Raw genomic sequence first — 144,179 nt, forward strand, 5'->3', positions numbered from 1 at the left:
TCTCCAATAAGATCACTTATAACTGTGACAGGAATGTTCCATAAGCTGGACCACAGCAGGAGAAATGATTATTCCCTGATCAGTGTGAGGTGTGTGTGTATAAAGCTGTTTCTTCTTTCAGGTCAGATCAGCATGAGAAAAAATCTGCTCTTCTTAGGGGTCTAAACCTTCCTCTTAGTCAAACAGAGTAAATGTCAGTAACAGACTCAGTGAACTATTGTGACTCATTACGTTCATTTCCTTTTGAGAAATACGTGGGTCTGAGAGTCCGTGACACAACAGCGTAAATAAAACATATTCCAAACAAATGGGAAAAATCAGATTTATTTCTAAGCTGGTACATATTATCCCTCTACCTCACACTTTGATAGCTCACATTCTAGGACACACCATCATCCTAAACAAGTATGGATATAAACATAAAAATAAAACTTCTGATACTGCTTACAACCAAAGTTGTCTTCAAAAATATATGGATAATCTAAATAAGAACATGACTTAATAAAAATGGTACAAAAGAGGTATATGGTACGTTTAATGGCATACAATGTTCTTCGCCACTTCTACAATGATCAAATTTAGTGCATCTGAAGAAAAAAATCTCTTAAATTCACCTCACCTCTTAGTAAGGCATATGTGTGAAGTTTATCACATCTTACTATACCAACACATTTATGGAGAACAATTTACTTTCTTTTCTGAGGGCTAAACAAAGAAAATGTGTAATAAAATCAAACAAATCATCCAAATGTTGCTTTGTGTGTGTTTTTTAATGAACAGTATATCCCTCTGTTCTCCTCATTGTAATGACCAAAAATAAAACAAATCATCTATGAGCACATTCAATAAAAAGGTATCACAAATCAACAGGCTACCACAGAGCAAGTGCAACAGTCTTCAAGTGCCTAAAGTGTCGTCATTCATTCATCATCACTGAAACAGGGGAAACACAGCAACGTGGACTCAGCAGATTCTGTTTGGGTCCAGTGCGGTAAAGGTCCATTCCACTGTTTTTATGCCCTCCATGCTTCTTTAATGTACAGACATAAATCAGATGATTTTTTTTTTTGTTTTATCGTTTATGTATTTATTTTAAGAGATTTCCATCCTTCTGCTAAGCATCATCTCTTTGGTTTCCTCACATTCTCTACTGCAATCCCCTTTACAAATTATGATTGTAAAACTGCGGGAGGCTTTTTTGTTTGTTAAGTTTAAAAAAAAAAAAAAGAGAGTCACATTTATGTCATGACATGAAAATGAACAATCTGTTCAAAGGTCTGAGGAACGGCCCAACCTTGAACATAAACAGGAAAGAAAAATACTACAAGGGTTTAATTTTCACTGGCAATCATCACAAACAACAGGTCTGGGAAACAGATTGTGACTTCTCTAAAAATTTCACTGAAAATCTTTTGTTACATGACCAAAACCAAAAGAGATGGGATCCTGGGTGAGGCTGAATGACACAGCTGGGACAGGGTCTGATCTAGTGGTTTATGAAGGTGCTGCTCAGACCCAAGTCCTCCCTATGACAAAGGTGTTTTTATCTCCCGCTGCCCCATCGGTCCAGGGTTAAGGGAGCTTGGAGGGACTGCGGGAAGGACCCTAAAGAGTCAGCTCTGTCATAGCGGTCACTACAGCTCCTCGTCATGTCTCTGACTCATGCCCTGCCAGCGGGATGACAAACACAGTTATGTCATCACCTGAGCCCAGTTTATCATTGGGTAGCCTCCAGCCACGCTCTTTCAGCACTCCTCGAGATCTCATCAGCAGGTCCTGGGCTGCCAGCGTATACCTGTGTAACACACAAAAACAGTCATTACAGCAGTGAGATACACTGTCATTTAAGACAAGCACACGCATCTGAACTTCATAAGAGGTGCCAATTAGACCCTGTTTCATTCAAGGGTCACAAGCCAAAAAGATATTTTTGTGTTTTATAAGCTTGTCATATATTTTCTCTTATAAAATCTCAATATGAAAAGAAACAAATCAAGCGATCAAATGATTGTAGTGGCATAAAAAGTACAATATTTTCCTTTGAAATATAGTGAAGTAGAAATATAAAGTTGTCACAATCTGCTTCCCAGTTCCCCTCAGCCCCTGTCTCTGGCCCTTGCTCATTACCCCCTAGGCTATGTTGTCCCCTTCATTTCCCCAGATCTGCCATTCTTCAGCCACCCACCAGCTCCCCCCAAACTTTTTTCCTGTCTCATCCACCTGCTTCCCTGTTTCACATTTGCAGTCATCTGTGTTTCCCTCTCTGCTCACACACCTATGCCCAATTACCTCAGCTCCCCAGTCTGTATTTAAAGCTGCCTTTGTTACCAGTTCCTGGTCACTTCATCTGCTTTTGTTCTCCAGCGTTTTCCTTCGTGACTGCTGGTAAAAGTTTTGTTACCAGCTGCATGTTTGTTCATCTGTTTACGCCTATTATTGTTGTGTAAGCCAATTATTTCACATTAAAAGTGGCTTCACTACATCAACCTGACTTGTGATTCTGTTTTTGGGTCCTGCCCTGCCACTGTGGTTATCAGCATACTGTGACAAAAGTGTATATGTAGTACATGTTCTCAGATGCTTTTTGTCATTGTTGAGGGTAGAAAATAGCTAAGTGTAACACTTTAAGCACTATATAACCATTTAATAAATGGCTTATAACAAACAATGTGGTTTCAAGTAGACCTGAGGTCTTTTAAAGAGTTTATTGATGTATTTGCAAACATCTTTAACTCCTCCCGTGAAGCATCCATGACTGGATTCTGGTATAGAAACCAATAATGAACAACATATAAAATAATGCATCATAAAATTAGACTTTATGTATTAGATTCCATTAGATTGTACAGGTGTACCTAATAAAGTGTCCACTTGTCTTCATAGGTGAAATTATAGCTGCTAGAAAAACTGTACATTACTATACACTTGAAAATGTTCTCTTATCTGCTTACGGCTACATAATAATGTATGATTAAAAAAATACATGTTTAATTCATTCTTATAGATGGTTATACTAATATAAATATATATAAATATACTAAAACTATAAGAAGAATTTTGCTGGATACCTAAAGTTTTGTCAGCACCTAGTGGACAAACTGAGTACAACAGTACACCACTGACATTACAGTGGGTTTATGAAACAGCAGCTCTCATTTCATTTTCACAAACATGCTCACACAGCACATGACAGAGTATAAGCGAGAACAAAAGCCTAATGTAAAGGATTATTTGGCAGACTGCATACCTCATGGGATCAGAGGGGTCACAGCAGGATAAGTAGGCTGACACAGCATCTGCCACTTCCCTGTCCGTTGTTACGTCCCACAGTCCATCTGTACCCATAACCAAGACGTCGTCTGGGCCGTGTTTGTTCTCATCCAGGTTATAAACTTTCACCTGTGATTGACAGACATATTTTTGATATTTGATTCATCACCCTGTTATGATTTTTCAAACCATTTTGCATTAAAAAGGCAGTCATCATTTTCTGTTGAGTGTTTATTAGTGCTGGAGGATTAGCAAATGTATACTGGCATGCAAGGGACATAACCTCCACTTGCTGTAGTAAAGCTGCTCATGTTCACTGACATTTTTTTGACATTAAACTGAACCACCAAATGACTGACAAGAAGCTTGATAAAGCCAGATAAGCTACGTTTACGAAATAAAGGCTTGATGCTGTGATCCCTGTGATGCTGAGCTTGAGCAGGAAATGCAAAATAAAATGTAACAAGAGAGGTAGAAGGTATTTTAAACTCTAAAATACAAAAATTAGAAGCACACAGCACCACAGACCTTCTATAACTTGGATTCAAGTCAGGGGACATACTTGGTCAGGTCATATTTTTTTCTGTTTTTCTATTTTACTCTTCAAGCCTCCTGAGACTGGGACTCATCTTTTCATTCAGTATTTGTGTATCCTCCTACACTTTTTGTGCTCATGCAGCGCCATATCAGCACACTCCCACCTACATGTTTCACAGTCAGCACTGTGGTAGTCGTGGCCAGGTCCACGCAAAACCTGCTCAACCCCATCTGAGCCACGCAAATTTATTTGGGTTTCATCTGACCAAAGAATGTGCTGCCAATATTCATCAGGCTTATCTTCATGATTTTTGGCAAAATTTAATCTTGTTTTGCAAGCAATGGCTTTCTTCTTGGACACCGTCGGTAGAGGAAGATTCCATGTAGCAACCTTTGCACTGTCTGATCACCCACTGAAACACCAGTTTCCACAGATAATCCAAGTCAGAAGCACTTACCAGTCTGTTTTTCAATGCAAGGCTGGGTAAACGGCAAATTGTGAGTGGTGTCATTTTTCAAAGATGGCCACTGCACTGTCTGTTATTGTTAGTATGGCTCTTCCTCTACCTCCTAACCGCTGCTGCAGCTGTCTGGGCTTGTGTTCAGTAGCCTGTTGATACTCTTTTATTCTCTCCTATCTTTGAAGTCTCACAGTATGGTTTCTTACTTGTTCAGGTACTTTGTTACCTTGTGGAGCCATGTTGCATTAGACATAACCCAGGCCAAAACTGAAAAAGCTGCGGTATTCATGGGTTATTATTATGGGTTATATCATTAGCATTGTTCATGCAGTTAGTGTTATTTGGAAATCACATTTGTCATTGTTTTAGTTGCAGGTTGTACTTTGGGGTCTGTATTTCCAATGTAGTCTATCACTAAAATTTTAATGATATTGTACAAAGATGTACTCAGTTTTGTTCTACACTGTAAACGCAGGAAATATCATCATGGAATTTGGTGGGAAGAATTCATGATGCTTTTCATCACACCTCCCATTAAAAATAAACTTCACACTCAGCAGCAGTGCTGGAGACTGTGTGACATGAAGGCCAATCATTTCCACATCTTCTGTGAAAGGATTAACGTATTTTAGGAGAATATACCGTATGTTTAAGAACCATTTTAGGTTATGAGATCCTTCCTGACAGCAAGATATACAGTATGCCTGCAAAAACACGATACCTAAAAATAAGCATACAGCGAAGCCTCTTTGTCATCAAAAATGACTAGATATATGGAAAAACTGACATTTACCCACAGGAAGGAAGAAATGGACCACCTTCACTGCAAACAATAAGGACACTAAGACACTAAGGTGGCTAAAGTGCCAATGCTGATGTGACTTCTCAAAAGACACCCAGAGCTGCTTCTCACTCCTGAAACCCACCTCAGGAACACATGAGAGGAAGGGCTTGATGTAAATGTTGGAGTTGTACACCTTCAGGTCATGATCTCCCAACCCGCGAGTCACTCCGATTGTCGCCATGACACGAGCCTGCGGGTACAGACACACATTGCACATTGACGCAGATGCACAAATTCAGTGGAGACACACGCACAAACACCGCAATGTAGGTCATTGTTCCGGGATGTGCTTCAGTTCTAGGTTCTCTAAGACATAAATGAAAACATTCAGCAGGTCTCATTTCCACCCACACACACACACACACACTACAGAACGTAGCAAACAACTTGAAGATGTAAAAATGCTTTGCAATTGACATTTCAATGAAATCAATCTGCATAAGAAACAAAATTAAATAGACAACATGACCCCACACTTTATTATACAGTTTATTTGTTAGACTATGTGTACTTATCATTTAGAAAACGTCACAATAGACTACGATAGAGTACAATATATCAGGAGTTTCATACCTTTTTTCCTTCACCATATATCAAGGGGAATTTCAGATCATCTTCAACGATTGTCTTATAAGCCCTACAACAAAACAACAAACAGATCTCAAGTTACTGAATCCAGACATGAATAGTTACTGGTTTTCTTTTTTTCTATGTCATTGTAACCTCAATATTTACCTAAATGTATATTTGATTAATCAAAAAAAGACAACCAACAGTTCTGAACAATTACAGAATTCTCAGTCCAGAATGAAGTGTCCATGAAAAGTATTTAACGGTTAAAGGTTCCCAGGTTTACCAGCCAGTCATGGTGTGGTCTCTGTAGAGCATCTTTTTGCCCAGCTCACTGTGCTGGATCCTACGAGGGAACTCAATGTGAGTGAACTCATTACCCAGAAGCTCTGGCCTCAGGAAGCCCTGGAGTGACACACACAAAAAAATGGGGCAGGTCACATCAAACTACCGTATAAAAAGCTTTACTTAAGCCTAAATGTCTGTCACAACTCAGTAGAATTTCTAAGACAAGAAAGGCTCTAAGATTGCATGTGTTACAGAGGGCCTGTGGTGCTGTGTGCTATATACTGTAGGCACAAAACAGCTCCCTGTTTTAGCAGCAAACATAATCCACCCACTCTGTGACTCAGAACTACAACCGGCTGCTAAAACAGGCAACTGATGAACGTCAGTTTATTTCAATGTGATGCAGGGTTTCCTTCCTGTTATACAGGTTGCTTACTTATCATCTTCAGCTCAACTTTATTATCAGTAGAAGTTCACTCAACCTTTCCATCTTGATAAGCACGCACAAGATCGAAAACAATCTCCTGTGCTGTTAATCTGTATGTCTGTTGGTAAAAATACAATTTATCTGACATAAAAGATAAAGAATACCAGATACTGTAGACGCTGCCTCTCTGACTCAGGTGTGAATTCATTAGTCATGGGAATAACTTCATTATTTCGTATGATTATGGCCCTGCAGAGAGAAAGAGGGATGGGGACACAGGAGTGAGATGACAAAACCACAATTTCCTTATTATTTTATTTTACACAAACAGCTCATAAAAGTAAGTTGGTCCGTAAGAGTGTTGGTAGAAGTGGGTTACATGATGCTGCAGTGTGCAAAATGAACCCCAGGGGGCACAAGAAGATCCTTTGTGGGAAAAGATTTTCCACGAGTACAGTGTGCAGTGAGGAGGTAAAGAGAATTTGATTTGCTGTCTTTATAAAACCCCATTTTTATGTTAAATGTTCAGGCAGTTTTAATAAATTTCTGGGTAATACATCTTATGGTCTTCCCTGTTTTGCTGTTTGACTCACCTGCTATCTCCAGCATTGGCTACATAGAGTTTCCCCATTAAATGAATGGCAGCTAAGGCACAACACCCACCAGAGATGGCATAGGACGATTTTTCCTTTTCAATGAGGTCATCCTGAAACAAAGTGAGAAAAATCTAAGTAAAAGCAAAAGGCCACAAAATCCCTTCACTTCTCTTCTCACTGAAGAGCTCATTATTTTCGCCATGCATATTCATATTTAAAACAAAAAAGCAGTTCTCCTGGAGAAGAACAAGGACGCTTTGAAGAATATATAACCTATGGGACATTAATCGTATAATCTAGGCCAGAAAGTGAGGTTGCATCAGAGATATCTTTTCTAACTGAGACCAAGCAGATTTGCCTTGGGTTAATCCTCAGGTTTGGACATCTATTCACAATAACATCCACACAAAAAAGCTGTGACAGAAGGTTGCGTCACAGCTGTCAAAGTTGTGTCTTCCTAACTTTGCCTCGATCTAAGAGGCAAAATTAGGTTCACTGAGCTTGAAATATGCAAATTAGTGTTGCCTTGTTTTCTAACATGCTTTGTTAGTCATCATCATCATCTGCTCACCATCTGTTTGAAGGCAGTCTCTATGACTCCCATCACCAGACTCTCCAAACTGACAACCTTCTCCATGTGAAAGCGTATGGAGGAGTCGTTGACAGCATCGGGGTCCTCCGGTTCCTGTGCAGCTCCTTTCTTCGTCTCCACCTGGTACGGGCTGCCGTTCTTGGCCAAGCAGATAGGAGGCGCACTGGTGGGATTCTCCAGCAGGTGGAAGATTTCTCCCAGACGGTCTCTGATGAGGCGGTGAAGAAGTTTGGAGGCCATGATCGCGGCTCCAGAACCTGCATGTCCATCGAACACTCCCCAGAAGTGCAGAGGAATTCCTGTGCCTTCCTACACAGTTATACAGACATAAGAATGTATTAAATAAAGGAAGCAGTTGTAGTAAAATATAAAATAACTGAACAATAATAATGGCTATGGGTGTGGCTTAAAAATCTCCCCATGAGATTACAACTCTGAGCAGAAGGCACAGATTTGTGAGGGTTTACAGGCTCTGGGACTGCAGCTGGTAGAATTTTTAATGCTAAGCAATATGTTTCTTCCATTTCCGGTCTTACTAAATCGCAGCTGCAGTAAATCTAGATTATAATATTATGGGAAAGCTGGCAAAATAGACAAATCTTATTGTGAACTTTACTTACATGGTATAAAACAATTCTAAAACAATATAGAACAACAGTGTTTCAGTACTAGAACAGTACACACACACACACACACAAAAACATAAAGATTACTACCATAAAAATGTGATATCTATCCTGACAGGAACTACATGTGATGAAAAGACCAACAGGAAAAATGTCCTATTTCTATTCTGATGCAGTGGAACAGGGAGAGGCGTTCCCACCTTTTGTGTTTGCAGGCATGTTTACAAGCTGAGTTGGCCTGACTGACTAACAGATGAACAGGCGCAAGACATCTGCTTACCCCTCTGATGCTAGACTCGAGTGGGGGAGGGGTACAGCAAGGGATGATGTAATTCGTTTATACCAAATGGAGGGCAGGTGTGTGTGTGTGTGTGTGTACATGTTTTTCAGGGGTAGTAGGTCTAAAACAGTTATACTGACCTGAAGAGTAAATGTATTTAGAAAGATTACAAAACTATAATTTTGGCCTGTGGTCTTTGGACCCACTCATGGTTCAAGTGTGTGTAAACTGACGCTGGATTAAAAAACATCGTCTCTGGTCATTTAGTGGTGTTGTCAGCCTTCAACTAGACATTTCATCTCTCATTCCCTGACTCCTGTGTTGATGTACGAGAGTCAGCCCTTCGCTCACCCCACTGTCCTCCAACAGAGTGGAGTTTCTGTGTTTGCCGCTCGGCTTCTTCACAAACACTTTCTCACAAGTGGCCTGGTCCTCATTCAGCATGCTCTTCCCCGCATTGATCACCCTGATGGAAAAAGAAGCGAGGAAGAAAGGTGAGCCTGGAGTCAGATGATTTATTGTGTTTGCTCTCATCCCTCTAACCACATGAAAACATAACAGCAGCCAGAAAGATGGAGCGAGAGCAGAACAGTGAGGTAAAAAGTGGGGCAGGATGCAGTCGTGTCCCAGAGGGAACTTGCAGGCAGAATTAAGTGTTTTTATTATGAGCTGATGCCTGTGGAGGATAATGGCTTTAGAGTAATGCACTGTTTCATACTCCAGCAGCATCATCCATCCTTGTATATGCTGCAGCAGAGTTCACTGGAGGCACCAGTGAAGAGCAGTGATGCAAGGATTGGTGAAGCTGGGAGAAAATGTGCTTTGCAGGTTTGTGAACGTAAAAGAGTAAAATTAGTGAAAAAAAAAACATAATCTAGTTACACAGTGAAATCTGTAAGTAGGTTGCACAGTTTAGTTTGACCATGCCAGCATTTTTGCATGTTCTGGTTTGATAATTCACATTTATTTCATCTTGTTGTCAAACACTTTCAAGTGCATAGTGTGAAGTTTTTGTTACGATCTGAGGCAGTCACTGGTTTCCATTCCATATTCACTTAGAAAATCAATAAGGAGATTCTTGAAACTTGGTGGAGTTGTAATGTAATCCATCGTGGATTAAAGTGATGGGTTATTTGACTGTATGCTTACATGGTGCAGACTTTTCAGATCATTCTGCATATTAAACCTCCATTAATTGATTTTTTTTGCCACTTGGGAGCACAGTAAAAGCTCAACACAACAATGATGTAATATCACCTTTAAAGTGTTGCTTATTTACACAGCCAACACATGCAAAGTACTATTAGCATTCATTTGGAGTTGCTTTGCTCTGTTTTGCTCTCCACCAACCCCTGAGGGAAATATCGGGCTCTTAGTCGCAAAATGCGCAACTATGTTCACTTACTAGATGCTAACTCTGCCGCTCCTTTGGTGCTGGGTGAGTAGCATACAGTGAGTTTATTAAAGTTTTTCCACTGAAAGTAGCTTCCTGGTGCAGCTGGAAATGAGATTTATCAGAGCGGAAGTCTGTAAAACCAAAACAACGAGCTGAAATGTGGGGAGAGATAATTATCTATGGGTTCGTCACTAGAAGCAACACCTGTCACATCACGTGTTAATATAAAAATACTGATTACTGCAGCTTTAACTGCATTACCATGCAATTAAAATCTCTTAATACCAAATTTAATTACCCACTGCTCATCTATGCCTGCCTTTAACACTAGGGAAAAAAAGCATATACAAAATATAAAACACAGCATGTTTTGCAAAAACAGGTAGCAAAGAATATGCACTTTGTGGTAAATGGACTACAACACACAAAAATCTATTGGCACGGTGCTTTAAGCTGCCACAAGACAGAATTGAACATGCTGCAGTTTGGACCTCATGCTGCATATTACATAACATTTTCAGTCTCAATTATAGATAAATGCCACATTAGTTGGATAATACGTCATAATACCTATTGCAGAATTCCAGTAATTCAAGTATTGTCATTAAGATACCCTCAGAAACTTCTGCATAGGAGGGATTAGTAATTTATCAGTTACTGCTGGGATCATCAGAGGAAGGGGGAAAAAACCATAAGAGACCAAAAATGAAAGGGAACCTGGTAGTGCAAGGGATAGAGGACAAACTGTACCGTCAAACATCAAACAAAGGAGATGAGAGAAAACCAGGGTATAAATCTCATCAAAATAAGACCTTTGACCTCTCACAATCATAACAGAAAATGGTTGCTGGCCGTCCAGCAGCTTTGATATCAGAGAACACTGAATGTGAGGCACAAAATGCAATCACCGCCCAAATCTGGATTATAAAAAAAACCCCTTTCACTTGATAATCAGTTGAAAGCAGTGGACAGGCACCACAGTGTCCTGCACTGCTCTCTCTGCATTAGGACTAATGACAGGGAAGAATTTAAAGTTGCCTGATTGTTGTCTACTTTCTGCCAAAGACAGGACATTTTCAGATATCTGGAGGAAGGGCTGGAGAGAAAAAACTCTTCATCTCTATTGGAATATGATCACAGCAAATCCACAATGTTCTGCCAGCCCATTTTTTTGGCTGAGGCCTGCTTATTGCTTGGTTTACTGTAGCTTCACTCTGACTTAACTAAGTGCTTGGTCCTTTTGTTGAGGTCATATGCTGTCTATAAAGGCTGACTGCTGGCAGAAAACTGCACTGAAGCTATGAGGTTTATGTAAAGGCTGGCAACAAACACAGAGTATATGCTTTTTGTTTTTCTGTTTTTGGGCGAATCTGTGCTGTGAGCCATAGGAGGCCTACAGACTGTTTGTCTAGCTGGAAAAAAAAACAGTTAAAATAGCAAATTGAAAGTACTATCTTATAATGTTACTCTTCTCAAGATGATTTCACATTGTTTTTTCAAATTAACATATTTTACAATAGTAACAATCATGAGAAATGAGAACCTAAAATGAAACTAACTAGAAACCTTAAATCATTTTTGCACTTGATTTGAGGAGAGACTACTTTGAGTTTGAAAGTAAATGTCCTCTTCCTACATTTTTGCAGTGTAATAATGTTTCACCAATCCCACAGTAAAGAATCAGCAATTATTGTGTTTTCTGAAAGCAGTCACATGTGCTCAATGAGCTATAATTGAACATAATGTCGGCTGTGTGGGAGGATGTGATTCTAAACCAGGAGCTCTAGCCTTCCTTTAACTTGACCCAACACTCTCACATATCTGCGTTTTGGTCATATGTTTCCACAGCTTGTGACTGAGAAACACACTGGTCATGTTTGTTAAAAAAGTATTTCTCTATTTCAACCCTGCTACAGTTTATTATGCAAGGATAGTTCAAAAGCAGAAGTTGAGAGTTACAGTAAATTCTTTAATTTCAGCGGCTGGACCTTTTAACGTCATAAATTTAATAGAAATGTCTGTCTGTGGAAGTTTGGTGTTGTTTAACATCTCTTAGAAAAAAAAATTGACAACCACTCTACATACAGCTGTTGTTCACATAAATGTTGCAATCCACTTCATGTCTCATCATATCCTCCTACTGAGGAAAGGCCGTTTTAGTGATGTGAAAACAGCTTTGTGGTTCAGTCAGAGTGTCACAGTGAAAGAAAACACCTCTGAAGTAGTCCTTTCAGATTTGGAGTTGCTGATAGTTTATGCAAATGTTTCTTGCTTAGGTTGCTTGTGGCCTAACTACTGGTCAATATAGAGCTTCAAATAAAACTATGTACTATGTAGTCTGGCTGGTTCTGGGTGTGTATCTTATCTCTCTGCTCATATACACACTATGCACTATAAACACATTTCAGAGTATAACAGTGGGCTGTTTGAGAAGAGTTTTCCAATACTTTTAAATATGAAAAAGATAAATCCATGGTTATTGCTGAATGAAACTACCTCAAGCTGAAAGTTGGAAGATAGACAAACACTGCAGGGCCAGTACATAAAGTCTTCTGTAGTCTAAAAGTAAAGTCTTCATGTGTAGTATGAGGAATTAATCCAGTCATACTCTGAATTCCTTTTCAGGGAGAGGAAGTTGCTTGTCATGGTGCATGGTACATGGTACATGGTGCAATGCAGAAATGAAAACCGACAGGCGAGACCTGACAAAGACAACGTCACTCTCATTGTGTTCAGTAGAATTAATCTCACCTGTACTGAACGTTCATTGCAAAGCACAATAGAAACTGTTCCAAATCTCATGAGATTTTATGTGATTTTAACTTTTGATTTAATGTAAACAACAGTGTCATGTATCCCTATTTTTCCAGTATGAAATTATTTTAAACAGTTAAAAAGTCATCCATCTATTTTCCCTACTTGTTAATTGACTTCAGGATCATGGAGGGCTTTGAAAGCTTCTCTTTATTTACTGTTACGCTCTCCTAACATCTGTTTATTCCTGTATTATTAATGACAGCCATGGAGTGATTATATCATACAACAATGTATTATGTATGATGCTACAGATTGCGTATACACAGCAATATTATTCAGGCTTGTCATCAAGCTTATTGTGGCTTGAAACAAGAATGGTTGTCCAGGAAAACATTTCTAAAAATGATCCTGGGTGCAGGACTACTCATTTCTGAGGCTTTACTTCCTTGCACACTATGTTACGATTATGGAAGGACCTGGACGTGTGCCTCCATATCAAATGGTATTAAACAGGCATTTGACACAAGCACTCATCAGCTAGCTCATCATAAGCACATTCACATGTTTATGCTGACACAATGTTATACAGCACCATCATTTAGACTCATTACCTGGAGTATCCCATAGCAACATGGTGGTAAAACTACAGACCGATCTTAGGCTCACACTTCAAATTCCCTTTGAAATCAGACCTCATGTATGTATGTATACGTTTGTAGAACAAAAAACTGCTCTCATCAGTGTGATGCCGAGCCAAGACAACCCAACAACAACCATGAATCCTCATTACCACAAGAATGACACACAGGACACTAATTAAGTGATATCAAACTGGAGAAGTTGCACAGAGTCTGGATGTAAGCCACCAGGGCGGCCATCCGCCCGCTCTGTTTGGCTATCATTGTGCCAGACAATAGGGATGGAGCTGATAGATGCTCCAGTAGATTAACCTCACACTGTGGAGGTCGTAATTTCAGCCAGATTGGTTCAAAATCATTTATTATCCATGTTTTGAACAGTCTACACACATCACAGTTGATTTACCAGCTTTTGAGAGCTCTGAATGGCCGTATCAGAGCCACATCAGCCATGTAAGTGAATTAATAACTGACCAGTCCCAAATAAACACTGCCATACATTCACTCGCGTGTACCTTTACAACCCGATTGCAGCAATAATTTGGGATCAATGAGTGTTTTCAGCAACATTTACTTGGGAGTTTTGAATTCACAGGGCACTTGCATTAAATGAGATAACACCGATGGGTGCGGACTATTTGTATTTTTACACTCTCTGTAGTAGATAAGCACGAACAGCTGATGCATGAACAGGTCAGCTGATTATGGTGTCTTGTAAACTGCACCGCTAATGCTGTGATTATAGTTTTGTTCAGTGACTTACATCTAAAGTGATTTGCTGCAGAATGCAGATGACAGCACTGATGATGGTGCACATTCCCACACAATAACCTCCCTTTTTGCATTACAGCATCCTCACTTGACCTCTCTCATTCACTCTTCTGAGACGGCTGTCGTCACAAATCTCCCCCCTGCCCCCTTGAGACTCTCTGCATGAGTCAGCCTGTTTTTCTGTCTCCATCCAGGGTCCTGGAGGACAGGCAGGAGGGGTATAGCCCACATACTGTAGGACTGAAGCTATTCAGCCCTGCCTAACTCCCCCCTGTGGGAGAGTGGAATGTCTGAAAGTGTTTTTCCTCAGCGGAAATCGCCTGAACAGCACATTCTGGCCAATGGTGTGAATGAAAGGGTGCTGCATTGTTTCTACCTGTGAGTAGCCTATTGCAGGTGTACTGGAGTATGAAAGCACCTGCAGTAAATCCAAGGACAGGAGGAGAGTGGAGTTCTGCACTGCACACAATTGTGAATGGCCAGTGCTTCATGTGGCCACTAAACCATTTTTATGAGACAAAGATGAAATCACCAAAAGTGCTAAAATCAAACACAGGAGCAGAGGCTCTTTGAGTGTGCAGGAAAAAGGAGAAATAACAAGCTGGGCACAAAGAGAAAGAAACTGAAGCAGCACTGAGGTTTTTTTTAACTGTGAAAAACGCCACCAATGTATGAAGACACAGAAAGGCCAGTTAGAAACGGTGAGACTTGTTAAGAGGTAGACATTTCCTGCTTTCACTTCTGTATGGCCTTGCATTTCTAGTATTACTCTTTGATCTTTGAACAAAAATGTCATAGAGTCATGACAGGACGCGTTTTGTCTAATTACAGCGCAGACACTGTTCCAAATTTACATCATTTACAGCAGCTCAGGGGAGGAACACTGTACTACAATAAGAAAAGGCCATATTGGCCATCATCTGGCTGCTGCAGTGCGCTCGGAGCCGCTGAAGCTGCAGAAACACAGGCCCGACACTCATCAGGACAATGACAAAATCATAATGTTTGGTCATGTGCATGATTTTTTTTTACAGTGAACGTCTTTGTCCCACTCACTCTGCGTATCCCGTCCCCCAGGGAAGCCTGCTGCCTCTCTTTAACGTGAGCACCGGCCGCGATGCGTGCTCCGTGGAGTACTGCAGGAGCTCCGGGGTGAGGTCCAAGAAATCCGGCCGACCGTAGGGGAAGCGCGGCGGCAGGCTGTCCGGTCCGCAGGTCTGGCCCCCACCTGAGTGATGGTTGTGGTGGTGGTGGTGTCCGTGCGGCATCATCCCTCCCACCAGAGTGGACATCGCGTTCTTAACTTTGCTGATCATCATCGGCAACGACACTCGGCCAAAAGATCGGGGACGGAAAATAAAGCGCGATGCGAGATAACGTTAGAGAAACTAAAACAACAACAACACACAGCCAGTGACGGGGATCATTTCAGGAAGCGATTTTTTTCCTCCTTGGCCCCATGTGACAGCTTTCAGACACGATGTTTTCCTCATGCAAACAGAATAAAACCTCCGCTGGCTGCGTATAGGCTGTAATCCGGCAGGAGGCTATATCTCATCTCCAGAAGGCAGGGCTTCGCTGGGATGTGCAGCCAATAAAAAATATCATACACGTCCAGAAATCTAAGACAAACCCAAAATCTTAACAGCTACGAGATATATTTAGACGCTGCTTTAGTCACGAGGATTGACAGACCTTGATGTGATGGTTTGCCAATAAATTTAGGAAGGAACATGAAATGTGGATTCATGACCATTCACACAGTCAATCATAGGGTAGAACACAGGACATTCAATATTTGATTAACACTACGACACAGTAAATACCAACGCATTTCATACATTTAACTACTATTCACTTAACAGAATGTTAATAAATTACTTACTAATGCTTGCATCCATTGGTTTTTTTTTGGTGGGGGGGTACAAGGTTATAAAAACAAACGTTGGAAACAAATGTTAGTAAATTTGCAATTAAACGGTAAATTATGTTGGGTTAATAAGGATGCCTTTTCTCCTCCAACAGTCCATCAAGTTTTAAATCATAAATCTTTCCAATACTCATGCTCTGCAGCACCTCTCAACAAAGTCAGAAGTCAAAAGCTCCACTGGAGCGGTCGGTGTCAGTCTAGAGGTGAATAATTGCCTGTCCAAGAATCTTTTCACAACCTGGCAATCTAAAAGGAGTGCTTGGTAAGGGGTAGAAATGATCTACCTTTTTAAAGGTACCTTAATAGAGAGTGGTACTGAATAATAACACATCATATCTCTGACAGATGGTTTTTGGTTTCGGGAAGATTTGAGTATGACATCAGGAACTAACGCATGTTTGACAACATTTTATCTTATTTACACATTCACTGTACAGCTTTAACCGAGCTTCAGTAATATACTGACTCATTACTTGCTCTGCAGTTGCATGTGCATCTCATTCTACCATAGTGGTTTCCTGTTGGTGGAAAATACCTGGTAACAATATTTCACTATGTTCCCATCGTCAAAACACTCTAGCACTTCACACTTAATCAGGGCACAAAGGGGTTGGAGTTTGGCGTTGAGTCAAGAGTCCTTGTTTTGGTGCAGTTTTCAAGCAGCAGTAATGGTGCACGAAGGGTGGCCTGTGACTGTGTTACATAATAATTTTTTATATGAGGTCACAGTCCATCTCTCAGCTCACACTGCTCATTGGATAGCAACAAGGACTGAGACTGATATGTGATTTAAATGATTGTTGTTGCTCTTAAAAGTCATTGTCACCAGGTAAACAAAACAACATTTGGCCCATTCTCAGTTCCTGCTTATCCCAGCAGTGAGTACTAAAGACATCAACTGTGCTTTTTTATATGGTATTGTTTTTTAGCGACCTTTGTTTTGAAAGGCACAGCATCCAAAGTTTGTTCTTCATCATCCTGTCTGACAGTAGGTCTACACATCAAATGCACTAATACTCAGTTTTAATTCATTTGTTTTCTGAGCTGTGTTCTTGGAAGAAGTAAAAGTGAAAGCAGAACCAGCTGACATGACAGACCACAGTGCTTGGGTGGTTGTTTGCTGTGTTTTTGTTTACTTATTTATTTATTTTTGACATTGTGTTTATTGCAGTTGTGCAACGTCACTGAGTATGTTTACTCAAGTAGGCCTACTGTACTTCAGTACTCCAATACATTTCACAGACAAATATTGTACTTATTTTTACTCAGTTATATTTGTTTGACAGCTACAGTAGTGGAAGGTAACAGATATTTTACTTTACTGGAATGTTTCCATTTCACTTCCACTCTACTCCAATACATTTCACAGTGGAACATTGTACTTTTGACTTCACTACATTATTGGATAGCAACAGTTACTTATTACATGACAGATTAAGATTTTGCATAAATAATTTACATTGGGACACAAACCATCCAGTGGTGTGTAAAACAGGGAATGAATTACATCAGTAAAATGCAGCTTACACATTAATCCATCTGTGAAAATTGTCCAAAAAATAATATTGAACATACTTTAACATTGACACTTGACATATATATGCCTTGTGATACTTTTACTTGGGTGAAATACTGAATTCAGGACTGTGACTTTTTTCACTGTGAGGTTTTGGAACTTTTACTTTACTCCACTGATGTTACATGCAAAATAAATAAAATATGATTGATGGTAATTTGCATAATTTCTAGATAATTTTTTCTCTCGCTGTATCACAATGAAACAAACTTCTGAGTCCTCAAAAAGTGTTTAATGCAGTGAGGAGGTTGTGTGAACTGTTTTCATGACAGAGAAACGTTTGTACCTGCGTCTGTTTCCCAGTAGATGGCGCCAAATCACTACTGGACACAATTTAAAAAAGCAGTGGGGCTGGGATGTTGTGGAGAGGCTCAAATAAACTGTTGATGTCTTAAAAAGATGTGTCTGACTTAAATGTTATAACTGTTTCATATCACTATACAGCTCAGCAGGAAGCACACATATCTGTATGTTAACTTGTTTTCTCCCCTTCCATTTGTTTGTGACTTTTTTTTTTAATTTTACTTTGCTAGAGCAGCTGTTTTATTGCTAACTGTCTACAACATCACATGCTGGCAAGTGATAAAAAGGAAATGAAATGATTTCCTTTGCCTCAAAGGATGGATTTATTTTAAACTTTTATTTCCTCTCCCAAAGATGAAGTACTCTCAGCATCCAGAAGCAGTGGATGAAGATTTAATCTCTCCCCTGATGAATGACCCACTACTTCTCTGTCAGAGGCTGCTGAGGCAGACTGCTCTGAATTCTTGGGAAACAGTGAACCGATGGGAGAATTTGTTTCTATTATTTCTCTCTCCCTCTCTCTCTGTCTGTCTGTCTCTCTCCCTCTCTGTGGAGCGGTGAGAAGGTAGATGCTGGTCCCAGTGTAGAAGATCTCTGGTGAGTGTCATCAGGTTCATCTGATATTCACATCGTCAGAAGAGGAAACAAGAGAAAAGAAAAACAATATGTCTGGAGATCACATTTCATTGTGTGACAATGCACAATGAATGCACAGTAGTCAGATCTGCACAGCAAAAATGTTCATTTCAACAAGTTTTTCAAATTTTATCTGGAATCAGCCACAAATGAAGGAGCCCTCAAACTCATGACTGGGGTTCAGTCTTTCTATTTTATATTTTAAAATGATATGATTCATTTTTAAAGAAAGCAGGATGTATAGAATTTCAGTCACTGCAATTTAAACACTACTTATTAAACAAGTGGTTCCCAGCCTTTTTGCCGTATGACCCCTTACAAGAAAAACCTGTGTCTGGTTGAGGCTTCATAATTTACATTTCAAATGTGTTCTCAGATGTAAAATATTCCCATATTTTACAAAAAAAGATTTGGGAAAACTCCAAAAATGAATACTAATTTATGCAGCAGATCTTGGTCTTTTGAACCCCATCAAACATAAGACAACATCTGTGTGACTTTTACTTTTATTATCATGTTTGTACTTACATGGATGATACGGTCACCTGTCTTGGTTCTGTCTGCCTTCTTGACCTCCTCCCGCATCATATTGATGACGACGCCCTTTCAGTGGCCAGTTATGGCGATGATGTAGCCTCCCAGCAGTCCAAAGAACAAGTTTAACTTTTGTCTGTTTGATGGGTGCTTCTCATGGTTCTCTCTAGTCACAACTAGAGATGTAACAATCTGACCTTAAATTGAGTCACTCGTAGTGATGAACCCACACAGAATGATCACCTAGCTCTGCAGTGCCTCTCAGCTCTGTGGAGCTTTGTAGCCCACAAATGTTTCAATTGTTTGTAGCTGCAGAATCTATCTGTTTTCAGTGGGAAAGCTCTGATAAACACATTCTATGCACCAAACAGTCAACAGACAAATATCAGAATCAGAGATTAGCAGAGGTGGCAAATTTAGCAGCCATGGGGCCAGATATTTCCCTCAGGAGTTAGTGTAGACCAAAAACAGAGCTAAAAGGAGAAGGAATATTGGACTTCCATTTGCAAAGTGGCCCAAAACACAACAAATTCAAGTGAATATGTCGTCTTTGTAAGTAGTTAACCATTTGCTAAGGTGTTAATTTGTCAGTGTTGAGTTCACACCTTGTTTCTGTTGCCCTCAAATAGTGAAAAAAATCAGATGGGAGCGCTCAGGGCTTGTCGGGCCCTGGGACCGCGACAGGGGGAGCGTGTTGCCTGTGTATAGAATAAGATGGGAGCGCTCAGGGCTCGTCGGACCCTGGGACCGCGACAGGGGGAGCATGTTGCCTGTGTATAGAATAAGATGGGAGCGCCTGTGTATGCATAGAGCTCTGGACTCTGGTAAAGACTTGGCAGTGAAACTGCAAACAAAGCCATAAAGCCTTTTTTTGTAGTAGCCTCTCATCGAGCATCTGCAGCTGGGGAAGAAAAACTGTCCCTGTGTCTGCAGACCTGTTGAATTAAAGGGGGGCATTAACAGCAGCTTCCTCTGCATTATTGATACCTAGCTCCATTCCTGAGGCCATTATGCCTCCTATTTTTCCTCTTGCAATTTTCTGGTAGACATCCCACTGTCTTCAAACACACTTCTTTGGCAAAGGCGAGTTAGGGTTCAGGCAGAGGGCTCGCACCGCTCCCTGCAGGGCGCTGTTATTTTAAGCTGAACCACTGCAATCAATGTCGGGCCACGGAGCACCCACAACTCTTGTTCACTGTGTGAAGTGAAAATAATCACAGGATGACAAGCATGGAGTGATGAGTGTTATGCAAGGCGCCACCTACACTAACAATACCTAAAAAAGGCGGTGAGGTTTCCTCTGTGAGGTGCCAAATCACCTGACGCCTCAAACACGGTGGATGTGTGCTTCTCCCCGCGGTGTGACTTCAAAGACACCAAACCAGGGACTTTTATTAGATTTTGATGCCAAATGCTCACTAACGGGGATTACCTCGTGACTCACCTCAGCTGCCACCTACAGTACATTTGTTGTTCAGCTCTCTAACAGAAGCACATACTGCAGGCTTTATCTGCTCTTGCACAGCTTGAGAAACCTTACCTCACGGCTGACCTCATCCTGTCATATGATTTAATGAGCAGAGCTGTGTCACAAACCACAGTGTCAGGGGCATGACAGGATAGGTCTACACAATGCACTAAAGATTAATGAGGTCATCTCCTCTCTCACTGTGTGTGCATGTGTATGTGTGAGAGAGGCATATAGGAAAGAAGAAAGAAACCTGATGACTTTTTGGAATCGTACAATAAATGATGTAAATAGAACCAAAATAACAGCTTCTCTATTCATGAAGTGATGCGAAGCCTGGCTCTGGTCTAGATATCCGCTTTGAATGTTATAGCTCAGCCCAGTCAGTAATAATGGGCTGACATTTTTTTTATTGAGACCCCTGGGATTTGTGTACTCTGCCCTTTGATTCTTCTTGCATGTGTGTGTTTTGTGTATGTGTGTATGTGCACATGCACGTACAGAGCTGTCTGAGTTAGTAGATGGCTTTGGCTTTATGATGATAACACTCTCTGAGTGTGTCCAAAATCAATCAAATCCAAATCCAAATGCTTCCCTCCTATCTCCACAGGCTATTTCAAAGGATGCTATTGATTATTCCACCCATTCCTGCCTTTCAGGAGGGGGGGGGCAGACAAAAGAGACTGCTTGAGAAATGGAGAGATGATAATGTAATTATTGGGGGAAGCCTTTGTAGACCAGGCAGCTATGTTTGAGGAGAGCGGAAGTTGAATGTCGGACACAAACAGATGTATTATCATAACCTTGGTGAGTAGTCAGGAGTCTGATGCATGTCATAACACACAAGTTCTTCTGAGTAAGGGACTGTAGACAAGTTGTTGTTGTCTAAAGTTGTCATATTTATTTTTGCTGATTGGAAGGTTGTCCAAATGTTTTACGAAAGCAAAGGAGGGTCTTTTAGTTTTCTCTCACCCCATTTTTGTATGTTATTTCATATCTTATTGTGAGATCTGTTTCAGAAAAAAAATATCAAATTGTTACATTGAAGGATGGTTTTCATGTGTGCCACAGAGGTTTTGCCATATGCACATGATAGATAGATAAATCGATCAATAGATAGATAGATAGATAGTTTAATAATGTTGGGCAGGGCTTGCTTTTTCATTAAATAAAATACAACATTCAGCACCTTCCCCACCCAAATAATTTTCATACAGTCCCTAAATATTTTTTTTGTCCATACCCAGTGACCTAAAAAGAACTCAGAAGGATTTTCTCTAAAACCATACCACATTACACATACAAAGGCGACCGCTTGGTTTGTTTGTAATGCATTTCCTCAGCATGGCAGCTGAATTGATAAAAAATCATATTAAATCCATCAATCAACGTAAAACGCCACAAATAATGCTGGAAATTACACAACCGGTCTATGTAATAACACTCACGGCCTCACACAGTTTTTATTTGGCGGCTCTAGATAAGGTCTTGCTGTCTTCAAGAGGGCACAATCATCCAATTACCATCATCTGAAGCCGGCTGAGATAAATGTCTACACTCCTTCCTGTCACTACCACAGGCCAGGATCACCGGCCTCCGCTGGATGGCGCTACAATACCGGCGCAGCAGCACCACCTGGCCCCACAGACGCTGTGATGAATCCGGCTGCTCTCTCATCCCTCGGACACCTCAAATCCATTTCTCTAACTGCACGAAGACGTTGCCAAAACCCAAATGCAACCAGTACGTGGAAGGAGGATTGTAAAACATCACACCATGCTTGAATCCAGAAACTATGAGTGACGGTCCGGCGTGTTGTGAAGCTGCTGTGTCGCTCTGGCGGATGGGAAGTTGTGAGTCAGAGCCGGAGGACCAGCAACTTTTATAGACTTTGTAAGTCCACCGCCTGCGAGTAGCCAGAAGCCCCAATTTAGACTTCTTTGACTCAGGGATTGTGCGTCTGGAGAGCTTTGACATTAGACCAGTGTTTTTCAGGTTATGTGTTGTCGAAGGCGTCTTGAAGCGACACGGAAATTGCATTTCTCTGAAGAAGAGGTCTCTGGTTTTTGTGGTTGACAATGGAGAATAAATGAAAGGGACGTTTCCCGGGATTAATTGACTGCACAACGACAGGTAGGTTTGCATACCTGGAAAATTATTTTGTACATTAAACTGTAAAGCGTGTGGCTTTTACAACGTTAAATTGAGTAGAAATTAGTGACAACAAACAATTTTCATTGTAAATTTCTAAAGCCTAACAGCTTACGTGTGATTGGCAAACGACCAAGCAGCCAAACCTATGAATAAACTAAGCTTATCGATTTAAACTATTGATTGTTTCCACTATGATAAACAGTTATTAACTTGTGAGACACCGGTAGGCTACTAGGAACTAATGACTTAAGGTGGCGCACAGGTGAAGCCGTAGGCTTCATGTTGTCTTGGCTCAGAGAATCAGATCTTAGCAGCAACATGAAATCAGCATTGGCAGCTTAAATTAGACACAAAATCAAGTTTCCCATCGTGACAGATCTGCCAACTCATTGTGGGTGCACAAAGGCACTGAAGGAACTTTCCTCTGGGTTCAAATACAGAAGGAAACTTCATCTTTTTATTCCTTTTGTTTTCTATATTCTTCTTTTAAAGAAAAATACATTCATAAACAAGGCAGGTGGGTAAAGAAGAAGACTCGAAAACCTTGATCTGATCCCATCTGTCCTATGAAACTGGCATGTTATCTATCTATTTATCTATCTGTCTATCTGTCTGTCTGTCTGTCTGTCTTTTGATATGATGCCGTAGATTAGATAAAATTAGACCAAATAATGTTTCAGCTGTTCAAAAAGGCAAAGGTAACCCCAAACATAAACATGGATCCCCACAGTAAAGCTTTACAGCCTGAAATGAGACCTGGAGCTGAATTGACTGTGTGGACTGTTTCCTCCATCAGAGAGATTCCCCTCAACTCCCAAATTAAGAAGAGAGCAGCTCCAGCTACAAGCAGCTTGTTTGTGACTTAAGAAAAGTACAATGCTGATATCTTGTTGGATTATGTTGAGGAGACACGAATGGAGTCCCTAATGAAAACAGGCTCTTGTATCTGCTGTCAGCTGCTTTGCACACGCACATTACGTATTTATGATTATGCTTACACACTGTTAATATTTTTCTCTCTTCAACCCCTTCCCTCTTTACACCCCACCTCCCACTTCCTCTCTTCTCTTATATCTCAGTCTATCTCCTTATTCATCCTGTTCTTTTATCTGCCCTTCATCCCCTTGACAAGTGTTGTGCGGTCAGCTGTTTTTTTTTTTTCTCTCTCTTCCCCTCAATTAGTGCTATCATCGCATTTCATCCTGCGGAATACAGGGATGGTAATAACCTTACACTCCTATTGCGGGGTGATACAATTCTACTGTGATTAATTGAAGTCCCCTCAGAGAGTCAGAGGAGGCGTATATCTTTCCTTTCACACTCACTGACAGGCAAGCCATTATATTGTTTTATAGATCGCCGTCAGTAGCCCTTGAAACTGCCTGCAGCCCACTGTTGTTCTGGAGGGTTTTATTGTGCAGTGTTATTGGTTGGTATTGCTGACAGGCAGAGCAAAGGCCACCCTGGGATTACTGGAGATGGGATCCCTGTGACAGTTCCACTGTGTTTGACAGTAACGCTGGAAACTTGGAAAAGATTTCAGTGGTTGGTGTGATAAGTGGGAATTTGTTTTGGAACTAAAGGCTTAGTGTGAAATTGTGTCTGTACCTGTAAACACCCTGCCACTGTAACCTCACCATACTGCACCGTGCCATGCACATTCCCAAGCAAGTGGTGGTGAAAGAGAATGGTTCTGAAGGCTTGATGGCAACAAACGCACTGCATCTCTGCAAAGTTACCAGAATTCCAGAGGTTAGAGAGATTAGCTTGCAATTTCAGTTTTATGTGTTTTTTTTTTTTTTTTTTTAAGCCACCATCACACTGACATCTCAACAAACAGCAGAGCCTGAAGAAGGCTTGGAGAGAGTACTTGATATGCATGAGCCACCAGGTGATTTCCAGAGGAAGAGAACACCATGGATAAGAGGCTTGTCTCTAGTTTTAAGGAGCCACCCCAGGCAGTATTTGTGTTCTCCGCCAGCTTCCTGCTCACTCTGTCAGATCAATAGGACATAATATAAGAGTCTGACTTGTGTTTCCAGGCATGATACAAAACAATACATGCACTTTAGTTGTTGCATTTTATACATATATGCACAGTGCTTTGGTAGCAGCACTGTTGGGATTGCCTGTTGAGACTGCACTCCTTCCCAGTGTCTCCATGTAAGAGTGACATTTCTGCATTTCCTGTAGTGTGGGCACACTAGATGTGTCAATTTATGCAGGATTCATATACATGTGATAGCCCAGTGTCTTTCACCGAGAACATAGCACTGCAGCACCATGAGTTAACCATAAAATCCTGGGTATTGCATCATTTCAGAAACTCTGTATTCACCCCCAGCCCTGCAGATTTGGCTTAGCGGAACAATAAAAAGTCAGCCATCTATCTACATGATTACACCCGATTTCAGCACCACAAGATTCACTGCTCAGCGGTGTTCATAGGCTAATGTGTTTAGAAAGCACAGTTTGTTCCACCTCTCAAAGCGCCAACTCGAGCTGCTTGGGTGAATCCGTCGGCTGTTTAAAGGGAAATTCAAAGCCAAACCATAGTGAACGAAATGCAGCATTGTGACACTCTTGTGCAGCTCCGTCATGTACGGAGGAGGAGGAGGAGGATGTAGGGAGAGCACATCCCATGTTTTATAGATGCCATTTAAAGGAGCATGGCCAAGATGGGCTGGCTGCAATGAACTGTAACCACCGACAAAACACCAAGACAATAAACAAACAAATTGGTTTCCTGGAAGCCAGCAGTGTCCCACTCACTCGCCCGGGCTGATCCTTGCCGATGCGGCAAGCTGTTTTTTCCTCAGAGATTAGGCTGTGAAGCACAACTCCATCTCTTATTTATTCATGCTGATTTGCTGTGTGCATGCTTGGTTGTTGGTGTGTATGAGTGTGGGTATGGGTGTGTGTGTGTGTGTGTGAAAGAGGGAGCGAATAAGTGTATGTGTGTGTACAGCTGAAGTGTTTGTAAAAGTGGGTGTTTCCCGGAGTGTTTATGTGAATGATGTGTGTAGGCACATCATGCATGTGTGAACAGGCCCCTGTCTTTTGTATTACTCTATTAATGCTGTTCGTGTGTGTGTGTGTGTGTGTGTGTGTGTGTGTGTGTGTGTGTGATGTCATTGTATTATATTGGTTCCTTCTGTTGTCTGCTTAGTGCACATGACTGGAGTATAGACTGTGATCCTGCTGGGCTCGATCATGTAAAGTTCATATGACTCTGCTCCTTGCTTCCATTTAAAGACATTGTTTTAATAGTGGATTATAGTTTTTGCTTAAATTCTTGCATTTTTTCGATGAACATTTGTTTAAAAGCTTTCTTTGCTAAATCATATTCTATACAGAGAGCCATTTCAGGGCCCCTTGACTCTGGCATTAAAAGTCCCATTCAGTTTTCCTGTAGACTGTGTGAGGTGACAGTTGAAGCACTTTTACGTCTTGGAAATCAGCTGAATCATCAGTAAGATGAACAACTGCATTCAAAAATATCTGGCTCTTTGAGAAAACGTCAAAGGTACAAGCCTGTGTAGATAAAAACACCAGGTGAGAAGTTAACTACAACTCCCAAGATGTATTTTGCAGAGACACATCCGTTCACAGGGTTTAGACTAACTTAACACTGGGCAGAAAAGCAGAAAAAAAATGAAATGAATTCAGGTTCAAATTTGCACCATGAAATTATCTTTTACAGTGTGACCAACTGAATTTCCAGATGTCTTTAGAAAAATGGATGCAGGTTAGGTTATCTGGTGACTCTAAATTGCCCATAGTTGTGAATATTAGCTTGAATGGTTGTCTGTCTCTATGTGTCAGCTGTGTGATTGACTGGTGTCCAGGGTATACCCTGCAGCCCCCTGCAACCGTCAAGCATAGACGGGTGTAGCTAATGGATGGAATGGGTGGATTCACAGATTACTTTCTGTGCAGGGGTGACATGTGCAAACAAACTCACTGTTTCTAAGCCCAAGTAGTCTTGTCCATCCTGAATGTACTGTCTATACAGTGAAAGAGTCATGTGACTCTGCCTGGGAATTCAAGTGGTCTGGACATTGAGGACAATGAGCTTTGAGTGGAGAAGAGCCTCAGCAGAGCTTAGGAATCCACTCTTCCATGGAGGTGGTTTTCAGCTTTGTCGGGCATCAGGCTTTTCTGCCCCCCCCCCCCCCCCCCCCCCCCCCCCTTCTCTCCTCCTTCAATTTCTCTTTCTCTCTCTCTCTGTTCCCTTTTCCTTGAGGTAGTCAGTATTTGGCAGCTTTCACTCTCAATGTTGTGCCATTGTGCTGAATTTCCCATCAACTCCTTCTCCAGCACAGAAGCGAGGAACTAAATTCTCCAAGCCCTTAACCATTGGCCCAGTGAAAAGGTTTGGGAATTGCAGATTTTGAGAAGCCCCATTTCTAAACCCTGGTTCCTATGGGAGTAAGGGAGCTCTCAATTTTTCTTGGCAGATTTTTTTCCCCTTTCTCTCTCTCCCTCTGTCTCCCTCTCTTATGGTGCCTGAGGGCCCTCAGCAATATGGTTTTTTTTTTCTGCTGCTCTTTACTGGTGTTGTTGTCAAGCTCCACCTCATGCCTGTAATCATTAGGCTGCAATTTGAGTAGAAAATTGCAATTACGGGGTTTAAAAAATGAGCCTGTTATTTTCTACGCTTGTTATTCCGTTGTTGAGAGTGAAGTGGAATGGCGTCCCTGTTGTGATTATAATTAAACAAATCGGACTCAATAACATCGGCAGTTAATGTCAAAGGTCTCTCGTGTTGCTTCAAAGAGTCAGAAGGGCCAGTGTGGCAAAATTATTATTATTATTTTTTTAGATTGAAAGTTGGATATAATCCCCCTCTGGTTTGCGACATGATTTTGCCGGTCTCTTCTTTTGCCCTTCTGCTCATGTCACTGCAAACACTGGGGTGTGGGTTGGATTTTGTGACGTAACGTGGTGACCGGTCAGGTTTCTTCATCGTGAGATGGAAGAGCTGAGGACTCTTCAAAGCAGGCTCCTATCTTCAAAAGCAATGTGCCCACGTTATTAAATGCATTGTGCAGAACCCAGCATCTGAGCCTTGATCTGATGTACAACATGAGAAGGAGAAACAGAAATCTGGGTACTGGTGTTATCTCTCCACCGTGATAGAATTAGCTCAAGGATAGATGCAGTTCACGCTTCTCTTTCATCCGTTCAAACACGCCTCCTCTGTCAGTCAGTTATGCGCACAATGTACTTGCACTATAAATACATACAGAACATTTCACATTTAATTATTCTCATGCAGTTTGATTTTTCAGTTACATTCTAATGTGACTAAAGGAAGAAGCACAGTCGGATCAGAGATTCACAGTCCTTCACCTTTCCCTTGTAACTTATGCAAGTATAGTTTTACGCTGATACATGTTTGAGGGGGGTCAAACATAGTTCTTCTCCAAGAGGCCACTTCTCCATCCAAGGGAAAATTCTGTGAAAAGTGTGCACCCAGTGTGTTACGCTTGTGTTACAAGTTATTATGATAGACCAATCAGCTGTTTTGACATGCAGGTCTGTGCTACGTGTTGTTGAGATATGTTTGTCACATCACAGGAGAGCCGACACCGCCTACCGTTTCCCACAACACCCCTCTCTTCACCAAAACGTTTATGTGTATCCTGACAGAAGCATATTTCCAGTTTAACTTGCGAAATCTGAAAAAAGAAAACCTGGTAACAGCATCAGTCCTCCCCTGTCTTTTAGGGGGACAGTTAAGTTCGGAGGGAGGTTGTACTGACAGGCACATTTTATATTTTTAAAGAGGTCATTTTCACAATGGTGTGCTCTGACTTGAACCCTTTATAAGTCTGTGTGTGGCCACTACTGTATCCGTACAGTACAGTGAGGCTTTTCCTATTACTGCAACACACATCTGATGCTCAGATTGATTTTTTTCAGATATAAAGCAGAATTATAAGCCTAGGGTTGGAAAACAACCAACAATCTTTTATCTTCCATGCACTCTCCTTTTCCTTCAAACACATTCACACTGTCGTACATGCACACACAACTCTCTCAACACAACGCGCTGGGTGACTAATTTCTCTTGGGCTTTGGACTCTGGCGTGAGAGAGGGTGAGAAGGAGAAAATGAAAGAGAGAGGAGAAGCAGTAGTGCACTGGCAGCTCAGAGGAAGCCGCCCACACTGAAGGAGCCTGATACCACCTCTCATCTCATCTTTTTGGCTGCTCGTCTGTCTGTTCTGTCTCAGAGCCCAGAGCACCCAGCATGCGTGTAGCCTCTTTGGGACTGTGTCAATTTGATCATTGTTTACTCCCCAATTTCAGGTACTGGAGACAAATCACAAGTATTGTGCACAGTGCTCTCATCCTGTGGGGAGAAATTGAAATCTAAGTGTGCTGTTTTTGCATCCAATTTGAGCTGTCTTCGCTGGATTCTGTAGAGTGGAACGGCTGCCAATCAGTAGGGCTTTGTTTACTCTCTGTGCCCTGCTGACAACTGGCTGGTACAAATATCAGCTGCTGTAGTGTCACACACTGTGCCTTTGTACAATTAAGTATAAACATCGAGCTGAAATTGGTGATATCACACTTGTGCTATATTAAGTTATACACATACTTAGTTATTAGAGGAGGGCAGGTTGTTTTGGACCTAACACTCATTTGGGGAGTGGGATTCGTCATCTGTTCACAGAAAGGAAAGCAGTTGATAAGAAAGCAGCTACAGCTACCATTTCAAAGGCCAGAGAAGGCTACTTTTCCAGACACAGATTGAATGACTGAGATTGCTGAAAATCTTGGCAGCAATCCAGCAGAAACATTTACTCGCTGTGTGCAGGTAAACAGGACCCATAGAAAGACTTTCCTCACACTTTGAAAATGTTGAAGAGGAGGTCTGGTGCCACTTTCTAACCCCAAATGTCCACTTTCTTTTGCAGATGGTAAATACCAGAAAGACAGATTTTTTGCAACCTGTTTTTTAAATCAGTGATGGAGCTGAAAATGATGCACCACTGAGAGAAAGACAGGATGACCCTCTTCTTATTTGTTAGGGCTTCACCTACTGGACTGCCCGTGTACTGAATTTGCATTCATTGTGATTGGATATCATTATCTGACTTTAATACTGTGGTTTCCCTCTGGGTCTGACCGATGACTGCTGATGGAATATTGCCGCCTCAGTCCTGGTCATGTAGTTTCAGTGCTCATGAAACTAGGTTGATTTTTTCTGCTAAATCTGCTTGCATGTGTCTGTATTTTGGGTTTTGTCAACATAAGGCCTGTACAAACAAATCAATGTGCTCAATAGGATTGAAAGCTAGTTCTATGCATGCACTTATTTTACCGTATTAATGACTTGACTGAGCAAGTTTTCCCACTGGCACAGGGCACCTCTTTGCTCCATGATTGGACACATAATGGAGATATTTTTGCTGCCATTCTCTTTCTCCCTCTTGCACATCTCTTAACACCTCTTCCCTTGGCCCTAATTCATTTAAACATTTAAAACCAGGACCTCCATTATTCATGTCCCCTAGCTGTCTGTGGCCCTGGCCTGGCCTCTTGCAGCACCCTGGTGCAGAGTGTGTCTGGATGGACACATTCCCAGGCTGCTCATTAATTGATGCCTCAGTTGACTCCAGAGGTCTAATGCACTCTCACTCTCTGCTTGCTTTCTCTGCCGATCCAGCATGTCGTCTCTTCCCTCTCTCACACGGAGGGCGTGAAGGGTTTTCACAGAAAGCTTGATGTCATGAATTTGTGCTAAAAAGGTTCAAAGGGTGTCTTCACCCCACTGGCCTGCTAAGAGGAAAGACTATGTTAGACAAGGGGTCAGATCTGAAGGAAAACTCAGTTCATGGCCAGACTGCAGGGGTCAAGACTGTTATAAGTGGACAGCATACATTTCTCTTTTTTCTGTCCTGTCTGTTTCTGTCTTTTAACTTCTGTCTTCGTTTTGTTTCTCTGGAACCGGGCCTCGTATTCACTATCGTTCAGCTCGGTATGTGGGCGGTGGTTACCTCCTCTGCTGTTGCCTAATTTAAAGAGCAGTCTGTACCAGAAGGGAAGGTTCAAGGGGATCATTAGACTGAACATTCACCACAGGGAACACAACGTGAAGGATAAAACAAGATGAAAAGTTAAGTAATTAAGGCAAAAATCATACAAAAAAGACTTTCTGATGTTTCTACTCAGAGAGTAGACGGCAGGAGGATTTCTGTTTGGGCAAAACAGGAGCCTATGATCTTTGTTATCATCTCATCCTCATCAGTTTTGTGAAAATTCATGTCACAGCATTTCTTATTTTTAGTACGCCGTTAATGCATTTTGCAGTGGTTTTGACATTTTGGCTTGTGACCTTGTAAAGCAAAGCAATTTTGCCTTGCGCTCTACTTTTCAGGAAATAGCCACAGCCTCACACTCTGAGTACAGCAAGTTCTGTTTGATGAAAAGTTTAGCTTGCTTTAAGCTTGCTTTTTGCTATGTTTTCCCCTCTGAGCTTGCCGTAGCTGTGTGCACTCGCTGCTGAGATCGTTCAGCACTATAAACCCGTATGTCAAACTTGGCAGCTGCTGATACCACGTCTCATAGACAAGGTAAAACTTTTCCTTGTACTACTCACAACCCTTTGTCACAGGCTGCATATTTTTATGAGTAGGGGACCAAAGCGAGATGTTCCTATCTTTTATAGTTACATCTGAGTAGTTTTTAGTAGCCTAAAGAGACCCTGTATAAAAAGCAAATATTTGAGAAAAGACTTTTTTTTTTTTCATGTTTCCTATCTTATTAATCATCTTGCGACTCCTTGGGTCTGACCCTAAGTTTGGAAAATTGCTTGAATATTCATATTTGATCATTTCTGTGTGTAATTATAAGGCTAATTTATCAACTGCCACCTACAATATACGCTTCAGCTGCAGCTTAAAATTTCTAAAATTTCTAAAAGGTAATTCTGTTTTGATTGTTTACGACTGACCTTGATGATAAGCTGTAGAAAAATACTTCAGAGTCAAAAGAGTTTTGACTCTGAAGTGCTTTTTTCCTGAAATACAAAGCCTGCTGTACTGGGGCCTGTCATGGTTGCCTGAGTGCCAGCCTGACCACTGTATTAGAACTGTGCAAGAAATCAATTCAGGAAATATAGAGGCAATTATTTTGTCTCCCACATTCGCTGACAAAGTAGCAGCTAACCGAGCCAAGAAGAAAATACAGAATTAAAGAGGAGAAAATAAATAAGTCTCTACTGTGGGGTTTAGGGACTTTATATAGAACATGTGGGTGATTTTAAATCCTCTATACCTCTGCAAAGCAGCTGTAATTAATGAGGATTGTGAATGTTATTGATTTGCTGAACCCTGTACTCATATTCTATCTGTGCACGTGATAGGAACATAGACCCAGAAAAGCATCAATATCATGGTCAGTCAGAGTGTTTAGCATCAGCTGTAGTTCTGTGTCTATCACTGTGTTGCCTGTAGAGCCAGTTCTCTGTAATGGGTCTTTTGGGTATATGAATCATACATAGCATATTTGTATTCATGCCCATCAAGTCCATTCTGAGTCAGACAAGGCCATATTGCAGAAAAATAGATCCAGTTCTGTTTTTCATCCTCTTTTTGCAAAAGCCAACATTTTGTAGCGTACGTTTTAAGCTCCTTATAGTTGCTGATGGGTTGAATTTACCCTGAAAGACAGCAGCACAATAAATTTGGATGATTACAGCAGAATACTAGAAAGTCTGTTGAGTACACTTTCTGAGATAAACAACTTACATCACTGAATTGTCCTGGTTTTGTAAACTTTAACCTTCTGCTGCTGAATTGTTCACTCTAGGTTCTGGTTTATGAATTCGATTCGCTGCCATAAAATCATCCTCATCAGCATCTTTTGTTATTGAGAATGAATCGTTGATTGTTTCCATCTTTCATTTCAGTTGTTAACTGTGTGAGTTCTGGCATTTACTCCCTAATCGTATCTCAGAACTTCATTACGCTCACAGGTCTCTCATGCAGAGCTTTCCAGCCTCTTATTTTCCTGTCAAATGAGGTGTGCAGAGATCAGCTGTAAGCCATCAGCAACAGAGGCCAAATGGAAGGGTAATATACTGCTCCTTATGCAAAGATGCACATCTGCGATCTATATATTAGCATTTGGGAACAACTCAAAGCTCATAATCCTCGGGATAATTAAAAAGGGCACTTTTCCCCCTGTATGGCCTATTATCTGCAAATGAGCTCTATGAGAAGTGAGAGAGAGACAGAGGGGGGAAAGAGGGAGTTGATAGCTTGACAGTTAACAGTTTGTGGAGCCTCCATAGAATTAATGGCGTGAGACCTGATAGACAGTGTTTCTGTATTAAGATATGTCATATCTTACCCCGAAGGCCCCTTGGGCACCACTGGGACTACAGACTTGCCATGAACGTGGACATTTGCATTACATCGGGGGCTGTGAATGCGTTTTCCCTCATAGTACTGGAGCAAAGCCAGAGAAGACTGGGCTACAGTCAGAGCACATCCTTTCCAAAGAGCGTGTTCTATGACACGACTGCAGGAATCTGACAGAACATCATCTTGACTGTTGTGAAGAGAAGAATAAATCTCCACTGAAAGGGAAGGAAAATGAAACGGTTCTGGCTCACCGCTAATGAACTGTGATATGTTATAGAAGCTGTCTCTTCCGTCTGTTAAGAAAAAAAGAAAGAAAAAAAACCTAAAAGATTGCAGTGAAGGTAGCCTACATGGCTCTTGCTCATACCTCCTCCCAGGCATGTATGCGCATCGCAGCATCTCTGAGCATAGGACGACCTGCTCATCAAGTCCACCATGGATAAATAAAGGTTAATACATTCAGCTTTTTCCTGTCAGAGAGCCTCCTGCTACACATCACTATATAGCACTAACATCACACACTGAGGGTCCAGTGGTCTCTTTTAAAACAATTTTCTATTTTTAGAACCAAGTTTCATGTGAACTTTTAAGTAATTATAGTTAATCAGTATTCTTAATGGAGAACTATGGTTTAGTACATCATGAATTTGATCTTCGTATCTCTGGCTATTGTTTCTGTTAGTTATGCTGGCACTATACTCACCAAGGTAATTTCTGAGATCTGGGAAAGCAGCAACATTGCTGAAAATAGATTTAATGGGACAAGAAACGCAAGCTGTCAGCCTGTTATCAAAGTCCCATGTTAGTCAAACTTATTTGATGCAGACACAAGGCAAGGCAAATGGTGAAATTATTACCCAAACTGTGATGCTGTTTACATCCATCATAGTACTTGCCATATTTTTGCGCAGTTACAATTTTCCTGTGCAATCAGGGATTATTAGTGATAGTATGAGTGTGCTCAATTTCGGGTCTTCCCACCAAATAATGTGATAAGTAATCCGGCTAAAGTGTCAGCCCGTGTGATTGTCTCACCACTTGTGTTTCACGCCTAGTTGGTCCTATTTTTAGCAGCCCATTCTGGGATCTCATTTCTTTATCATAATGATGAAACCAACAGCCAGAGCTACAATAATAAACCCAAGTTGCAGTTAACCATAGTTTTACTTCAGTACTGCAAAAAAAAAAAAAAAAAACCTTGAAAAACAGTGTACTCACTTAACTGTATGTATTTTGCATTCATAATGAAGAAAAAAGTAGTCTGATAACCACAATGAATTGTCTTTTTGTGTCATTTCATTCATTCAGCCTCAAATCATGTTCACGTTAGCGGATTTCTTGCGGGGGGGTGTTGTGTTTTTGTTTTGCTCTCACCAGTCTGTGACAAATCAGTTCTACAAAACAAATTTTCAGTTGACGCGGAAAACACAGTAAGGGTTGCAAGGAGCAATTAACTAAGAAATATGCAGATTTTTGTATTAACACATTCTGTATTAACATTCTTAGACTGCTGTATTGTGATTGGTGCATGGAAATACTTGACATCATTTGTTTTTAACAGCTTGTCCACTTCCAACCAACATAAACCTCTCGTGTGAAATAACCGGAATTGCTCCAGTGCTAGCAGAAATAGGGTGTTCATGTTGGCCTCCATCACTCATAATGAGACTCTCTCAGACCCTTTACATACTGTATTTGTTTTTATTTTAAGCAACAGTAGCATTAGCTGTTTGCTGTTCTCTAGTAACCAGCTTCTGAAGCTGTGTGTGGTTCGGGGTGATGTTTATATGCCCTTTCATCTCACAGCTTTTGCCAAGAATCTGTGTTTGATTTTTTTTTTTCTGCTGCATTGATTGTGTGTATCTTTTTATGTGTTTGCTGTGTGTTCATTATGAGTATACATGAATATTTGCGTGTGCGTATGTGTTTGGGAAGCACAAAGCTCTTCCTTATGAGCTCCCTGGTAGTTGAGCCCTCTGAAGGGGTGGAGCAGACACTGAGCTCAGGCACACCTATTCATCACTCTGAAGTAGGGAGTTCATTAAAGTAGCCCACGCATCCTCCTCTGTGGATCCTGAACCACAGCTAGTCTTCCTTGCAAAACAAATAGGGTCAAAATGTGATCTCACCACACACTGATACAGATCAGTAGTAACAAATGCAAAAAAAAAAAAAAAAAAAAAAAAAAAAAAAAAAAAAAACCAAAATCCTCATAATAGAAAAGCTGTTGGTTGCTGTTCGTTTCAAGGCAGACTGCCTGCAGGGCTCCTCTGTGGGGTCGCCTCCGGTGCAGGCTCCGTTCTCAAGTCATCTCCACTGTCAGGACAGGAAATGCATGCAAACACATACAAAATAAAACTGTGTAGACCCTTCTTGTAGAGGTGACAGTTTTTCATCGATTTATATTTTATCAATTAGTCAAAATTGCAACATTATATATATTTATTTAGCCTATTCTGTCTACGTAGCATGTAACATGGGTACCTATGCCTATGTGGCAACATATATCGATTCAGTAGTTCTGTTAATAACAGTATTTTAATTACACGCGCTGTTGATTTATTTTGTAAAAAATAAAATAAATATGTGTCCATATAGCCTAGTAACAGCAATTCATGGAAATACATAAAGCTCACTGATAGAACAATTGAAGCGTAAAACTCTCTTCCTGTCTCACACACACATTTCTTTTTCAGAATTTCCCTTTGAAGAATAATACAATACAGCATTTTACTGTTGTAAGCTGAATTTGATATGAAAATCTGACAACTGTGGGTATTTGATGACACAAGGAGCTTTTGTGTCTACTTGTATTGTAAACCTGAAGTTCTTTAGAGGAGACATATATTAATAAATAAATAAATAAATATTTGTATATCCCTCCTGTCGTGTTCGGGTCAAATCTGACCGATTTACAACTTAAAACACTCATAAATATTGTGTTTTACATCTGATTGCCTCAAGGCCTTATGATATCCTCCACACTATGCACTTGAACATATAAAAGTGATGATCACCTCTTTCATTGAATTTTTAGTGTTTTAATCAACCTTGTTACACCTGTGGTGTTCCCGGTCAAAAGTGACCGCCATAGGAAATGAATGGGTATCCAGACTATATTCATCCATCAGACAGAAAACATCCCCATACACACTACCCCAACTCACTCACTCACTCACTCACTCACACACTCACACACACACACATTTCAGACTGAACAATGTCTTTTGCAGGTACACATCTCTTTCCCGCGCTTATGTGCCGATCCTCCCACGTGAACCAACCTCCTGATGAAACAATGGATCATATCTTCACACAGACTAGACAGGTGTCTGTTATGTGAACCGATCTCTTTCCCACGCTTTTGTGCCTATCCCCCACGTGAACCACACCTTCCGGACTAATCAATGTATCTTCTTCACACAGACCCCATATATATAGCTTGATGTTTACCTTGAACTTCTTTTACTCTGAGCACAATGAGTAGGCGACTGACCAAGCAGTTCTCTGTCGAAGAGGTTCTGGTCCAGGTTTTTGGACATGATGAAGAGGGCACTGAAATTGAACCAGAGATAGAGGAGGATGCCTCGGAAGTGGAAGACAACACAGATTTTGATCCAGACTGACCAGTCAACAGATGGAAAGGTAGAGACACCTGAAGAACAGGCACCTGAGGAGACATTCCAGTCCAAGAGTGGACACTTGCTCTGGTCTTCATCCCCCCCAGGACCGAGGAAGTAGAACAAGAGTGGAAAACATCATAAAGATGATGCCGGGGCCAACACGGTATAGAATAGAAGAATAGAATAGAATGCCTTTTATTGTCATTGGACATCTTTTACATGTACAACGAGATGGATGACATCTCGTGTGGATGACATCAAGTCCAGCTTCCAACTCTTTTTCCCATTGAGGGAATTATACTGGAGTTGACAAACCTGGAGGGGAAGCATGTGTTTGGGGACACCTGGAGAGAAATCCTTGATGTGTCTGCTTTCAACGCGTATGTGGTGTGGACAGCCATCGACTCAACCTGGAATCAGGGGAAGAGTTTCAAGAGGAGACTTTTCCTAGCAGAGCTGGGGAAAGCTTTGGTGACTCCTCTTATTCAACGGCGCCAGCACATTGTGATGCCTATGTTTGCAAGGCCCACTCTGACCTGAGTGTCACATGCCACTCATGTGCATGAATTCAGATGCACACACACACACACACACACACACACACACACACACACACACACACACACACACACACACACACACACACACACAACTTCATGTTGAGTTTGGTCTTTGGTTTTCCATTTATTTTACATTACATGTTCATTTTGTAATATATTTTCAGTGCCTATTTGTATTTTCACTGCAGTTATTTTATGTCTAATTCTATAAATTCATGTTAAACACTACTTTGAGACACCATTCACAGCTAAAGAATGTTGAACAAAAATTTGGTGGTGAAAAATGGTTTTTGTGCTAATTTAAGAGCAGTTAAAACAGACCGGTCAATTTTGACCGGGAACACTAAAGTAAGGGGCGGGAGGTGAACACGACAGGAGGGATATTGTATAAATATTTGCACAATGCAAGCAATGTCTGCATCCGTGGAGGCAGGAATAGTTAGTTAATATTTATCATGTTATATACACTAATCTGTAGCAAAAACAACCAAGATTGCCTTAAGTTATGTCCTTGGGGGGACATTAAAAAAATAATAAAAATTTGAAAAAGTTTGTTATTTCCTGTCTTGACAGTGGGAGCGACTCCACAGAGGAGCCCTGCAGGCAGACCCCTCTTGTTTGTTTACTGAAGTAATTGGCCAAGTATATGTCACATATAGTTTCTTTCTGATAATTATAATATTCTTCATTCCAGGACTATATGGTTAGTTTTTTTTATAGCAAAGCTCAGGTGTTGTTCTGGGAGGAATATTGAAAATTAAATGGCATACAAATACAGTCATATGTTTTTCCACAGTCATATATTTTTCCACAAGAAGTCAAACTCCTTTTGTTCTACTGGTGTCTTGGTGTTGATTTTGAGAATCATAGTTCCATCAAGATAATAAAAATATATTTCTGCCATTTATTTTAGAACTAAGGAAGACTTTCTAATTATATGAATAAAGATAAAGATCAGGTTCTGTTATCAGACTTTCATAATTGAGGAGCTTTGGGTTCTTACTAGATTCAACAATATATATATAAAGTTGTAGCTCTTAGTGATACAGCAAAGTTGATCAAAGATTTGTATTATTACAGCAAAACAAAAGCAAAATGTCCATATTATCTCATTAAATGTTTCTCAAACTACAGTATGTCTACCGCATAATCAAAGCCTGAGGTATCCAGTCATATACTCTGTTCATTACATTTTTTTCTTTACAGCTAAACCACCTCTTAAAATGCCATCCTCTGGCTTGTCCATTGGCTAAGAGCTACCAAATGAAAAGCGAACATAGCTTTCTGAAGGCCACTATGGCTAAAATCTAATGGTTTAATAAAGAATCAAGATATTCTGCTTTTAAATTTTACTGATTATTTTTAGGTCTGTATTTTTGTATTGTGTAAGATCTTGACTAATTGCAGCAGTAAATGTCCTCCGAGCACCTGCAGTTTTAATCCCTATAAACTGCATGGATGCTTGTTTGGCTTTGTCTATATTTCTATACTTATGTGTCTTGTATACAATAGCTTTATGTATGTGTTTCTCTGTTTTTTTAAAAAAAATTTTATTTTTGCACTTCGTGTAGATATACTGACAGCACAGCTAAGAGTCAAGTTTCTTCTAGGTGCGCTCTTACTTGGTTTTATTGTAAATTTGAATGAAAACTTGAGAATATATCCCCTTTGAATCTGTGAATATGACATTGACACAGCAGACTTGCTGCGTAGAGATGTATCTTTTTTTCCAGTGAGTGTTACTCAAGTATAATAATGCAGTGTAGCCTTTGTAGGTTTCTTGTGGGTGTTATATATACCGTAACTGTGTCATCCTCTTTGGTGGCTATCTTGTAGAGTTTGAAATGTTCAGTCTTGCACAGTGTGACATTGTTCTCTCTACAACCTCTCTTTTTGCTGCCTGTTTGAAACATTACTTATGTCTAACTCTCTCTCTCACACAAGCAATCAGAGTGAATATCCTCACCGAGGACAGCACAGTCCTCTAAACTGACTTTAAAGTAATAGTTGAACATTTTGGGAAATAGTCTTTTCGACCAGTCTCTCCAAGCGAACCTTAAAAACTTTCAAAGTAAATGAACTATAGTGTTTTACTTGCAACTTACATGTAATTATTATTTAAAATACTCATCAATCTGTGTCTTAATCTGTATCTATCACATTTCCATTCTATTCCACTGAAAGCTGTCAGGAGATTTTTTTAGATGTCCTGGTATGTAAAAACCAGACAACATTAGCAGCCAAACACATAACAAACGTAACTTCATCGTCTTGGTCGTCAGTCGCGGCTCAACCAGTGTCCTCACATCATTTCTCGGTAGTACACAGCAGCTCAGCACATTAATTTCTTGCACATACCAGTGCAGTTCAGTTCACACAGTGAGCCAACCAAACTCAGACAGTTGGTCAGATTTTGTTGGACTTCATTTGCTCTGTGACCAATGGGCTTTTGGTTCTCAGTGTGTGCAGACTGGGTGACCTCTGAAGTTGTACTCGGCCATTTTAAAACACACGACAGCTGCACATGCATCATTTGGCTCTGTGTGGGTTCCCGTGAACCAAAAAATTAGGTTATATACATTTTTTTTTTCCTTTTTTCAAATAGTTGTCTGGGTTGAGTGTGACTTCTTCGTGTGTGTGCTTACTGCAAATGCATTTATATATAAGAAATATTCAGTGTGTTCTGCGAGGGCTGTATTCTGGTGTTCTTTTGTGTTTTACGGTTGGCGGGTGGTGGTGCATTGGAGCAGATGTGGCATTTAAATGGCCTTCTTTTTGGGAAGCAGGTGGTAGTGTGATAGCAGTGTGATAGATCATAGATGTCATCTCTGTCTCTGCTTTGTTCTGTATTAGTACTACCAGAATGAGTTCCTGTCTTTGGTGCTTCAGTGGCGCACGCATGCATGTACAAGGACATTGAGATGTGCGCACACACACACACACAGCACCCTCACGCAAACGTTCAGATTCAGTCGTGAGTACACACACATTTTCAAATACACACACACACCTGCAGGGAAGAGCAGACCAGCTATGATAAAGGAGCATTTTCAGCGCTGAAATCCCACAGCACCACAGTGTCAGACCTTGCCTCCTCTCTAATGACCTGTAAAAGTCCACCAGCACAAAGAGCCACAGTAGAATGTAGTTTGATGTGGAAAATGTTTTAGTCAGATGTACACCATGCTAATACTTGCGCCGAGCCACGTGATTTCCAGCTCCTAGCCTGTTGTAGTTCCTTCCAGTATGCACCTAGCACCGTAATGACTTTACCCAACTGTAAAAAATGAAACTGAGTGATTATAATTACGGTTGTATCTGATTTTATAATGATGTGTGTGCCTGTGCGCGCTCTCCTCGGGGCCTGTTCCATTTCTCTTCTCACGCTGCTGCTCTTTATTCCCGGGGAGGAGAGAGGGTGTTTCGAACGAGCCCATAGCAAACAGGACTAAAAATAATGACTCTGTGGCTCTGTTTGAGCTTTGCTGCTCTTTGCCTTCCCCTCAGGAATAGCTCCCTAAATACACACAGTGCTGAAACCGCGGCGCAGCTCTGGGCTGTCTTCATTCCTCCTCAGTCATTTTCTTAAAATATCCAAAAGCTTTATTGATCTGGCCCCGTCAGCCTTAGATGCATGAGATCTCTTCGCTGCCATTTTCAATATAACTTGTGTGTGTTTATGCGTATGTGTGAGTGTCTTGTTTGCTCAGGCTTTGCGAACACTGAAGAAAAATCAAGCTGAGAGCCGAGTGCAAGCAGCTGAGAAAGTGTGCTAAATTATTGTTATTATTAGCCCGTAATGACATCATCTCTCCGAGGGATCGTGAACAGAGTTTGTGAACAGTCTTTCGAAAACATCTGATTTGTTGTACTGCTGCGTGTTCTGACAGCGCTCCCCACTGCTCAATTAATTTTAATCAAATGTTTACAATGCACTAGCAGCTTGGAATTCTGTGTGTAATAAAGACGCAAACTTTAACTTTGTTTGAAATGATCGCCCCAAACAAACAGTAATTAGTTTGCTCTGAGAGGCGATATATTAATGCTGTCCAATCACAGGTGGGGAGAGAAGCTGTGGGAAATGTGCATAATTGAGCTCCCACTGTTTGTTCTGTCTGTCGCTATAGATCTTTGTGTCATACATACATTTCTGTTTTGCATTCCTTTCACTGCATCTTTTCCTGTCCTGTCCCCCTCTCTCCACTTCCTTTACCTGATCCATTTCTCTTTCCCTCTTCTTGTCTCTTCTGTTGTTTCTAAAATACATCGAGTCGCAGTTTTCACCCAGACTTTCTCCTTTGCGCCTGGTCCCTGCAGGCTTTCATCCCTTACATCCCCAAACTTCTGCCTTCCTCCCAGCCTCTATCTTCTTGTGTCTGTTTAATTCTTCATTTTCTGCCTCACCTCCCATGCTTCTTCACTCTCACTTTGCTCTGTCAGCCTCCCTCTCTCCCTTTGCACCCTCTTGAGTATCACTCCTCCAGCTTCTCCCGCCTGTCTTCGCTGAGAGGCACCACACATGGCCCTCTGGTTGTTGCTTGAGTGTGTTTACTGTTCACTGGTGCTCGTCTGAGGGGTGGCTGATACTCTTCAACCAGGGATCTAGTTGCCTCTAGCCCAGATAATTTCTTTATACAGTTTTTTTTATCTGTAAAAGAACAATTACCTGTCTCTCCATGCATAACATTACATTTTTAAGTAGACCTATCTACAGTAAGCTGAGGTGTTTTGAAGAAAATACCTAACATTATAGCTGCCCTGAATATCAACTTAAATATTTAGCTTTCAGGTTATTGGCGGGGGTTACAATGTGTTCTTTCAGAATTTGCTGAATCCCATCGACAGTATCCATGAAAGTATTTACCTTTCCACTAAATAATCAGTTAAAGGAATAATTAAACATTCTGGGAAAGATGCTCAGAGCTTTCTGGCCGAGAGTTAGATGAGATGATCTAGTTCATGCTTGGAACTGTTGCCAGGAGTTGATTGGTTTAGCTTACACTGTAATCAGGGGTAAACAGCCAACCTGGCTCTTTCCACAGTTTTAAAACTACAACTACCAGCACCCCTGCAACTAGTTGCTGGTTGCCAAGAAACAGTCCCAGCACTTAACTCCTCAATTTGTGTACAGATTAAAGAAGTGTGATACAACATATTAATTACTGAGCTTTAGAGTTAATTTTTAACCTTTGGAGTGAGCTAAGCTTCTGGTCTTGAGCTAAGATATGGCTGTGTGTTTTCATTATTTAGTCTACAGTATTATTTAGTGAGAGCAGTATCAGTCTTATCTAATTCTTCATTTCCCAAGTCTTCTCATTATTTTTTAAGGTTGTTCTCAGTAAGCATTAAGAAAGAATGTCATTACCAGGTACAACATCCAACTTTCCACCACAAATAAAGCTTTATTATAAACTTATGGCAGTGATTTGGCATATAAGCAATAGGTCAGTGACTTCACCGTTAAAGGCTTGAGTTATTGAATTAAGGAGAGCCTTTAGTTTACTTACTTTTACTCACTAGGAAATATCACCTAATGAAAGATGTTTTTTCTTAGAAACATACACCACTTAAAAAGTGGTACAGGCGGCTTGTAAATAACAATCAGTGGAAGAGAAAGTGACATGTCCTCAAGTTACTGGCATGAAAGCCAAAAGATATTGTAAAATCAGAAAGTCTTTACTAGGGCAGAAACTAATGACTGTCTCCATTAATCTGCCAACTATTTCCTCAGTTATTCTGTGTTTGGTCTATAAAATATCAGGAAATTGTTAAATCACATTTTTTCAGTAGAATACAGCTCAAGGTGATTTCATGGTTTTGTCCTACCAACAATCCAGAACCCAAAGAAATTAAATTAACTTTCACAAGCAGCAGCTTCTCACAATTGAGAGTGTGAAACTACAAAATATTTGTGATTTCTGTTTTAAAAATGACTGATAATCAGAATAGCTAATAGTCCAATTAGTCCAGCTCCAGTCATTACGGAGAAAATGTTCGTCCTTTAATCATCCTTTTAACCCAAAATGAAACAGAGAGGTTGAAATTTCTTAATAAGAATTTAATATATTCTAATCATCTTGTGTACGTTATGTGTGGTTATTAATGGAATACCATGGGACCATTTAGACACAACTTTTCACTGAATTCCGCTATTTTGCCATTTGCTTATCCACACCATGAACTTTAAGGTGCGTTCGCAAATTCAAGAATGCCCAGTTTTTATTTTTGTTGCTGTGTGAACATTTTTCTCAGCAGAGCACAGCGATCACACCTTTACTGCTGAACTGAGCTTGTTGTATGTGTAGGTGCAGCGAGCAAAAGCAACAGCGATCACGTAGTGAGGGTTAAGGAGCAAGTGTATTTCTATTCCAGAAAAAGTGACAGTCTCAATATTTAGTCAAATCGCCACCAGACTGTCCCCTGACAGCATCTTCTGCCTCTTCTACAGTAGATTTGTGTCAGTGTGATTGTTAAATGTCGGTGAATCTAGACAGAAGCTTTTGCTCTTGGATTGTGAGTGACTAACACCTACGCTAAATCTGATATTTACTGTTATTGTTACATAATTTAAGCTTTTCTGCCATCAAACTTGTTTGTAGCTGCAAATATCTAAATGCCATGTCACTTACATTTTGCCAGGAAATGAGAAAAATAAACCACCAACCATTGATGTATAAATGGTATAGTGCCACTAGCCTTTTGCAGTGACTGCTGGGCGCTGAAAGGTGGATTTTCTAGCTGGAGTAGATAAGGGAAACAGGAAATAACACTTGGATGTGATATCTTTCTAAGGTTTCCCATTCATTCTCATCAACCAGTCGCCATCTGGTGTGTCCCCAGTTGGCAAATAATTAATGAATAACAATGAAAAAAATCTTCCATAGTCTTTATCCATTCTGTGTTGTTTTGCTTTAGAATTGTGCCACAACTGTTGGAAATTACCTTAAAATGAATGTTACAGGAAACAACAATTCACAAGTCTGCATATTAAAAACCATCATTATCAGCTGGGGACAGTTGTTTGGCCCAAGCTGGATTGGCTTACACCACATCTGGGAAAATAGTGTTTAACAATTCTAATTCTTAACCTGCTGTGAGGACCAGATGTTTAAGATTTTTCAACTAATTCCATTAGAAGTGAAACTGAAACAAAACGTCTGGTTGTACTGGATTCAGTCACAGTTTTTAGCCGTGCTAGTGGCAGTTTCCTCCTGCATCCTGTGACTTTGTGTCGCTGCTGAATAATTTTTTTAGGAAGATGTATTCAGTTACCTTTTCTTTTAAGCATTTTTTCAGTCATTTCAACATTTTAATATAGAAAGATCGAACACATTGAACCTTTCTACAGTAAACCTGCGTGAGGGCACATTTTGGTCCAGCTCTGCTTTACACAGAACAGCTAGGACAGAGTAATCATGTCACGCCATTGATTGTGGATTGCAGTATCAGCCTTGTCGACAGGTGTACTTGCTATGCCTTAACAGGCAGGAGGTAAATATTGCACACCATTGGGGGCTGATTGAAAATGTTTATTTAATTTCTGTCCAGAAGCAAACAGGCAGTCGGATCTCTGATTACCACAACTATTGCCACAAAGTATTACTCTGATGTTGAGAGATTTGGAGAGTGGTGCGTCCTCTGAAACACAGGGCAGCAACAGAAATAGAAATTTGGAGCAGTTAAACCGTGGCGGTGCAGACATAATGCTTGTGGGTTTGATCCTTTTTTGCGGCGTAATGAATCTTTCTCACGTTACTTGTATTGTGAATACCTCCTCCAGGTGATTCACCACCGCAAATCAAACTTTCTCTTCGTGCTTTCTCAAGCAAGACCAACTCCCTTTAACAGATTCTTCACACAGAAGATAGTCTGACAATAAAAGCAGATATTCATGCCCCGGCGTAGCATTTTGTCAAAAGATAAAAGCTTTCCTCTCTTCTATCTCCCTTTTCATCAGTACAGAAGAACACAGTGTGAAGGCAAACCCCATTTTCTTCTGCACTCTGAGTATCTCTGCAGTGCAATGTGGAGGGTGTCATTTGTAATGAATAGCCCTGAGGTAATTAGAAACACGCTGCTCTTCCAGGAGAAAAACAAGATCTTGAAAAAGTGATGATGAATAAATAGAAAAGAGAAAAAACAGAAAAGGATGAAGGAGGGGCGGGCCCTCCTGGCTGAGAAACAGATGCCAGGGCTGTATTGTTGATACTCTCTGCTGTTTGGCAGAGGACGCAGCGGGCTTTTGCCAATTCATTAACCAGTCTAGTAAGGTGGCTTCACACTGTCTCCAACAGCACTCAAAACACCACCTTCTTGTCTTGTCACTCATGAGCATGTTTGGGTGATGACGGGGTGTTTGTGTGTTTCAGTGTGTCATATCTCTGTTTGGACAGATATCAGTGTTTGAATTTGAGAGACTGAAAGACACTGAGACGGAACATGATTCAGTGTAACTGAGAACTATGAAGAGCAATGCTGTTTATCAACCCTGTCTACAAAATACATTCAGATTCTACTGATTCTACTTTGCTCAACATGGAGGAGATGCAACTGTTGCCTTCACTGGCAATGTGTTGTTCAGTGCCAGGGAAGCTAGTATATAAAAATAATTTAATGCAAATGTAAGGTTAGGGAAAGATTGTGATTTTGGTCAAATACTGAAAAACACATGATGTCCTATCTAATGCTTCAAGTCACTTTTGACCTTTTCAGTAATCTTTCCCTAAACTCAACCAAGTTCTCTTAGTTGTCATATTGTAGGGAAAACAAATGAAATATGTTGACAGTAAATATTTTGCAGTTATGGTTAGGATTAATATTTTGCATTTATTGTGTTGAAAAATGGTGTTTCTGTAAATTAGTCTTTATCATTTTTATTTTTATCATCAAAATCCCAAATTAGACCTGAAATGAAATGGCAAGACGAGAAACTTCCACCACCAAAGATTTAAATCCATCACCACTTCCAAACCTTCGCTTTGAGCTGTCATGTTCTTAGACAGATTGATCCCACCTCACTTAATTCAGCCACACTGACAAGATGAGGAGGGTTAGTCATTGCTGACTGTGACATGGATGGAAAAAGAAAGATGCAGACACTAATAGAGAAATCAATATTCACCATTTTGAATGTCGAATCAGGTTGCTGGGTCAAAAGATGGCTGACTTGATCTGATAACAATCTCAGTACTCACTCAGTCCTGCATAGATGTTTGAATCGGTGCAGTTGTGTCTTGCAACTCCCAGATCAAGTCGAAAAATCCTTGCAGCCACGGTGTGGGCAGTTTTCATGTTTTCTAACATATACATTGTTTGTGTGTTTCTCCTCTTTCTGTGTTTTTTCTTGTGTGTGTTTATTGCATGTTTGTGTGGTATGAGTGGAGGAAGCAGATGTAGATGTGTGAGAAAGATGTCATCACAGACCAGATGTCTGTGTGTTGTTAGCTGCAGATTTCCATTCTGCGTGTGAGTCATGAGCTTGTTTGTGTGTGAGTTTTTGCTGGTGATGATCACATGCAAACACACAAACATGTACATTTTAAAGGACCCTGTGCCCTTTCTCCTCTTAGAAACATTATGTCATCATGTGCACCATGTATACTTTGCAGTTTTGCTGAGCGATTTCAGATGAATGTACAGTTAAAGATTGTTGGATGTATTTTTCTTACCCTTCCAGGCATCCCTGACTTCCAATCTTCTTTGGTGGTATGAAAATCAATAAGAGGATTCTTGAATTTCTTGGGTTGTGTCTCCACCTAACTCCATCATCACAGTGAACATCAAGTTTGCATTAATCTGATGGCAAATAACACCCAGCAAAGGTCCCCCGGCAAGTCTTGTAGTTCATTACCTCATAACAGTAATGTGATTTTTTTTCATAATGTACAGAAATGACTGGAACAGCAGCTTTGTTTACAAAGTATATGTGATCTGTAGCAAATGCTCTAAGATCCTTTTAATTTTGATGCAGGGTCGTGGCCAGGATTTAAAACAAATACTGAAATCTGTTCATGTTTTTGGCCTAGAAACAGTCACGTTTATTTTAACTGACTCTAAAAATATCACAATCAGGCATAAAAACGTCTGATTGTGGAATATAAACTGCGAAAGACAAACTGCAGATTCTCATGATTTTTTTTTTTTTGCTTTAACGAACGACAGTTGACAACACAGTAGCAAAATGATATTCCCTTTATCTCTTAATACCTGTACACATTACTGTACTTGCAGTGGCATGATGCCACCATCACAGCCTCTGCAAGATGGCACAACCGAGCCCAGTCCTCTCTTCTGTGTTCTTTCATAGAATATGATCTGTCATAGAATGTAGCCTACCTGGAAATAGGTTTTGTGAATGAATTTTATGAAGATACAGTCATGCCAACATTTATAGTACTACTCTGGCTAAGACAGCTGTGCAAACATGAAATTACAAAACAAGCTAACAAAAAAAATGTCCAAATGAGGATTTACTGAAACATATCACTCACGTATAAACCAGCAACACTACCAAATGAAGCATGCAGACTATTTTAGTTCTTCTAATCTCTTTCCTCCTGGGTGTGAGTGGCAGCACAGTCAGAGCTGCTGTCCTGTTTGGATTGTGTTTGTACTTGTCTGTTAGGTGACACATTTCAGTTGTCCTTTGTAATTCAGCATAACAGAGCTGAGCATGACTCAATATGACAAGCCTCTCAGGCTGCAGGAGGATGTCAATAGCAGATCGCTACTCAGCTCCACTTCTGAGAGATGGCCAGTAAACGTGCCAGGAATCTGTGACCGACCCGGATGGTTGTACGAAGTGGCCTTTGCAGGAGTATTTCTCTTTACTAGTCACAAACTGTACTACTTGTCTGTTACTATTACATGCACTGAGTCTTAGAATTTTTTTTAAGGTAATATGGGAATATTTTTATTGAAATGTACCTTAGCATCCAAAATCAGAAATGTGTGGAGGAACAGAAAATAGCATCACATCCAGTTAACTGAAGCCTTAAAGATCTGAGCTGTTTGCAGGTTTCAGGTCCATTTTATTTTTACCAAACAAAGTTGGCAAATCAGGAAATTTTTTGTTTTAAAAGCTGTTAAGCATGATTTTAAAGATCAGGGCCAACCACAAAACATTCAAAAATGTCACTTGATTGTTTCCCTTCCATTTTAAATTACTGACATTTTGATCTGCCTCAATTGTCAGTTTTCTTATACATACGAATGTGTTGTGGATCATGTGTACCTTTCATCATCCAGATGATAATCTAGCAGAAGTGTGCTGTTTATCTGCTCGCCTTACCTCAGAGAAAATGATAGTGTGTTGTTCTCCATGAGAATTAAATGCAGAAGAAAACGAGAGAAATACTGAAAGTGGGAACGCTTTGATCAGATTCAAAAGGAACTGAATGTGAAATCTGATGAAAGAAGAAATAGAAAAACACAAACAAAAACATGTACATCTAGAATGAGCTGTGATATTCAGGTATTCCTTGACTATTTTGTTCTTCAAAGAGACCAAATTTGCACACACTGTAGTTTTTTTCTTACGTTAGAGAAATAGGAAGAAATCTTGTATGCATATTTTACTTTAATGCTGGCAGATTATTCACTTGATCCATGGTAATGGTTTGGCATGCTTTTGCTTTTCTCGAAATAAAATAAAAAGGTCATTCTCGCCGCAGACCTCTCTCTTCCTTATCTGCGCCTCTGCTGCAAAACAGTAGTGCCGAAAAGAGGCTTATTTTTGTGAGCTGCACAGTACACGTCGCTGTCTGGAAGGTGATACTGTACTCGCAGGTACCTGAACAGACAGCTGCCAGAAAGGAAGGAGACAGAGAAGGAAAGGAAAAGGAGGAGAAGGAAAGGACATTTCAGTGGGTAGAGGATACAACAGAGGAAAAAGGGAGATGAGAGCAGAGGAGCAAAAAAAGCCTTGGAGTCTGCAGTCAGCAACATGTCAAACTACTCTCCAGATTACTCTGCACCCACAAGAGGGCAAGGAATAGCCAGCTACAATAACACTCCTTCTTTGTGTTATTTCTGTGGGCACACTGTAAGGTAATGCACACACCTCTTGAATGAAAATTATGAAAATATACGCCAACTAATTGGTAAATAAGCTCCTAGATCAAGGTTTAGCATTTGTTAGCAGTGTGTGTGTGTTTGTGTGGTTTTTACTGTGCTGTGATGCACATGCTTAGACCTCTGAGATTATGCTAAGCGAGCTTATACAATCCACTTAGCATACAGGCTGTAATAAAGTATTAACATGCACAGTCACAGGCCACATAAATCCTGAGTAAAACAGTGGTAAAACTGTGAAGACTATTTTGGTCACACAATGGAAGGTTGATCAAAGAGGAGCCAAAACAAATCCAGGACTTCGATTTTGCTTTAATTAATGACAGTACAAACATCATCTGGTTGTGAGTGAGTGAGGTAACCAGTTTGCCTTGCATCGGTTCACTCAGTGTTGATCTAAAATGCTGTGTATCCCAGAAAAATGGAGGAATCTGAGAATTGTCATACAAGACCACGTGCAGGTCTGTCAGTACAAAGAGAAGAATCTATTTTCATTCCTTAAAGCATATCATTTAAAGACACACAAAGACTGTGATGTTTGTCGTCTACATTTCTGCTTCTAATCATGCTCTCAGAAAAATGTCAGTCATTAAGGCTATTAAAAAAAAACATGTAGAAATAAGCCTCCATTGAGTTCCCATCAGCTCAGATCAGCTGTCATCGTCACTCTGCTGTCACATCACACAACACACTTCTCTTGTTCCCGCTGCACAAGTTTCTTTTCTCAGAGCATCTCAGAGTAACTTATTGTTAATCATGAAATGTCATTTATCACATTATTGATTGTGTTGTGAACTGTTGGCAGTTCAATAACAGCATATCTAATCTGGTGTCAACATGTTTACAGTATATCACCATATGAAAAGCTAATGGATGATAAGATGTGCTCTGTGAATTTTAACTGTTTGCTGAACCCTGCTCCACTTAGTTACTGTTGTTTCACCTGCCAAGCTTTCTGTTTTCAAATAGTATTGAGTATTCACAATGATAATGGGGGCAGATTTACCACTTGAAATTCTTTGTAATTTTTGAAATAATAGGTCCTCGATTTCAGACAGAGTTAGACAAAAGCAGGCTTCTCATTTCCAGTCAGCAGCCATTGATGTGGCTGCTGAACTGACAGCTGTCATTAGCATTTTTTTATCAGCTCTAAGGTTAGCACAGTGAGTTGGTGGAACGTGCTGTCTCTGGCTGACTTGAAGCTAAACCTGCATGCAGAATGTTAGCATGCTCAGAAGATAGGAAAATAATGCATGCATTGCTCTTGCATAGCAGAATGAAGTCATTTTTTCCTATTATAATGTCAACTGGGATAGGCTCCAGCTCCCCCATGACCCTGATGGATCAAGCGGTATAGAAAATGGATGGGCGGATATACTTATAAGGTCATATACTTCAACAACATGTTTTTATTTTTAAAAGACAAAAGGCTTTTGGGATGAGTACTGACTTTAGCTCTATATTACAGGCAACTTACAAGGATAGATTCTTGCCTAAACAATAGCATCAAGCCCAGACCACCAACACGAGCTTTCACGCAGGTGGGAAATATTACACAGTGGATCTGCATGTCATGAACAGGGCTTTTTGAACGTGACCTGTAACCTCACAAAAATGTGTTTTGGGAGTTTGGAAGTAAGGCTTGGTTAGTTTAATGATTGTAGGTAGCAAGCTATTTAGCCAGACATCCTAATTTAAATATTGCAGCTTACATTAGAGCAGGCAAACACACCTGTTTAAGCCATTCCTTACACTCCTGCTTTTGTGCTTTTTGTTTTGGTAAGAGAATCAAAAAGACACCACCTTCCAAACTCTTTAGATGCAGGTGAAGATGAAGCTATGACTGTACAGTAGCTTTCAGGGGAAGGATTTAATGAATGATCAATTTGTCATATTTTCCAAGCACTCTTAAAAAATGGCATTGGACTGGTAATGAATAATTTTTTCCCCAGCGTGTAAACAAGTGCACTGACATCAGGTCTTGGTGTTACTGCTAACCTAATGATCACACAGCTGTTGCTACAATGTGCACTGCATGCTACTGGCTTCAGGCCACCAGAGAAATGCTGGCCCAGATGCCATTTTGAACTCACACAAGCTACTAGATACTGTACATGTATTTAAAGTAACTTTAGCTGTTGTTTCTCACTGCAGAATGAATTTAAACAAGGGTAACTGTGTTTGCCCTGAAACGGTCAATAAAAAGCCAGACACAACAACAAATAAATCAATTAGAGGATGTGAACATTTATTTAATATCACCCAACCTTTCCCTCTGCTCTCTCTTTCCTTCTCACAGCTAAAATCTCTTCTGTAAACAGTGTGCAAACTGGATTGATTAAACCTTCCTTCTTCTCTAAAACCCATCTGTTGGGCCAATCAGGACTCTCTTAATGCATGACCCGATCTGTGTCCCAGAGCTGTGTTTAATCCGGCAGCTTACATTAAAAGAGCACATGTAGAGCGGGGCTTCTCTGCAGCCGCCACCTCTTGCTGGACAGGCGCTAATACCGAAAGCGTTTCAAGAGTGGTGGTTAGAGGAATTAGTGAGAGTCGTGCACAGATCTGAGGCAGAGTGGACTCCTGATTTTGTGTTTAATAGCTCGCGCTCACCCTCCTCTCCACTCCTCTGCACTCGTCTCCTCCTCCTCCCCCGTATGTGCATGGCTTGTGCCTGGGGGCCTGCTGAATATGGGCAACACTAAGTGGAAAAGAGTGTTAAGTGTGGTTAAAAGGGATAGAAAGGATAGGAAACAGGAATAAAGTAGAAATCGGCTTCAGAAGCACGAACAATGTTGTTCACAGTGGCGGTGCGGGTGTAAGGTAATATTTTAATGAGCAATGGTTAGTAGATCGTCACCAAAGCCCCCACTGAGCCAGTTCAGCTCCCATGTCAAAGGACGGGCATTAGAAAAAAATGCTGCCGCTGAGCTGTCACTCACAGAGGTTTTTAATGCTCAAAGAGCATGTTGTTTGATTAAAAAACACTTACTGTTGCTTAGATGACATGTTTCCGTTTCGCTGACTCCTATGATGACTCTTATAAATGTTGCAGCCTCAGGCTCATGGGGTTGGTGCAGTCATTACATCAGTGCAGCGTAACCGTTTACAGTTGAAGTTAGTGTCTCGTATTGTTTATAAGAAACATTCTCTTAGCTGATCCGCAATGCTAATGGGACCTGCAAGACGCAACATTGTGATAAAACAATATTTCAGGGGTGTTTGGGGACCACAAACCAAAGTCTGGAGTACCTATGCATGTGCCTGTGATCGCTGAAGAGCATAAATTCATGTCAACAATTCGGCTAGGTTTCCTGAATATATTTAAGACTGCTTGACATAACGGTGATCACAAACACATATTTTATGAAACAGAACTTCTCAGTCCTGTGAGGGGATTATTCAAGACAAAGCTAGGATTCCTCACATTTCTGGGTCAGATAGGATCCATAAATCTTTCTTATTGAAAATGTCATTTCTGCCCCACCCCGCCTGTTTCCTCATTCAAAAAGAAAAAAAAGTAAGAAATAAAAACCAAAGGAGGAGTAAAAAAAAAAAAAAAAAAGATTGTCTAGACATATGTTGTGGAGAGACAAATAATTGAGGCGCACCGTCCTTGATCTGGAGATTAAATTTTCATTTACGGAATAAAGTACAAAGCTGAGAAAAAGCCTTCAAAGAGTCTCAGTGAAACTGATAACACAGCACATATCAACATTCACCTGACGTTAGGTAGAATGCCATTATAATATGTGCTGTGCTATCGTTTTGGGCCAAACGCAATGAAAGCAGTTTTCAACCTTGGGGCCTTGAGCTCGCCTTGCAGGCTGGCAACTGCACCACCAATTATTTCACCACAATGTCAAGGTTGCACACTTTTCACATTTTGAGCACCTTCCTACGCTAATGTCTGCTTATGAAGCTACCAGAATTGAGCAACACTACATTTGATATCAGCCATTTTCATTACATTAATGTTTGATAGTTCAATTTTATGTCCCATTATGTCTCCGTTTGATTGGCACTTGAAGCATTAAAGCAAATGTCCTTTATAAAGTGGTGTCAAACGGTGTCCGAGCTGTAGGATTAGACTGAGGCGGTGATAAGTGAGCAGGGAGGAGCTAATTAAGTGTTGTTAAGCCTCTGAATACAGTTTCATATATCAGTAATCCTGTATGACCTCGGCCACTGGAGAACAGATATTGTTGGCTTAGACACTAAAAGCTCACTTATATATATAGAATGATGTAATAGATTTCACTTTGTCCATTAACAGATCATTTGACACTGTAATTAAAAACAGCTCGCGGTGATGAATTAATCAATTCCCCCGAGTTGGTTTGTAAGATAAGCTGAGAGCAGTTTCTCTCACACCGGAGACCAGAAGGTATGAGCAGTATTTAGATACTTTGGAGAGGAAATTGACAGCGACTGTGATTCTGCATCTGAACGAAAAGGGTGAGGCAAAGTGAGATTAAAAAGGGGGGGGGGGGGGGGGGGGGTCAAAAATGTCAGGAGATTAAAAAATAGAATCAGTAGAATAGAAAACAAAACAATAGAGACATTTAAGACAGTACTGTGTCCCTTGATCTCCCACTACCTCCAACAAAAATGTACATCTCACACTGCCAATCCTGCAACATATGGACAACCCCTAGGCTCTTCCTGCTTGCCCGCACCATTCGCGTGATAACACATGGGCATGCTCAAGGAGGAACTATCACTGAAGTGTGGCATGTGAGCTGCAGGTTACCCAAGGAAGGTCTGCTGAGACACAAACTTCCATCTGTAGAGCTTCTGTTGTTTCTCTGTAATGGGATGACAATTTAAAATGTGCTGTTTTTAGGTAGTAAATCACCACTGTTGTGATGCTTTGACTAATGGATAGTTTTGTCAAATTTGTATAGCATTTACGTAACAAATATATCATAGAAAACACCTTACTGACAGTTTTGCTTTGTTTTTTGTTTACAGCTACAGTTTACAAGTTACTCATGTAAGACTCCGCCAAGTGGAGTCTTACATGAGTGAGCCACAGCAACGTCTTCCAGCAGCTAATACCTGCTTGGACCTTGGTGCAAAAAGAGCTCAGCAAAAAGAGGAGTTAATGTACTGATTGACAGCTGCTAGCTCCCACCCCAAGACTTTGACCTTCTCTGATTGGTTAGAAGGGCCAGGCTCGTTCAAAAACAGATTTGTAGTCTTTGACCCAGACTCTTCAATCATTCTGGGTCACAGAAGACTTTGACAGCACCAACCCACCTCGAGGTATGTTTTGGAGAACATTTCAACTAAAAAATATCAGAAAAAGCTACATACTACAGCTTTAATTTGTGACAACCCAGTTTCGTGAAAAATAGGTTCATATTTAATTAATTTGCAGAACCAAATACATCTTGGAAGAAACTCAGCCCAGCGCCATGTTTAAATAATGTTATGTAACATTTTTTATTAACGCACCATGGGAACGTTTATACTGAATGTATCTTCAAAATGTTTACAGTCACGCTCAAAACACTTGGTCATGCTTAGGGAAAGATGGCAGTGGCTTGGTTAAATATGAAAAACTTTACTGAAGATTTGAAATTTGAGGCAGCATGAAATGGCTTTGATGAATGGATAACTTTATTAAGATGTGGGAAAGCAGGATGCAAAGCACAGTCTCTTTCTGTCGTTAAAGGCCTGTCCTCCAACTCTTTGACCTCCTCCCTATGGCAAACTGAAAGCTTTTTGACTGACTTGTCCACTTGTGTTGTATTCAGTATATTGCGTCTGTTGTCAGGGTTTTCATATCGTGCTGTGGATCTTTACGTGTCACAGGTTTGGTAAATGATGTGTCCTTCTGGCATCTAATTGCTGTAACTTGTTTTTCTTCCTGTGATGTGAAAGGGACTAAAATACTATTTCTGAAAAATAGAAGTAAATGATTGTTAACTGTAATACAGTTACTGCAAATCCCACTTCATATAGTGCAACTTATGGATTTCATTGAATTCTATAATTATATGCAGCAGCACATTCTCAAGTAGCCACAGGAGACGTGGCATCCTCGCTCAACTGACTATAGGTGAAACAAATAAACAGCAAACTCTGTTCCCACTTGCAATTGTCTGTGCACTCACCAAAAATGCAGCCTCATTTATACTTTAAATTAGCTTGCATAAATAGGCTGGAGTGTGCCCGGAAAACATAAACACAAGACTCCCCACTGGAAAGGCACAAAGGAGCAGCACAGAACAAAATCTTTTGAAGGGACTCTAAAAGGGAATTAAGCAGGCCTGTCAAAAAATTAAACTGGCTCTGGTTTGAAAAGGGATTCTTTTAGCTCCTCTCTTCTGCCTCGCCATTCCTTCTCCCAGAATACATGGGGCCCTGCCAAGACACTGCAGTCCACATTGCAGATCTTTCTGCCATGGAGGAAAACCTCACACAGAGTCTGTTAATATTGCTTATTGTCTGACAAAGAAAGCACTTGAAGAGGGTTTTTTTTTTTTTTTTTTTTTTTGTACAATCCAGAATTTGAAGACTTGAGTTTGAGGTAAACCAGTTCATGTCTTGTTCAGGTACATCTTTTTTTGCTTGATAGTCTGCAGTAGGTCGTTTGAGGATACACCAGTTTAGCCAGATTTAGGATTACCCGATTTCTGATTCTCAATTGGACCGACTGTTTTTCAGATGGATGTTTGAATGTCTGCCTGAAATTATTCTGTAAATAATATTCTATATTCCAGCTCTCTGTTGCTGTGACTAGACAAAAACATTTCATTGCTCTTGAGTAGAACAGGTGCAGTAACATCTACCAGTTGCAAGTGGCTGTTTCATTCCACCCTCAATAAAGTAGGTCTGTATGTAGTATATTTTTAATAATCTGCTCAAACGTATCATCAGACCTAAGATAGATAGAAAGATAGAGAGGTAAAAGAAGCACCAATGTAGCGTTTTGACGTTTCGGAAGTGACTCCTTCAAGATGTCACCACTTTTGTCAGTGTGAGCAAATCCTTTTTCTTTGTACTTTAAAAAAGACAGGTGTGGGTACATATTTTACTATTCCCTAAATCAATAAGGAATGTATAAACAGCAACATTCACATATACCGTAAGAGAATCTGATATCAAAAAGAATCGTATGTTTGCAGGATTTCTCCTCTTATTTGATTACCTATTATATACAGTATTGTTAAATAATCAGTACTGGCGTTGGCCCAAAAAAACCAGAAATGTCCAAAGCAGCACATAACTAATGTTTGTGTATGACTGTGTCAGGAGAGCACAGTGTTGGAGCTTTGTATGGAATAAAACTAAAGTTCTAAATTGCTCTGAGAATTAGCGTGTCCAAACATGTCAGAGGACTCAGTTAGACATCCAATTACGGCTGCAGCTCTCCCAGGGCTATCGGCTGTAACTACTTTTATTAACTACTCTCTTATAAAAAATGAATTCAAATGCTCTGCAAATCCTCACTAGATTGGTGAGAGGTCGGGGTTGACGTCTAATCCCATTCGAAAGGTTCATTTTTATGACACCAGTCACGACAGTCTGTGTAGTACTCTCACCAGCTACTTAGAAGAAGAATTAGATAAGTGGCAGTTGCATGAAAACATGCAGTAGGCCTTGTCTCAGTGTATTTCAACTTAGTTGTCGTAAGTGTCAGTGAAAGCCTCTCATTGTACGTTACAGTACTTGAAATATCCATCTCAGCTGGAGCCACCCCTACTCTGCTGTCTTCCTCCTGCCAGACGGTGATTAGATCAGTTTAGCACAGTGGCGGTGTGCCCAAGAGATGCAAATTTTGTTTTTCTTTTATGGCCTGCTCACCCTTCTTGTTGTTTCTGTCTGCATTTTGTCAGCTGGTGTTTAGTTCTTCATGGGTGACTCACTTGCATGGACATTGTTTTACCATGGTCAGATTAAGCTGGCTTGTTCTTTTTCATGCTGTGCGACTGGGCTCCTCTTCATGCTTGCTCTTCCCCGCGTTGCTCTGCACGTTTATTATTTATGAATGCATGCAAAGCTACTTCTGCTGAAGCAAATGGAACGGGAACCTTTCCTTGCTCCAGTGTAAATAATGAATTTGGCATGAACTTACAGTATTTCAAAGGTATTGGTGGACTTTTAGGTGGTGGAGCATAGTGTTGTATTGGAGCTATGTGAATACTGGCCCATGTCCCAAAGTGTTGCCCTTTAGAGCCTCTGGCATCTTCTCTGCTGTCCTAAACAGGGGTAATGAGGTGCAGTACAGTAGTTCCAAGTTATTTTTTTGACCCTGCACTTATTATGATGCAGAACAGAGAGTGCAACAACAGCAGCAGAGAGGGGAGTCATTATTTAAGTGGTACTATAACTGGTAAGAGTGACTTGTTTTCCTAGAAAGCTCTGCTGTGCCACAATCTGTCTATGAACACGACAGTACATCTGAATCTTGGCTCTGAGGACAACAAAACAAACTTTCTGCTCCCATAAAAGAATGTTCAAGACACTTATCAGTGACCCAAAACCGATTCAGTTGTAACAGACTCAGGAGCCCCCTGGTCAGCCCCGCTCCCATTCACTCTGCCAGTATCTCACTTTATTAGAATCTTATTTCTTTTTACAGCTCATCTCTAGAGTTGAAATTGACCTATTTAAGACTCAGTACAGGAACTGCAGTGTGCAGCTCAGTGAATAAAAGGGTGACATCATGAAACTGTCATTTTGAGAGGGTCTAAGAGGCACACAAGCCACTTTTACGTTGGTGCAGAATATAGGTCAGGAAGGGTTTGGTACCACTAGATCTGAACCGCATGGAGCCACAATTTGGTTGTGTTCATGCACAAAAATTGCTAAACTGAGGGTGATAGCCAAATGTTACAACTTCCCCATATTTACAGTTGTGCACATAAGGGTGCTCTGTATACCTATGGGTCAACTTCAAGGGACATGTCCAAGGAGCTGCCAAACTAGGTGAGAGAAGGCAAAAAAAAAAAAAAAAAAAATCTAAAATCTGACATAAAAGTATTTTTGTCATCATATTGGTCTTCAGTTGCCTTCCTCTGTTAGCAAGGATAAATTAAGCATCTGTCTTATCCAAGGCTTATTTTCATACTGACTTGTCACTTGGTGTAAACCTTTATTGGGCTGATGTGATGCGGTATGAATTTGGTGTAGAACTATTTCCTATACTGTTTGCCCACGGAGCGTGCAGACTTTGTGCTTCTTGACAGCACACAACCGTATCAGTTTGAGTCTTGTGAGTACAAGCAAAAATGTTAGGAAACAAACTTTAGTTTTGCTGAGGTGCTGAGAGCTGTCATGGACATATACATGCAATCCATACTTAAATCTGCATCTAGATAGATAGATAGATACTTCATTCAACCCCAGGGGAAATTCACAGTGCACCAATAAGTGTAATGATGTTTTAGGGAGGTAGTTCTAAATCTATATATCCACACACACACAGGTTAAAAAGGACCACTGGGAGCAATCAGGACTACATTGTGCTGTTTGTGGTGGTGAAATTCAGTTGTATGTGGAAGCAGTAAATGATAAAGGAATGTTAGAAATGTCTCCCACTTCACTTTCTCCTGAAAACCGTTGAGGAGTAATGTAAACTCCACACAAAAAGAGATTGTTGGTCTGTTGGCTTAGTGCTGCCATTACTCATTTTACTTGGGCTTCATTTCTTGATAGTTCTTATCTGCTCAGTCAGTCATTGGAGCTTAATTGTATAAGGACCCGAGTGAACACTGTTTATTCTAGAGTGACTTATTCTACTGCTTTAAAGCAGTATAATTTTCTGCTTCAGCAGACACATTGTTGGATGAAATGTGGAAATAAAGCTTGAAGATCCACTTAGCATTACTTTGATCTTATTACAGCATATGCCTGGCTCATGCATTCGGTTTATGTCAAAATACTTTTCACGGTTTTGAATATTCATTTAAGTCGGTAGTACACGCAGCACACACAGTCCAAAACAGCATTTTGTGACTGACTTAATAGCAGATGTAACACCAGTGCTACTAAGAGAAAAAATTTAGAAGAATAACCCTGAAAAATCAACAAACCTGTCTTGGTGTTTAAAATGCAAATTACTCAAAAGCATCCACAAGATCACAAATTCTGTGTGAGTGAAATGTTAATGCAACCAAGACAGCACTTATCACCATAATTTGGTTTCTGACTGGGTTTTAGGTTTTGCATCTTATTGTTCTTTGGCAGGTCTGCTAGTATTTATGAAAAAGATCCTTGCTCATTCAGAGCTTCAAATTAGAGAGTTAAATGTTCAAACATCCAAACCGTAACCCTGCATATTGTACCATTTTTATAACCTGGAGCTGTTCAGCTGACAATTGATAGCAGACTGAATCTCAACGTGTACAACAAGCCATTAGCTATTTTTTTTAATATTAACAAAAAAAAATTGTTTGCAACCAAAAAATGTGTGGTACTTTAAGTCCCCCTGTTTAGCATTTATTAGCAGTATGTGCAGAGGAAGACACAGACTGAACTGGGATTCGAACCGGTTCAAATCCTGAGCCCAAATATTCATATAAGATCTGGATACATATTTGATTACATATTTGAAGTTTTATTATATTGTTAATCATTCATTACCTGTTACAGATCCATCAGTGGAGGAGTTTTAGTTATTTAGAAATACATGAATGAACACTTTAAAATATCTGCTTACAACTACATTATATTGTGATATAAAATATTCACTTATTTATTTACTGCAAATTAATGTCAAATATTGCAAGTTAAATCAAGATTTTACTAATTTATAATTTTCATTAACATTATTCTGGAAACCATCCATCCTCTTTTCATCTTTATTCTTTAAGGACTTTGAGGAGGACACATTCATACGTCTGTAGCATATTAAAAAGTGCTGAATGGTGACTTATAAATATGAATGTAACTGTACAGTAAGTCAAGAATGATTTTTTCTCTTTTGAATTTTAATCCAACCCCTATTGTGAAGCTTGGATGGAGATGTACAGTGTGTGAATGCAGTTTGGCACGTTATTTGCATGAAAAGTAACTGAATGGAAAAACAAAGCGTGCTCTTATGCTATTGGTGCTCTTTTAGACCCACAGTGGCCGACTCTTCCTCTGTTCCCCATGCCTGTGCAGTGTCATGATGCAGTAGGACAGCTATCTGATCCCTGCTGCGTTATACCGTGTGTCCGGTGGCAGGGAACATGCTGTGAGGACACAGGATGAGTCAGAAGCAAGTGGACCTAGCTGAACCACAATAGTGGGGAAGATAGAGAGATAGAGAAGGACAGAATGAGATAGAGGAACTAGCCAAGTGTGTCAGAGGACTTCAGCTACACTGAGATGACCTCTGCCTCTGCTCCCGAGGGGATGTTTTCCAACAGGTCTGAGCCTAATGTTGGCTTCTGGAACTAAGTACTCGGTCTCCTCTGGTTTGCCGCTTCCGAAATAACACCACACCAAGCCTGGCGGGGAGTAAATGCTGGAACGTGGCTGCAGTCCTCCACCCCTACCCACTACATTTACTGCTGTTTTCATAACTCCAATTTTCTCTGTCAGTACTAGACACGATGGGAGTCTGCAACTCAAATAGAGGTTTGTGGCGCGTTACAGAATCAGAAATAACTACGAAAATCACGTTTTTATACTCTTGGTCTGTCTGCGTGTCTTACTATGTCTGTAACACACAATCATAACCACGCATTCACGGTCAGAAAAATAGTCTGAATGGAAGGCAATTTGTTCACCAAATATCTAGGAGCCATTGCTAAATAGTGCGGACTAATAGGTCTTCGAATGTTGTTGTGGCTGTCCCTGGGTCCACAGTGGGGTGAGCCATAATTGATTGGTTGAAAAACACAAGTGAGGGAGTATGCCACACTCTCTTTTTGCCACATAATATTGACTGAACTGATCCATTTGGGTCTCACGTCCTTTCAAAATGCTACACCTCCCTGTCCTTTTTACATACTGTACATTCTGTCAGGGGTGTTGGTGTGGTTTCAGAAGTGGACAGGGGGACACAGTAAAGTCAGAAGTTCTTCAACTAAATTAAAACCCAAACAGAATAACGCTGTTTCCTCCACTGATATACATTTATATCAAGCAGTGCTTGATCAGTTAAAGCTAAAATTAGACATCAATTAGAATGACACTGAAGTGAAAGTGATATCTCTCCTTGCCTCTCCGTCTTTCCTCGTAAAGGACTGGATATTGCCTGTTTGCATTCATGTTGTGGTTTACTGCCCTCTTGTGGCTGCAGTAGGCTATTATCTCTGGAAGCTAGGTTGACTACCAGCATCTATCATCGTCGTATCTATCGTCTCTGTCAATTTTGTGGGCATGGTCGTATTCTGTTTACAAAGGCTGGGGTTGGAGCAGCATCTTTTGGACATTTGCACATGCAGATAATCCACTTTGTGGAAAATCCTGGGATCTTTGACTCGTGACTAGCTAGCTGTATCTAGCTACAGACGACTGTGCTCGTCAAGCTGTCCTTGGCTCGGTCTCCACCATTTAGTTTTGCATTATTATACACGTGCAGATGCATGTGAAAATGTGTGCTTGGGTATTAGAAAGTCACTTTGACAGGCTTTTCTTCCTAAGCATTAAGATGTTGCAGTAGCAAGTAAACAAGCAAATTACACAGAGATTTATCATCTCAAATCAGTGTAAGTTGTTTTATTGATCACTGATTTAAGGTAACTGAGATGAGCATATATCAAGTCTTGAATCGACTCAGTTCTTCTCCCTGGACCATTGTAACATTCCAGTGGAAATGATGCCCTTGTGAACTGTAAAGAAATGTGAGGAAACCAGTGGTCTAAAAACGTGTGATGCGATTTGTAAAAATGCAGTTTGCAGTAATGTCAGTTCCATTCCACTTTTGCTTTATGGACTAAAGCATGAAAAACTGTCTGTGTGGTCCTTCGATACTGGAGAGGTTCAGTAAATAAACAGATTAGCAGGAAAGAATTAACTTATGATATTACACTCTCACCTCTCTGTGTGTAACAAGCCTGAACCTGCCTCAGTACATTTAATAAAATTTATTTTAGGGTTTGGAACAAAGAAAAACATAAATGAGCCTGATTATGCCTTAGTTTTCAGTTTACTAGGATTTTTTGCCGCTCTCATATGATGCTGTCATATTTACATATTCACAACTTCATGCACTTGACTGCCAACTGAGCCATATGCTGCAGTGTTAATTGTGCATTTGATTACATGCCATGCACTATTCCCTCAGAAGTTTTAATTTTGTCAGGTAATCAGTCCTGCTGAGTTAAAGCTGTCACTGACAAGCTGTCTGATGCTCATCTGTCACTTGTTGTGCAATTTTCCCATGGCAGTGAGTTGTGTAATGTGAAAATCTTTTTCTTGTTTCCAGTTATCTGTAGGATTGCTCAGGATTTGTGGGTAGAAAAACACACGCTCCGGGCAAATTCCATCACTTTATGGTAATGGCCATTCCCTCAATCCATTCATCTAGGGATTTAAGTAGCATGCATTACCGCTCATCCTGTCATTACAATCCTTTTGCGAAACGGTCGTTCCAGCAGCATTTTGGAGTGCCTCAGCTTCCAAGACACTATTGTATTTCACCTCAACATTATTATCGGGAGATGTTTTAAAACAAGGAACAGAAATACATGTCAGACATCTTCCCATGTGCGGGAGAGGATTGCAGAAGAGCTAATTATTATCACCACAAAGACTGCTGTAAGCATTCATTTCACCCCTCCATTAAATGAGATATCTCAGAACCGGTAGCCAGAGAACAGCAGGTCATCACAGACTCTCTCTAATTTTCGTAATATTAGGTTGACGTTGTCATTTAGTCCTTAATACCCATGACTTCTCCTGTAATTCAGTCAATGAAAGGACTGTAGTTTCCCTTAATTGTTCCAACGCTCCAAAATGATGTCAGTGTGTCCTTTATGTGTGCTTACTTCTGGTTTTTATGCAGATGAAATAACTGGAGATCTATAAAATGTATAAAATACAGTCCTGAGACCCAAGTGTTCGATTTAAGTTAGCTGTCATACACTGAAATGAAAGCGTCCATAGTGTGTTTTTACACATCAGTTCACTGAACCACTCAATATAAAATGAAACATGAACTGTAAATACAGTACATACAGTCTATATACTGTAATACAGCCCTCTAACCTAGCTGGTCTTATTGTTAACACATTTCCTGATGTTAAGTGTATTCATTTGACTCAGACAGGGAATTAATTTGGCAAACCATCATGAGTAAACCACAAGGTCAATGAACCAGTTGAATACTTAACCTTTTGAATATGGCTTACATGTCTGCATTGGGAGTAGGTGCAAAGAAACAGAAGTGCCTGCAAGGAAGTAATTTATAGACGTCTTTCTAAATAGTATAGTTATTTTGCTCCAGTATTTGGTTTGTTGTGATATTGATACAGTAATGAGCAGATTCATTGATAATGACAATAATTAGTTGCAGCGCTACCTATAACCTCATATATTCTATAATCAGTTAAAGAGCTTTGTTGTAAATCATCAGAGAAATAATATGAGTTTAGATCCCGAACCTCTAAACCCTTTACAAGGAGTGACAACGCCTGTGTGTCAGTCCTTATAAACTCATACTGTCACTCTAAGCTTTTTGATGATAGTATAATATGTCAGGCTGACTTTTGAAGAAATATGCATAAAATGATGCAAACCATTTCCAATTGATGGAATGATGCAGCCATAAAAAAACAAGGTGTGTTAAATATTTAACTCAGTGCAACATCAGCAGAGCGCGAACAAGCTGATACTGAATATACAGTATATGATACTGTTGGACAAAGTGAAATTAGATGATTTTAACAAATGTAAAGCAAGTTATGGGTAAGCAAATGGGGAAAACTGAATGCTAAGGAGTTAATATTAATTTCAGCAAGCACATAGAGTGTCATATAAGGAAAATATTTAATGTTTCAGTGTTACCAGGCGTCAGGTGGCCTAATGATTACTGTACCTACCACATAACTGCAGCATCCAGGACTGGATTGCCAGCTGGGGGACCTTTGTTACATGCCAGGTCCTCCCCTCTCTCTACACTTGCTTCCTCTGTCCCTATTTCTCTCTCTAGACTGTCAACTATTAAATAAAGACAAAAATGCCAAAAAAAGACAACTTAAAAAATAAAAAACAAAATACTGAGTTTTACAGCAGCAACTGAACTGAAGGTTTTATTCAGCTTGACTGAGTTTCAGCACACTGCATGTTTCAGATGTCAGTATAATAGCTGTTTATGTAACTGAGAGAAGGCTTGGCCTGAGGCATGACTGCTGGTACACAACCAGCAGTGTGTCATATTTAGATAAGAGGTAAACAAAAATGCCTAACAGAAAACAACAACACTGGTTTTGTTTTGCCCTCCAACCACAGCAGCCACCTCAAGCTCGTCCACCCTGTGTCATGTATCAGCTGCAAACACACTCCTCTGTCTTTATTGGTCCCATTGACTCACTGCTGCCACAAGGCAATAGGTGCTGTGGGGAAAGTTTGTTGTGTGAAAGCTTGTGTGGATCTGTGTGGGCACATTTGTGTGTCAATTATCTCTGTCCATTAGGCCATAATCAGAGAGGGTTTTTTTTTCTCAATTAGCAGCTGTGAGAATCACTAATAGCAGAAGGAGTTGGGGATCAAAGGGTCCAAGGAGTATTATTTTACTGTGGTTGCTATGAAACCCAAAAGTTGCCTGCAGCATGCACAACATCTATTCTGTATCAGCTGGTTATCCTGAAATTACAAAGTGGATGGCGTTAAAAAATGGACAAGAAAAAGTTAGTGATTAAGTTGCAAGTTGAGTCGCTAATTCTGTGTTGTTAGATGACTCTGTCTTGTGGAAAAGCCACATCTAACTAGCACCTGTTTCTTTAGAAACTGCTCATTGAAGTAATTTGTGGTGTTCATGGTTCATTTAGCTCTTCTGGTGTTTATGGTGAAATCAGACAAACTAGCCTCATAGAAATTATTTTTCTATACTACTAAATGGTTTTGACCGTTACATTTTGGAGGAAATATAACTGATGTGGGGATAATGTTTACAGGCAAAGTTTTGTGTGCCAGTCCTTAGATACAGAAGTCAGAGGGAGGCAGTTGGGGTGAGTCAGGGGCCGTATAATGCTCAGGGCTTTCACTGTAGACCAGGGTTAGCATTATGTGTCCTGCTTGTGGTTAGGTTTGTGTTACCAAAAACACTGGGTCTGGGAAAGATTAGGTTACATACATATATATAAAGTTTTGCTTTGTACCATTCTTGACCATTAAAATGTTTAACCAAAGTCATGATCTAACCCATATCTTAACCCAGTGCTTTGAGTTGCTTAAACAAAAACCTTAGTCATACCTAAATTGCCATATGAACATATGAACATATTTTTCAAAAAACAAATTAAAGTATGTTTTTCAAGAAGAAATGAAGAACTAGAGTAAGAACTACAGTGTATTAGTGCTGCACGATTAATCTAATCGCAGTCGCGATGTCACGCTGTGCGATTACGTAACCGCATAAAAGAATGCGATTTGCGATTAAATGTAAACCAATGTGGAGTAGTGCTGCACGATTACCTAACCTATGCAGTTACGTAATCGCACAGCGTGACATCGCGATTGCGATTAGATTAATCGTGCAGCACTACAGTGTATTCACTTTTTTATATACTATAGTTCTAACCTACACACTGACTTTACATGCACAGTTGAATAGCTTGTAACTGTCTAATAAATGAACTTATCGTTAATTTACGAGAGGGCCTGTAAATAGCATGATATCCAAAACGATGGCCCAAACTGTATCCAAACTGATCGCCACACTAAATGCGTATGTGTGCCTCCTGCATGTAAAAATCAGACTGAACCAATGCCTAAATAGGTTTACCCTGATCAGACCATTTTGTGATGAGCCACCTGGTCTCAGTGTCACATCCATCAGTTGGAATAATTTTCCTGTTAACTAGCTCCAACAAGCCACCTGAACACCACCAGACATGAGATGGAAATTGTAGTATTAGATGCTAGAGTACATTTAAATCTAGTTTGGAATAAAACCCAGGCATCCAACTGTCCAAACCAAAAATCTATAAACACTCACAGACTAACTGCTTGACATTTCATTTTCAACAAGCAGGGCAGGACACTCTCAAACTCCAATTATTTCTGGAGTTCAGCCGTCACAAAGATTTATTAGTTTTCTCTTGTCTTATTATCTGTAACTGCAAATATGTAAAAATAAGATTGTGAAACAGAGCTGAAATGTTTAATGTGGAATATTTGTGCAGTATTTCTTTTTTAAGATAAACAGAGGTGGAAGAATTTAAAGGTATTAAACTGAAAGTGAGGTAGAACTGTTGAGCTGGTCTCTAGAGCAAGACTCACATTAGAAGTACTATATTTGCAACAGTGCTCCAAATTTGCCCTGCCAAAGTGAAAAAATATTTTTCTAATCATGTTACCAGTTTATCTGGTTTGGTGTTGGAGGCAGTGTGTGTTGATATTGAACCAAACTACAGCGACTGCAGGTGAAAATTAGTTTTCTAGCTCTGTGGGAGTTAATTTAACTGGTCAGTCCCCGATGAACAAACTAAAAGATCAAATCAACCACTGTAGTTACACTGGATGCTGAAGTGTGTATCTCCTTTGTAACGTAATAGTCTGCCGAAGCCAGACAAATACTTGTGGGTAACCACAGTGGCCAAGTGTTGAAGCCAGTTTGAAGGTGGTGAAGATAGAGTCCATCAAGGGCCTCTGTCTGATAATGTTGCATGCAGTTGTCTTGAAACTTACTTTTCAGAGGATATTGAGGCTTAGATAGATGTGTATATGCAGAGAATAAATTTCCCCAGCTTGAGGGACCAATAAAGGATTAAACTTAAACTTGTAGGCAAAGTTTGTCTTGACTGACAGGTGTCTTAGCCTATTACAGTCAGCTGTCAGGGTTGCCGCTTTTTTGCCTCACCTCAGGTCCATCCAGGCTCTAACCCTTTTGCCCAAAAGCTCTGGCTTTGACACCTGACCAGATGGCAGTGAGCGTAAATATAAACCCCAGGCTTCAAATAGTCCCTTCATAAATCTGAGGGTGATGTTACAGACACTGTCTATGTTTGTCTTCAGTCTGTGCACTCATAACATCCTGACTGCGTCAGCTGTCTGAGACTGTACAGAATTAGAGCCTCCCGTTAAGATTTCTCCCAGCTCTGGCTGTCAGTACAAAGGCAGTCACAGCGAAACATTTCCCTCACATGCAAGCCTCTGCCAGATAAGCAAGAGTTGATCTCTATGCATGAAACCAAGCATTTTACCAATTTGACTGGCTGAACTGGACTAGGGTTCAAAGCAGAGCTGTGATTTGTGACTGCTTTCTCACGAGAGAGGAGGCCAGTTCTGTTGGCAGTAAGATGAGCCACTGATTGCATTGCTTGTACCGCTCTCCACGGGCCTCTCAGATGGAGATGGAGAGAATTACTGAACAACAGCCCTCTGAAAGTACAAGAAGATTACTGAGCAGAGCACATTAAGACAGGCCACACAAACAGCATTACTCACCTCCCAGGTAGCAGGATGACAGCAAGTGGGCGAGAAGAGACAGAGAGCTTAAACAGACTTCATTTGTTCTCTGTCTCCAGATCTAAATTGGTATTATAAATTGCAGTGTGTTTATAGTTTCTAAAATTATCTCTGAATGTGTCTGCAAGAATGCAGCCAGATACCTGCTCAACACATCCAGTACGTACCATTATAATTACACACTGAAAGCAACCTAATAATTTGTTGAATCAGCATGCAATTAATCACTTGTTTGATTTCTTATTTTTAAGAAAATGTACACAGTGTGAATCCCTGTGTGGTTTTAATGGATAAAGAGGGTTGTATGGTGCACAAAGTGCCAAAACACATGAGAATGTGGCACCGTGAAATTGGTGAAATATTTTGTACTAGAAGCTCGATAGTGTAGTGATTACTTGCAGGGCTAGTTGGTGAACTATTGTAGCTGGCGAGCTAATGGCTAACGCAGTTGCCAGTCTGGAACATTTAAGCATTATACAGTTATATTAGCTCTCTGGACGTCTTTCTGTTTCCTCTGTGCTGTCCTGTTTGTTCCAACCTTGCATTTTGTTCCCGGGATTTTACATCATTTCATTCAACAAGGAGCTATAGAAGAGGGTAAAAAAAAAAACGAGCTCTCCAAACTAATGAGCTTGCAAATTGACAGCTAGCAAGCTTGTTAGTTTGGTTGCTAACAGGACAGTAAGTTCACATTGTTTAATCAAAAGTACCAGCCCTACTGGCATCATTGAGTCCTGTCTCATTACTGCCTGTAAACCATTCTTCTTTTGTGGAGCAGTTAAACTCTTACACAGGAGGTTAAATAAAGCTGAATTGTGTAGCAAAGCTAATAAGCTACAATAGCTTCCTCTACCTCACACACTTATGGATCTCTGTGTCTTCAAATGTCACCACTGTCAAGATGGCTATTGGTCAGCAGCACAAATTTGCATGTCAAGAGTTCAGTAAAGTTTAACTTGGTGCAAAAAAAAAAAAAAAAGAAGCCCAGATTTGCATTGCCTCCATGAGCAAACCCACTGATTGCTGCATTTCCACTGAGCTGATTTTTCTGCTTTAAACGCTGACCTGCGCAGGCCTTGAGAGAAGGCGTTGGTTGGTACGTTCTGTTATGGTTCTTGTTAGAAATTTCTTGGCAGTATAGTTGCATTTTGCATTCCATGGGGAACCCTGCTGTGTGTGGCCCTCAGCAGGCTAATCCTTAACACATCCAAGGCGCCCAGGTAAAGCTCTTTAGATCCAAGCTTTGTGATTCCAGGAGTTACTTTAATTGACCATCTCTGACTGCCAAGTCAAGGCTTTGGGAGCTTGTTGGCACGAGCCCAAGTGAGCTAGCCTGCACGCCGCAGTGTTCGTGTGATGCAAAAATGGCTGAAGAGTTTTGTCTTTGCCTTTTTTTTCAGAATGCGGAAGAGGGACCTACAGAGCATGTGCAGAAGGGCGCTGCTGCTGACCGTCTGTATGGTGTCTCTCTGGGGACAACTGACCAGTGCATCGTCACACAGAAGCCACATAGGTACAACACTGAATGTTTTTGTTTTTTTTCAGGGATCAATTGGTTGAGCATGGTGCTTTCATTCATAAAGGATTTTTTCACTCATAATGTACAGAAGCTCACATATATACCCAAGTCAGCTACTATTGGCTGCTCAGCAGCTCTCCTGTTGAAACTGAGGAACAGAGAAAAGTACTGATACAATTTTATTTATTCGTGTTTTCTCCATTACAGTCATTGCCCACAAAATGTCAAACAAGGCTTCTTTTTTTTAAAAAAAAATAATGGGAGCCTTTGTTTGGGAGGACAGGACAACAAACAGCAGCAGCATCAGACTGTGGCAAATACACCAGCAGGATAGAAATTTCATGGACATTAATGGTATTTTGAAGAAGAGCAAACAAACACACTTTTCTGGCATTATTCTTTACTGTGTGTCCTGCTGACTAGACTGTAATGGATGTCGTTGAGGAAAACAGTGAACAACTCTTTGATTGTCCCTGTATACTGTTTCTATTTTGTTGATTTCCCAGGGATTTAAACCGACAACCTCTCAGTCATAAATGTATGCGGAGTCAAACACACTAGCTCCTGTTAACTGTTTTTAGAAAAGGACAGATACAGCACTTAATGCTCCTGAAAACAGTATCATACATTTTTACATACAGCCATTTTTTTTTACATTGAACAATAAGGAAGCACAATAAAACAAAGACGCATCATAACACATATGACAGCTTATATTGCATCAGTAAATTATAACATCACATAGGTTGTTTGGATGGATTACAGTGGAGTTACTTCACTGAGTGCATACTGAATAAAATGGTACAGCATACAGACAACCTACAACCACAACAGGTTGCTGGTCAGTCACATGTGCTGGCCACAGTTCACTTCACTGACATTTTTAAAAGAAAGTGATATAATTAGCTCAGCTTTCTTGTTTTCTCTTCTCACCAGCAAGGTAAATATGTATAGCAAAGTCATGCAAGTCAAACACATGAGAAAACATGGCACAAAGTAATACCAGTACAGTAAGGGTGTGCATGCATCTGTGTGTGAGTTTGTGGCCGGGGACAAGACCTTTCAAAGTGATTTCCCTTAATGGAGAGATGGCCTGATCCCTGGGTATAACGGTAGAAACTGTGACTACACATTGAAATAATGAGCCTTACTGGAGGACAAACAGCACAAAATGGCTGGAGGGAAACATCTCCATGTTAGTTTAAAACAAAAAATAAAAACATGACCAGCAAAAGACTTTGATCGGGTGTCAAAATCTAGGGTCATGACAGGATAGACTACACGGGGAGAGGATACACATTGTATGAAACCTAATGGAATATTGCACGTGCCTTGTCGAGGTGTGTTTCAGTTTAAGCCAAAGACAGAAGAAGACAAAGCTGTGACAGCAGTTAACTCTCTGTCAGCTGAGTGAAAACTTCAGCAGCAGTGAATTATGTTGAATGGTTAGGTATGCATTCTTGTTACATTTCTAGTAATTAATTAGCCTGGGGGGACACCACTCCATTTAATTTTCCTTGCTGTGTCCCAGATCCAAATAAATTATAGCCATAACAGTCAGTATACAGATTACAAAGCGTGATTTTTTTTTTTTTTGCTGTTGTTGAACAGTGTTGTCCCGCAACAGAATGTACAAAGAACTGGAGAAACTGCTCACAGCATATTTTATATATTTGCATACATTATACACTGTGTACAGTTAGTTTATACTATGAAGTTGGGACACAGCAAAAATATCTGCTCTAAAAATGGTTTGTGTTCAACAACATCACACTCAAAATCAAGTGAATCCTGTTAGAATTATCGAGCAGGATAGATTTGTGATGTGATGGATATATTAAAGAGCAGGTCATCCATTGACTGTAGGTGTTGGTGGTCCGATTACCCACTCCTGTCCACATGTTGAGGTGTTCTTTTAGCAAAGCACTGATCTCCAGTCGCTCCAAACGGGTAGGCCAGTGTCTTGTGTGAGTGGATGTGAATGAGAGGCAAATTTCAAAACGCCCTGGATGAAAGCGCTACAGAAAATGCAGTCCAATTACTCATTTTCCTCCATCCTTACATTCAAGTAAAATGATGAAAAACACTATATGGTCTTACCTGCCCACATCCCTTTGTGTGCTTTTGATCTGTGGCTGTTTTTCATGGTTTGAACCAGATCCACTTCGTTCCCATTAATCAAAATCTTAATGCTTCATCATGTAGTGATCTTTTGAACAATAGCGTACTTCTATCTTTGTGGGAAAAGTTTATGAAAGGTCCTTTCCTGTTTCAACATGTCTGTGTGAAGTCCATAAATACATTTGTTTTCCATTTTAGTTTAGAAGGACTTCACATGCCTGCACAGAGCTCTGCCCTCAACCTCATCCAACACCTTTGAGATGAACTGCAAAGGCGACTGAAAGACAGGCCTTTTTGCCTAACATCAGTGTGCGACCTCACTAATGCTCTTCTGGCTGAATGGCAGCAGATTACTCCAGTCAGGTTCCAAAATCTTGTGGAAAACCTTCCCAGAGGAATGGAACCTGTTCCAGCAGCATGTGAATTGATTTTTGGAATGAAGTGTCCAGCAATCACATGAGTATAATGTTCAGACATCCACATACCTTTGGCAATGTATGGTATTAGCTTTTTTTGTTCACTGCAACTCTACATCAGTCATGTTTACTTTTCACCTTCTCATGTGATAATCTAATCAATACATCTGATATTTACTGAATATATTTGAAGATTGTTCTGTAGACTGACAGTAGAGTCTTAAGTCCCACTTGTTTGACTGCAAACATCTTGGATAAACCGTTTAATCTTCAGGCTTACATCACTGTCTCTGTGGTTTTGCATTTGTCCCACTCTTGTGGTTTGTGCGCTTATTCCTGTGATTTATGAGGGGAGGGAGAGAGAGAGAGAGAGAGAGAGAGAGAGAGAGAGAGAGAGAGAGAGAGAGATTGAGAGAGGGCCAACACAAGTAGCCTGGCCCCATTCTCCCCAGGCTGCACTGACACTTGGGTAATCACGCAGCCTGTCCCTGAGCTACGGAGGTCAAGTCAAGGTGGGGCCCAATAAACAAACCTCTTTAGCCCTTCTGTTTATTGAGGTGGGGGCTTCGCCAAAGCAATTGAACCTTTCGCCATAGCCTGACTGGAGCACGCTGAGCTTACAGCGTGCACACATAACCCCTGTAATAAGACCACTGCATCCCCCAGAGCACCATCTACATTCATTAGCTAGTCATGAAAGAGTGGAGAGGGAGAGGAGGAGCGAGAGAGGGTGCGAGAGCAGAGGGGTCTGGAAAGAGAGTGAGCATGATTACAAAGTACCTTTCGGCTGTACAATGTGTTTTGGCCCCGTCCAAAGGATTTAGACTGATGATGCGACCAGGTCAAATAGGAGCCTCACTGCTCAGCCATTTAGATACTTGGATACTGTTTTTCTCTTCACAGTAACTCACTCTGTCTCATTTAAAAAAAAAACAGTAATCAAGCTCTATGTGGTTTGTTGGTCAGTGTCTGCGAGAGCCAACGCTGAAATGTGGTAGAGAGGAAAACAGGCGTGAAAAACACATTTCCCACTGAGGCTGTGTGATGCAACATGGCAGCAGCTCCCTGTTCTTGAGATAAAAACACTCTAAGCAGTGCCGTTTACAGGTCGTAAACTCTGTTACATTTTTAAATATAAGGTATTAAGCCACATGGCTCATGGATGGCTCCACAAATTGGAATCAGAATTACTTTGGAGCTCAGGTTTACGTTGGGTTTAAATTAAGGTCCTGTTCTATATTCACACGCACACAAGGGGCCGTGCTGCCTTATTAATAAGATGAAACTGTGCACTGGCTCTCATTTGAATTCAGTGGAATATTTCCATATTTGCTTATGGTAGAGACTTTCTAAAAACTGTGTGATGCACTCTAATGGCTCATTCTCAAGCTGATTTTCATGCTTCGGGGGATTTTTTTTTTTTGTATTCTATGGAAATTGGCTTTAACTTTTTTTCCCTCTTCATTTTCAGTGTTTCATATTAGGAACAAACTGGTTCTCCGGAGCCCAAATTAATGGCAGAATCCAAAAGAAACTTTTTTCCCCGACTGTCTCAGTCAGATTAATGTTTAGAAAAGATATATTAAGATGTGTCACATTAATAAGAATTGTAAAGTAAAATATGCTTACTAGATAAATTAGAATTGTTTCCCTGTGCCAGCCTGGAGGGAAAAAAGGCTGTGAGGATGTGAGGAGAGCTTTTCATGGTTGATGGGTCTTGATGAGAACCAGGCAGCAGCAGAGCCCCCCTCCCCCCTTTTTTTGTGTGTTAAAAAAAAAGTATTTTTGAAAATCGTAATTATATAATTTGTTACAGTCCAACTTCAAATAGATCTGTAGTAGATGTAGTCATTGTGTTCTGAACAATGAAAATTATCATTCATATTATTTTTTCACAGTGAATCAGCAAAGAAATATTAAAAAGAAACTGCTAGATTATTAAAAGTCAAAAGAAGAAATATTTACTTAATACCAGTTTCTGCTTCTTTTCTCTAGATTCACCTTCTTTATGGAGTCCCAAAACTGACAAAATGTAGTGAAGGAATCCCGGACAAGTCAAAAATATACTGAAGACATCAATAAATAATGTTGTTAAATAAATAATTGAAATGGAGAGCAAAAACAAACATAGAAACAAACTCTCTTCTATTGTGGTATTTCATGAAGACAAAAAGAGACATGCACTTGAGGATGAACATAATGTTGTGAAGGTTGTTCACAAATATCCTTGCCTTTAATTTGTCAAACATATGCTTACTGCCAAGTCAGTGTGTGTGATGTTGTGTGTAACTTTGCATTGCATCTAGTTTTTGCAGATGAGAATTAGTCTCAAGCTAACTCTGGTACAATAAATTACAGGTGTAATATTTCTTTTGTAATATTTGGAGTTTTACAAAAGTCTCTTTTATAGTGGTCTATACACTGGACATGTGTGGACACAGCCATGTCATTATCATATCAACATGAGAAAACCTGTGAATGTAGTGACAAAAATGGGAAATATTGCTATATGTTAGGTAAATAACTATGTGTATGAAGACCAAAAAAAAGTAAAAGAGTAATTAGTGTTAGTGACAGATAAATAGATAATTAATTTTTCATTTTTTAAATCAACCTTTTGGTGGGAAAAGGAAAAGTATTGTATACAAGTATAATGCCTTATATTTCCTTTAATACATAATATTAATGATATAGCTAACAATATCATTTATTGATATATTCAGTTATTAGTTCTATGTCTGATATCTTTTTAATATATTTTGTCAGTGTTGGGGCTCCATATTTTACTAATATGTAAAATAATCTTTTTGAACTTTATTACCAATCAGGAAACATAGTCACTGCCAGAGAAAGAAAGAAAGAAAGAAAGAGACTAAAAGTAAGCAACAGAAGGGCAAAGAGAACTGTCAGATAAATTGTCCCTGACTGCAAAACAAGCCTTTGGTTTTACTGGCTCTGTTTCACAGGTCAGTTAGTGCCACGTTTGTGAAGTTACCCACATAAATTAAGGCATGAATTCAAATGAAGAAACATTTTGGAGGAAGATTTTTATCCGAACCAACTGGACGCACACTCTGTGCATTTTCTACCTCACTATTTCTCATCAGAAGCTTCAGTACATGCGTTCTTCTAGTTTACTGGCCCATAAGGAGCCTTGTAATGCAGTACATACTGTATCTGGGTGGCTGTTGTTGTGTGATAGCATACATCAGGCTGCACACTCCACACAGCAGGTCAGCGTGGAACCCTTGCCCAGGGATAGCATGACATTATACCAAACGGCTGCGGAGCAGGTCACCCCCACCCTGGGGACGCGCAGGGATGCTGCTGCGGAGCATTCGTCCTGACATTTGGAGAGCAGGTGGATGACACAATGGTGGACGGAGATAGCGAGTAAAGGGAGATTGAGATGGAGATGTGGGGCTGTTTGAGATGCACTGTGGGGATGACAGGGGTCAGCTCGCCCCATCTCCCAGTGGCAGCTACTGAGATTAGAAAACCATCAAACGTCCTCTGCTATACGGATCTGAATGGCAGCTGTATAGATGAGCCATGAGTGGCTGTGTGTGGCCTTGGTTGTATCCTCTGTGTGTGCGGTTGTGTAGCCAACAGAGGGGAGCAGGGGGATAGTATATGTGTTCAGAGAATATCAATAGTTTTAGTCACGTTCTTGGTGGAAATTGAAGCTCATTCCTGAGTTTGTTTTTTTCATTGTGCGTATTGTCATGGTCATAAAAAAACAAAAAGCTCTTTTCATCTGCTACAGTGCAGAGTTTGAAGAGAAAATTCACTTTCATATAACTTATTATTTAGATTTTAGCCATCATTCTTATCAGGTCCTTAGGACAGGGCTCGAACAGGTGCAGGTAGTTATGAGTCCAGAGGTTTCCGGAGCATGGGGAGAGTAAAATGTCTGTAGAGCAGGGTGAAGGTAGGCGGTGGAGGAGGATATCCTGAGGCACAGAAGACAGGAGAAGTTAGAATCCACAATGTATTCAAGGCACAGACATTAACAAAGGTCTGACTAGGGTTTGTAGGTCAACGTTTTTAGTAGGAGAACTGATGTATCCATTGCCGTCCTTTTCAAAGACACGGAATGCTTCCCTGATCTCCTCTTCGCTGTCTGTGTCCTTCCTGGCCATCATGGTCAGGAACTCTGGGAAGTCTATCATTCCATTACCATCAGCATCCACTTGATCAATTGATCATGTCCTGAAGCTCTGCCTCTGTGGGATTCTGGCCCAGTGAGCGCATGACTGTGCCCAGCTCTTTGGTGGTGAAGGTGCCATCTCCATCCTTGTCAAAGAGCGAAAATGCCTCCTTGAGCTCAGCAATCTGCTCTTTTGTAAGCTGATCAGCCATTTCGATATAGATGCAGCAGTTGGCTCACGACAAAATCCGTAACAACCAAAGCCAACACAAAGCCACTGCGGATCACATTCTCTATGAATGCACACCAAGGAAGGAAACATAGGAGGCAAAAGGGAACAGATACAAATTTGTAATCCTGTTTGTGTGATTATTTTTCTCAAGAGAAATGGGCCTCTATACAGTGTATACATTTTATGAAATCACCATTCATCAAAGCACATGACCACAATGTTGCTGTGTTCCGACATCCTAGCAATTACCTTTGTGATTGCTGTTATTATAGAAATGATGGCCTGGGCGAAACTGGTAATAAACCAGAATTTTACGGAGTCTCAGTCTCTCTACTCTGCATACATAATGGTCAGTTTGCACGTGATCAGTGTTTTCAAGCAAACACTGACCGGGAAAATAGCTTAGAGTAAAATTTGCCTCTGTGCTTCATTGCAGCAGATTGGACCCACACTGTTTCAGAGTCAGATACGCCAGCAGTCTTCTATCTCCATTCCCTCTCTAATTACAGCTCAGATGTTAACCCATTATCCCCCACCACATTATGAGTTACCTCTAGCTATTCTGAAACTCAAAGAAATGAGGATTTTTGGATTTTGATAGAAATCGAAAGAGGGCCTGGTGATAACGATTGCAGCTGATGAATGCAATTAGTGGAGAAGTGCTAACAGCATGGCGGTAATTGGGTCTTACAAACTAAAAGCCTACCCTTACCCAGCACTTAGAGCAACGTCCTTTAAAGTTAGTCAATTGTATTGCTGTTAATGGTCTATGCTTGGCTGAAGCTCAGCACGAGGAGGTACAGTCCCCTTTCAAATTGGCCACGGCTCCATTTTTTATCACAGGGTTTCTGTGCTCTGTTGAAATTTTAATGTGTTGAAGAATTTTTGAGGTGATTAATTTGTCAGTGACGGTGAATCACTGCTCCACAGACTGTGTTATATGAGAGGCTGTTTGATGCATGTTGTTACGTAACATTAACTTTGAAATTACCAACTCATTACAGTTTATGTATCATAAAGAAGAATAGTGTCATTCTTCCTTCAAACATATTGTTCCTGTGCACTGGTATCGTTGCTAACATTAAAGGTAGGAAGCGATGGCTGTCTATTCACAACTCTGACATTTTCTTGATAAATATTTTTTTTAAAAATCTTTGTTTACTTGACAATAAATATTGTGTAACACAAACATATATTCTTCTGTAGACCTTGTGCTTACTTTGAATTCAAGCATCCAGATTTTTTTCTACTTTGTGATTTTTACTGTAGTTTGTGCTGCATTTCCTTTCTTCCATTGATGTCTAAGCCTTTCCCTTATTCTTATATGGGCAATGCAAGAGTCATATAAGAATGTATGGTCCTGTTCAGAACTGGTATTAACTCCCAAGACTGACTGAGGATGCATATGGCCACATTCTTTTGGAGTGTGAATGCAAATGTGTCCTGGGCCACACTGAATGATGGCCTACTCCACAGATGTCCTCTGGATAAGCAAATGTACATACTCATTCGTAAACAAAGATGTATGCAAGATGTAAGTTGTGCAAACTGCCTTTGTCATGAAGTCTGAAAAACCCATAGTGATTTATGTGCATCAAACTCCCTGGGCGATTTTGTTTGCCTGGAACACGTCAAGGAGTAAACCCAGTCTGTGTTGTTTTGGTTTCTTCACCTTCGTCTTTCACTTTCCAGTGGACTAGTCACGGGAAGCACATTGCTGTCTCCCGTCGGTTAGAAACAACAATGCATTTGATCTTTGCAAACGGAAATGATGTTTATTTCCATTTCTGTATCTCTAGAGCGGCATGCACGCAGTATATGTCTGCAGAGTGTATCCACTGTTTTAATATCTTCTGGCGGGAAGCAGGCAGGCTTGGCTGAGTCATGATAGAAACAGAAGCAGACAGGTGCAGCCATACTTGGAGAGGCCTGAGATGTGTTAGCGCAGAACCAGTCAGATGGAGGACAGAAAAAAGCGCAGCCAAAGAATACAGTAAAGGCTGCCCAAAGTTTGATGTGAACACCTTCTCTATCTGTGCCATCAAGTCCACTACAACAGTGCATCCTATCCTAATCAAGTGCATCAAAGTCCAACATATAGCATTTTCATATAAAGCATCTGACAAAGAGGAAATGAACTGATGGCCTGAGCAGATGGTCTGTTAGTTTGATGGGTTTACAACTTCAGTCTTAACCATAGTGATTGACTCACAGACTGATCTGAAATGACCCTGACTTATCTTGTCTTGATATTTACAACCTGAAGTCTGGATGGTTCCTGTTGTGTGTGGGGATTACAGACTTCAAAGAGCTACAAGCACCTGCTGAGTTTATAGTGAGTCCAAGCTGAAAACATCATACATAAAAGTTTGAAAGACTCAAATAAAAAAGTAGATTTTTCTTGTATGCTGCTGCTTTCAAAAGGTGAAATGGTGGTTGATAAATTATGAATCAGTCCATAGAACATGATAAGTGTGAATAAACAGCCTGACAGTTCCTGTAATCAAGTTATGTTGAGTCAATTTATTTATATAGCACATGAAAATATTAAAAAATATAAGAACAAGCTGTGGAAACAAGCTGTGAATACGACATTCACATTATTTTCAGCTTTTAAGTTAGTGAACTTCTTAACAAAAATACCCCTTTAAACATCCAAGAGACACAGAGCAACATTAGCCTTGATTAGGAGTCATGTTTGTGGTAATCTGTTGAATGCAATTCCTATATTCAACCTACTTCTAGCTCTTTTCTGGTGTCCACCAACTCCGGAGGGAAGCATTTGGTCCTTTAGCTCAGCCACTGTGTTTATCGATCAGTTGCTAACATGTTTTTCTGCTGTTGGTGCTGATTGCTGAGTAGGTAGTGTACAGTGGGTTTGTAGATATTTTTAGCAGGAAACAGCTGCCTGCTGCCGCTGAAAACAACATTATAAGAGCTGTGAGAGTGAACCAGAACAGGAAGTTGGGGGCCCAAAAACCAAAACAGTGAGCTGTAAGATGCTAAAGGACTCTGTAGAGCTGAGGGGCATGTCAGGTGATAATTCTGTGTGGCTTTATCATTACTGGCAACATCTTTTAAACTGCATGGAAGCTGGTTTCATGTCATACATTTCTGGCATATGGTATCTTTTAGATATGTGGATTGTTATCCAAAGAACAATATTCTGCAGTTTGCTCTGAGACATGTAACATGTTTTTTCATGATCAACTGAAATTCCTCTTAAGGATTTTCATTCTGGGGGATGGTTGTTGCAGCTCTGCTGTCATTAAAACCAGTGAAGAAGTGACAGCTCGACATCTGTCTCTAAACTGGCATATAGTATTATTTCAAGATGTCTTAGAACATGTCGGGAAAGTTTAATGTCCTCTCTGAACGCTAATTCCCTGTACTTAGTATTACAGATTTGCAGCTCCCAATCGTAAATTTAACACATTGGCCTTAACAACTGTCCCCTGAAACCTCTTTTCTATGCAGTTTGATAATTTAAATCCTAACAGACATTTATGAGTGCTCATCTGTAGTCAGGCAATGTTGGGAAGGAAGTCGGAGGGAAACTCATCAGCCATTCAGCCTTGGGTAGTTTCCTCTTTTCTTTTAAAGTAATGCTACGCTATGGCCTGGTAGTTATTCACTTGAGGCTGGATACTGTCTGAATAAAGTGAAATATAAGCTTCCAAAAAGCAGTCTATCAATTGCTTGCCTCCATCTTCCGGTTGCGCTCCATGACTGTTCGCCTTCTGGCTTACATCTCCCCAGGAATGAAGTGCAGTGCCGAGTGTCCATATCGGACCATAAAAACAGCAACCGAGGCTGAGCATCAAGTTTATGTGAATGGACTGGAGCATAAAATGTAATGGGTGGAACCATTGGAGTTCTCCTGAAATGGCTTTTTTAAAAGGTTTGTCGACATATTTTTCAGCAAGATGGTCTATTAAAAAGAGGAACATTTATATTGAGCTGTCAGTGGGTGGACAGGTCAGATGCTCCTTTAATAGTGTCCTCAGGCGGCCCGCAATTCAACGGGGGGATCAGTGCCAGTGGCTGCCTCACCACTAACGAGATAATATTGTTTTCCACCGCGAGCCTTGATTTAAAGCAACTGGTTAAATATACCTCTCAGTTAGCAGCATTGTTAATGTAATTACATGACAGTTTGATTTAGAGGAGAATGATCTCTGATCCTCAGCTATGAGTAATTTTAGGTAAACCATTCTTATTTTCAGACTCTGCCTCTTGTTCTACTGTTAACGCAGTCTGTAGTCTCCTCCATCTAATGAAGACGGATCTGTCTGCAGTTCAGATCATTGTGGTTCTGTCATTGTTACAGAAACGTGCAGTTTAACTGGGGACCCTCATCCCCCTTTTAGTTGAACCAATCCTCTGTTTCATGGCACTGTGTCTGTCATTCAGCTCTGAAAGGCATCAGTGGAATCTGCTCAAGATGAAAAACATTTGAATCCAGTTGGAGAGCAGAGATGTCAGCCGTTTAGAGCAGACATGACATCCGCTTGACAGATAACCAGCATGTGTGCATGTCAGATGAGAGACCAGAGACAGGAGTAGAGGATCTCCAGCTTCTCTTTTGTCTGCCTCTGTGGAGCCCAACACAGACGTGGTGAGGCTGGGCATAAAGAGCTATTGATGACGCTTTTGAAAAAAAAAAAAAATCCGGTTTCAGGCATGGTACAATGTTATCAAGGTTATTGTAAACCATTTATTTAAATTATATAACAAAGCAAAGTTCAACCATTCCCCCAAAATGAATGAGATGAAAACCTATTTAAAGGAACAGACGTAAGAGAAAAGAAATCCCTGTGGACAAAAAAATTTAACATTTGCAATGACAACCTTGTCTCCTAAAAATCTGAATCCGGAGAAACGCTTTACTGAACAAATCAGCAAAACGTACACTCCCAACACATTTTGGTTGTGTGTCCATGCAGGAACTGTTCATGGCACCTAAGTATTTTTACACTTATGTTTTGTCAGCTCTAAGCACTGGGTTATGGCTTGGGAAAGGCTTTGACCTTGGTTAAATATTAGATCTTGAACCAGGAGATAAAACCCATTGATTTTTTTAACTATTTAATAAAAAACATAACCTTTCCCTACCATTACAGGTATCTTGCAGAGTTTCTTTTTTGGTAAACTCAACAAAATGCACTTTGTATATCCTTGAGGTGTAACACACAACTGTCAGGAATGTGTTCAGGCTTCGCCCTTGTTCTTGTGCATGTCCTTGTGAGCATGGCAGGAGATACTAGCAAGATAGAAACACAACAGAGACCTACCCTTCAAAACATTACTCCATAGTGCTACTAGGGGTCACAAACCCCACATTTGTTGTAGCCACTATAACAGGATACAAGACACAAGGGTTGGTGTCCTGGGTCAGAGTCCTATGTTTTGTATGGTCTTCCAACCTGATGTCCATTAGGGTTGTCACACCTCATGGATTGGAAAAACATTGCCAGTAAACCTAGTCCTGGCAGCAATCATAAATCCACCAAAACCAAAAAGCAATTTTAGTCTAAATGAAATTTGTAGAAGAAAGGGTTGGCCACGAGCGCCATTGATTTCTGTCACAAAGATTTCCCCTCATCCATCCATGACCTTTAGCCAGGTGTTTGTTTTGAAAAGATGTTTTTTGTACTGTATCTCTAGTTGTGGCCATGTGAGATTAATATTGTGTCATAAAGTAATATTGCCATTAGAAAAAATTTGTCTTCATGCAGAAGGTCTCATTTCGAAATATTGAAATATCAAAAAAAGGCACTAAGACTGTTAATAAAACCACTGACTAAATTCTTGATTAGTCAGTGTTTTTGTTTTTCTTTTATTATTTAATTGTTTTTGTTTTAATTTATTTTTGCCATATCAGTAGCGCAGAAACCAACTCAATAAATGTAATCTGACTTGAATGGGAAAACAAAAAAGAATTTTTGGGATGTTGGATCAGAATACTAATACCAGTCTGTTTTTAAAAAAAAATATTTTTCACCTTTTCAAATTATTTCACAAATTAGAGAAAAGTGCAAAGTGTGAGCCAAAACAGAAGTGCTTTGCTGTGTTTGTTTGTAGACAAGACAAATACAAAAGATACTGGAGGTGATTTTTAACTCTTGGAAATTCTTTATTAGGAATGAACCTTGAGATGTACCATCTCATTTACAAAGGGGTTCTCAGCGACATTAATACAGAATAAATACACTTAGACAGGACATTTAACAAAAACAAAATTAACAACAAGAAAGAAACAATAATAATAATAATAATAATAATAATAATAATAATAATAATAATAAGCCATACAATACCAGGAGACATATTCTCTCTGCAACTGTCTTGAGCTCAATTCAATTCATTCTTAAGTTCTTAATGTCAGATTCCTTAACAAAATTAAGCTTGGAACCAATATTTTTGTTCTGTCAGTCACTTCACACCAAAGATCACACAAGCCAGACTTCTGCAAGTGGTGCTCCACAAAATGTGATGGTAGTTAAAGCTAAATTTAAATTTAGTTGCAACTCTCCTTAGCAGCATTTTTCTTCATGTGTATTTAGATGATGTACCTTCATATATTTAGAGACTATCATCCAGTAGATCATGAGACAAAAAATGCAGAAAAGAGACCTATATTGGATGTTGCAGTGCTGGGATGATGAAAAATGCATACATTCTCGTACAGTAAAAGTGGAAGAAAATCATGAGATGAAATGAGAAAAAGACTATAATGGTTCTTTGATGATGTGTCTGAACATCCCTTATTACATTTTCAGTGACTGTCTAGAGAATGAGTAACCGTGTCAAGACAAGTATTTCTTTGCAGAAGGCTTTGAGTCTGTGTATAAGTCTTTTTCTGCCTCTCTGCTGCTGCTGTCCCTGGATTTAATAACTTTAGTAGCCTTTCACTTATAAGGCTGTATGATTCCTTGAGGGACTCCAATTGATCAGTCAGTGGTGGGCTCTAACATGGTGGCAGCCAGATGAATGGCACTGACATGGACTTCATCTAAACCACTAAAGCATACACTCTGGGAATGTGAGAGCCCACTCATCTGTTTCTACATTCTTTCTCTCTAAAGATCGTATTCGGTGAGTAAAAGATTTAAAATTCTGCTCTTCCTACTAGGAAGCTGGCCTTTGAGAAAGCAGCAAAGAGCGATGAGAAAGCAATACTTTCACGTTATTTTGGTAACTGAAAGCCTTCATGCTGCTCCTATGTAATATCATTTCAAAAGCTTCATGTTATAGCTGGGTTAAGGTTGGCTTGATTCTTTGTTTTCACAGGAGTACTGAACTGAATATAATACCGCAAGTACTCCCTTAACACAGACACACCAGTATTTTTCAACCTAAGTCTCACATATTTGTCCAATGTGACTTTTGCTCACCACTTCTAATGTATGCATTTGATAAACATGGACGCTGGAAAGAATAGTGTTGCTAGGGAAAGGATCACAAGCCTTCCACAGCTCTCCAAAAAACTTCAAACTAACAGAAATCGTCCAACAAATCCTCCACACTAAGTGTCAAAATTAGTTCTTTGTCATTGCCTTCCAAAACAAGCCTGAGCAGCACTTTTTGATCTGGTGGGACAGCAGCATGTTTTTTTCTTTTCTACGCTGTGACAAATAATAAAAATGATCAAAAAGGATTAATATCTCTGCCACCTGCATGGTTAAAGTTTGGTTGGGTTTAGACACCTGAAACTACTAAAGTTCAGATCAGGGAAAGAGGTGGTGGTCAGTTGACATGTAGGTAGGATGCTGCTTACTGTGACACACACTGTGATTTTTCCATGAGACAGACAACTGCTATCTGCTCCTGCTGGTTTCTGTTTAATCTCTGCATAATTCTCTATGTTCAACTCACTACATGCTGAACTCATATCATTTAGGACTTGCTACTTACTTCTTGAAACATTCTCAGTGTTAATGGGTGGCCTGTTGCTGCCCTTTTAGTTTAGCTCTTACCCCTAGCAGCTTAGCCTCTAGTTACCCACAGCAAACGCTACCTAGATAACTAGAACTAACTGTGTTACAATAGTGTGTGTCAGCTGTTCTGACTCTGCAGATAGGGTTTAACTATCTTGTTTCAGGCCGTGCGGTTGGCTGACATAGATGTGAATGAGCTTCTAACTTTTAATTATAATCATTTAAGTAAATAAAGCCAAATATTTTTTGGAAAGACATTGGAAAGACATAGACTGCATATGCTCCTTTTTTGCCAGATTCTGCTTGTTTAATCTCTACAATTGAGGAGGTGAGTAAAATATCTTGACCAGTATTCACAGACAAAAAAATACGAGACTAACATTCACATCGATAAATTCGAGAATCTCCCTTTACACTAAACCTGTGCTTCAGTGTCTCTCAGATGTGGGCTTATTTCTTGGGTCTTGCTGGGCCTGATTGTCAGCTCAGCAGGTTTACAGCTGGGTAGAAATGAGTCAATCTTTTCTGAATACGATAATCCAATTAAACACTGGTCTTGTGAGAGTTCTCTTCGTGTTTCTCACCAGGCAAAAGTAATGAATGTTTCATAAACCACTACCTCAGCGAGTCTCTGGTGTGTTTGTTGCCACATTAAAAGATTTTTTTTTTTTTTTAAATGTGGCCATTTGAATTGTTTTACCTGGATCTATTTTTAATACCCACTTACACTTCCTTTGAGTGAATGTTTTGGCTGTGTGAAGTTGGCAGCTGTGGTCTTTAGCATCACACGCTCAGTTTTACCTGGAAAATATGCTGCAGTTAGTTGTGTTCAGCATGTAAAGGCTTTTGAGTCATCAAAATGGGTTATCGGTATCTGGAGCAAACAGTATGATTTGAATCATTACTAATTCATTGGGTGTCTCTATTGAATGGCCTAAAATGTCTGTTTTTATGGATGCTGCTGTTTCTGCGGTCTGGGCCTGTGGCCAGGACGTGACTCTGTTTTCAGTGTTTTGATCTGCCTCTGCATTTGCTGACTGAAAAAGGCCGGCTGGCAGCACGCTGCAAGAGGCCGGATTGAAACAGAAAATGCACACTGTATGTTTTGCCCGCTGTCCTTCTGCGGTGAAAGCCCGCTGTAGACGGACTTGTTGCTTCATGCCTCAGTGAATAAAAGAAGTCAGGCTGATACGTGTGTTCATGTCAACAAGGAGGTCGAGAAATAGCATTTGATTTGATGTTAATTCAACTAAACATTTTTAGGCACTGGATTCAGCCTCCCATGATTGGTCTGTGTGTCAAGTGTGCTTGTTTGATCTCTTCACTCTGCATTCAGATAATCAGATTCTTGATTAGCTATGTTTTCTTTTCTTAATGTAAATTGCTGTCTAAATAGTTTAATTATTAGAACATTAAAGGTTTGATGTACCTCTTTAATTATGTTTTTTCTTCCAAACAATCTTGAATCACTCATTATATTACAGTTTGTGATTTTCTGCGTATTGATTCCATTCTGTGTTTCTGCCCTTATCACTGTTTTGGTTGCTCTAATCTCAGTGAATCAGCCTCATCTGAGGTTATGTAACAGGTCACAGACTTTTAAGACTTTGTGTCTTTTCTTATTTATCCTTGATGAATTCAGACCTTTTTTATCCACCAAGCAGCTTGAAGGAAACTCTTCTATTCATCTTTTTTTTTATTGTTCTCTAAAACTATCCTGAGATATTCTAGAGTGCATATTATAGATCTGTTTTTATGGCTGTATGATCATGCACTGAAGCATTGTAGAAGTATTTGTTTTGTGTTTATATATATGAATGTTCATATTATAGAGGTGTGTTAATGTACTGTAATTATATGTAATGATATTTGGGTGGATAAGCTCAGGTTACTAATGGCGATTAGTGGCATAACAACACAACAAAACTGGTTTTACAAATCTGATTGTTGTAAGATATGAGCAACAATGAACTTTGGAAGGAAATTATATTTAACTTCAGAGAGGAGTATGACGTGCAACACAGCTTTCACAGCTTTCAGCATATTAATTATAAAGTATGTGTTGTGACTTCTAGGCCACAAGACACCTCACAACATTCCTTTATTAACCTGTTACCAGACATCCCCCATTTTTGTGCACAAGCTCAAAAAAGATTTTATCCAAAATTAAAATGTTCTTTAACCCTTTGAATTCTAGTTGTTGCCCTTTTTCTCCTTTGAAAGGCAATAATAATTTTACAACCAAAAAGTCAATAAATAGAAGAGATGCTGACCCAAAATTACAGAGGCACAGCAATGCCAGAAACATAAGAAACATATGATTAGCATTTTATCTGTTTATTGGCTGGACGCAGTAACTTTATACCGTTTTTACACAGTTTCGAATGTAGTGTATGACATTTTTGTCATCCAGATATTGATACATACAGTATAGGATGTATTGATATCCACCTGCCAACATATCACTCAGGCTCTAATATCGTCTGTGGAGTGAAACAGCTAAATGTAGTTGGACATACACACCAGTTACTGAAAAGTGTTAATTGGGTTTTACAGGTCGTATCTGTTTAGCTAAGGTCTCACTGCTTATCATCAACACAGAGGTGAAAAGGGTTTGCACGTGTAAGACTAATTGTTCTGCCATTTCTGAGATAGTTGTGAAGTTATGGATGTCAACTTCATAATGTCAAGTAGTTATCTTTTCAAAGGTACGTCTATCTTGTGCTTTCAGTTTAGAGTTTTGCACTTTGCTCTGGTCTTCGCCTAACCAAAAATTCATCTCACCGAACATTTAGTCTCCTAATGAGCCTTCAAACATATATTTTAAAACCAGAATTCTGCCGGTGATGGGAGATACTGTATGTTTTTTTTTTTTACCTTGTTCCAGAAATGTTCAGTACATTAGCAATTCTTGAAAGATGCCTACCAAAATTGCTGCACAAGGAAAATTACTCTATTCCAGGAATTTATATGTAATTTTACTTCAATGAGGGTCCCTTTTTAGGACTTAGTAATAGACTTATAATAGACATCTGTTTGAGATGGGATTTTTTTTTTTAAATCTTCTCATTGTCACCATGTCAATTGAAACATCCTCTGCATCAGACTGGCACATGAAGTACTTCTAATTCTGGTTTGTTCAGTCAGTGAAGTCTCCCCGTCAGCAAGAAAATGAACGCCGCACCTCTGTTTTTCATGTATCCCCTGTTGTGCTTCTATTACTGTATCTTTTGCTTGACTGGCCAGGTGAGGCTGATACAGCCAGTCATGCAGCTGACAGTTGGAACAGTGTGTTGTTCTTGATGCCTCCCCACCTGCATGTTAGATCAATTGTTTGATTGCTGTAGAAGCTGAAAGCGACCCGTGGCTTCATTCTAACCTGTATGATTAGTTCTGTGATAAGGACAACAGGAGACCACTTTACCCAGTGACTGGCAAAAGGTTTCAGTACAGAAATGAATGTACAGAGTTGTCCCATAAGATGTAGTCTCCAGTGGAATTTCTGAAGGGCTTTCTGAGCTGGGGCCTGGCTAATTTTGAGTTAGAGGACAAATGAAATGGTAGTCTTCAATGCATATGTGGCACTATGTAAGTGAATTTTGCAGAGAACAGCTTCAAAGTACTGTATAGACATAAAAAAAAAAAAAAAACTGAGTCCAAGTGACCTTGGGTCTATAGTCAGTGGTATACTTTTTAGGTCGCAAGTATCTCACTGCCTAACAAAGTTCATCCATGTATAATCAGTTCTGTTAATGTAGCCCATTCAAATCAATTTTTATTTTATGCAGCTGTCGAATTAAACAGATAATTTCCTTATCCCTGTTCATCACAGATGTGTTTTATGGCTAGGTTTTTGTGCTGTCTTTATGTAACAGTTTTAGAACATAAAATCATGTCGGTGTAAAACAAAATGCCCATCCAGTGCAAGAATGCAAATTTATCCATGACGACATTTTATAAATAAACTCGAGGGAAATGGTTTCTCTTTTTCCTCCCTGCCTTTTGTCATCACATTAGCAAACTCCTGCATGACAAACATGATATGAAGTCAAAGAGAGTGCAGTGGGCGATGTGACAGGTAAAATAAGCAAATTGAAAGGAGAGTGCATCTGTCAACTCTTCCTTTTTTGTGTCAGATGATTCACACATTGCACACTCTTATTTATAAATGCCCTATACCCTCATAAAAGTAATGACAGGTTTATATTTTCTGCCTTCAACTAATGCACAGTGCTGTGTAGTTCACAGTCTGCTACACAGTAGTTATATAAATTGGATAAATGACTGCTTGTCAGAAACATAATTTTTTTACCAGTTTAATTTAATCATCACTGGCTGAGTTTAGGTTAATCCTTTAGTCGTAATTCAGCCGTTAGATAGATGTGATGTTACTGATGTACAAGAGCCATGGATGTGATTCTTACTTGATTCATGCAGTATCACGAAATAGGGATTAGACAATATTTTTAAATGCAGTCGGTGTTGCTCCTTTGTTTCCATTGTTGTGTAACATTTATGCTTTCATGTTCCATATTGCTGTCATGTTTGGTTAGTTTATCCTTCCAGTTCACTTTTTTTTAAAGCAGCCAGTTATAGAATTTGTCATTAATAATATCTTTGGCAACCCCCTTGAATCCTTTATAGCATTTAACATCAACTGTCACAACAAACCTGCCACAGAGCAGAGAAGGAGAAACGTGTGTATGAATGAATCAACGCCGTCACATCAGAAGAACCTTAATATTGGACTGTATATTATTCTCTTTCTGGCAACTCTGGCACAGTTATGGTTAAGGAAAGTGGTTGATGGTATGGTTACTGTAAAAAAACAAAACAAAACAGTATTTTCAGGCCTGGGATGAGATGTGCAGTTCAGTAATCCACTTAAAAGCCAGACGACACCCATACTTTCCACCTCTCCATATAAGAGGCACACCTCTTATTGCATTATGCTGCATTCATAATGCAATCATTTGGTCAGTGATGCTCACTTGCCTGGCTTCTTGTCTCACACAACTGTGACGGCTTCATAAGCATCTTTTGTTTGTGTGTCATAAAACATGTAAAGGGTTATGCATTGGGTTGCATTAGGTTATGTGCACACTATTCTATTATATAGCTGATGCTAATGCTAATGGATGGCCATAACACACATTTGTGCACCAAATAAAAAATGAAAACAAATGATATATTCTTTAATTACTATCAACATAAATGTCACAATAAATAGATCCCAGTTCCAGTGCAGGTCATTTAATGCCAGGAGACAACCTGCCAACCTGAGTTTTCTAATGCAAGAGCCTTACATTTACTGTAGTGATAATTTTAAACTGTTATAAGTATTGCCTGTCCATGCATACAGCAGATGTTTTAAGAGAAAGATAGAACAGGGAGTTTCCCTCTTTTCTTCCTCTCTGTGCAGGTTCTGGTCGCATACTCGCATTTGTCAATCAGGGATCGATGAATATGATTGTGGGACAGAGTGCTTTGCTCCAGAGTGGTATTGATTGGCTGAGGGGTTGGGCCTAATGCCAGTTCTCATTAGTGGTCTCTGTCCTTTCACCTTTCTTTGTCTCTCATCTCTGCCCCCCATCTGACATGGGTGCCTGGTGATTCTAACTGATGACAGTCCTAAATGCTTTAATAGAAATGTATTGATCAGAGGTGTTGTGAGCCACGTACACAGCTTAGTGTCTCTCCTACGTGTGTTTTACACTTCACCACCTGTACATTCAGTTGCGCTCATTGACGCCATAAAAAGAGCTGCTTTGTACTGTGAGTAAAATGACAGAGTGACCTTGATGGTTAGACAGACCAGTTTACAACCACAAAATCAAAGGTTCAGTGGTCATCACTCCCTAACCCCCCCCCCCCCCCCCCCCCCACCCACCCCTGTTTTGGAAGTGTCCTTGAGCAACACATTGACCTCTTACCTGCCCACAGTCGCAGCACTGATATATGTGCACTCATGTATGTTTGACTGAGAGGGTGTTTGAAAAAAACAAATTACCATAATATACCTACTTAGAACTGTGTTTAAGCCCAGTCTTTAAATAATGAATCATTAACAATTTAATATATTCATAAAACTAGTTCTAAAAACAGATGTTTCTAATTCTTAATTGTCATACTTTCACTTACATTCCTTTTTTTTTTTCAAACGGATCATTAATGATCAAGTGATTAAATCAATGAAGGAACATAGTTCCATAGTCAAGTTTCATCTCATTTAAAAAATACCTGTATGTCTTGTTTTGAAGACATATTTTTGATAACCGGTCGCGATCATCGCTGACTGAAGTCACAAGCACATTGTGTTTCCTGTGGTTGATGGATGACAAAGGTCACTGCATAAAGATGTTCTGTTTGCATTATCAGTAACTGATACGGGGTAAAGGGAGGGAACAGTAAACAGTGAGGATGATATAAGTGAGAAAGAATTGTACTGGATTATATTCATACATCGTTTCCCTTTGAAACCCTTAGGTAGGCAATTTGAATTCTGCATGGCACTGAAAGACTCTGTACCTAATAATATAACCACTAAATATAGAGAGATAATTGCTGATGTAAATACATTGAATAGCTATTTCAAAGACATCCCATAAATCGTTTAAAAAAGAGAGTTTCTGTTTAAATTTTTGGTCATTATAAAATTATACCATCATCTCTCATATCCAGTATATAGTAACAACACTAGTCAGACAGGTCATGGTTGTTTCTTCTCTTCTGGATTGTTACCAGCTCAGACTGACCACCGAGCCCCGGTCTCTGACCTCTCATCCTGTCCACACTGCATGGTGGTTCTGGGTCCAGCCTCAGAGTCAGCGACCTTGGCCAGCAGCTCCAGTTTTAATCAGCAGTTCTCTTCACACAGGCAGCCCCAACCAGCCGCTTCCTGCACCTTAATGAGTTGAGAGTCCCAGGCCAGACCCGTGCTGTAGCTCTCTTTGCTCCTTTTCACACCACAGCAGAGGGCGTACATACAGCAAAACTACATCCAGTGATGCACGTCATTGTGCTAGACTAGCAGACAAGAATGAGGAGGCTTTAAAGGCTTTGGGTGGGGCATTTATCCCTCAACGCTTTCTTTTTTTGACAGCTAATTCAATTATAATCGAAAAATATTATATTAATGTACCACAGTCTTGATTTGTAACTGGCCTGTTACTGAATTAGGGAGCACTTTCTAGACACTGACAGCAAAAACGTTATTTGTTTTCCCTTTTAATCAGATGATTTACAATGATTGCCTTTGCTCATCTCACCTCTTGTGATTACCTATTGTCCACGCACATCTATCTCTTAAACAAAGTCTGAATATTCTATCCAAGCCATTCCAACTTTTGAAATTAACTTTGACCGGGGGGCGTGCTGGTGGCTTAAAGATAATCACATCAAGGGCATGGAGCCTGACCTGTTTTTGCATCAGTAAGTTTCTGCTCAGTGAAAAGCACTCAATTGGCAATTGTTGTCTTGCCTTTTGTGGGAATGTGAATAGCACCTTATTGATTGGAAGCAAAATGTTTTTAATGTTGTAGATGAGATTTCTGGATTGCTAGCTAATGGGAAGATGGAAGCTCGCTGCAATCTATTTTCAAGTCAAGTAACAAATTGAAAATCTTTGCAGGCATAATTAAGGCTTATCTGAAAGAATGTCAAAACTTTTTCACTGCGTTTTAATTTTTTTTTTTGCCACCCATCCAATCTTGATTGTTATGTGTAAATACACAAACATGCTCAGAATGGTGATGAGTCCATGAAGAAAGTAATGAATATAAAATGGAGAGCAGTATTGATGTTTGATCCAACTTAATGCCTGTGGTTGTGGTTGTGAAAACAGTGTCCTTGTAATTGATATTGTAATGTTCTTGAACATAAATAAGCAGTTTAGTGATGTTAATCAAGTCATTTTCTAGAAGTATGTGTGTTTTTTAATGTTATGTAGCTTCATTAGCTGTATTCCAATAGAGACCTGCTCTATTCATCCTCTGGTTGGGGTACAGGGTCAGTGGATTAAGCTCAAGGATACATGGACAGGTGGGGCTACACTGGGGTTCAAAGCTGGGGTCCTCCACCTGGGGGATGACCTGGATTTCAAGTAGCCCTTCTGTTACGATGCTTGAAACAAGACTGTGCTGAGAAATTACTCAAACACCCTCCCTTTCTTTATACCAAAGAAGACATGGAGGCACACCGCTGAGGAAACCTTGTTCGACCTTCTGTAGCGCTAGATTTATATACTAGATTCTCTATACTAAGTTTTACCACCTGCTTTTGTGAGCATCGCAGTAGACAAAACAAGAATTTCTCTTCCTCAGTGGTGCATCTGTATTGAACATTTTCTCAGCCCTGCATGTTCTATACTTTATGAAGAGCTTCCTTCAGTCTGCATAATAAATGACTTGTTGGCAAAGGAAGACTCCTGTATATTGAAAACTGTAAGCATGATCATTTGAGAGTCATATTAATAATGAACAATACGGTAGATGTATTTACAGTATGGTTGAGAGTACACATCACCCAGCCTTTGTTGTTAGTTTAAAGGAATGATTCAACATTTTGGGAAATGTGCTTATTTTCTTTCTTCCCGAGGGTAGGATGACAACATCTGTGCCACTGTTATTAATATGGTAAATATGAAGCTAAAGCTAGAGTCAGAGACAGCTAGAGTCACTAGACTCAAGACAAGGGAAAATAGCTAGCCTGGCTCTGTCCAAAGGTAAGAAAATCTGCCCACCAGCACCTCTGAAATTATCATTTTTATGCTTCTGTTTTGGCACAGAATTAACAAATGAGATATAACATTTTTATAATAGAGCTTTAGAGAACAGAAAGCCAGGCTTGCTGTCTATTTACTCCTGTTTGAGCAATGTTTGCTAAAAACTACAGAACCGGCTGTCTTAGGACATTACTTGTCCTTTTTAAAAATGAAACTACTACTACTACTAATGTTTGTGGCTAGTTTTTAAAGATTTACATCTTCAATAGGAAGGAAATGGGCTTGAGGCTGAGTGCCTTTAATCTGTGTAAATGAAAGAAAAGTCACAAACAGACCTCAGAGTTCTGTTACTTGTTACTATAAGGTTTTGGTGAAAACACCTTCACGAAAAGTGAAATCCCTGTTGCAGAGGGCTGTCACATGCTTTCTAACCATTCTGTATGTTTGTGCTTTCAGTTCATGTGAAAGCGGGAACCTGCGAAGTAATTGCTGCACACCGATGCTGCAACAAGAACAAGATCGAAGAGAGATCCCAGACTGTCAAATGCTCCTGCTTTCCTGGACAGGTGGCGGGTACAACAAGAGCGGCTCCATCTTGTGTAGACGGTATGCCAGCCTTCTCATTACAGTTTTAGTAATGATTTGAGACCAACTTCTGATTAGGGAAGAAATGTGATACGCTGGAAAACTGTCACACCTGTCACTGTTCCTCTGGTGCTTATTTCAGTGATTATTCGGGTATGAGAGATTTATTGTATGAAAGAAGGAAAAAAAAAATACAGTGTTGAGATTTTCATGATCCTGCTGTTGTGTCCTGAAGGCTTTATAATCTTTAGAATCAAACTGCCCACCAGTTCATTCATTCTTTGTCTGTTTTTGAGGCTGGATCAGACCTTGTGTTCAGCAGAGTAGACAGAAGGCCAGGACATTTAATATCAAGTCAAAAGTGGCTTCAGTTTCAGGTGAATCGATCCGTATCTCCCCCTTTCACCGTAATGGCTCTGACAGGCTCTTCCTCGATTTTGACAGTTCTCTTTTCACTTTAGAAACGAAGCTGTTTCTCCCCTGTAGGCCTCCTCAGAGCAACTTAAGACCTTGATGCGCCAACCTCTGCTGCACGCTTTATTACCCCTCCTACATACAAACATCCACCTTCCTCACACTGAACGCACCTCTTCACAACACTCACCAGCTTGACATTGACCCACGCCCTGTAATTCAGACCTGAAAACACACTGGGGCAGGTCTGACGGGTCTCTACTGTCAGCCAGAGATCAAAAGACACTCTCTTCAATCACTGTGAAGTATATAGAAACTGAAAGCATTTGTTGCTTCAGCCAGGGAAGAACCATGCTACACTTTCAAACAGCATGTTGTTAATTGCTGGTATTGCCAGTATTTTTATTTTTATTTTTTTTACTCTTCTTTCTTTTTTTCTTTTTCATGACAGCATCGATAGTTGCACAGAAGTGGTGGTGCCAGATGCATCCCTGCATGGACGGAGAAGAGTGTAAAGTGCTGCCAGATCTCAAAGGATGGAGCTGCAGTACAGGAAACAAAGTTAAGACAACCAAGGTGGGTTTTATTCACAAAATCTTTGTGGGAAGACAGTAGATATTCTTAAATTATCATGATTAAAAGTCATATATTCCCAAGATTGTTAAGAGACAAAAGAAAAAGAAAAGAACTGCAATATTCACGTCCTTGAATAATAGATGTTACAAAACAAAACCCTAGAATAATGGAGGAGGGCTAGATAAGTGTTTGAAAAAAGAGAAAGAAACAAGATCCACAGAGAGCACTGGAGAAGATTTTTTTATGAACTTCAGTTGAGAGCAGAGTAGAGAAGGCAGAGTAGGAGGCAGCAGGAGAGGAAAATGTGACTCACAGGGGAGAGCCAGTGAAATGTTTCTTGAAGCAATCGGCTTACAACAGTAGAAAGAGGTGAGTTAGGTTCAACCATCCATTGTAGTTACATCTCACATTTTGCTGTGAAAATGTAACTACAATCAATTTATCGTATTTTACTTAAGCTGCTAATTTGGTTGAGCCAAGTAGAGCAGGTAGTCAGCAATCTAGGAACCCATCAGCTAAGTCTGTCCAGTTTTGGAGGGAACGGGCAACAAGATACAACAGGATGTTTTGGTGAAGATGCTCTCAAACCACAATCAAGACATCCACTCCCATGCATGGCAGATCGGATCACAGTAGTCACACACCAAAACAAAATCTGGAGTGGTTCATTTGTTCTGGGAACATGATTCAACCTCGATCTGATCAGACTCACAGAGCATACTCTGTGAGTTTGAGCTAAATGTCTCCTATAGCCAAGTTCGCTTTGCAAATCTGCGTTCAAATGAGAAAGAAAAACTAATAAAAACAATACACATGTTGATTGTGTACAGACTTAATTGGCTTTTGCAGATGACCTCAAACAAATACATTCATGTCTCAATGAGTCTACTGAGTTTATTGAACACTTAGCTACAGTTGTCAATGTTCTTGTATTAACATATATTCCTTCATGACACTATGATATTTATGAAGATTATTTTGTCAAACTTGTATCTGTAGACTGACAAACCATGTCTTATTCAGGGCAATTAAGTAGCAATTTCATGTATTTAATTGAAAAGTAATTAGCACTTAAAATATACTGTAGATTGATGTCTGTTCTATGATGCTAGTGCTCCTATCTGTAATCATTATTTGGTTACAGGGTTATCATCACAAGCTGAGATCAGTGTGTTTTAAAACAGAACCTAACTACAAAGCAGAATATTTATTTAGTGTCAGAATTATTCATGAATATGCATGATATGCTCTATTAACATATGCAATGAGGCATGTGTCTTATTTCTTCATAGACCTACTCTATAATTTCACAAACGTCTTATCCACAGGGTTGAAAGAATATATGTCATAGTTGTTCTCCTGAAGATAATAGGATTAGAAGTAAACTTTCTGTCGAGAACAAAAATAACAGATGTAAATACATAGAATAAATATAGAAACAAGATTATTATCATGAGACTCACAGTTCTCACTTGGTGGTTTAGGTGAGAAATGAATTATGGATGCACAAAGCACATGACAATTTTGGAAAAAGGAAAATCAATTATCACTTCTGTAATAAACGGCGTGATTGTACACCAGTGACTTCATTGGTACAAACTGGAAAACTCAGCCTCTGGGGAATCACAAAACATTGTTGGTGACTGAGCAGAAATCCAGCTCACATGTATCCATCTCATCTTCATGGTTTTAGCATTAAGGGTAAGAGAGAGCAGGCTTGAGTCGGATCCAGCCTTTGAAAAGGCAGTGCAGGCTTGCATATGTCTTCAAAGTGCTAGCGAGAAGCGAGGCAAAGGCAGGAGAAAGACAAACAAACAACAAACAAAAATCCCTTCAGGAAGCCAAATTGTCGAGTGGGATGTGCTGAGGCAGGGCAGAAGGGCTCAAGCTGTAGCACTTCCAGAGATTAATAGAGGTTATATGGACGTGTGTTTTAGGTTTCAGGGTGTGGTAGACCTGAAGTGGATGGTAGGTAAGGTGGGGTGGAGGGGTGGGGAGGGGGGACACAGTGGGCCCTTAGCCATCCATCACAGCCCAGTGTTTGGCTCGCCAAACGCCTGTAGTTGAGCTGCCTCTTCCATTATTCATGGCTACAGGAGGCCTGGACAAAGCAGAGCTTTTTATTTTAGCCGGGTTAATAATTCATGCCCTCTCACACAGCCACGGGAAAGCAGAAACAGAGGCAAAGACAAGCAGGGGTCCAGGTGGCTAGTAGAACCCGTCAGAACCTCGACTCTTTTTTGATTTGGGAGGCAGCGGGGGTCGCTCCATGCTCATGGCCTCGCTGCCTCCCACAGAGAGCCAACAAGGGACAGCCTGTGCATGCTAGAGGGCTCTGTGCCCAAGCTTCCTGGACAGTTAAGATCATTCTGAGGAATGAACGGAGGCCTCTGCTGAGGATTGAGCTCAGGTTCACAAGTATGGTACTGGTGTAGTTGCTGTTTCTATGTGCTCTGAATAAGATTCCAACATCTGGAATTTCTGAGGGACAGGTGTTTTTAAGAACCGCTCATCCAAAAGCCTTCACTTCCTTGGGTCCTCAACAATATAGACCTGAAGTCTGAAGTAGGACAGACAGACAGAAAGACAGACAGAGATTCCTCCATTTATTGTTAGATAAATATGGGGAGATATTGGTTGATTAGAGATATATTTTACATTCCTTTTTTCTGTAACCACTTCAAAAGTCCACAGACCCTTTTAGCATCTTTCTCCTCACTGTTTCTATTTTCCGGCCTGCAACTGAAAGGTGCCCTAATAAATATGCTGAACGTGTTCAATACATTTCTTGGCTCGTAAAACATTTGCAAAGCCATTTTTAAATATTTTAATTCCAGAATTGCTTACATTCATGTTTACTTGCCACCAGTCTTCATCTCCCCTGCCCTTACTGATGCATTGCAGCATATCTTGGCACATTACCATCACCTGTAGATCAGTAGAAGTGTGATATCCTTGGCAGGAACATGTATTGCATCACCCCTGTGAGTGCTCGTGAAAAACAAAACAGGCGACCCACTTAAAGAAAAACAGCTCCATAGCGTTACTAGAGATCTAAAACTCCCCTGGGAACCTTTAACTGTTTGTTTGAGTCTACCAGATCTCATCAGCCCCTTTCCAGAAGCAGCAGGCAGCTGTGTTTTTTTAAAAACACAGCTTTTTTTTTTTTTTTTTAAAAAAAAGCTTAAAAAACCCACTGTTCTCTACCTGCCTAGCACCAAACAATAAATAGACAAAGTTAGTGACTAGCTGTTGAAGGTTTGATGGAGACAGCACACCTCAGACTTGAACCGCTAAAGCTTGGCTCAGTCAGAGAGTTGCATAAGGTCTACCAACATTTTTTATGAAAAGATCTTTTTAAATCTCTCCTTAAAACATACCTTTGTGACAGAGCTACTCTGATTTTACCTGACTTTTGTCTTTTTTAAGTTGAATTGTCCTTTGTTCCTGTTTTTATTCTTTTAAATCTCATATTGGTTTTATTTTTTTTACCTTGGATGAAGCACTTTGTAACTTGGGTTTTGAAAAGTGCTCTATACAGGAAGATGTCTAACAGATGTGTAAATAAGCAGCTGTTCTCTAATGTGATTGCCACAACGACTTTATATCACAGAAATATTCTGCTAATACTGTATAACGTATATACAATATTTTTGAAATGTTAGTGGTGAAAAGGGACTTCGCTTAGTATATTATCAAAATGGCTACTTAATATAGCTGTAAAAAAAAAAAAAAACTCACATCAGCTGCTGTACATGCCTCATACAGTACTATAAATCCTTTCTGATGTCCAGCGGTGGCATTGTTGATAAAAAATGATGCCGTCGCTTCACCTTATGATGAAGTCACATCAATAAATCAGATGTCTTAACGCCCTGCAGGCCCCTTCTCGGACAACTCCAGTCGTTCCCTCTTTCTCTGCATGTTCAAGAGCAGCTAGTTTTATAGTCCTGCTGGTAATGTCAGGAATTATAACCCCAGCAGCTCCTAGTTTTCACTTCCTATCAATCAGAGGGCAGAAGGCAAAAGAACCACAGAGCCTTTCCACTTGACAGGTGCTATGACACTTTTAGAGAATGTGTTGATGGTCAGTGATGGATAGCTGTCTAAGGTAGATTTGTTTTTAAGACACAATGACAATGAAAATTTACTCCAGGACATATGTATAAAAAAGCATTCTAGCCCTAATATACTTTAAGCCCACTAGCAGCGTGAAATGTAGTTACTGAACTGCACTATTGTGTTTTTATTTCTCCCTTTTTTCTCCCCAGTTTGATATGGTTAATTCCCCTGAAACTGGTTTTAAGAGTTAAAAGCATAAAAGAGGAAATGAGATGAGTCGATGGATAGCCTGGATAGAGGAGCTAAATCATTCTGTTTATGATATGTTTTTTATAGCCCATTAAGACATAGCTGGGGGCTGACTTTGACCCTGCAGTTGTGATTTTAAAGTAACATTGGAGACTGCAGTAGTATCTACTGTACTTCAACAAATGTCTGAAGCAATCAGGCAAGATCCATGCAATCAAAACTGTGAATATTCAGAGGTTTTTCACATTTGTATTGCTTTATTAATGAGCATGGGATACACACACATGTGCACAAGCACACACGTGTTGCTCAGTAGCTCTCCATCAAAGGTGAGGTGTTAGTTTGTCAGTGGTGCTTTGAACCTACAGCTGACCAGTCAAGTGTGCCCTTTCATCCTGAAGCAGCTTAAGCATCAAACCCTCAGGAGCTGCCTCCAGCCCCCTTGATTCCCCATGGTGTGTTTGCTCACTGATAACCCTCACAGTGACACCCACAACAACAGAGGATGCTAATTGCTTTGATAAGGTTTCACTGTGTTTTACATTTTGTCTCAGTGGCCTTATATATATATATATTTTTTTTTGTTTTGTTTTGTTTTGTTTCACTTTATTAATTAATTCTGTGTATATAAATAAAATTCCCTTTCAAAGCTACTCTTATCAGTACAAATACATTCTGCGCTACTGTTCTAACTGCATTTATAGGTTGATTATTGCGCCACTTCAGTAGATCCAAAACATTTCCGCCACTAGAAATATGCTGGAGGCCATCTCTAAAAGCGTTTACCTCTGATAATTTGTTGACCAAACAACACAGTTTAAATTAATTTAGGAATGTTTGCCCGCACCCTGCTGCTGCAACAGTAGCAAGACCAAATCATTTTTATATGCTCTCTCACACCCATGATTACTGAGGATTGTCACATGGAAGTGTAAATTAAATTGTGGCTCCCCGAACAGCATGCACTGTGTCTTCAGCTGCAGCTCCAAGCAGCAGAAAAATCTCACTTCCACAAGTTATTAGAATTGTATTGCTTGGTAGACTGGTTGCATGCAGTAAACCCCTTGTTGGTTCAACTGGTGAGACCCCGCGAACTGCTAATTGAATGCAGTAATGTGCAAATATTCTGTGTTTATTTCTGTGAATTTGTGTGTGTGTGTGTGTGTGTGTGTCTGTGTCTGTGTGCCTGTGTGCCTCCCACATCAGAGGGCAAGTCAAAAAGTTACTTGTGTTCTACTTTTAAAGGTTAAACCAACAAGGAACAACATTCACCTACCAGAGTATTTTTAGAGTTATGCCTAAAGTGAGAGTAGTACAAACTGCATCTTTCAGTCCTTTAGATTAATATTCATGAAAACGTCTGAGAAAACTTATGCCAGCAGTATGCCATCATGAATAATAATATTCCCTATGTTTGCATGGAAATCAATGAGCATGATGTAGGCCTACATTGCTTTACGTCTGACTTCTACCTGCTCGCTGTCTTTCTTTCCACTTTTGCTGTAGAACATCACAGATGCCTGAAACAGGTCAGCTGGGAATAAACACATTTCGAATCTGTCACACAGACAGACAGATACCAAAACAATTAATGAAATAGCCAGAATTTGAAGTAGAACATAAATAAATTGTCAGTGAATCAATCAGTCAATGGTGCAGCAGAGCCTCTGTGAGGCTATATTTTTGCACAAAAGTGATTTGAACTAAATGCTAACATTGTCAAGCTATCATACCTAGAGGGACAATGTTAACTTGCTGATGTTAAGCAGGTGTTGTTTTAGTTTAGCATGTTAGCATGCTAACAGTTGCTAATTATTACTTAACAATACTGGCCTCCGGTAAAATACAAGCCAATGTGTCGCCTGCACAAGCAGCTTATCCCATGATTACGCTTTATTGTTAGGTGACTTCTAGTGGTCGCAGTAATCATGACTGGAGCAAAGGAGGAGGTCAGGCGATATAGTAGAACACAGGGTCTGTCTAAGTAGGAGGTCAGAGCGGACAGATGGATGAACAAAACAAAGGACTTTCAAGCAGGAGACCGCTGGCTGTTCCCCATGTGAAACCAATAGTTGGTGTTGTTCATTTTACCTGTGATCGTTCCACAACCTTAACCAGGTGTTTATTATTGGAACCATGGTGATGAAGGTCCTCTAATCTTAAAACAAACCATGATCTTTTCCTAACCTATTTTTTTCCCCTCCTTTTTTTCTAGGTCACACGATAGTCGTCCGTTTCCAGGATAACCTTGTTTGGAACCAGATGTTTCTTTGACCAACACCATAGGACATTTGGATATCATGTGTTTTGAGGATTGGTGGAAGCCAGGGACCAACAAGGACAATAATCATGGACATTCCACTGAATGAATGGAGGAGAAGGACAAGGGAGCATCATACAAGACTACATATCCAAAAAGATTCCTGACTTTAGATCCAGCATCAACAGTAGCTGTCTCTGAACTCTACTGCCCACCAAATTTCTCTTTGTATTATAGTTTTATTCCCATGGACTAGAAGACTCTACCATGAAGATAATTATTGATTTAAAGACTGTGGGTTACACAAGAAAAAAAAATCACCCTTAAAACAAAACCATGTGATGTGAAGCTTTTGTGTTATTTTCTTGCCACAAAGAACCCCAGGACTCTTGATGCATATCTGTGTTGAAGATCTAGTGAGATCATAAGCATTTTCATTCCTTTTAGCCTTATGGAGCAGATATCTCTTCTGTTTCTTTTTTTGTTGATTCAAAACTATCAAGTGTTTGGCTTTCTTAAGTTTGTTAGGACGCCAAGTCTTCTTTTCAAAGCCAAAAGACGATATCACAACAATAAAACCCAGAAAAATGTAACAATGTTTGACTACAAGTCACCAATAGTCAACACAGCTGAGTTCTGCCAAAATGTTTTAATGGTATCTGTTGTTTTCAAAGCCTGGTGACAACCATTGATTACAAATGTCAGTATTATCTCAATAAATCTAACTCAATGGATATCACTGTATGGTAAAACAATGGGTTTTTTCCACAATCTGTTCTTATCTTTGTATATCGGCTCATGATGCTGTATAATGCAGGAGATGTTAGGACTTAAAATTAGCAGGTCAGGCAGAAGGAGAAAAGCTCACAACTAATCAAGGTTGTGTTCATGGTGGAACTGAAATGCAAAAACCAGCAAATGCACAAATAGGCCATGTTCAAAAATACAAATAGGAAAATCTTACCGCACTGTTTCTTAAAATGAACAGGCTTCACAAGAAGCCATCTGAAATCTGGTCCAGGGAGAGACTGATAATTAGCTCTCACTCTGAAACAACCCTAATCCTATTTGATTCACTTCCAAACCCTGATGTTGTCATCCAAGCCTATGTTTATTGTCTTAAATTAATACTACCCATCACCGACAAAGCCATGCTATTTTTTTCTTTTGTTGTTGCTGCTTTTTTTTTTCATTTCTTTATTTTTTGGTCCGAATGATTTCCCATAAGGTTCAACCTGATACAAATCCCAAAAGCACTGTCAGTGCATGTCATTAAAAGCTTACAGAAAATAAATCTGAGGAATTCAGTTTAGGTAGCGTTCAGCAGGGGAGTGGGAGAACATGGACAAAGACAGAAACCAAAACACAACAGAAGAGTTATTTAGCTCCAGTGACCATGCTAGGCTTCTCAATCTGTGTGGTCTTAGGGCAAATAAAACATCCAACCATTTTGACACATACGTTCTCTATACTGTGGTTACTATTATTACTGATATCACCATGCAGCTCCATTCCCCTCTCTGTGGAAGCCAGGCAGGTTAGCAGTGGGTGTTTGTGATAGGCAGAGAACTGTGGGAGATATATTTATATTTCACCTGCATGTGACATTTACACCTTCGGGACAGGAAACCACAGTACATACTCAGGGGAGCCCCTCCTCTGATGTAGTAATTCGTGAGATTTTTGAAATGTAAATGTTCACCACAGCTATCATGTTTATGACTCCGAGACCAATACGAGAAAACCATCTGTGTGAGAATGACAACCAAAGAAATTCCAGAAATCTTGCTGAACGTGGTTTTAAGGCAGTTGATACTAAACTTGCATTAATCCACTCAGTGAAGTACAGAAAGCTTTAGTCAATTGTAAGGGTGTCTAGACTCCAAACAAACCACCACTTTATGGGGAATTTCACATTTTGTAAGTCAATTTCTGTCTATAATTGAAACAGTGCATTCAGCGCAGAATGCTCCTTATACTAAACATAATTAATTAAGCAAAAACGTAGAAGGCTTGCTCCCAAAGATCAGACCCGAGGGATTTGTGCTGAAGGGGAGGAGTGAGGAGGGCTGCTGTGGTTAGCGATCCAGGTTGCCTCTTGTTTGGTTAGAAATCATTAAATTACAGTAATGACTAATTTCTCATTCCTGCATGCAATTCGCCGGAGACCACCATGGATTTAATAAAGAGCTGGCGATGAATTACAAACAGCGTGCGGCTGAGGAAAGGCTACGTGATTATACAGAGTAATTCGAAAGTGCATTAATAAAACAATACAGAAACATTGCTAAATCATTTGAGATAAAGGCTATTTGCATAATTCATTAAGATTAATCAGACCAGGCAATCCACCACAGTGCTCTGAGGAACAGAGAGAGAAGACATGAATTCAATCCCCTGGAAAAGCCCTTTCTATCTACAAACAATGATACAAATCTACCCTTGGATCAGAGAATTAACCTCTGTGCACTTTACAGCCCCTGCAGTGTTGAAACACAATTCTTCAGTCATTCACCTTTATGTGGGCTAATATTCTATTAATAATGAAAGATCTTTTCATACCATAGCTCCTCTGGGTTTTGTTGCTCTGCCATAAAAGACCTTCACAAAAGTTGAATGGAAATGTATTCTGTGTGTTTGGGAACCGCAGTGAGGATCTGAGGGCTGGCTGTCTGACAATTCTGTATACTGCTATTGACTTCTGTGTTTTATTCTCTGCAGGAAAATGAGTTGGACAGGATGCACATGGGATGAGTTCGGCAGTGGTCACGGATCGCATACTGTAGATAAGTCACCTGTTGTTCAGGCACACCACCTATAACCACTGCAGTCCTCACTCCACTCCAGGTTTGACTGATGTGTCTGTTTAAGGGAACAGTTAAACATTTTGGGAAACATGTTGATTTGCTGAGAATGAGAAAATTGATTTGAATTGTTTTGCCCCGTTCAGAGATTCACAGTCACTGACTATGCAGTTTGTTAACTTTTTTTTCTAAGCAAAGTGATCACATCGCCCTTCAGATGCACTTAAGTGCATTCATCAGTCTGTGAACACATCATCGTTTATACTGCTGCCGCTCTGCACGTATTCTGATTGTCTTCAGTTCAGTAGTGCATTCAGCTGTTATTTTCACTTCAGCACAAAACAAGGCCTATACAAGCACTGTTTATAATGTTGATGGCTCGGCACACGACTGGCTATAGACAACTGAAGTCACGACGTTACGTCCAGAGTAGCGTTTGTTCCACAGCCTGTGCAAGTCACTGTAATGTCTCATTTAGCATTTCTTTCATCATTTTTGAAGTGTGTTCCTTACTTTCAGTGTTTCCGACATGTTGCCATCCATTATACAGCAGCTGCTATATGCAACGAATTAAAACCTTCATGATTTTCACAATTACAATTTTCACAATTGTTAAACAACTTTGTGAGCACAGGAGAAAACTACATTTCCCTCGAAAAAAAAAAAACTGTAATTGTGGCAGCACAGGCTCTTATGTTATTGTGATTTGGTTTCGTCCATGTTCACAAAACTCACCAACAATTTCTTCAACTTGCTGGCTGTAATCTCTAAATCTAAAAATGTATAAATCTTTCAGTCCTTCTCTGTCACTCTCTAGTCCACAAATGTTTAGGGCGAAATTTGTACACGCACTAAACACTTTAAATACCATTTTCATGTCTCTATGGTAAATATAACCCTTAAGCCAGCATCTGTTAGCTCAGCTTGGCACAAAAACTGGAAACAGGGGAAAACATCTAGCCTAGTTCTGTCCATCTGAAACAAAGTCTGCCCATTAGCACCTCTAAAGCTCGCTAATTAGCACATTATATCTTGTTTGTTTATTCTGAACAAAAACTGATGCAGGAAGACACTGGGAAGTGACCATTCCCAGCCAAGAAACAGCCTGGTAAGTAAGTCTTTGTGCTGTGCTAAGCTTAGTAGATGCAAGAGGTAGTTTGATGTTTACAGTGCAGACGTGAGAATGGTATCAGTCTTCTCATCTAACTCTATAGGAAGTGAATAAATTATTTCTGTTTTTTTCCAAATATATTGAACTATTCCAATGAAACCAGTAACATTTTACATCAGTGCTAAATGTTCTTTAAATGTTACCATTTTCCTGTAAAATGATTCATAATTTTCCCTAAATTTTATTCCTATCAGGAAGGAAAAACTCAAAAACTGTATTTAAATCTTTCTGCACATAAAACTTTTCCAGTGTGACTCCTACTAATGAAATTCTTTGAGGTGGGTTATAATGTGTAGGTTATTAGCTTATAGCTGGTTTCATTGCAGGTTTTACAGACTGATGCCTCTGAAGCTGTTGATTAAAATCCTCCCACATCCTCCCCCTGGAATAAATTCCCAGGTCAGCCATCTGAAATAGAAAATAATATTAGTAAAATGGCATTTTCTAGCTGTGGTCAGGGAAGTGCACACATCTTATTGGAAGTGGCTGACAGTGACTCACCAATCCTGTTTTTTAATGGAAGGCCATTATTATACTAGATTTCCAGTTCAACCGTATCTCGGAGTTGCAGCTATATGTAGCATTTCTCTTTTTTTATTTGTTGAGGAATATATAAAATTAAGTGAATATAAATTGAAGAGCAGTAATAACCGGTTTGCTTTTTAAGCTAAATCAAACAAGATATTAATCAGAGATTGGCAGAGACATTTTTTCTGCTCCCAAAGAAAAACAGAAAGGAAACACAATGCACATTTAGATCTAAATCAAGAAGGGTCTTGCACTTTACGAAATGTGCACACCGAAAACAAAGCGCTCAGTTACACAAACACCATCTGGTGGGTCTGCCAGGGCTTTATCTTGACAGGATGAATTAGTCTGAAAAACTGTCAGATACACCACGCAAAATTAGATTTTCTCATTTCCTAATGAAAGCTGACAGACTGTAATGAAAAACTGCTCGATCTTGAAAACACCCAGGATGAACTGTAAAACTGACTGGAAAAACTTTCCTGCTTTTTTTTTTTTTATAATCTAATTGTGTTATACTCTCTTTTCAATATCTGGGGTATTTTTTGCCCCTAAATTGGATGTTCTAATTCAGTTTGGGTTGGAGTTTGATGTTATTTCTGACGGCTGTTTGTGTTATTCTCATCAACCATAAGCAGTTTATTTTGAAGTGGGTTGTGCTTCTCTCTCTGTGTGCACTGCTGTGACCTCAGGCATAATGGGATTATCCTGCTCAAGGCAAGACGTAGATGCCTTGAATTCTAATATCAAAGTATTCCTTGCTGTACCTGACACCTCCTCCTCTCTGTGTTTCTCATGCCTGACTGGACTGTGAGGCGATTAGCCCATGAATCACGACAGCCCGCGAGCTGCTTCAGCAAGTCATTCACACATCCTGTCGAGGCTTCCCATCCTTTCTTTTTTTTCTGGCTATTTACAACAACACATACTGTACCTTCACGTGCAACAACAACAGCAAGTATCGTGAGATTTGAGTGTCAGCGAATCATACTGAGTTTTTCTGGAGCCCAAAATGCTGTAGATGAGTCTGACTGAGCTGCCCTGCTCAGCAAGTCTGAAACATGCAGTGCAGTACCCTATAGGCGCCAATGTCCATGTACAGTGTTGACACGACATTAGTGCTGGCCAGTGCATTTGCTCTCACCTCTCATCAGAGACACTCTCTGCTCCCACACTGCATTATCACAATGCCCCTCGGGTCAGTGAAAAGGCCTGCTGTAATTTGAAAAGGAAATTATCTTTTGTGGAACTTACTCACACAGACCAAAAGTGGGGGACGAAGAAGGAGGTGGGGGTGAGTGGGTGTCTGTAGACAGGGGGGAGTTAATATAAAGGTGAAAAATTCAACTTCCTCTCTTGGCAACCTATGAACAGGTTAATGGGAGTGAGGTTTGCAATGAGGTGATACCTATCTGGATGGGCAGAGAAGGAGAGGCAGAGACACACAAAATGACATTCTGATGGATTCCTAACTGCTTTTTTTCTCCTTGGCCCCATTTTGTGGCGCGTTACTGTGCATTTTTTATTTATTTGCCTCATTTCTTGACTCCGTAAATAGCATCCATTTCTTTGCTAATGGTCATGTTACAGTACACCAGGAGCAGGGCCAGTCCCGGTGCGACATTTGATGATTGAGAGGACTAAAAGATGACGCTCTTGAAATTAAAGCATCCTTATATTTTCTTTTGTACGTAGGAGGGGAGTCAGTGGACTGTCATTCTACTAGGGATGTTTGTGGTGTGATAATGTCCCTTACTACTTTGAATGCAGCTGAATTACTTGTCTTTTTAGTCACATGGCTGATCCACAGTGAAATATCTTGACAACTACAGAATGAATTGCCACACAAATTTGTACAGGCATTCATGGTCCCCAGGGGATGAAGCTGACTGACTTTGGCGATCCCCTGGCTGTTCCTCTAGCGACACCATGAAATTGATCTTTTTCTTTTTTTAGTGAAATATCTCAATGATTTGATTGCCACGCCACATGAAGATGAAGAGTAATAACTTTTGTACCTTTCTTGCTTTTGATGTAGCACCCAACATCAGGTCAAAAATGTTGTTTGCTCAGAGCTTTGGTTTATCAAACAACTGCAAAACTAATTCCCTTTCCCCATCAGCCTCAGCAGTACTTTGTGTTTTGTGTGAATTAGCAAATGTCAGCATGCTAATACACTATACTAAGATGGAGAACATTATAAATCATTGTAAACATTGTACCTGCAAAACGTCAGCATATTAACTTTGTCATCGTGAGCATGTTAGCATGCTGATGCTAGCTTTTAGTTCAAAGCTGCATACACGCCTGAGTCAGTTCCACCTTGATAAGCACTCACAACATCTCACAGTTACTCACTTAGAATTCATACATACATCTCTTTAAGCTATATCTGAAAGTAGGAATCCAGCCTCACTTGATTTGATGCCATTGGCTGATACCTTATGTCTGCATTTCAAATAAACTGCACAGAAAATTAAATTACCCACACACACTTAATCCTGTTTTTGTAAGGCTGAGATGAGAGATTAAACTTTAAAGTGAAAAGGATTGTTTAAAATGTTTAATTCAGCTCCATCTTATTTGATATTTAGGTTGATTTTTCACTACACTGGGACCGACTGAAGTTCACATACCACCTCGTCACAGCCATATGGAAGTGTACAGGTGGACCTTGGTGATTAATACAAATGGTTTATCAAAGTAAATAGCTTGAGCTGCACGCTCTCCATTCTGAGCCAAAGAGTGATTTAAGATCTGTGGCCCATGAGGTACAGGGGAACTTCCTCCAACAGATGTTCCTGACTAATTATCTATTGTAGCACAGATCCCACAATCCCTCAGTTCCTCTGTTGTCTTCCGGTGGGAGCCTGGTCATCCCTGTTTCATATCCTTGGCTTGGTCTCCACTTACCTGGGGCACTCCTCTCCATCTGTGAAGGGAACTGGAGAGACACACAGACTAGCCCACCAGCAACATACAGCACCGTACACACACCTTTAGCTGTCAGTTTCAAGTGCAAACACCCCTCTATCCTGTTGTTTAAGCTCAACGGGACAGGAGTTATATAAAGTGCAACAGTCTACAGCTGTTATGTTTAAGTGTGCTTTGCAAAAAACAGCTGCGGCGTGGTGTACTGCTCTTTGATGGAAACAGACCTTTGAACAAATTTGCTAGTTAGCATTTTAAAGCAAATTCTGACCAGCTATTCACTCAGATTAATTTCATGCAACCAATTCACCATGTAGATTTAATTCAACAAAAGTGGAAAAAGCACAAACCTTTAAGACAGAATTCTATCATTTATAAGCCATGTGAGCGGATGTGACTTGATCCAAAAGTACATTAACTGCAGTGTGCAGAGTTAATGCTTTGTGAATCCCTTTTCAGAAGAGTTTAGCATCTGAGACGAAAATTAGTTTTCTGCTCTTAACACCGTTCTCTACGATGAGCGTGTTGGCACATTTATTCCACATGAATAATTTAAGAACAGAGCGTTTACATGGAGAGCAAATTGAAACACACTTTCACAAACACAGCCTGAATATTTCAGGAGGGAAGGACAGAGAAAAATGGCGGGTTTAGCTACATAACAGGAAACGACAGAATACCTCTGCTTCTGTCAGCTGTCTAAAACTCCCCATCCTTTACGAGCATCTTCCATTCAGACTAATGGACTAGCTGGTGGAGAAAACCCTTTTCTGTACACAGAGAGGACTCCAGCAGCACCTTAGAAAACCCTGGCCGGAGCAAAGCAGAGCAAGAATGGATTAAGATATGCTTGGCTGCCTTTCGCAGTCCTGTCAATGTGGGCTGGGTGTCTGTGCCGCACAGATCAGAGAGACGCAGGAAGGTCATCGCCGCTGGGAGAAGGAGGCAGTGAAAATATTGTCCTGACAAGATGTAGAGTGACTTTTGCAACCTGAGGCTTGTGTTTCAGATTAAACCATGTTGGCTGATAGAAGAGGTGAAGTCAAAGGAGGTGTAAAAGGGGGACTTGAAGGGTGTTGATGCCATCACCTTTAAATTTGCAGTGTTTTCCTCTAAACCAGTTTGACCATAAAGAATCTGTACAGTACTGCTGTTTATATACAATGCATGATCTGACTGTTTAAAAACAAAAAGAAAACAAACACATAGGCACCATCAAAGGGGTAAATCACAAATTACAATGGCATACATATCAGCTGTATTTATATCAGCATATTTCTGCAACTGGTGTGTCTTAATTTCATATCACTCTTTTTTTAATCTTTAAAAATGGGTTATAAATATACAGTTATGTATTTGTGTGCGCTGCAGTTTTTAGCAAATGTTATTCTAACAGGAGTAAATACAGTATTTGTTGGGGACTATTTTCAGCTACAAATTTACATTAATATTATTTTCTAGATAAACCACATCATGCATTTTTGTGGTAATGAAGGAACACGCCGTGCTACAGTGAAGCTCAGTGATGAGTTTTTAATAGTTTTTTTGACAATGTTGGAGGGCTAGAAGCTGTGCTAGACATTGGCTACACAACAAAATCCTTTTTTTGGAGGATCAATTCATTGTTGGTTTGGCTGTTTCAATAGAATTCGTTGATGATAAGAAAAAAAATATTTCCACCCTTGTTCCCTAAGCAAATCATATTCTTTCATGACATTTTATCCCCTGATGCTTTTCTCTCCTGTGACAAGGATTGCTATCCCTGGGGATGACTTGTCTAAAGTAAAAAATTACTGATTTGAAACTGACATTGTTGCTAGAAAATTCACAGCTCAAGGATCTGAATGCAGTACGAAAGTAACTACTTTGTAGAACAAACAGACTTGTGAAACAGATTTCGAAACAGCTCAGCATAAATCTTCACATCTTAAATGATAAATTTAAAGCATGCAGATTCATTATAGATAGACTGCATCTGATAATAGACCAATGGTTCATTGCTTAAGGGGATGGTTTCTAACCAAGTAATGTTTCATGCTTCTTGCTGGTTCATCCTCAGCTTGTTTTGATTTTTTTGTTTTTGTTTTTTTCTTCCTTTTTCTTTATTGTTCATTAGGCCTGCCAGTTATGAAACCTTCATGCAGGCCTTTCTGATTATTTCTTGGTGCACTGGCAGTTTAGGTGAAGTTTTGGCATGGTCCAGAAAGGCCTCAGCAGCACTCACCATTAGTTTGGCTGATTCAGGGTTGTTAGCCATTTTTAATTTCCCATTAGACCCACAAAAGCTCTATTCATGTTCTCTCTCAGGTAACTCATTAATTTGCTGTGATGCATATGAGATGGTGAGTGAGGGCTTCTTGCCAAGAGTTGGTTAGCATTTTATGCATAAAAGAAATACAGAGTGGAGCAGATGGTTACATTAGGGACTGATGATACAGACACAATGCTGCGTGTGAATATGTCTGTGTGTGGGTATGAATAAATTCCACATTCTCTATGTGTGTGTATTATATATTAGGCTATTAGGGAGCGATGATGTGAAGAGATGCCATATTTCATACCTTTGTTGTATCTATGTGTGTGTTTAATATATAGTCTTCCATATGCACACTGAAGTTTGTGAATATATGTTATTATCAAACCATTACTATCTATTCAGGTTGAGACTGGCTTTGCACAGCTCTAGAGAATGAAAGCAAAACCCAAACACCGGGAAAAAGCATAAAATCTGATTTGCGTTTGGACCACAAAGAAGGGGAATGATTGCCACTGTAGACGACACATTTTTGCCTACAGTGTGAGAACATGTGAGGCCTAACAGAAGGCTTGGTTGGCCCCACACTGCAGGACTTCACTTTCATTAAACTCCATGTGAGTCTCACCTCACTCGCCTTTGTTCAGTCTGTTCTCTGCACGGTACCACCATCTTTTACTTTGCGTCATACAAATGAAATACCACCGCATGACTCTGTTTTATGAATGTACTATAAGGTAAGTTGGCTCAGTGGTGGATTTCACTAAATTATATAGTATCACAGCAGTGGACAAATTAAACAAACCACAAGATAAAGTTATGACTTTATCTATATCTATAATTAATCCAAACTGTTTATGTCACATGATTTTGAGGCTGCAACTAATGAAATTTCAGTTATTGATTAATCACAGTTAATTGCTAAGCCCGTAGAAATGTATGAAAATTTGTGCAAAAAAATGAAGATAATGTACATAATGTCTTCAAATTACTTGTATTTTCAACCAACAGTCTAAAACCTAAATATACTCCAGTCACACTAACTTAAAACAAAGAATAGAAGCAATTCTTTACATTTGAGAAACTGGAGCCATCAGTGTTTTTTTATTTAAAAATAATTAAAACTATTATCTGCTCATCGACAAATTTTCTGTCAACTGACTAATCAATTAAGTGAATTGCTGTTTCAGAATTACATGGATTCACACAGATTCATGAAGGTTCGTGATCAGTCTGAAGGACTGATGGACACAGGACCTTGAGGGCAGATATCAGTCAAATATTTTTTAAATGAACCTGCCAATGACAACAACATACTGGCACAAAGTATTGGCTGATACTTGAATCTTTGATTAAGAATTTTATTAAAATGAATGAACACATAGTTCGATGGATCAAAGACAAAAAGACAGATGGGCAGCTGATTGATGATTCACTGACTGACTGCATTTTTCTTTGTTCAGTGACATTTCTCAAAGAATTTATCCTTGGCAGTTTGGAAAACCTTTGCATTTAGAAAAAGAATTATTGAAAAAAAATACAAATATAAAAAAAATACACATATTAATATTAGTGATGATAATGATCAGAAGAACAAAATGTCACATTGACACTGATTCAGGTCAAAGACGTCCTGTAGCCAATTTAAAAATCAATACGTCAATTGTAAAATAAATACACATGCTAATAAAACCCGGCATTATGGATTTCATTCACTGACTGTTCTAGAAAATGTTGATAGATAGGCATCCAATGCAGAATAACTTCATGGCCCCAGTCAAAAGAAAGTCAAGAATAAAAGTCTGGGTGTCAGTGTTGAACATATATTCCCAGTTTCAAAGGTTGATTGTTTGGCAAGCTGTGGTGGAAAATGGAAACGCAGCACTAAAGTGAGGTATTAGGTTTAAAGCTATCACACAAACACCCTCTACAAAGCATTGAAATATATCTTTTCCTAATGTGCAGCCTTCTCACGGATGGCAAAAATATGACACATGAAAATAGTAATCAGTGGGAAGATGAAAAGAAGCAAAGGAGCCCTCGTGCAAGAACCTCTGAGGGGCTGGAGACATTGCAATTATAGAAACTATTGACTTGTGTTTCCCAAGGTATGATCAATTGCAGTGAAATAATGACATCTCTGTGTTGTTTTGACCCATTCACAGTAAAGGCAATTTATTTTGTGTGACAGGAGGCTTGCAAGGGACAACTCAGCTGATGTGTGCCAGAGATCAGGGAGAGGAGAGTTCTCAGCTGGAAAAACAGAGAAGAGAAACGGAGGAAGGTCGTTACTTTGTGCATCGGCCTCTTTTAGGATGGGACCTCAAAATGTTTTTCTTCCAAACCTTTTTACTTATTTATTTATTTATTATTCAACCACTATTGTGATGTTCTACAGTGTTCACAGTCAATAACGTGGATGATCTCTTAGGCATTTCTTCCTTTGACAGTCTTCAACTAGCTGAGTATGGCTTATAAGCAGCTTTTGTTAAAACTTTCCAAAATGTGTTGATTTAACTATGTGTTTATTATTGAGGTTGTAGTTTGCAGAGGAGTTGAACTGGACTGCATCATAGCAAGACACACATATTTCAATACAACGCAGCCCAGTACAACACCAACATTACTGAAACTACGACCTCAGTTAAACTTGAGTCTGGTATAACTAGACACATGAAGCTATTTCACCTGGACTATTCCAACATATCAAGAGTCATTTTTTCCCCACATTCTCCATCTTTAGCATGAATATCCAGACATATGATAAGAATCTTACAATAAACAAATTAAAATTGTTCAAATTAAAAACAAAATTTTATCCTCGAGGTAAATCCCATAAATTACATTTGGAATAAATAAACTGTAGATTTGACATTTGCCTTACACATTATTCCAGATGGTTTAAAATGGTTTACACAAAGTTTAAACTTCTAACATCCCAATATTTGTAGATCACCCTTGTCTTGTGGTGGAAATGCTGTTGAAACATCTTTTTCTTTGTCTAGGTCTCTACACAATCTTGGCCTGATTAAACTGTCTTGTTTTCAATGGCACAAACTATGACAAAATGAATGGGCATACCACACCTTTAGAACATGTGGTTAAATTTAATCTTTTATTGGATTTTTTTCCCAGCCTTCTTTTTCTTTTACTTTTGATTGAACTGAACTCTCATCTTTATTCTCTTGCTCTTAAAAAAAAGAAAAAAACTAAATATGTTCTACGGAACTATAGGATAACTTTATATTGAAATTAACTCTTACCAACAAACTGACTTCCTCCAGTGTCTATTCTTATCTGCAAAATTATTTTAATTACTTAATGTGTTTACTGTTGCACATAGTTTTATTTTAATATTTATTTGACCAAAATGTTATTTGATATTATGGGAATTTATATGTGATACATATTTTTTATATTATAAAACTGAAAATTTTTTGTTGTTGTTTTCTCCAACCTGGTAGGTGTAAACTACCTTCGCTAAATAAAGTTGGGGGAAAAAAACGCACCTGGTGACCAGGTGGCATGGCGGTTTAATTGAAGTAGCGAATCACACTCTGCCCAGTTATTCATTCCTCATTGTTGCTGCACTGCTGCTGCTGTTTAATTTTCACCGATACTCTCTGGATTTATGTCGCTTCTGGACGTTTTTGTGGATAATTACCGTGTTTTTTTTCGCCGTGTTGCTGCTGTGGAACACTGAGGCTCAGTTAGGCAGCTAAAGGCCTCAAAACGCCATGATAACCCCAGGAGGAGCTTTCCCGTCCCGCTGTTGGCAGCCTCGGGACCTTGGTGGATCTTCCGAACTTCGCTGAGATGCTGAGCAACACTCATCAATTCATCAAGGTATTTGCTTCTTGTGCAAACGTCCGTTTCGTGTCCATAGCTGTGTCCCAACTTCATACTTTATACTAAAGCAGATTTTAGATTGGGTCCACACAATTACTATTCAAAATGTCTCTGTTCTGTTTAAGTGTCCCAGGAAATCATGACAGTGATCGAGCCACCTTGAACAATAACAGAACCCAGATCAGAATTCAGCTGTCCTGTACTAAGTGGTACTTATATTTATATTTATATTTATGACATGTATTGCTCAGTGGCAACTGAAGTTGGAGCATGTCTAGCAGTGTACAGTCAAGTAAGTAGATCTCTTGTATATTAACTGCAAAACCACTATACCGGTACTGTAACATCAAGATTAGTGTGTGCTGTATATAGTTAGTATGTAGTATGGATTTGGGAGACAGCTCATGTCTATTCAATAGGTGCTTGTTAGCCTGGGGCCAAGTGCTCACCTGCAAATCATATTGCTCTTTCCCACCTCCAAGATCTGTTTCTGGTTAAGGTTTTGACATCTGCTGGCTCTCTAATGCTCATGTCCACCTGTGTTTTTCCTTTCTAAGTGCAGTTAATTTGCTTTGTGCTCGCTTTGCTGTTTTGTCTTTTGTTGTTTGGGGAATGCATTGTGATAGTTTCATGCTGATGATTTGCATAGTGGTGAAAGAATTAACAGAAATATATTGAATAGTATGCCTTTGTATGTATATGTTATGGTATTGTGCTGACTGAGTTTTGCAGCATTGTTACAACTATTGTTTTGTTTGGCAGATTTACTGGTTTACTAAGAACTTGGTGAAGGGTAATTTTGTGTATTGATATTGGGGATGTACACTTGAATGTTGTCTTGTTCTCGGCCAATTCACATTTTCTCCACACTCTTCACACTCAGCTGAACATTAGAGAAATATTTTTTGTCAGAACAATGGATTTATCTGACAGCTTGATGTACATTTAAACTGCTGAGCCCCTGTTCAACATGTAATTTTGCTTTTAAAGAGCTGCACTCCCTTTCTTAACCTCATTTCTATAAACTGATGATCTCTTGCAATACAACACTAAACATTTGATAAGAAAAGGTTGTTGCTTTAAACCATGAATTCATATGCAACGCATTACTATTTGCTACATTGCTGTTTATTAGCCTGAAGCCAAAAGCACATTGTTGGGTTTATATTTGTCTGGTTTTTTTTATTTGTTTAATTGGGTTTCAGTGAATCGATTGACCAGAACTACATCAATTGACATAGGAAATGAGGAGCATGTGGTGTAGTCAGATGTACTGAGCTTTTGTTGTAGTACCTGGCTGTGTCACTTCATGGTGCACTTCTGGAGTCCTCTGAGGGAACGGCTTTTATTCTTAACTCACCTGTCTTTGTTGTGATGAGCTCTGGTCAGAGCATAGTCAGCAAATCTGTGTTACACGTTGTGGCTGACCGGAAACTGTATAAAATAAGATGGTCCCGTGTGTGACTAGTGTACAGTGAATTTGAGAGCACCTGAAAGAGGTATGGTCTGTCTCATATAGCAATTACTGTGCTTCCAAATTTATAACCACTGATTGCTCCGTGTGTTTCTTTTGTCTTTCTTTACTAGGGAGACTAACATGTTAGATGTTTGAAATCTTTCCATAGGGCTTTCAATAGTCATTATACTGGTGTCGCAAAATTAATGTGATAATGATTTATTGACAGTGAAATGGTACCAGTAGCACTTTAATCGAACGTAAAATGTTTAGCATATTAATAGAGCTTTCCTAATGGGCCTGTAAGCGAATATCTGGTTAAGATGGAGTATCAGATCGAAGTGATCATCACTTGGTTTTGCTTTCCTCCAAAATGCTCTTCAAAATGAACTCCTCTCTTACACTCACACATCTGTATTTCGCTGTGACACAGACAAATGGGACAATTGGGGACAGTCGAAAAAGTACTCCAAGTCCTCTCTCCTGTTCACAGAAAACGATCCATCAGGCACCCGCCGACCCTTCTGCCTGTGCTTCTGCCTTGTCTGCAAATCGCTTAAATCCCAATCCCAATTCCACCCACACATCCATCCTGATTTTATTGCTGCTTTCTCTCATGACTGAATGGCACATCTTGGGCACACAGCACTGTAATCCTTCTGCAGGAGTTTGAAGATAAGCTGAGACTAACTGGAACCAGTAGCTTGGCAAAAGGTCAGTCTACACCTATGATCGAGACCCTGCCAGATGACTCGGTTACTTTAAAGTTAGAGTCCTTTTAGAGGAGGTGTGTCTGTTATTTTTCAGTTAAAAATGCGCAACACACAATACACCACACTTGTCAGCCAAGTAAATCCCCATTACAAGCAGTTCTACATAATGGAGTAATATTATATTGTGTTCTAAATAGTAGTGTAAGTCCTCTGAAGTTACAAACTCCAGGTTCAAGCTGGTTAGTTTGAACCTGTGACTGCAGACAGTGATGTGTCTGGCATATATTATTATGGTATTCAAGACTGTGCTAACAGTAAGCCAAATGATTCTGCAGTGTTTAGGAGTGATGCACCTGCAGTTTGGGCTCAAATGATTTGACCTGTGACTTAACTACCTGACCTCTTTAATTTTATTCTCTACATTTCATATGATACAACCAGAAACACTTGTAAATATGAAGAACATGCAGTATTTTGAGAATACTGCATGTTTTGAGAATAAGACTGACAATATTCTATACGTCTTACAGTCAACAAATATAATGCTGAGCTAACTGGGCGGCTTCCCTAGTTTAGGAACGTCTCTTAAATTGTGCAGTGACCAGCTGTTTTAGGAAACTACTTAGCTCACTTTATCTTAAGGATCTTTGAATGGAAGAAAATAATCTTTATCTTAAAATCTATTTGTGACCCTATTTTGACAATTGTAATTGTTTCATATGATTTTCTGGCAATAAGAATGATAATGAAAAATGGCAGCTTATATCTTTTCTTTGTCTTATACATATGGATATACTGTAGAACTTACAGTCACAATAGCCTGAGGTTGAAGTCAAAGATATTGTGCTCCCTGCACCTCGTGTACTTGTGAAGTCTTTGCTTCCGGCCTATTTCTGTATCTGTGAATCAGAAACTGTCATGTGTAATTAAACACGTAACACATCGCCCATCATCTTAACCGTGTGCTTTGCTCCTTCATCAGCACAGCATTAATAACATACACAAACATGACTTCATTTGGTTTGGTGGATTATATCTTAAGGCTAAAGAAGCAATGATGCCTCACCAATTACAGCTGTGGTGTTGGCTTCTATCGCCTGCGATTTCACATCTTTTTCACCTGTAAATTGCATTAGGTGATCATATTTTTTCACATTGGTTTTAATTTTCTTATGCGTGACAATTCTTACTGCAGCAAACACCAGCGACTAGCTATGTCATGTTGTAAGTGATAATTATGAGAATCACTCTCCCATTTTCCTAGTGATGAAGGACTAAGCAGTGATAAGAAGGAAGCACACATTTCATGACGCAGTATCTTTAATTAGTTGCCAGAGTGTTGAGAAAACAAAAAGGCAGGGAGAGGAAAGGAGGAAGAGATGGAAGGAGATGAGGTTGTTAATTCCACTGCTGTCTGCTTGCATTTGAGTACTCATTAATCTGAGACAGGGCACACCCTGTTGTCTTGCTGAGCATCTTTTATAAAAACCAGCATTAGCACTTCTGCAGCATTGAGAAATTGTCAGTGATGTTTCACCAGAGAGATGTGCTGAGAGCGAGAGAGGGAGAGACGGATGCATGTAGCATACTGAGCTTCTCTGCTCTTTCTCTCGCTCTCTCTCTTCACAACACTCGGGGCCTCCTAGCTAGAGAGTGAATCCATAACACTTTTCCACACAAGTAGAGCTCCTGGACTGCGACCTTCAAAGTTTACTGCAAATACCAATCAAGTGTGACCACTTCAACGTTAAATGTATCGTAATACACTTAATTGAGTTATCGTTGGCAAAGACGAACGAGCTCACACCATTTGTTTTGCCATTAGCGCTGATGTGATATCAGGAACGATTTAGACATATTTTCTTTTCCCTCAATTAGAGTAATGTAATCTGTGTTTACAGAGTACATCTCCATGCACTAAAAATATTCATTGTAATTGGAAGCCAGACAATTAATTTAGTTCACAATAAGTCAATGGAAATTGAACAAAGGGTTATGTTTGTGTCATTAACTCAGTGCAATTGGCAATTTATATGCTGTGTGTTGAGCTTGTGAACATCATCTACGCATGCATGCATATTCATTACCATGGCCACTCAATTCACAGAGCAAGAAGTCTGAACAAAGGTGAATGAAAGGCTGAAACCCTCTAACCATCCATCATTATGCCTGCTAGAGGTACACTGGGAGGAAGGTTGCAGTGGTGTGCACACGTTTCAGAGTGTGCACGCGTGCATTCGTTGGCATGTGAGTTAGGGTGAAGACTGTTTCTTTTCTTTCAATCCTCTCTGCGCTCTACCTGGGGCATTGGCACCTCCTCTTCTCCTGGAGCCTTGTCAATAACACCTCTGCCACCTCCCATTCTGCCCAGAGGAGAGCACCACTCAGCTGGGTCCAGGGTGCAGCCAGACCCCCCTCTCTTGCTGCCATTAATCCACTCCTTCGGCAGACAGAATCCATCTCCCCTCGGCACCTGTTTGACAGAGGGTAAAAACAGGGATGAGATAGCAGGGCGCGGATCAATCCCTTCGATCCCCTTCTCCATCTCAGCGGTCGTTCATCAGCCAGTGGTTGTTGTTGTTGATGTTGGTGGTGTTGTTTGGCTTGACACTACTTCATGCCCAGTCACTGTAAATAGGGCAGCTGAATTATAGTTGTGCAGAGAGACACGTCAAAGGGTGAAACTATTTGGGGCATATTATTGTGATATTAATTTTTTTCCCCCCTGCTTTGGCATCTGTAGCTAAAAAAGATTAGTTGTTTAATCTTTCCATCGATTTTGATGAAAATTGTTTTGTTTAATTAATTGTTTCTGTTTTTTTTGCTGATTTTGTTGTCATATGATAGTAAACTGATTATCTCTTGTTTTCAATTGCTGCCAGCAACAAAACAGGCAATTTGAAAACATCACGTTCTCTGAGAAATTATAATGGACATATTAACTAATTAAACAAACAAACAAACAAGCAAACAAAACAATACAATACAATTCGATTAAGTCCAGAGACTGCTTGGCATTTCCCATTTCCAACCTTAATCATGTGTTTATTATTGTAACCATGACGACGAAGGTTTCCTAACCTTAACGCTGCCTTGTTTTTTTTCCTTTAATGGTATGGTAGCAGTACAGACATAGCACAGAGAAATTATGTTGTGCTCCGGATCTGTGTGTCATTTAGCTTTGCATTGTTGTCAGGCAGATCTTTGATCACCCAAGGAGAAACATTTCAGTTAGAGGTGAAGCAAGTTCTACTGTATATGTGTTTGCCATAACCCGAATGCCCTAACGTTCCTGTCCCTTCCACTATGCCCCTCGCTTTTAATGATACAGTGCCTGGTGCAGTGCGGCTACTGCTGACAAGTTGGGACGGCAGCTTTGATGTTTGTCCTTTGTGTGTCCCCCAATAACACATTGCAGCTTTAAAGTGACTGGTGAAGGGTGGGGCCGTGAGTCCCCTCTAACCTGGCTTTAAGGTGGAAGTGAGAGGAAATAATATGAGCAAAAAGCTATCGGATGTAAACGGGACTCCATATGATGTACATAGACAAAAACGCTCACCAAAAAAATGAAGATGATTTTTTAAATAAATTAGGTACAAATAAGAGTAACAATCACACATTTTATTTTTTGACATGTTGTTGACAGTCAGATTTCTTATGGTTTCGTATGCAAGTTGGATTTTATTCTTATTTTTTGGAATCACAAAATAGCCTTGAGTTTAGTCATTAGAAAGTGGTCATCATTTGGCAGGGTTATAGAAAAGGGAAATAAGTGGAGATAAAAAATAATTTCATAAACATAACAAATTGCAAAATATGGTGAAATAATTAGTCTTTTGTGGTTTGCATTTGATTTTTGGTTTTACTCAGAACTATAAGCTTTTGTTTAAGATGTTTCAGTGTTGTCACATGCGGGGACATGTTTCTCACATCTCATGAAACCTGGATCAAACAAACATACACACAAACTAGTCAAACAAAAGAGGGGGCAAACAGAAAAAATGCAGAAAAAGAATGGAAGATCGAGTCTGATTAAAAGCCTTGTGTTGCACCCTTTAGGGAGATGATTCCATTGCCTGTTGTGCACATTGCAGCACAAAGACTCTGCAACATCTTAATGATCGCAAGGATCATTCTGTCACAAAAAAGCATCTGTCCTGCTGCACATCATCAAAAAGCAAGAAGAAACAGCTGCATCCAAGGCTGGACCACACACGATCCAGGGTGATTCAAAAGGCTGTGAACTCAAGATAGCAGCCTCTTTTGGAGGGATGAACAAAAACCAGCAGTCTACAACTGAGGTCTGGCAGTTTACTTTTGAGAGTATTTAATGAAAGACATCAGTTTGCCCTTTGTTCTCTGCCCTGATGAAACATGATGAAGAAGATGCTCTGTGATTTTATAGAAATGCACAACGGTCAGTGTGTCCAGCTTATCTCCAACATTCAAATCTCACAGGTTGTTGTTGTTTTTTGTTTTTTTTTATTTGTTGGAGAGATGTCATTTTGTTGCCATTTAAAACTGCAATAGTTGTGATATTAACATGTAAAGCTTGCGGATGTCACAGTGTTGAATTGCACTGCACTTGCTCATTGTTGAGAGAGAAAGCGGGATGGTTTTGATGAATAATGACTTTTATTATTTGCTTTATTTTCACGGTTAGATGTTTGTTTTTGAGTGAGTTGCAACAGCTGTACAATTTTCAATTGTGGCTTTAGAATTTTTGGTATTTGAAGATGTTTCTTTTTGGATTGTGGTATTTTTCATGCTTGCTGAGCTATATAATCCAACGTTTACGTTGTTTACGTTTAGTTACTTGTCAAAAAATTAAATGTAGCACCACTGGCCGTATCTACCCTACTGTGGACTTGTGTGTGGGTGAGCTGACAATGAAGTTCTCTTGAGTCTTATGCACTTATACATTTTTTAGGTTATTGTAAAAATAAAAAATATTTAAAAAAGAGTTGTCTGTGCTCTGCACTGAGTGGCTCCATTACAGAAGCTGCTTGGAGGAGCAAATGTCCAAGCTGTGGGTGTGATCACACCTGTGTACAGTTTTAGCTGTAGATCTAAGCAGTAGGAATGGTGGTGGTAATATTGGCAGTCGTTTGCTGTTTGTCACTTTTATAAAGAAGGTATTTATACACTTTAATTATAATCTTAAAGCTAATGTGTATTAAAGAACATTATTAGCACATTTTGAATGACATTTTCCTCCCCAATAATTGGATAGCTTCATGTCCCAAAACATGTAAGCAACCTTGAAATAACATACAATGTGAACCAGGGGAAACTAAACATACAACTCAACCAAATGGAAAGCTTAGGGAATCTACAAATGAAAAAAAAACACTCACCAACATTTTCAAATATATTTTGTCTGCTTGTTCAGCTTCTGCCTCTCATTGCTTCCTGCCTTTGTTGCTAATTGCTTGTGTTGTCCACTGCAAAAGGCATATACTGTGTGCCCTCAGAAGCTGCCTGCTGCTTTTAAATAAGCTAGTGGGGCTGATTTGCCATCTGGAATAGGGAAAGCGGTGGTTGCAGCTCAAGTGGTAGAGTGGGTCATCCCTTTATTGTAAGGTTAGTTGTCCTGTCCGCATTTCCAAGTGCAACCTGAAAAAATGCTTCCAATGTGGGTTAAAAAAAAAAAAGTTAAATGCTTTGGACACAAACATCACACAAATGAATGTACGATAATGGACAGATTTTCATGGTGGTTGCTGGTTTAGTTGCACAGATACGATGAGATCCTTCATCAAATGGATTTTAGAGAATTTACTTTCGTACATAGTGCTTTTCAGTCTCTGCGCTGACAGTGACGGACTGTGTTGTACATGAATCGTGCCCTCACAAATTAACATTTCACCTGCATAGCTGGGATTACCAAACAGCTTGCTCAGGTCACATGAGCAGTTTAGGTACTTGTGTATGCCAAAACAAATTAATTGTTACTCACTATCTAACTAGTGCACAAAGATTAATGTTGTTTTATCTATTTCTTGGACATTGTTGTCGGTATTTTCTAGGCACCATATTGCCTCTGAAACTGGGAAGAATAAAGGGTGTGCATTTTTTCTTTCTATTTTTATTTTTATTTTTTTTTCTGCACAGCAGTGTAGAGTGTGTCTACTTTATGTATGCTAAACCACTGGTGTCCGAGATGCCCTTGTGTGACTGAGTGGGCCATCATCACACCCCGGTGTGATGTGCAGGCTTTCACAGTGTGCTCTTGGTAAGGTGAGAAAACTGGGAAGTGCTATGATGTACTATATCAAGAGTGAGCTCAGAGGGCTGCTTTGAGCCATGAGATGAGAAAGATGACAGCGCAGATGAAAGTGTTTCACTGTATTAAAATAAAAGTTCTGAATAAAACAGATGGTGAAAGAGTTTTAAATTTACAATAGGAATTCTGGGTGGTTTGAACAGCCAGGGTTTCATCCTGTTTATTTGAGGACCAGTGAATACAAAAAAAAAAAAAAAAGTAAAACATACAGAACCAAAGATCGGAACTCACAAAGGGGCATATATTCTGAAGTACATCATGCACTGGGGGCCAAGTCATAGTTAACATAAGTTGGCAGTGGACCTTTAAGAGTGTCATAATGCCCAGTATTAGCTATGGGGATTTGAGCAGGATGTGCCATGGGGTCTGATTCAGCTCTTCAGTGACCCACAGTGTTTTTCCCTGTCCTCTAGCAGGCAGATCATTATTTCATTGAAGAACATAAAGGGAATATGTTACTAAGCTTTTAATGACTGGAGCAGTCTTGTTTAAGACGTGACAGACTTGTTGGTGTCAGTGATAAAAGGTGTGATTGCTTCAATAAATAGAGACCACTAAACCCCAAGGAATGGAGTTAAATAATTGCACCAATAACTTTTGCTGAAGTTTCCTCTCTCTCCCTGTACCATTTATATGCTAACCATGTCCCTGAGGGTCCCTCCCTTTCTGTTTAATTTCAGCTATCCCTTTTTAATCAATTTTCTTTTATCTCACAGCAGTTTGAATGCAGATACATTCTATTTAATTTTTTTAATCGAGGGTACATGTGTGTGAAGCATCAATTATTTGATGAAAAAGGAACTACAGAACATGTTCGCACTGATTAAAGAGTCTCTCACCCTGAGAAGATTATGTTTTCTTAAAGTAACTGAATGTGATGCTCGGTGCGGATCATTGGCTCATGAGGTCACAGTCAAAGGAAACAGTCTTCCCTGACGGAGAAAAAGAAAGAGGGAGACAGATAGAGAGGGACAGAGCCGGGCATGGTGCAGGGGAAGGAAAATGAAAATATAAACAGTGAGAAAACAGACTGAGAGGATGAGCTTGGGATAAAATCAGCTAGTTGGTAGTCACAGGGTGTAACAGAACAACATCTAACCTTGTTTTGATGACAGGTTACTGCGACGATGGAGCATACCCTGTGAACAGGTCTGTAAATTGACTCACTGTAAATGACACTGACCAGAGCTTTAAAAAAATATCCATAAAGATGTACACAGATAGCTGATAGAATAGAATGCACTGTGTGGTATGTGATGCAAAGCTGAAGTATCTAATGTACCTGCCGAAGTATCTTGTGTACCATACAGTGCCAAGAGAAATCCCCTATGGCCCTTTTAGGTAAAGTATTTAGACCTCTCAGACTGGGATGAAGGCAGTGTCTTTCATAAATACATTCTCAGTTTGCCCCGCTGTGGGTTTGGGGGCAAACCACCCACACTCGATTCAGTTCCTTCCAGTAATCAGCGCTGTCTCATTTGACCCATTTAGTGTAACATTATACTTACCCAGCTGGTATGATTTCAGCCTCCCTTGCCCTCCCCTGCTATTTCCTCCCAAGCAAACTACCCAGATGAGAAATTCAAGGTGCTGATGAACAGACAGGCTGTTAATAAACATTTTATGCGAAGCCTTCACAACATTAGCCCTCCTCTACCTTGCTGCTATTCTCCTAATGGAGGTGCCACAGCTTCGGTTTGCAATGCAGCAGCTGCAGCAGAAGGCTGCCTCTGATCTGTGTGACCCCCTGAGAGGGGTCCCGGGGCCTGGCAGCCTGTGGAGAATACAGATCAACCTCCTACATGTCCTGAACCCTGCCCTCTCCACTCATTACCTCTCACATTCACTTACCAGGGGGTGGTGGTGATGCAGAATACACCTCCCGTTTGACACATTTGGTGACTCCTAAGGAGAATTTGAAATGCTGCCGATGCACAGTGAAGAAACTGCAGCACTTTATGACATGTAACTTTGCCACAGCGCGGTTTTGTGTTATTTAGTTGTAATCAGTTCATTCAGCTGTTTCTGGCTGGAGAATTTCTTTTAATGTAAGAGTTAGTAAACAGCTCTCCAGCAAGCGTGCTGCTGTAATTGCCCACAGGATGACTAATTCCATAGTCAATCAAATTGATGTTTTATTTTCATCATTTAGGAGATACAGTGCATCAACTTGATAAGAAATGTCTCGGAGCACCCTGCTGAAATCCAATACCTCGACAAAGTTAACTATTAATGAATACCAATAAATAACAATGAAAGCAGTTTATTTGCTCTTAGGATCAGTGCTCAGAGCTTTAGTAGTTTGCCTTTGTCTTAGGGCTGTGAAATGTTTTTCACAGATATGTAGTAGTGGAACAAATTCACTGCTTTGGGAGTTACAAGTTAAGTCTCAAGTCTTTGCTCTAAAGTCCAAAGTGAAGTTTTTTTTGTTTTCAAGTCCTGAACAAGTCATTACTGTATGTGCTCCTCACCAAATTTACTATCATTGTTAAATTTCTGCAGTGGAGTATTAATAATGGTGTGGTTAGTAACCCTCTGTCAGCCCTGCACAGCCTGTGACACTGGACTCACTGAAATTACATAACGTTTTGCATTTCGTTTCTTTCCTTTTTCTTCTGTTATCAAAAACTTACTCTTTGTAGACTTGAAAGTTGGCAGTTTTTCCTTTAGCGAACTGCAGCTGTGGTCAGTTTGAATTCATGTCAGTTACCATTTAGTCCAAAGGTAACAAGTTATCACTGCAGAAAAACAAAACCACCCCTGCCGGACAAACCCTTACTTTGCTGTTCAGTATCATACTCAGTATGCTCCACACAGCCATATTTTTGTTGTAGTGTTTGTTGCTCCCAAACAAGTATCATAAGTCATTGCCATTACCTGAGATTACCTGAGTTGTAAGTCTTTTTTGATTTTGTTGACTCGAAATTTATTTGAGTCTCACTTGATTTAAAGGCATGAAAAATACAAAACATAGACTGTGTTAATTCCGTATCAGTATCCTTGCAGGTGTTTTTCACAGTATTGTCTCATTAGAAATGACACATTAGTGAAGTAGCGATCTACTGATGATCCGACAGGGCATTCCTCATTTATAAGGCAAGGTGCAGAAGTGCAGCACTGTTACACCTGCAGAGGTGGATTTATGCCGCATTCAGATTGTCCAGCTGTGCAAGCTCAAACAAAGCCCACTTCATCATAATGGCGCTCTGTCACCGCGGATTGAAGGCACTTGTAATGAATAATTATAGCATGGGGAACGAACATGGCGGAATACAAAACATAGAGGGTGTGTGGGGGGCGGCGGGGACAATTGTCGAGAAAACAGGTGTGTGCCATGAATTATACATCTGGAGAAATGCCACCATACTTGAGATGAATGCATTTCAGATTGTCTTGTGCTTGCTTGTGTTTGCAGCCTCTTGTTAGGTAGATGAATCCAAGATGCGTAAAATGGTAAATGAGGCAAAAGGATATAAAGCGGTGGTCGTTTTCAAGGCGCACGGCAGATTTTTAGATTCTAGTTAGTGATGCAATCCACCTTTGGGGTATTTAGTTAATTATGCTACATAGAGATTAATTAGAGAGGACACATGCACTGAATGCACATGCTGCCTTGCCTGTGCAATGACACTCTGTTAACTATACACAAACACAAGCCACCAGCACACCTACACAAACACAGGCTCTCTCTGGTGTCCTTCCTCGAAGCCATGCTCCCTGTGCTGTGGGTCGCAGAGGTGGGAGCAACAAGCCGTGAAGCTGAGACTTCCAACTCAACAGTTCTGCTGGCCCCTTACATCTCCCTCAGGCCTGGATAATAAACCATGGGGCACCTGAGCCAATTTATTAAGAATGATGACCCCACAATACTTTCTGTCCTACAAGTCCTGCTACAAAAGGCAGCCAGATTAAATTCCTGAAATGTGTGAATCATGCCAATCATACCAAATGATGCCAAGATACAGCCCTGTGGCTACATGGGATCACTTGTCACTTGTCAATGGCCCTATCATTTTTAATATCCACTGTGGTACAGGGTGACGGTTTGCAGGCACATCAGACACATTATTATGAAAACAATAATCAAGAACAACGACACAGCTTCCCTCCCCAATACAGCAGAGGATCAGGTGAGATTTTGGAACACCTGGATGAATAAATATGCATATTTGAGAAAAATGGGTTTGTTTTACCCTAAAGACAAACAGATACATTTAAACTGATGCCTTCTTGGCATTAATGTGGACATTTTTTAAATGCAGTTATCACTGGAAAAAGATAAGTGCTATTTTTCTTTACATAATCATTAGAACAATTTCTGCTAAATAGAAATGACTTCAAAAAGTGCATGTCGGGTTCTGGATTTCTGAAGTTCAGAATATCAAAACAGTTTGCTGAATGAGTAGTCAGTAACGTGCTGAGATGTTCCGATATTAGAAAATAATTAATGAGACTGAGTTCAGATACAACCTCTTTATTTACATTTTACCAAAGCCATGGTCTTTTCCTAAGCTTAACCAAAGTGTTTTGGTTGCCTAAACCTAACCACAGATGGGACTCTGGATGCGAATGCTTTTTTGGTGTTGCAGTTTAGCTGGATAGCCTGGGACAAAAAGGAACATTTCTTATATTTTCTTTTTTCTTTGTTTTTAATAATACAAAACTATAAACAATACATACACAAAACATACATACATGTTGGCATTATTTTAGACTGCAAAAAAAGGGATGACTAAATGTGATTTCAGGATTCAGTTGGACTCTGATAACTGTGTCATCAAACCAAGAAATTATACTTACATGTATAATTGTACTTACATACATGTTACATATACTTACATGCAATTATAGTGGGGTCCAAAAGTCAGAGACCACATTGAAAATCTCTAATATTTACAGGTAAGCCTGGAAATAATCAGAAAGATAGTGGAATTTAAAAACACAAGAAGTTATGTTAAGTTATGTTATGTAAAATGAAGAATAAATATTCTGCGCTGATTTCTAGGTCAGCAAATTTAAGCAAATTTGGGGCATTGATCAGTTTAAAAAGCTCATGTTTCTTTGACTTCCATCGAAGCATATGTTCGGATGACACTCAGGTGGATTTTATCTACCCATCAGAGAAGGAACTTAACTTGCAGCCAGTGTTCTGTTAAAAATAAGGCTGTACCTCCAGTTTATCGTTGTTCACTAAGTAGCATTGTGATAGTGGGAAAATGGCATTAGAACAAAGCAAAAGTGTCAGAAGTCAAATTGTTATTCTAAGCAAAGCGGGCTTTCTCAGCATCAGATCATGGCTAGACTAAAGGTTTCTAAGGGGGCAGTGCATGGAAATCTAAAACAGTTTGCAGAAACTGGATCAGTTGTATCAAAAGCACGATCAGGCAGACCAAAAGTGATCACACCAATCAGCAAAAGTACTGGAGGCTGTCTTGTTGTGCTCTCAGAGGATGAACAGCAGTTTCTAAACCACTTCTCAGGAGGGAAACAAGGCCAAACACTTGGGGTGGGCAAAGAAATCCCAGTATTTCACAATGGATGACTGGAAGAAAGTCCTTTTTACTGATGAATTGAAGTTTGAGATTTCTGACAGAAACAGAAGGGTGTATGTAAGGAGATGAACAGGAGAAACATTGGTGGGAATATTTAAGTTTGGTGGTGTTTTGTCTTCTCTGGAGTGGGACACCTGTACTGAATTGACTACACCCTGTCCAAGGAAAAGTACCACTCCATTCTGCTGTATCCTCTGGTTTACATCTTTGTGGAGAAGGATTCATATTTGCAGCAGGACCATGACCCCAAACACACCTCAAAGCTTTGCAAGAACTACATGAAGACCAGAGAAGACAGAAGAGTCCTCACGCTCATGGAAATTCTTCCACAGTCTCCTGACATCAACCTCTGTGAAGATTTATGGGGGCACCTGAAGACTGAGCAAGCTAAACTTTCTGTGACACCGCAAGAAGCTCTTTGAAACATTGTCAGATCATCCTGGCACAACATGAGTCCATGCCAGCTCAAGTGCTGTCTTTAAAAAAAAAAAAAAAGGGTGACAAACCAAATGCTAAGATATTCTGAAATTTCGTGTACATTTTTGTTAAGTTGATATTATCATTTGTTATGGGAAAAAAATAGGATTACATTTGAAAAAAATGTCTTGACTGGTGATCTGAGACTTTTGGACCCCACTGCATATATCTACAGTATTTATTTACACCATTCAGCCACAACATTAAAAATGAGCGACTGGCTTTAATGTGAACTGGTTTTAACGGTGACTGGTTTTAATGTTGTGGCTGATCGGTGTATATTTTTACAGCTAGCCGTTCATTTGACGATGACAGTGATGCAAAGTGACATAAATGAAATGTGGCCAGCAGATGTGTCCGTGGTAAAAGACAGACCCAGCAGACAGTTGTGTGGGGGAGTGCAATGACTCATGTTTCTTATTTCTGCTCCTAGGGATACCTGCACAGAATATGGTGGGGTGTAGCGTTGACAGTGTCAGTAATTGGTTGCCTTTCAGTTGGTCTTTGCTGTGATTTGAATATGATCATCCATTCACAATCCAGAATGGAATCCCACTCATGTAATGACATGGTGTTTGCTGGATGGAGGTTTTTAATCCCTCTTTTTGTTGAATTGTACGAGAATGTGAATACTGGTGTATGTACACGTGTGTGTGTGTGTGTGTGTGTGTGTGTGTGTATGTATGTATGCATATTATGTGCACCCACAAAGGGCATTATGCCGTCTCCTGCCTTACCTCCGCTATCCTGTGCCTGTCCTTGACAGATCGCGTGGATATCGGCTGCCTGCTTAAGAAATAACACCTCCCATCAAGTTGATAAAGGAGCTCTGAGGAGCCAGCTTCTCTTCCTCTCTCCCTGGGATGTTTACATCCAATCCTGCAGGTCGCCGTCTCAGCAATGATCATGTATTCAGTGGGGATTTTGGGGGGTGGAGGGAGATGGGATGTAAGTGCTCCTACGGGAAATAAGGGTCACCTCTTTAATCTCCAACACGGGGGATCTCTCCAGCCTGTGTACGGAATGTGAGTGTGTTGTTATCCAGCTCTTTGTGTAGCCCGCCTGCCAGCCGTTCTGTGTATACATTACACACGTGCCGTCTGTAATCTTACTGTTAGTATTAGCTCTCTTGTTGATGGAATAATAACGGAGGTCACAGGCTGTTGGTGTGCAATACAGGCCTTGTCGCTTACCCTGTGGATTATTGGATGCATAATGGGAAGTTCACTTCAAACCTGAATAAGGACATTTTCTGCAGACATCTAATTGTCCTGAATTTATTTGTCCAAGTGAGTGAGAAATTTGCTTGGATGGGAATAAAGTAAAGGCACCAAGACATCAGCATCAGATCCTTTAAACCCTGCAAGTTGCGAGGTGGAGCTGCAACAGATCTGACTTCTTCCAGCGTGTCCCCCAACACCCTATAGTTGGTTCATGGTTTGCCCTCCTGGAGCACTGTCAGCAGGAATTCACCACTGCTGACTGGGAGCACCCCAGTCGTATGACCATGACATTTTGGCCCTTGTCAAAGTTGCTCTTTACACCTGCACATTTCTTCTGCATCTAACATGTGAACTATGACAACTGAGTGTTTACATACCTTTTAATGAACATGATCTCAGACCTTGACACATGTCCTTGTTACAAGATCAGCATTATTTGCTTCATCTGTGACTGGTCATAAAGTTTTGGCTCATTGGTGTGCAGTCAGTACAAGCACTGTTTACAAGTTCATGCGTATCAGCAAAGTGATGTCCATGAAGTTGTCATGTCTAGATGTGGTAAAAAGTGAAAACCTAAACTATGGGAGTGAACTGTTTGTCCAGTTCTGATGTTGTTGTCTAGCGATAGGGTTGCAAAGTATACATAGCATGTGAGTGTTGTATTAGCATTTGAAAAAAAACATTTAAAAAAAATCACAACCTCTATTGTAGTAATTGTAGTGGTCTTAACTGACCACATCATATCAGTAATTTACTTCACATAAACACACTCCCTCCGTAATCATAACCAATTTGATTTGATTCCCTAAATATGGATGAAAAGCACTGCTGATTTGTCTTTGTCCTGTTAATTTAGGCACCAGAGCAGCAAAATGTGTGTGTGTCATCTAAATCCCATCACCAGTTTGGCTTATTGATCTTTATAATTTGGGCCAAGGTCTGTTTCATAAAATGCAGTGAAGTGCCCCGAGTGTGGTTTTGATTTCCGTCATGTATTTATAGGGGAAATTTTCATCTGCTGCTGCTGCTGTTGAGTTCATTACCTCAACTGCCACTTATCTACCAACTGACAGACAAAGATGGTCCCTGAAGAAAAAGGAAGGCACATATAATTAGTGGACACATTTTTAGACTGCTCATTGATGATGGGCCTGAATGGCAGAAGAAGAAAACATAAGGCTGTTCCATTATACATTGACATCTAATGATGTGCCAGTGAAAGTGCAGATGATTGAAGCACTCACTGGCATTTTCCTTCAATAATATTTTTAAATTTCTCTACAGAAAACACTTCCACTAATGCTGTTTGGCTTTGCCAACAAGCAGCTGTAATAGGAATAATATGTCTCATAATGCACTGTCTTTGGCTGACTCTTCATGCTTATTGGATCTCTTGCGCACTGTAATTCCACTGAACAGGAAGTCTCACTCACTGAAAGTGTGCACTGTTATTTCTGACTTCACTCCCTCAGCTGCTTTGGCAGCTTTAGTGTAAAATCCGCTGGGAGTTGTTTCTACAAGAGTCACCAGCTTTTTAGGGCCGAAGCTCTTAATTATGCTGGGTGTAAATGAGAGGACTGAAGAGAGAGGCTGGTGTGGCTAGCCAGGGGCCCCATGTGAGGGTGACAAAGCTTATAGCGGCACAGTGGCACTCTCAGCCTTAGGCTCTGCACAGATGAAAAGAGGACAGAAAAAGAGACAGAACATAAGGCATGTATGCTAATGTGTCAACTCAGTAAGCTGGCAAGAAGATGAATAAAGCTGCTTCATCTCGAGCACTGCATCGCAAAGCAGATACAGTAAGACACACACATTTTACTAATTACATACTGTATGTATGCTTTTGGATGTATATGTTGTGTCTGATTTTGACACTGAATTTTACTCAGACCTACCATACTGTAGATTTCAATAACCTGTTACAACGAATACTTTGTGGAAACAAAGCCAGACACTCAGCAGTTGTTCCAGCAGCATGGGAATTTGCAGTTTATGAATAATACAATTAAACAGAAGAATTGAGGAAAATATTACAGTATAATTCATCCCTACAGTGTGTGTCTCTTGGGAGTGCTCCAGCTGTATTGCCTATCTACTTTTCTCATTGTGCATGGTGCAGAACACACAGTATAAGCAAAGTGGCTTCAGTGAACAAGTAGGTATTGTAAAGACAGAGGAAAATGATACAGAAGCATAATAAAAGGGTATAATTTCACAACATGTATTTAACTTTGTATGTCCATTTATATGTCACTGACGTGACATAAAAGGATCACAGAACAAGTATCGTCACAAACACATGGATGAGTGTTTGTTTCTCTGACTTCCATCACCTCTAAAGCTCACCAGTTTACACATATCTCTTGTGTTTAATCCAAGGAAAAACAAACTGTAAAAATTACATGTTGTGGTTTCATGGGGTGGTGTGTGTATGACTATATCTTGGCCAGTGACAAATGAGAGTGGTATCAATGTCAGACTATTCTTTTAAAAGAATGATGCACGGAGAGCCTTGGTATCCAAATGGCTATAGTGCATGCCTCATAAACTGCTGTCCCATGTCACACTCCCCTTTCTCTCCCCCTGTTTACTGTCTTCTTCACTATGATCTGTCCAGTAAAGTCACAAAAGCCAAAAAAAATCTTGGGCCTTACTGCAGCCATGATTTGATTCTAACTGAAGGCCAGTTGATGTCTGACAAAAAAAACTTTGGAAATCCACAGTTCTCTTCTTTCTAAAGCCTGGAGTTCAAGGAGCCATTGTGTGCAGGTGATTATTAAGAATAAATTTCCCCACTTGACTTTTCTTAGACAAATGAGTCTGACTGGGTGGACTCCATCACCTATTGCATTTATTATTAATGTAATAAATGGACTGAGTGGGTGATCATTTTTGCTAGTTTACTTCAGGGGTTTGGATGTTTCATTTTTCAGGTTTTGTGTTAGAGGTCTTTAGATGTCAAAACAGTGATCTAGACCAGCAAACACAACAAACGGGTAACAAATTCTTTCACATAAATGCTGGATTCTGAGGCTTCATTTTCGCAGGGCTAAAGGATGTGGGGAGAAGGAGTCAGTCAGTGAGTGGGTGACGAAAAGGGAGGAAAATGCGGTAGAGAGGCAGAAAGACAGAGAGTGAGAGATGGAGCGAGAGATAGACATAGAGATGCAAGAGAGGTGGCGAGAGAGACACTGAGAAGTTGAGAGAAAATGTGATTTGGTCTGGGTGTTTTGGGCTGCATGCTCCATTTGCCCTCCCTGACAGAGAGGGAGAGTGACGGGCATTGGCAGGAATTGAATCAGTAGATTAAACACCCCCTCCTCCTCCTCCTCTCTCTTCCCATCTCCTCTCTCCTCTCCACTCTCTCCCCCCTCACCTCCTCTCTTTTCTCCTCTCCACACATTCTCCTGTTCCATTGACGGGGGAAATGTGGTGGAGATTGCAGGCAGAGATGTTCTTGCCAAGAGTAGCAAAGGAGCCTTTGTCGCAGGTAAGATTGATTGGGTGATTAAATATCCAGCGGTAGAGTATTAGTAGCCACTCTTGACCATTAGTGCCAGGCGGCAGCAGAGATGCATTAAGAAAGTGTCTGTGGCAAAGGCAGAACCTCTACTCCAAGTTATCAAATCCTCTGTGCTATCATGATTCACTCCAGCTCTGTCGCAGCAAAATCGAAGAGTCAAGATAATAAAAGCATAGTCCTTACATCGCAGCCGCCTGTGAAAGAAACTGATAACCCTCAGCGCATACAGCAGATATACAACAAATGTATATATTGACGTATAGCCAACGAGATGTGCAGCTGATCTGGTTTTCTTTTTCATATATGTCAAGAGTAAAGATCTGTATTGTCAGCTGAGATGCCTGTGGTTGAAACTTATAGGCCAGCTGCTTGTTGGACCAGTCTTACACCACACAAAATTGTGTTACAGAATCTGCTGTTAAAACAATTTCATTTATCATTTGTAAACACCAGCAACATTATCTACTAATCTGCAGTTATCATGTTCAAACAGTTCTATGCAGACGTTTGGGCAAATTACATATTTTCTTGACTTTTTTGTCACCCCTGCACCCCGACATTAGAAATGTTAATGCACTGTTACTTTTTATTTCATGAACTTCAAAAAAGGGAGAAAATAAACTGTGGAAATTTGTAAGAACTGTTTGTTATAATCTGGCAGAACCTAAGGTGCCATCCTCCTACAAACTAACCCATCCTCCCAAAACATTGGATTTACTGCCATAGAGTAAATAGTAAATAAAAACATTGGCAGGTGGCCAGTCCACTACTGAAACAAGAAACAGTCACTCTTATATGCACACTTACTTTACATATACATCTGCAGCATCTACGGGAATGTTTGGTCCTTTTATCCATGCATGAGGGGAAAAAATGAAAACATGTCAATTCCTGGGACTTCCTTTTTTTGTCCTTGAATATTGTGGGCATCTGAGAGGTCATAACATGAAATGTAAAAAGTTGTTAAATCTTCATCAAATTGTCTTTCCTCATTTGCTTAATCATTTGTTACAATGATTTTATTTGTGATGTAGACCACCCACGCCACTTCTGAAACATTCCCCATTACCATACACTCACACGTTTTACTGCATTTCAGTCCTAATTGACATCGACATTACGTCTCGCTGAACTCAAAGCTCAACCTATTCATTTCAATACTCATGCTGTGATTCAACAATGTAAAAGAAATGACTTGTAACAGGATTTTCTTCTCCAGACCCTGGGGTGATCTCACTAAAAGATTTAAATTTTTGTCAGCCAGCTTTACTGTCACAGAAGAAATGTTTACACATTGCATTATATGCCAGTGTGCTCACAAATAGAAAGCATATGCTGTAAATGGCTACAAGTTTTTTTTTCGCTGAGGTTTCGAATCACTGCGGCATAATAACCATAATTGAATGCCAAAACCCACTCTTGATAACCTGTAAAGTAGTTAAAATAAGTGTTTGTTATGGTACAAATGTGTGATAAGTGATATGTTCACAGTGAAGAGGACAATGAGCAATGTTCAGTCAAGCTTTTGTGTTGTTTTGTTCTCTGCAGATTGTAGTGTGTGATTGCAGGTTTTGTTTTTTTGTTTTTTTGTTTTTGTTTTTTACGGTCAGTGCAATCTGACAAAATGATTAAAGTTACTCTTCTCTGGGGTACAAACTATTGCAAACCATAATCTTGCATTAAATACCTTTTTTTATTTTTTCATTAAAGAAAAAAACATTTTGTATAGCATGCACAGCTGATGGATGGATGGATTTAGCATATTTAATTTTTTTTTCTCTTCGTATAACTGCACAGCTCTGTTCTAAATCTGGAGTACACTGAAGAGGTGGTGGATAAAATTCAGCTACACTCACTGGCCTGTGTTTTCTCCCATCTGCCCTCTGATATCAGTTCTTTGATCTCTATATCTGTGAGGTGGAGTTGGAGACTCCAGATAGACAACTATCATTGGAAATCGATGGAGCCATGCTGGAGGGGTTGAGCCAGAGAGTCACCTCCTCCAGTTTTTTAACCCTTACTTCACAACCCTCACTTCAGAAACAGTCTCACATTTGTAGATGTGGCCTTGTGGAGTTGTTCCACATAGAGGGGGCATAATTTAAGGCAGCAGTACACTTAAAGGGAAGTGGGGTTGTGTTTAATTTATTTATTTATTTTTTTACTAATGCAGGTCTCTAACCAGAATTTTTAGACTTGTTAAGCTGTAATCTGTGGATCTGTGCTTGGATGGGGCCTACGTGATCTCATGAGATACGTAGGCCCCATCCCCGGGGAGGGTTAGGGTCATTACAGTCATTACAGAAATGATATGGTGTGAAATGGCACGCTAAAAAGCAAAAAATGAGTAGTGATCACACGTGAAATGACTTAAGAAATTTCCCTTATTCATACATTATTCGATGATACCAAGCTGAAGGGGCATATGTTGCCATTTAACATGTATGTTCAGCTGAGTAGATAAAATGATAGTAGCACGTCCCTGAATTTTAAAGCTCTTCCAACACTTCTTTGTTGCAAATGCTTGGTAAGTTAAATTATCCATATAAATCTGCAGAAAATAGTATTGGTCCCAGTCCTAAAATCAGTATTTTTCAACCGGCACGCTATCAATACTTCTGGTATCGATCCATCCGTCACAAATAACAAGGTGCTTTTTTGTGTAGCCTGCACAATATGTATCAGTGCAATCAAAGTTAAGTCTGACATCTTCTGAACCAGCACTTTTTTGAGATTAAAAAGCCTTTCTCTGCAGCCAGTATTAGCCCTGCAGCTGACTAAGGTGGACTTAAGCCACAGCAAGGTAATATGCTCTTTGCCAGGTAGATAAACCTCTTTGCCATGCACTGTGTCCAAGTTATCGCGGGCACTCGATGCTCCTTACTGACCTTTACTTTGAGGTTGTTACGCTGACCCGGAAATTCAGCAGTGCTGATTGGTTTAGAGGCAGGAGATGCAATCTGGTGATGAATACTGAAAAGGTCAAGGCAGCCTCTCTAAAGCAAAGCCGTTCTGTTGGGTTACATGCTGTCTAGAATGCATCTGATAACGCCTCTTTCTCTGTCTGTGTCTTTCTCTCTCATTCATTTCCTTTCTGTCCATTTGTTGAACATTGTGTTCTAGGTGCAGCTTATGTACCATCGTTCCTTCAGTGGCTACTCATTAGGCTGCGAAATGATATTCAGGAAACAGAGAATACACTATGCCCTCTAAGCATTTGGCATTTCTATTGACATAGAACAGAAAGTAATCAGATTACAAAGGCTCTTCATCTTTTGAATTTTCATACAATATAATGAATTTCTGCTCTAATTATTGGTTTAAATGTGCACTTCATATATTTTGAATTTATTTTTTTACAGTTCTTTACAGTTCTTCTTCTGTCTTATTTGCTGAATGAAAAGCAGAACATTTACTGAAAAGTAAAAATAAGCATTCAAATAATTCTGTGTAAGGGGTTGCTATTAGGGATGAATCCAGAAAATTCTGCAGCTTTGAAGCTGATTTTTAGCGTCTCACCATCACTGTTTCTAGCAGCAGCAGGCTAAAGATGCAGAACATTTTCTCCTCTTGTTTCAGACCAAAACAGAGCAAAAAGTAGAATGAATATTGGACCTAACATTCGCCAGGTGACCAGAAACAAAACTTCAAATATTGCTCCATGTCTGCTGAATGTGTTAACTTATAATGTCAGGGCTGTATGTCTGCCAGCTTCTTCTGAAAAATTAATTAATAAAATAAATTAATTATACTTGACGTAAATTTGTCTCCCCACTTTGTGCTGGTTCAAAATGTCAAAGATCTGATTTATTTTTGCGTTTCTACCCACCTGACACCCACTCTGTGTTTTCCTAACATTTCCATAAAGGCAGAATAGATATTGGTCTCCATTTGCAGCATGTAATGTTGATGTGGTATATCTCACTCAGCGCCTAAATGTCACTTCAGGAAAGTCAAGGCATTTTTAGTAATGGCATATGGTTGCAAATGTCAGGAAAAGTGCATTGCTGATGAGTGACTGTTGTCTGGCAAACAACGTGGCTCTGATGCAGCCACACAGAATGTCTTTGACATGGGAAATGTAGTGCTTCCTTCATGTGTCTGGACTCATATCAAGATCAAAGCTGGACTGGATCTACCTGATAAGTACTCTTCATCATATACATAGGCAGGTGTTCCATATGCGCACTGTTTCTGTTCATCTCTCTAAAAATGGATGGATTGAAGGGTAGATATCAGATGAAATGAACAGTGCACATAGCCTGCATTTATCAGATTGCTGCTGGCATTCACATGTCATATCTGTACAACATTTATATGATCTCGTAAGATCCTGTAAAATAATGTACCAGTCAAATCGGTTCACAGTGAGTTGAGTATCGCATTCTGCATATAGAAGCGAGTACTGCATCTGCATATAGATTCAGCATTATTTATTTGTTGGTTAGTTTGGAAAAATATCCTTATTATTTGTATCTGTATTGTTTATTATGAGATTGAAAGCTTAAGGAAAGTCGTGACTGTTGGTACTGGGTTAGTGTGGGAAATGTTGTAGCAGGTGAGTTAACTGCTAACTTGCTAGACAGCCGGGGCAGTGCTGGTCAGTTACAGTCGCAGCCGTTTCTTCAGCTGAAGTCTTTTAAAAAAAACTAAAAAACAACAACTTTTAAATGGAACTGATTCTGTAGAATCTTCAGAATCTTCAGTGAAGATTTCTGAACCGTCTTATTTTGAGTGTTGGTTCCTAAGCCCTGCCGCCTGAACAAGATAGGATGCTGTAATTCTGCACAATCCTCTGTCACATGTATTGGGTCCCTTCTTTTTTGTACACCTCAAGCCTCTGCTTTTTTTTTCCTGCTGTTGAATGAAATTCCATAGTAGCCAAGATTATTATCTATATAGGAGGAATGATTTTTCTCTCTTATTCTCCCTCAACCTATCTCTCCCTCTCTCTCCCTCCCTCCTCAGTTCTCGACTTGCATTCCAAGGCCTGAGAATGATTCTGACTTCAGAGGGATATCTCCCCCTCACATCCGTGGCTCGCACCCTGCCAATGCAGAGTTAGCCTTTCCTTTCATGCTGTGCCCCTGGGATTATCATATCAATCTGCGTGACCTGATTACCAGGCTGCGGTTGGCTGCAAGAGCACTGGATCAAGCGATCCCCCCATTGCTGCCATCTAATTAACACTAGCGTGTCATTGCTGCACTCCCTCACTGAATCCTCCTCAAAACGTAGTTTGGCAGCTATTCTCGCCTCATCCGGAGGGTTCAGATAGGTCAGTGCTCACAGGGTTGATTCAGAATATGCTATGTACAATAGAGTGGATGACTTTTCCTGTGGACTTGTGCTAGATACTTCTGTGTAGAAAAGCTGAAATAACCATCTCATTATTCTGTAAGTCAATCAACAGAAAATTAACTAAACAGGCAGGCAAAAACTTAAACTTGGCTTCTTCAGTATTCTTCAGTATTTCTTCAGAGGATTGATTGCTTTTTCCCTGTTTTTATCACTGTAAATTCTTTGGGTTTTGAACTTTCAGTCAGACATAACAAGGGATCTGAATATGTCTTGGGCTTTGCAAAACTGTTACAGACTTTTGTCATTTTTTGACATTTTATTGACCAAACAATCAGGAAATCTAGGAAATGCAGGAAATCTGCAGATTAAACTGATTATAAAAATCCTATATAATCCTTAATAGGTTTTTGACTGTTGGTCAAACAAAACCAATGCAACTACCAATGTTCATCATTGATTAATCTGGTGGCAATCTTCTTGAAAATGCTCAAAAAATAGTGAGATGGATAGAACACAAAGTGACATCCTTAAATCAGTCCAAAACACAATGATATTCAGTTTACTATCATAGAAGATTAAGGACACTTAACCAGTAGTAAAATATTCACATCTGAGCAGTGATATTTTTGCTAGTTTTTGCTTCAGAAAATAACACGAATGATTACTTGATTGTTAAAATTGTAGCCTGTTAATTTTCTGATTGACTAATTGTTCTAAAGCTCTAAAAACATGCAATGTGACGGTTCCTTCTTAGGCTCTGGAACATTGTGATGGGTATTTTTCCAAAATGTTCTTATATTTTAAAGACTAACCAGTTAAAATAATGAACAGTTTAACTGACAGTATAAATAATAGTCAGTTACAGCCCTGCTGTGTAGCTCAGTGCACACGGGGTTTGATTCCCTGCTGGAGCATCCATGCTGAAAATGTAGGCAGTCATGCTACCGTGGCACTTCAGATAAAAGCATCTGCAGAAACGGCATATGTTGCGGTACTTAGCGTGATCACGGGCACATTGGTGTGTTTTGATTATGAGAACTGCCACAACACCATGTGATCAGGTATCACACCCAGATGGATATTAGAGGGAACTGTTCCAGTGTCCTGTCATTAACAGGTGTGTAATTAATTCCCCATGATGGGCCAGTGTGACATTAATGCGGGTTGACTGTGTGGTGGTCCACTCTGTGGGACTTAAATGACGACAGCCAGCCAGACGTGTCCTTGTCATCCTTGTGTCTGTGTGGCCTCATTACTTCTCTGGCCGGTGACACTTCTCCTCCTCCTCCTCCTCCTCCTACTCTGTTGCACTCCTCTTCCTCTTCCCTGGCACATTGTACCCCTCTCATGGCTGTGCTGCTCTGTGCCAAAGGATGGGGGTTTATTTGTAGAGTTGTATTTAGTTTGAAGCATCTGAGGACAGACGGTTCAGCCCTTTTATTAGTATTGAACTGGGTAAAGGTGAATCACTGCCTGTGTGTGAAAAGAGGACAATCAGACATCACCTCATTAGGTTGCATAGGTTATGCATTGTACTAAGGACAAAGTTGTTTTAGATGTCTACCCGTGCCAATAAATATCTGAATTATTCATAGCAAATGGAGAAATTCATAATGTCCCTGATTAGCATTTTAGCATAATTGATTCTCAAGAAAAGATGGAATAATAAATCACTGCCGGCCTCCTTTTACATGAATGGTCCACCTACATTATCCACCTTCTCCCCTTCTCAGCAATGCTTTTTTCATTTGCCATTTGTATGCTTTTCATTACCTATCTGTTCCCTCATGACATACCAGTAATAGCCTTGGAGGCATGCCGGTAAACAGTTTTGACAAATTAAAATCACCCAGCTCAAGTGAAGAGACTAAAGCTGTAAACCAAGGGAAGGAGGAGGGCGCCAGCTCTGTTTTCTAACAACAAGGCCAGCTCAAGCACATGTTGTGTAGCTGCCGACTATGCTCACAGCTTTACTCAGTGAGCTGTGGCCACACAATGATTCATTTCACCGAAATCTACAGCGTAAGCCTAAGACAATTGCCCACTCAAATGTGTCATCCGTGTGGATGCTAAGATAACAGAGCAGCGTTAAAAATATTAAATTGTTTTAATGAATCCCGTCTTGTTCTGCTGCGTGCTGCTGTTTGTGCAGGAGTTCCCCCTATGATGATTAGCACCTCAGGCTCCTGGGCTTTCATAATGGGTAGAAATGTGTGTGACGGTGACAGGCTTGTAACACAGATTGAAGAGTAATCCATTAAGGATGAAAAACATTATTAATCCCGTGAATATAAAAACATGTTTGTGACAGGCTTATTAAACCCAAAGCGGGCTTATTAATCCTCAGACTACTATCCACTGTTTTTCTCCTCATATGGAACTATTTTGTTTTGTTTACAGTATATATCTCTAAAACTTGGAACTGCAGTGTAAACATAAACGCAAGCTTATCAATTGCGAAAAAATAGAAATAGCCACAAAAGTACAAAGTGACTGAAAACATGAACAATTCTTTAAAAAATCAAAATGAGAGCATGCGCTTTTGTTTTCTAGAATTTCTGTCCTTGGCACCTCAAAATGCTGCACTGCAGGCGGCTATTGTGCAAGATTATCACTACAAAAACGTTCTTAACTTCCTGCTCGACAAAATCACTTCCTATCCAAGACACTATCCATCTTCATTTCCTATCATGGCTCACTGACAGGGGTTTCCATCATGTGTCATTATTGGTGCATGAGGCAACTCAGTGGAACAATCCGCCACTCGGGGAAATGCATCAATCACCGACTCCTTGTCCCACCCTGACAGCTCAGCTCAGAGACAACAGTAGCGACGTCCCACCATAAGGACCCACTTGAACCTGAGCTGGATCGGCCTGAGCAAGCTCAGGCTGTATACAGTTGGTAATTAAGATTAGGGACTGAATATGTGACAGCAGTAATACATACCTGAATGACTGTCAGGCTTTACTTTGTGTGGCAACCTTGATGCATAAAGTAGGCATAGCTGTCAGAGCAAAGCCTGAGCAGAGACAGGTGTTGGGACCCACAACGGGTGAGGAAAATGCTGATGAATAAGTCTGTACACAAGATGCTGTAAATTGCAAATTAAAACATCAGTTGAGAAAACAATAAGAGACATGCAAGCCAAGCAACTAACCATTACTCCACTCTTTTTTTTTTAAATGTATTTTTCAACTAAGCATTACAATGACAATCAAAAAGGTGTAATTTTAAAGGGCCATGTCACTGATTTTAAACAGGTTTATTTGTCACAAGTAGTACCAACCAGAATGTAGAAACAACAGTACATCTTCTACAGCTCCGGAGAGTTTTCTTTTAAAGTCTGCTTTACAAACAAGGGGCAAACCCTGTTACATATTATGCAGTTATGTGGCAGCTGAGACTGTCTATCTATCTATCTGTGCGTATACATATGCATTTTTTTTTATCTGCCTCTCACAAGTCTGAAACACACTTGTAGGAGTCATATACTGCATTCTCAAAATATGTATGTTGTATATTCACATTGAAGCTCAACTAGAACAACAAAATTCAACATCCTGCACAAAAACAGTGGAGATTTATTGTTGCTTGAGTTACTTGAGTTTCCAGTCACCAGTGAGGCACGATCAATCGGGGCCTGCAGCCAATAGGGAGTCCTGGATGACATTCAAACTAATTTCATGGACATTGTGTATTTCAATAGATAAACAAATACAAGTATGAGGAAGGGGAGAGGCATACTGATAAAAAATAGAGAATGAAAAATTGAGTGTTGCTTGGGTCATCTTTTAGATCTAAGATGTTGTGACTTGGTTTGACTTCAATTAAATCCTGGGGGAGGCTTCCCAGTCAATCTGTGATCTTTATCAAGGCACTGCCTCTCAGATCTCTATCTCTCTCTGCGACCCATGGGAAATGGAGACGACTTTCATGACAATGGTTTGGACTCCATGCTATTTCTGGCTGGCTCCTCTCCCTCCTCTGCCTAACAATGCTGTGACTCTATTGACAACCTCAACCTTGAGCACCAGTCCCATGTCTGACGTGCTTTTAACCCCCCTCTCCCTTCCTTGGTTTATTCTTTCAAATCAACGTTTTTTTGGTTTTTTTTATTCAGGAAATGAGTCAATGTTCAGCTTTGAAAAATGATTCACATACTCTAGCTGTTCAGAAACAAACCAAGTTTATACCTTTTGGAAAAAAAAAAAAATGATGCACACAGATGTACCTTATACACAAATGTGCTCTCATAAACCTGGTAATGAAGCAGCTGCAGAGTGCCTCGCTTTTCACGCTGCCGTGATCGACACAGTCCTCACTCACTCTCTTAATCTCTGGCTCTCCTCCCTCACTGGAAACTGTCCTCTGATGGTTAATTACATGCTTTGATCTGAGTTTCTTCCATCTGTAGGATATTTCACGTACTGTAATTGTGCTGAATATTCACAGGGCCTGTCATCTGCTGCTGAGTCCTAGCTTGGCCGACCTGCACAGGTTGCCTTCGCTTAGTTATACCGGCTGTCTGTGTTTAAGGCTGATGGGAGTGTTTTGAGTTCAGAATGCATCAGGAGATGCTGAATGCTGTGAAATGCACCACATTCACCAAACAGTGCTTCGATAGCAGAGCTTGAACCAGGATGAGAGAGTCTCCTCTATGGACTCCCAGAAAATTAAATTCACAATAGCAAAATCAATTCCTTAAACTTCTCCCTCTACACTCAAACCTCTTGCATTTATTGGACACATGAGAGGAATATGACATCACCAATACCTTCTGCATGAAGTGCAGCAACGCTTAGAGCAGTCTTGCTTTGTAATCATTTCGCACAGTTAAAAGGAAATTGATGCTGCTTCACTAATTCAGTGCAGCGATATAACGACACAGCTGCAATACTGTTAATATCCTTTCATATACATCTTTGTACAGTACTAATATGAAAGTGCCTCAGTATCAGTAAAAACAGCAAATAAATCAGACTAAGTGGTATCTAAT

The 144,179-nt window shown here is 39.9% G+C and overlaps 2 protein-coding genes and 1 pseudogene across 2 annotated transcripts; 1 reads left to right on the forward strand and 2 right to left on the reverse strand.

The window, feature by feature from the left end:
• Positions 1-308: 308 nt before the first annotated feature.
• ppm1j (protein phosphatase, Mg2+/Mn2+ dependent, 1J) lies at positions 309-15,662 on the reverse strand. Its single transcript, XM_041034669.1, has 10 exons — positions 15,110-15,662; positions 8,843-8,957; positions 7,565-7,894; positions 6,991-7,103; positions 6,562-6,646; positions 5,969-6,087; positions 5,686-5,749; positions 5,195-5,302; positions 3,248-3,399; positions 309-1,795 (listed from the first exon to the last, which is right to left on the reverse strand). Exons 1-10 carry the CDS (start codon positions 15,370-15,372, stop codon positions 1,648-1,650), a joined length of 1,497 nt encoding a protein of 498 aa, XP_040890603.1. The 5' UTR covers positions 15,373-15,662; the 3' UTR covers positions 309-1,647.
• Positions 15,663-22,148: 6,486 nt separating this feature from the next.
• On the forward strand, positions 22,149-101,784 carry tafa3a (TAFA chemokine like family member 3a). The gene is made up of 5 exons (XM_041034666.1): positions 22,149-22,633; positions 69,267-69,379; positions 93,423-93,572; positions 94,417-94,541; positions 101,068-101,784. The coding sequence occupies exons 2-5, from the start codon at positions 69,268-69,270 to the stop codon at positions 101,077-101,079; spliced, it is 399 nt and encodes a 132-aa protein (XP_040890600.1). The 5' UTR covers positions 22,149-22,633; position 69,267; the 3' UTR covers positions 101,080-101,784.
• On the reverse strand, positions 75,793-76,358 carry LOC121179854 (annotated as a pseudogene).
• Positions 101,785-144,179: the final 42,395 nt, after the last annotated feature.

This window comes from Toxotes jaculatrix, chromosome 3 (genome assembly GCF_017976425.1).
Source record: "Toxotes jaculatrix isolate fToxJac2 chromosome 3, fToxJac2.pri, whole genome shotgun sequence".
Lineage (NCBI taxonomy): Eukaryota > Metazoa > Chordata > Actinopteri > Toxotidae > Toxotes > Toxotes jaculatrix.

Bases quoted from the DNA above. Each gene is read 5' to 3' on its own strand.
- ppm1j (XM_041034669.1), bottom strand. From the start codon at position 15,372: ATGATGATCAGCAAAGTTAAGAACGCGATGTCCACTCTGGTGGGAGGG. The intron at 7,104-7,564 runs GTGAGCAGATGA...ACTTTGTTTCAG, and splicing joins AGACTGCCTTCAAACAGATG to GATGACCTCATTGAAAAGGA. The intron at 6,647-6,990 runs GTGAGTCAAACA...TTCTCTCTGCAG, and splicing joins GCCAATGCTGGAGATAGCAG to GGCCATAATCATACGAAATA.
- tafa3a (XM_041034666.1), top strand. From the start codon at position 69,268: ATGCGGAAGAGGGACCTACAGAGCATGTGCAGAAGGGCGCTGCTGCTG. The intron at 69,380-93,422 runs GTACAACACTGA...TTGTGCTTTCAG, and splicing joins GTCACACAGAAGCCACATAG to TTCATGTGAAAGCGGGAACC. The intron at 93,573-94,416 runs GTATGCCAGCCT...TTTTCATGACAG, and splicing joins GGCTCCATCTTGTGTAGACG to CATCGATAGTTGCACAGAAG.